This window comes from Takifugu flavidus, chromosome 15 (genome assembly GCF_003711565.1).
Source record: "Takifugu flavidus isolate HTHZ2018 chromosome 15, ASM371156v2, whole genome shotgun sequence".
Taxonomy (NCBI): domain Eukaryota; kingdom Metazoa; phylum Chordata; class Actinopteri; order Tetraodontiformes; family Tetraodontidae; genus Takifugu; species Takifugu flavidus.
Genome location: NC_079534.1, coordinates 5,818,925 through 5,957,953, shown reverse-complemented (window position 1 = coordinate 5,957,953; position 139,029 = coordinate 5,818,925). Strand labels below are relative to the sequence as shown.

Here is a 139,029-nt window from a genome sequence, read left to right as displayed (position 1 = left end):
GGCCTCCCTGTAACAGGGATGATGTCGTTAAAAGCAACAGAACCCCCCAGTGAGCAGTCACACAATCAGATGCCTCCAGAAGCTACATTAGACACCACTTTTTATCAATCTGATCTTCTCAGCCACAAGTGGCAGGGGCTTACTTAGGGTCGTTTAGGGTGATCCTGCCTACCTGTTTACAAACGCTCCTTTCCTGTCCTGCTCAATCATGCCCAGCAATGTCCACTGCAGTTGTTTGTTAATGGCGTTGTGGCCTAACACCTTATCCTTGAAGATGGTGATGCCAATCGTGTACACACTGTCCATACCGTGATTTTTAGCATAGATCTGGTCCTGGAAGACAAGAGGGAGAAAGGTCAACTGGTGGTTAACCAGGTGAAGAGAGAGATGCCCTAAAGGCAGCTTTATTGTGCTTGACATCGCCACCAAATGTTTTACTTCAGTCGGGTCATTAGCATCACTCCCTCCCAGGCCCCATCATTAATTAAGATCCCTTTAACAGTAAACACTCTACTAATATTGGTTCTTCTGCTGGTCTTTCCTGCATTCATTAGTCTCTCCAGAGTTCAACATGAAAACGTTTTGCTGCTAACTGAAGTAATAATAAAATAATAATACAAGCTAACACAAGCCAGAGACTCTAGATCAAAAGCAACATGGCAGGGTATATATAGTCTGAAACTTGATTTGAGGCCATTTCTTGTATCAGGATCTGTGAATCCCGCTACAAATTCCCTATGATTCATTTCTACAACAGTCAAAATTAAGATAATGCTGTAAAGCGCCTACCATACGGATGAATATGTCTTTAATCATTGCAAGTTCAAATTGATAATCCGTCCAGGCTCGATACAACGTCTCTAGAAAATTATTATAAAGCGAACTGAGGACTTCTGGCTGTACCTGAAAAGATTAGATTGAAAAAAAAAGGCAAAGTAAATGTCAGAAAAACTTTGGTATGATGAGCAAAATAAATGATATATTTTAAAATATAAATTTAACAACACAATTAACAGAAAGATGCTGCTTTACATTGTTGAGGAGGTGTTCGGTAATGATCTCTTTCAAGCCTGTGTACATCTTCATTACACGCCTCAGCTGCGTCAGGGTGTAAGCAGTGTGGTACAGTTCTGAGAAGCATAAACCTTTGTTATCCTTATTTAGGATTCGATGGATGGCACTCTTTAGATTGTTCCACAGGTTGTCCACACATTCCTCGTCTATGTCCATCTGGTAGAGGTGAAAAGACATTTCACGAAGATGAGGTCACTGATGTTGATCACTAAAAAACATACAAAATATAAGCCCAATGGTAACTAAACGGAACAGCATCTGGCTAGTAATCAGTTCAAACAATGACTGGTGAAGCCTAAATCCCCACAGAAAAATGTCAGAACAGTGATTGTCTTTGCACTTGCTACATATTGATGACTAAAATATGCATTCTCCTAGCAATGTGAGGACATTTGGTGGGAGTTTGGTTGGTCCTCACAAATTGGGAGGCATGTTTGGCGGTGGAGATGTGGTGAAGTTTAGCTTAGGGAAAGGGTTAGGGGGTTAGTTGGGTTGGTTAGGACTAGGTTAAGAAGCTGGGTCATGTATTATTACTACAATATTCCTCACAAACAGAAGTACAAGGATGTGTTTGTTTCTGTCCATTCAAGCTCTGGCATCATATACATTCAAGAGTCACCCCTCCAATCGCCATGTACATTATATCATGACCCAGGATGCCCTTCCTCCCTGCCGTTTAGCAGGGGATAAAGCATTGTTTTTTATGCTGCGTTTACATCTATACATCCTGCTACACGCAGTAGGAAACCCTATGATTAACACATTTCGAGCACCTTGCAGAGACTCGGGGAATCAAGTGTCTTCTGTTGACAATATCTCACCTTAGGCTCTATTTCTGTTTACTCACAGTGGCTAATGTTGTCCCAGTATCAGTACTTCAGAGGGTTGTTGTAACGCAGCTAACATATTTGCAACACATGTTAGCCTGAATCAAAGCTGTTGTGCTTTGATCATGGAAAGAGCAGATATAACATGACAGCCCTATAAAATAAGGTGCAAAATAAGGTCGATAGCTTGTGTTTTTAAAAGAATGTTACAGGTACAAAAAGGTCACAGGCAACTGATATTTGGTCACATGGAAGAAAAACTGGCTTTAGAGGCCTATGAAATTGATTTAAAGACAAAATGGAGGAATAGTTGCATCAACTGAGCAGTTTCAGTTTTTTTTTCCACCAGAGAAAGGTGAACGACATATATTTCAAAAGCCTGAAGTCTATCCTTTATGCTTTTCAACATGTTTTACTATCAAAAATATAAGAAAAGGCAACATAGATTATTTCCCCCATCTGCAGTAAGAACAAATCCATCCTAAAGAATTTCAGTTAAAATTCCAGCTAAATAATTGTAAATTATTATTCCCAGTGCTAGGTCTTAAAACTCTACTCTTGCTATATGACTTTTTTTCTTTGGAGACAATGTTGTAACAAACACTATATAAATAAAGTTTATTCCAATTGAATTGAGTGAAAAGACCTCGACGTTTTCTTATTCTATATATTTCTCAATTGTTCTTTTCATGACTAGCGATCTACTTTGTTAATGGTCGCGATCTTTCGAAACTATTTCTTTTTGTTTAGGATGTTTAAAACCACTGGGGAACCCTTGTACCCTGTGCGCAGCGCAGAAATCTCGCGAGAGTGGAGACACCGCGGACAGCTGCTCGAGAAGCAGCGCCACACATAATACGACAATAAAATGTACAGATATTAAGTGAAATTGAACATTTAGTCTACGATTCTAAAACCTAGTCTCTAAATAATACATTTCAATTAATCGCCTCTTGACTAAACTTGCGTGCGTGCGTGCGCGTCCAACTTCTGGCCTTCACAATTTTTAGAATCCCTTCTAACCTAATCAAAGCTCTTTTGATCGTAGAAATCTCAAATTTTCAAGGTTCAAATTTGGCTCCTGTGTTAGGTAAGTAATGTTGGGAGGGGGTAATTTAGTTTTTTCTGGCCACTGCAGCACATTTGGAACGAAAAAACATAAATATAATCACGCCTACATTTGTGCCTGGAGATGATTTCGTAAAGGTTAAAGGGCCCTATTGTTTTGTGATTGAAATAAACAATCCAGCCCTGTGATGTATGCATTTTCAGGAACTATCAGAGCAACAATAACATCAAGCTTTCTGATTCCCAACAGGATGAATTCGTGGTACTGAATTCGTGGTTCTTGCATATTTACACGATGTCCAAAGCCCTTGGAAACACATCCAACACACACAGTTTGCTGGTATGGCTCGTTTTTCTTCTCTTTACAGTTTCATTTCAAAAATAGGAAATATGGAGAAATCTAGTTGGTTTTTTTTTTTTGTTTTTTTTTTTAAAAAAGGCATTTTATATATTATTATGTATATTCCTCAGTTGTGGCTATATTTTTGGGTGAATGGGACTCTGCCGCCCTCTAGTGTTCACCAATAGAATAAAGCAAATGCGTCCAGCGTCTTTAAAACTGCAAAATCTTTTGCTCAACCCATAATTAAATCTGTGTCCTCCGCATCAAAACATTTTAATTAAAAATTTGATGTGTGTATAAAAGGAATACTCTTTGGAAGCGTAATGTCAACAGAAACCTTACAAAATGGTTCAGTGCATTCATGCCTTCAGCTGCATCCTGAAGCACCTGCTTCAGCCGCATGGTGAATGCACACAGGCCTGAAGCAGGTGCTTCTTTTATTTAGAATTTGAGTAGAACAGGAACTTTGTATGAATTAGGAACTGAAATGCATATTTATATCACATAAATCTAAGCTGAATCTGTTTCTAATCTTAAAGTGGGTGTTTCCACAGTCCAGGCTCCACTACTACCATAACTTCAATAATCAGTTTTTCTAGTAAAGTGCTCTATAATACTAACAATATAATACTAATATTGAATTGTCTGTTCAGTTGTTATTATTTTCTCCTGTGACCACATTTTCAATGGGATTTGCTGTTATGTTAATGTGTGCTATTCCTTGGAAAGAGTCCTTATAGGGTCATCACCACTGGTATCAACAGGAAGTGCAAAAGGTGCAACCCTGCAGCCTCTGCTGACTAATCAGATTTTTGAGAAGCGCATGACCACCTCCTACATCACAGCACAGTAAACTGCACAAATTACTGCTCTGTTCCGCCTGCAGCTCCCACATGAGATGCGATTATTTCACGCTCGGTGCTGCGTCAACTCCTCGGCGATTTGCCCCGGCAACGGGCAGACGCCACAAACAGACTTCTGTCATAGACGCCAGCGGCGGAGAGCGACGCAATGCTGAGCGCGTGTGGTGTTTTGCCAGAGATTACCCACTGGCCGTTCTGTGGTGTGTCTGTAAGCTGTTTGTCTGCTGATAACAACCTGAGGAGACAGCTGCTGTTGACAGGCGGCTCCACAGAAATACAGAAATAAGGGAGGGATCTAAACTAGACACACAACATGCATTTCATGTGAACACACTTCACATGAACATTGTGTGTGCAGCCACAGACCAGCCAAAAGTTTGTCCTCTCAGGAAGTGGCCTTCTGGCCCTCTTCATATTGGTTATCAATCCTTATTTTGTATCTACAGGCTAACAGCTGCACCTCCTCTTCAAAGTAGCTGTATTGATGCTGCTTGAACACATTCTTTAGTGTGTGTGTATGTGTGTGTGTGTGTGTACATTTCCAGTGTGCGCTTGTCAGTGTTTGAACCCTAAATGACCTCCAATACTCTTCTCATTCGAAAAAGGGAGTCTGTTTACGAGTGGCGGTCTCCCGTCTTTAACAGGCCAGAACCATCAGAAGCTGCCACTCAAAATGGTCAAACCGGTCGTTTGGGAGGCTCGACAATTTGTCACAGATTTAAATCACACAACCCTAAACAAAAATGTGATGGGATATTACCTCATTCAGAAGCGACTAGGGTGCAATAATAGTATCAGCCATTGCTGTTTATAAGCAGCTGGAAGATGGACCGTGGCTGACTATAGTTCTTGAAGTAGAAACGTCGTCATCGTCAGCTGACAGTTGTGTAATGGTTCCTTTCCTGGCAGGGTTGTCATCGAGACTTAATAACATCTGAAAATGTGAATTCAGGTTTCTGTGAAAAGGGCTCGTCCTTCGCACTGACCAATATTCTTCTCTCACGTGCGACATATATGTCAGAGTAAGGCCCCGTGGGCTGGGTTGGTGACCCCCACGCTCAGAGGACAGTGTCATAAAATGGCGCACAGGAGGTGATTGATTTTCTGAGTGACTACAGAAGCGGAATTCAATCCTCTGCTTTTGATTTCAGCCCGTTTGTCCGCGGCTGCGCGCTCCGCCAACGCGACACCAGAAGCTCTGGAGTCGACCGCGGCGTTTTCCCTTCAGAATCCCAGACTCATCGTTTCTGCTAAGATGCTGTTGACGCGGCGCCAGAGCCACGAAACAGGACAAGTAATTTAATTTGGCTGTGACGCCGACCTTGAAGCAGGGAATGTAGGCTGCCAGAATCCCAATAGAGAAGCTCTAAAAAAACGCCTCCTGGGTCATGGGAGTCTTATCACTGTTGTGCCTTTATCACACTCTGCAGCAACACAAGAGGTCTTTGTGTCCAAACACTTGGGACGTTATGAAAAGATGATTTATATCCAATCCTCAGCTCCATAGAATAAAGGTCTGTGGATGGATTTACAATTTTTAATGATTTTTATGCAATAGTTATCTTTTACTGGTCATTTTTTAAAGATGTTTTATCTTTCCGTCAGCAAGCGTTGCACTCCCCAGAGTGAGAATTCAGGTTCAGTCAAGCGTTTGAGCCATGGCGACTTCAGCAGTAGTTCAGACGAGGTCTGCTCATTCGGAGATTTGAAATGAAGCATTAGCGTCGCGTTCAGACAGACAGCCCAGAGCCGAGAGCTCCGCACTGAGGCGCATTATCCAAACATCTAATCTCTGGTTGAAGTCAGTTTCTGCATTTGCCTTCTGCGAAATCCCCTTCATAAGAAGTCTTAAAATTCTTAAAATTTTTGCTTAAACATCAAACCAACTTCTGTGATCTTCGGTTTGATATTTATTAAACTTTAACCGACACCCACGCCTCTGAGCTACAGTAGATGGCAATGGTATGGTTTTATGCGTGCGTGTGTGTGTGTGTGGGAGAGGTAAGTTGGGATGGGGTCAGGCAAAGGAGCTCAATGGAAGTCCCCACAAAGATAGTAATACTTGGATGTGTATTTGTGCATGCTTGTGTTTCTTTAAATGCTACATACTGAGAAGAATACACATTTTAACAAGAAATGTGAGGACATTTTTGTGAGATTGAGGGTTAAAGTTGGCCTGGTTGCTATTGGAAGTGGTGACAAATGTTTCAGTTCCTGTAACAACACAGATAAAAATACAAATTTGTCTGCTTGTCCGTGTGTGTGTGTTTGTGTGTCTGTTCGGGATATCGGTTCTGACTTATTGAGATCCTCGTGATGCTCTTTGTCTGAACCATAGGTATTCTACTGAGATTCTTCATGTGATTTCATCATCTCGCTGCAGCCAAATAAATGATGTCCCAATGACACTTTCATGGTTATGAACAACTCAGATTCTTTGTAGCATGTTAGCGAAGTCTCCACGCCCGCCACGAATGAACCAACCATTGTCTGCCTCCATCTGTGCCGCACATCCTGATCTAATTATACTTGCCAGCCCTAGCTTGTTTTCCTATCGAGAAGAGTCATTCGGCCAACCCGGTGGAAACATCCCAACACTGGCAACCCTAAAACTCAGGCAGCAGAGCTTTTCCACAGGAGGTGCGACGGCCGCCACAAGGCGGCGCGAGAGAGGCGATGCTGCCACCAGAGAGTCTCGGCTCGAGGATATTTGCGAAACGCTGTTGCGGCCATGATCGCTGGGTGTTTGAATGGTTGGCTGGTTTGTCGCTGCCCTCCGTTGCACTGCTGTTTCAAATAGACGCCTGCAGGTTTTCCAGCCTCTCTGCGTCGTCTTTAATGACATAGCTCAATGCCACAGGCCCATCCGACATCGTCATTATGACTCAGTAATCACAGGCTCCACATGTTTTTCTTTTCCTCTCTGTCTTTCTCTAAACCCATATTGCTCCCCCCAACACCAACCCCCAACCCCGCCCCCCCTCTCTTACTGTTTGGGCTCGACACCAGTCCTAAAGTGAGCCTGAAGCCGGTACTGGCGTTGGAGATTTGTGGGACCAGACTGTTATTTAGGGCCCAAGCTTATGTGATCGACTGAAAAGAGATATAATTATGTCTAGCGCTCTCCTTAGCTAGGTTTAGCATTGCAATAGGGGACATCTTGACCTCTGGTTGCTAGGCTACTCAGTGAGTGGTCATGTACTGTAGGGAAGGTGGTTGTGATGTAGTGCTGCACTTTATGAATTGAATATGAGGCCAGACAGCTGTTGAAATGACGATAAACATCGTGCTCCTGTTGTTGGTAGAGCTCGCTACTGTCAGCCTGCTAGTCCCTGAGACTGAACTGATGGTGTTGAGAGACACGAGTCAGGTGGAATGAATAAATAACAGTTAATACAGAAGGAAATCAATTCCAACCTTTGTCCAGCACATATTTAAGTGCGCAGCATGATGTACTGTTTGCAGATGATGTAATGGTATTTGTTGTCTTTTGAGTTGTTTTGGGCTCTTGGGGGGGGGGGGGGGGGCTGTCACGCTAAGAACAGATATCGATCGTTGATGGTGCTGTTGGCACTGCAGAGACAGCTTCTTCCTCGCCACAGCAGTTTGATCAATGTCTGAAGGAGCTTTTTGTATTTATAGGTAAGAGGATTCTGTATTAAATTAGCGGTCATTGCTTCCTTTTGCGAGGAATGCTTCGGAATTTTCATCCTCAATGATGCTGCTGTGTGTAATTCTATTGTGACATTGCGGGTATTCCAAACTTTTTTCCTTGAGCGGCAGAACGTATTGTGCACAAAAGCAAAAAGACGGGACGAACACACTTCACTGGTAAACATTCCCTGCACGGCACGGCCGACGCAAGGCTAAATATGGTTACACTGTAGAGATGAATCCAAATGAAACACCACCTGCACACTGTAATTTATTGTTTTGTTGACGTTAGGTGTGGCCTCATGGCCTGTAGTTTTTAAATCCACATTAGAAGAGTGACAAAAGGTAGCAAATGATCACAGGCAGCATCAAGATTTTCCTGGAGCTGCACTATATAAGGACGTTAGAGGGTCTGGAAAGGTAAACAACTTCTGTAATGTAATGTTTTATTACTTATTATTGTTATTTGTGGTTTAGCTTTGGGGAATGCACCTTTAGTTTCTTTGATACTAAGTATTGTGTAAGTTATTTGGGGTATTTGACCATGCTTTTATTTTGAAGGTCCTGGATAGCTGGCACGCATGGGGTGAGATTACCTAATGGTCGGCAGACACAGGTGACCTGGGAGGGTTGCCGGTTTTTTACCAGGACAAGAGAGGCGGCAAAAGGCCATGGATTTGTGTGTGTGCTTGGACACTTGCCTCTGTTATATCCTGTGTAAAATCCACTCCCTATAGGTACCTCAGATTGATTTCATTTTGTTTTATTATAGTTTGATGCTGAGATAGCCACGACAACCTCAACCATCTAGCGCTGTATGTGCAGATATAGATAGACAGACAGGCAGCCAGGAAACGTTGGATGAACTCCTGGGATTATATTCTTTGACTCAGCACACACGGTTTCATTGATGAATTTGTCCCCTCTCCAGCGTAGATAATCCTTTTGAATGCACCAGAGCATGACTTATGTGGTCCTGGCCATCGGTGATGTACAGAAGCTCGGCCGATAATCCTTTCGTTCTGAATGTGTGTGCTGTGGGAGTGACTAAACAATGACGACTATCTGTTTCAGATGCCCGTGAGAGCACACAAGTCGTATCGTGCTCCCTCGTGCTTTGGTCAGGCTTGTTTTTAAGATTTTTTTTAGCCCTCTTTTGAGCTGGAATCTAAAAAGAAAGAAATGCACAACAAGCAGTGTCGTGTGTTCACACGTTTACGCACGTTTCTCATTTCTTGGACCAAAAATATATGAAAGGAATTTGTCTCGACCAGGGTGGCACCGGGCTCTGTTAAAAGTCTTCCTGGTTTCCTCCGTTCAAACCTAGACTGTCAGTCATGATTACGATGTCTTTCTAACCCGTTCCGACTGTCGCATCTTTCACTTTTCCAGTTTCTCGGTGTTGCCTGGAATGCAGCAGAGCCTCTTGCAGACTGCTGCGTCCAGAGAGGCCTAAAAAGGGAAGGAGTCTCACTCTGATTCCTGGCAGCCCACAGAGCAGCAGAGGCTAAATTAGGCTTGGTTTCATTGACTTCCTATCCCCCAAGTCCCAGCAGCCCCGCGCTCCTGAAGAGGTTCTCAGGGCCGCTGATGATTCCTCGGAGTTCCTCCAGAAACTACCCGAGTGGGTGAGACGGAACGGTCAGTTGGAGAGTCCAGAAAGGTTTTGCTGTGGCGCTGGGCCACAATATGGGAACAAAAAAAAGCCCGAATAGGCCTGTTTGAAAGGTCCGGTAATATAATGTGACATGCCAGGTTGCTATTTTCATCAATCGGAACGGACCAGAGCGCCTCCGGGTGCAGGCGCATCGACACATTTCAGGTCTGATGACATTTATGAGGTGAACTTGAGCACGAGCCTCGGCCAGGTCAAACTGGTCTCATCTGCCTAATGTGCTGAAACACTTCGCAGCAAACAGAATTTTTATCAGCCAGCTGGAGAGTAACCACGATATCTCCGTGATATCCCGCCCCGTCACCCATAATTAATCATTTATTTTCAGAATTAAAGCAAGTGCAGGATTATCTCTCCAACTATGGGATGTTTGAGCTGCAAAAACAATATCCTGGGCTGCAGTGGTATGTTTTAGGCTGCTGTTTTAAACAGTGGCTAGAAAGATTTTAATACTTAGCAGCTCTTCTTTTCTTTTCTCAGGCAGATGATAAATACTTGAAACTGTTCTGTTGGGGTACAGAAAAGTGTGAAACGTATTGAACACATATTTAGCAGTATTGTAAAAGTCTTTTCATATAAAAAAGCAAAAAAAAAAAGGGCATCTGCCAGCAATCGAGTGCCATGCAGATGACCTGGGGTGTTAATATCAGTCTTGGAACATTGAGTCAGTAAGTTACACCTGTCATCAACAAGCATCTCCACTTTTCCCAAGAGATCGGATCACATTTCTTGGTTTAGATGCACATAAACATCCTTTCATTTCTCACTAAGTCTAACATATTTAGCATCACCTATGTGGAGCACCAAATCTCCACTTTGTTAGATTTTGTGGCATCTGTGAGAACATCATTTACAAAAACGACTGTTTTAAGCCTGTTACTGGATATACGGCGGCCCCCAGGGGACACAATGGATTTTTCCATTAATTAAATGAGTATAGTTATTTCACTGATGTCTTTAGAAATCAGGACAGTCTTAAATTCTAGTTTTTCTCCTGGAAAATGACCCAAAAAATAAATGTTAAGGCTCGTCTATTCTGGGCTACTGTGGAAACATGGAGCGACATGGAGGTTGACCCGGGTCAATACTTATATAAACCTCTTAACATTTTCATTCTTATTAGTATCAGGGTTATTATACACTATCAAAGCATATATTTTTAGCAATGATGTCATTAAAACAATGTTTTTTAGCACTTTATGTTTTAATATTGATCTTTATTCATTGATGGGTTGCACATCAACATTGACCTTTTTCTGGTCAGTATACTAAAATTTCCTCGTCAGTTATGGAACGCTTGATCACAGCATTGTATTAGACTCTGCATTTCACTACTGTTTCCACTTTGCCGTGCAGTCCGGTGTGATTGACCACCTTTTTTTTCTGTCTGCACAGGCGGCTGGAGACAGGTGCTGAGTGCTGCTGAGTGTTGCTCTGTGTGTGGGCTCCAGAGACCAAGTCCAACATTCCAGCAATACTTTGATGGACATCGGTACTCCAGGGAGACAGGGGAGACGGATTTTATCTGCATCAACGTTGCAGCAGAAGAGCTGAGAGGGTGAGTGAGAACCTGCGGTGATCTACCTGCAATGAGAGGATCTTGATATCAAACTGTGTATTTCTTTTCTTTTGTTATCCTGCAACGGCAGCCTGAACACCACCCCACTTCCTGCTTTTAAGCAGCGGTTTTCGCCGCTTATCGCTCAGCTTCCAAACTGGTCTCATTGGCACAAGCGCTTCCTCTTTTCATTCACATCCTGCATGAAAAAAATAAGAAGCGTTGATGTCTGTGTACACGAGACGCAAAGCGAGCGCATGCTGTTGTAAAAATGGAGGCAAAGAGGAAGTGCAGGGGGGGGGAAAGTTGACCATATTTGGCATCAGCCGATAATGCAAGCAGGAGATGCAAATGAGATAAATGGTCGTTGTCATGGTGACTTGATGTTGCACGGTGATGGTTTGCTGTCAACCTGACTGCATTTGCGGTATGGCCGTTGCCAAGCAGAAGGCGCTATTGCGAGAGTGGGGAACATGAGAGTGAGAGGAAGAGAGAGATGAATAGTTACTGCATCCCACAATGCATTGCATCACCGTGACCTGTGCTGAAGTGAAGCCACTGTGTCAGACTGCCTCAGTGGCACGTCAGCAATAGAAAGACACGCAGGTAAGCTCATTGGCTCTGAAATTCAAAGCAGCTATTGATTTTGCGAGTGGCCGCGTGTATTTTTTTTGTAGTTTTCCTTCAGAGTAGTTGGACTTGAATGATTCACATAGTGTCTGATAATTAGCAAATGTAGAAATGTTCTTTGGAAGAGAAAAGCTGCAGTCCCTCCTTTGTGCTTGAGGCATACATTTAGGCCTTTCTAAGTATTTTCAGCAGTTACACTTGATCAGGAAAATAAAAGAGGAGTTTCTATTTTTGTTGGACGATAATCTTTGAGCTCAAGCTGCGCCTGCAGAACCATAACCACAAACAGGGTCATGCAGGGACGGTGCCATTTTTCTGTGTCTGCCCTTCGAAACTGTTTGAATTGCACCTGTGGAAAGAAATCAAGAGAAATTCCACAGAATATACACTAAACACACGAGTAGCTCTTTTCTTACTTTTGTGTTTCTTTAAGTAATTATAAAGGAATTTATGTGTTTATCTTCTTAGAAGAGCACTTTGTACTCTAAATGAGCTGCACAATGATTAAACATCATGTCTTAGTGTAAAACTTACCTCATGTGTTGTCGAGCAATATTGCTTTTTCCAATTCCTCAGCCTCTAAGATTAGCCTCAGCTGATTTTGGACCCGACATCCTGCTTTGGGCCTTTCTGCAGGACTGTATACTGTTGCAGTTGGGACTGTGGTGGCCTGTAATGGGAGCATAATGTGTATTTGCAGCCTTGGTGATAGATGAGCCGTCGGAGTTTGGCACACCAAAGCTCTGGGACATTTCCTCAGCGGAGTGAGAGTTCACACCGGCCGGCCAGTGTCATTTACAGGGAGTTGGGAAATAGCAGAGCGCTGAGGCGACAGGCAAGCTTAAGGTGGAAAATCGCATTCAAAAGGGAGGAGGCAGAGGAAAGGGCGGCCAAGGGTGAAGGGTGAAGACTTGATGGTTTGACAGAACACAGGGGGTTGCCAACACTCGACAGAGTTGGTCTGGAGATAATGAGAGCCGTTGCTGAGAGTTTAAACGGAGCTTCTTTTGGTATGAGGTACTTTTGTCACTTCAAACTCTTGTTTGAACGGCAGGAGTGGTGCTGCGCTTTCTGTGAAACTGCTGGTATTCCCCTTTTACCTCGCCACATTTTCACACCTCACTTCCTGTTTTCAGTTGGCTAAAAATGTATAGACACTCTTTCAACTCTGCAATTTTGCCCTTTGCTCATAAGATCTATAGACTTATTGATCTCCCAGAGAGAGCGACGGTCAGGTCACCCCCCCCCACCCCCCACCCCCCGCCACCCCATATCTGCGATCTAAGGTCAAACTGGTAATTTTGAAACTTTGGCTTTGGGCTGTAAAGAGAAGTTGGGTTTTTATTAGCTATTTTAGTTGAGACTCCGAGAACCGTCTGAACGATGATGTGAAATTGCAAATATAAACTAGCAGGTAAGACAGGCAAAGTAAAGCGCTGGCTTCGACTCAGCGACAGCAGAAGAGGGCAAATTTCACATCGGTGTCTAAGTTTCAGAGTGAAGGAGTGGTTGACACAATCTTTCAGAGCAGCTGCAGTCACTGTCTTTCTTCGCTGCCAGTGAAAAAAGTGTTGGGAGGTCACGTTGATCCCCTGTTACAGATGATCCGCGGTCTCACCAGTAGCTGTCTGTGCTGCAGACGGGCTTCCATAAGTGGTCATAAATAAAAGCAATAACAAGAAAAATGACTAAAGCGAGCGCTACAGTTTAACAGCACCCCCTTTTTTATGCATTGACTCACAGTAGCACAGACATTTTTAAAGTAAACTGCAGCTCAGGCTCAGATTGTCACTGGGGGGTTAGAGGACTTCTGTGTAAATTAGAGGTGACTTATCACAGGCTCTGGATCAAGCAGCAATAAAACCTGGTCTGGAGAGCACAGAGAAGGTTGGACAAGAGAGAGGGAGGCTGTGTTTACGGATGCAAATACACCAGAGCGGTGATACATATATGTGCATGTGGCGTTCTTTACCAGGATAAGCAGGTGATTCACAGGCGTTATCGCCATAGCTGCTGCATATCGAAACCTGAAGTCTAAACAAAATTCTCAGAGGTTTCCTTTTTGCATCACCTCCACATTTGCTCATGCAGTGGACAATTTGTATCACCGAGGCAAGACGGTTGTCAGCTGCAGTCTGTCTGTGTAGTTTTGGATGACCTCCAATCATGATATGATGATATACAAGAGCATGACTTATATAAACCGTACCATGCAGTCTGTAGCATTTATTTAACTGCAGCATCTAGCTTGGTCAGTGGTGTGTTAAATAATGTCTAATATTGGATGAATGCTGCTTTTGGGACTGTTGGTGTGCGTTCTGTGGCCTTGAAGTCATTCCGCATAGAAACGGTGATGTTTCCTAAACTTAAGTTTACTCGGGGGGGGAGGATTTGGATTTTGATTGTGAACAGACACGACCCAAGAGTCCAAAAACCGGATCCTCCTGAAGTTCTCCACGGTGGATGTTTAAGCACGGTCTGTCGTTGGTGCGCGTTACTATAACAACAACACTGAAGGGGTATTATTATTTGCAGAGGGAAGGGAACCACCCGACACCAAAATAAAGTAGCTGAGGGGTTGAGCGGGTACCGTGGAAAAGTCTCGTTGGACTAAAAAAAAGCATGAATGTGAGTGAAGGCGCTCCAATAAAAGCAGAATCACTTTGTTAGAATCGCTTTAATTCCAGACGCCGTTCATTCTTTCCTACTTCTGTTTTTCTCATTCATTTTTTCCCCGTGGCTCTCACTCGCTCTGCGTGACCCTTTTTGGCGTGTTTATGTCGTTCCGAGTTCGCCTCGCCCGTTATCCATCCAGCTTGCTTTCACACACATTTCCTTCCTTCCTCCCCCCCTTTCACTCCCCCATTGAACAGACAAGAGCAGCTTGGGCTTAGCTAAACCAGCACTTCCTGGTGTTGATTTGGGGGTGGGCGGGTGGGGGACTGCGGGCTGTGACAACGCTCCCTCCTCTGTTTCTTCTTCCTCCTCCCTTCCTGCTGCGCAGTTGTTGCGACTGCCACCCAGCGAGCGGCGTTTCCCTCCAGCAGCAGACAGTTGATCCAGAGGCTGGAGTCGGTAGAGACACAGCCCAGACCGTCTCGGCACAGCTCGGCACAGCCTGCCTCTGCCACCTCGAGAGGAAGGGGAGGGGAGACACTAGCACACACAGCCAACACTGCAGCGCACACACACACGCACGCACACGCTATCAGAGACAAACACTCCTCTCTCTCTCTCTCTCTCGCTCTCTCTCTCTCCCTTTCTGGCTCACTCACCCCGGTGCTCGGTTTCCACACAGCTCCTTCACTCATTTGCTGCTGATTCACTCGCTCACTAGCTTGGCTCTCCTCCGCCAGTCGCTCTGCCTTGCTCCGCGCTCTGCCTGCCTGCCTGAGAATGGTCCAGCCGGTGCCTGGGGGTCTGCTGTCGCGGCCTGTCTGAACACACGCATAAACACAGTCAAACGACAGGCGGAAGCGCGCGCGCACACACACAGACTGGAGAGCAATGTGAGAGGTAAGGAATCGCAGACGACCTCCTCGTCTTGTTGGTTTATCTGGATCGTTCCTCCCGTGTCTGCTGCAGCCTTTACTTTCCAAAGTAAGAGCCTGCGCTTTAGAGCGACAGGGATTGTTTGTCTTTCTGCATGCATCTGTATGTGGGCCACAGGGTTGTCACGTCTGGTTTTATAGATATGGGAACATGCTCATACTTGCACGTACTCACACCAAGACACATTCTTGGCTCAAAGCAGACAGTAACACAATAGCTACTTCCTGAGGGTAGCGCTAGTTAGCAAGGAAATTTGCTGCTGTCCATACATGTGTGGTTTTTTTGGAGGGCCACGCTCGTTCCAGGAAGCAGCAAAGAGAATCAATAGATCGCCCACTCAGCTTTCATTCTCTTAGTCTGACTCAACACTGGACATGTTGGGAGTCATCCTGGAAGGCTCCGTTTACGCAGACTACGGTAAAAACTGGTTCCTTTCTACCTTTTCCCTGCCTTGCTGCGTCAGCCTAAAGGGACGCGTGGTTTTGCATGTGCGTACGTGTGTGTGCGTGCTGTGTAAGGTAAACTACCGCCATGCTACATGTAAATTAAGTGTGACATGAGAAGCTGCCGCTACCTTATATGGTGAGCACAGTATTTTGGTACAGTTGGATCTTGCCAAGCATTCCGGGTCGCGGGAGGAGAGAGTGTGACTCTGTCTGCAGGAGTGTGCATGTATGTGTTTGTTAGACTGAGTGTTTTCATGTGCCTGACAGAGGGGGAGTAACCAGGAGAGGGCAAGAAAGTTGGGGGAAGGATAGAAGAGCAGGAACAAAAGTCGCTGAAAAGCAGAACCAGTAAATGGAAGTATTTCACTTGTAAAAATTTCAGCTGGAAGGAAAGTAAGTACTTTCTCACTTCAAGGGTTTTGGGGGGATGTTTTCCTGGATTTAGCTCCTCTAAAAGGTTTAACTTCTGTGAAAATCGTGATTATAAGGTTTTCTTGAGGGGGTTATTCATTTTACTAAACCTAGAACACACCAAAGAAGAGCAAAATATGTTTCTGATTAAGCCTAACTAGTACTTGAAAACCTCTCTCTCTCTCTCTGTCTGGGCTTCTTTCGGGGTGGTGTAGGTGGTGGTTGGGGCAATGATGAGGAATGTTGTGACGGCTCAGAAATGAAAACATAGCCGGGCATATGCCGGTCGCTGAATGTGTCATTGTGACAGAGGTGCCACTGGCGTTAAACTAGCAGTGAGCTAAGGTGCCTGTAGCCAACGTGGGGTTATGGTGAAGAATACCAAAGGTTCTCTTGCCGTATGTTGTCATATACATGTGAGCCAAGGTGTAAATGACTCCTGTTTTATGTGGCTGTGGTGTAGGATCCGGCGTACAGACAGGATTACGCACATGGCTGAATATGTGCTGACAGGTTAAGCCTTTATTAGACAGGGGCAACTCTGTGTTCCCACTGTGTTATGACCACAGTTCAACCCCTCTGAGCAACAGTTTGACAGAGTTGCTTGAGTGACTCAACACAGTTTTAACAGGTTTGAATTGCCTAAATCGAATGCCCAGAGGTCCCCATGCTACCCAGAGACATCTTCAACCCTGTCACTGATGCTAACTGCGCTAGCGTCTCAATCCAGGAGAGCGTTTAGGGGGCTAAGTGCATTGCTCAAGGACCCACAGGATGGCAAGGTTGGAGGCAAGAGGTGAATTGCAATATATATAGACACACACACGGACACACACACTCTACTCTCATATTTTGGTAGAATCAACAGAATATATTCGACCAAAGAGACTTTGTCATCGAATATTTCTGCACATTAAATGGATTTATTTGACGTTTCATTGTATTTACTTGTCTCTGCGTGCCAAAATCACCCTGACTGTGTTTCAACACGCAGACGACATAAATTTGAGCCTACAAGTCGCTCATTAAACCATAAGGCTTGTCAGTGTCCGCTCTGTCCGATGACTTCACTGCATCCTTTCACACACACTCATACTCACGCTCTCTCTCTCTCACACAGACACACACATACATACAACGATGCACATAATCAGATATTCACCACAGTTTAGGAAAAGGTCTGTGTGTCAATACACATAACGGTTTATGTGTTTGCAAAGATTCCCGTTTGTGTGTCTTGAGTGGGCGCTGGTGTGTGTATGCATAGCTCGGTCCATGTATGTTAAACAACAGATCTAATTGTCTCCAGAGGTTTTGCTCTTGGAATCAATAGGCATTGTTTTATTTTGCGCTCCGAGTTCCAAGACTAACTTCCAGGATGATATTTAATCTGACTTTATTTACCTTTTTCACCAACGCTGCGAGCATGCGCATGCTTTATGTTGCGATATTTATTCATAACAAAGGGAACCAAATGCGGTTTCATGGATTTACGATCAAACTGGCTTTTGAATTCTGCCTTGAAAATGTTCAGGTTCCCAAGCATGACCGCTGAATCAGAACGACTCAGAAGAGTTTACACGGGGATGTATGTGTACAGGTCTGCAGTAAACACCAGCAGCAGGAAGTGCCGAGAGGCCAAGAGTGCATGTCTGTAAAACCAGAAGCGCCCACACCAAGGACAATGTCCTTAGCCCTGACGCGCTCATATGTGCATTAGTGTGGAAGTAAAAGGTCAGCGAGGGCAGTATTGACATTCTATATTCTGAGCGCATGCAGCAACATCGAGGCCGAGGGTGTTGTGTTTCCTCTGGCGTCCTCCACTGCGTCGACCTGTCTGAGAGCGTTGTCCCCCTGACTCCGCCTCCATCAATATGCTGAAGCCGCTCTTTGGCCTCATAGCAGAAAGAGACATATTGAATAATCAAATGCTGCAAACAGGAACCCTTGTGAAACGACGGGAACATAGCCACTCAGCGCCCGTTGAGGCAAATGTTATATTTGAAAAGTGATTATGCAGAATAAGGCCTCCGGTAAGTCACATCCAGTAGCGCAACCTGATGCTAACGTAGATTGTTGGTGTGCCAATCATTTAATGAGAAATCCCACACCTTTGATGACTCTTTGCAACAGTTAGTCATAGATCAAGCATGTTTGATTGCTCCATGGCTTTGGTTAAGACATGTCTTGACAGTCTCGACAGCCCTGCATGTGCCACAATACTTCATGATGAATTTGGATTGCATCTGTCATGGAGGGCTTGACGATTGACGATTGGTCTTTGAATCCCTTTAGTTGGAGGGGAAAAATAAAAAGGGCGCACTCAAGCTCGACGTACCGTGCTTCATACATCCCACATGTCCTCCACATGTCCTCTCTTCTGCCACCCTCCTTTCCTGTCTTCCAGTGCGTTTGACCTTGCGCCAGCTTGGAGACCTTGGAATCTGGGGGGGGGGGTGCAGCTGAGGATGCTGGAAGAGGATGCTTGTCAGGCAGTCCCATGCAGGGCTAAATGGCAGCATTAAGGGATGTGGGGGGAGGCGTAATGAACAGGCGGACCACCCTGAGGGGAGACCCACGGGTTTAGACTGCGTAACTAGTGCAATTACAGCGGAGAGCTAATTGATATAAAAGTGTCATGAAATGGAGGCTTTGGAGAGAGCGAGCGCTCTGACAGTGTCAGCGGCGTGCTGCCACGAAGAAATCGATAGGGGACGGACGGCAGTGTCCAAACGTGATGGATCATAATGAGTGCTTGTTACAGTGGCGCCACCTCACACCACGCTGCCCTGCGCTCCCTCTCAAACACGCGTTTCCCCCGAGTCCAACACCACCAACAGGACAGACAGATGGCGGGAATGTCAGGAATTCCGTCCGTCAGGTCATCGCATTCTTTCATTTGACTGGAGACACCCTCTGGCTCCCCCACTTTAGAAACGGATCTATAATAGATGCATCTATTCCACCTCATTAGTTCAGGTCCAGCTGTGCTCAGAGTTGTGAGGTGACACATGCGCCCCATGAACTTAACTTACAGCTCACATCTACTTCAATGGCGTTCCGAGCAATATCATTATTTATTTATTACAAATATGAAGGTTTCTTCTTTGCTTAGAGCACAATTTGAAAGCATTAAGGGGTCGAGTAGTGTTTCTTTCCTGTTTGGGATATATTAAACAGTTAAAAGGTCATGCGCTCTGTTTTGTGTGTGTGTTCCTTATGCAGCAAAGTCAGGACCTTTTTACACATTTCATCAGCCAAGTGAGGAAGTTTTGGCTGTTTGTGGGTTGTTTTAAGGTTAATGTTTGACCTGCGTTGAGGTTTAGGTTGGAAATTTCTTTATGAGTGTTCGGGGCAAAAATACAGAAGCACGAACATAAGTGTGTGTATGTGTGTGTGCGTAGCAGAGGCGCTCGGGTTGCATTAATACTTGCACTCCAAAGGTCATTAGCAGCAGCAGTTACTTTTGCGATTACACAGCAAGATAAAACAAAGTGGTTTCCTCCCTCACTGTGTCTTCGATATCAAAGTAGCTGGGTCACGGTTGTCTGCGTCGCACCTCCGCGACACCCTAACACCACTTATCACAGTTTTGCCAAATATGTGGTATTGCTGAATGTGTGCGTGCTGTTCTAGAAAAAGTGATTTTCCTGTGCAGGGTGTGGCGCGTTATTCTGTGCCAGTGATAAGAGAAGAACAGGCCCTCAGGAGCCCACAGTCATTCAAATTCCCCGTGCAGAGCATGCACAATGGAGTCACCCAAAATAGAAAAGCAACAGTGCACCAAAAACCCCTTTGCAACCCATGATTTCCTCTGGATCCTCAAAGCGGGAGGTTTTACTTGCAGGTAAAACAATAACGCCGATGTTATCACAGGTGCGCTCCTGCGTGAGGTTACCGCGGCAACATTTTGGGGTTTTCTGGAGAGATAGTTAAGATTTTAGTACCGATGACGCGTTCCGGAGAAATCGGGTAGTCGAAGACATGAGAGAGCCGTTAGCAGCAGGCAGGTCAGCGCCTCACCCCCCACCCCACCCCACCCCTCAATCCCGCCCCCTGCCGCTCTCACCTGGCGCTTAGCCCAGATTGTTGCTGCAACGCAGCTCACTCCCATTGGTCGCCACCGCGAACAACTTTGCAAAAAAGGGAAATGACTAACTCCTTCCCCTCCATGCCCTGCCTTGACTTCCTGTCTTGCTCTCACTGCCGTCCCTCGTTTCACCTCGTTTCACCCTCTCGCTCTGCGATGGCTGGCGTTGCCGCACGGCGCTAAAAGCACAACGGGAGCGGGGCCGATTCTCCCCCTGTCAACTGGAATGAGGTGGAAAGTTGTGAATGCCCACTTTGTGCATCTGCCTGCGTCTGTGTGTGGCATGGTGTGATGAGCGTGTGCGCGCCATGTGTATTTAGCATGCAGAGCGCTGGAGGTTTTTTTCTTTTAGCTGACACCCCTGCGTTATTGCCATTTTTACATATCATTCCCACGGTTGCATAGTTCCGCTGAGTGCAGTAGGTGTTGTGAAAGCAAAATAAACAGAGAAAACAAGTTTTCTTGAGATGATATCATGGCTAATCTTACTTTCTATCTCTCTCTACAGAGGAAGTGCCTTCCCTGATGTCTGCTGCAGCTTTGACCTGCTTCTACAGCTGAAGCCCCACCCCCACCCATCCTGCCCGCTCCTTGCTAGCTTGCTGCCACAGTAACTCAAGTACAAGGACAGCAAACACAAACCTCTTTGCGGCTTGTGCTCCGACCATCCGCCACCATCACCATCCACTCCAGCCTTGGCTCAACAGCAGCTGACCGGCCTTACCACAGCAGCCCTAAAGACACAAACAAGCCCGCTCGACATCTCGCCCACCTTGCCTTTAACTTCGACCCTCTAAACCTCCACTCAGTCCACAGTGTCCTTAACCTTCCTTCGCAGGCTACACCCAGACTATCGCCTTTGTTGCCTGCACCTAAAGCAGAGGGCTTCCGGTTCAGCTTCTTCCTCTGTTTGGGATTTTTGAAAAGCAACGCTGCGAAAGAAAAGCGGAGCAATCTAATTGTTTCCTGCTGATAGATCAGGATAATTATCTGGCAACATTCACGGTGAATCATTGTCCTGCAACATTTCATTTCAGGAGAAGAGCTCTCTTAACCACCTTTATTTTGAATGTTTCATTTCAAAGTTACATAGACACTTGAGAGACAGACGAAACACAAAGTCCTTAAAGTTGGGGACTGAGACAAACTTCTACATAATCCTTCTGAACCGCCTGGAATACTTTTTGCCAGCGTGCAGCCATGGCGTTGAACATGGCCCAAATCCGAGACACAAAATGGCTGACACTGGAAGTGTGCAGGGAGTTCCAGAGAGGCACGTGCTCGCGCTCTGACCAGGACTGCAAATTCGCTCACCCGGCCAAGAGCTGTCAGGTGGAGAACGGGCGTGTCATCGCGTGCTTCGACTCACTCAAGGTAAGGAGGCGTGGGTTATAGGCGTGTGTCGGGTTATACGTAGCCAAACCTGAACGCGCTCAGTCTGACAGACGCAGAAATAGAAACAGCACTTTTCCTCAGCTTGCCACATGTTTGGCAGCACATCTGCTTGTGAAATGTGCTCTCCTTCCTTCGGCCCACCCATTTCTGGTCAGGTGATCGCAGCATGTGATCGAGAGCAGAGAGATGATAGTGGGGCGTTCGAAGCTTTAGGAAACAGAAGTCATTCATAAACGCGCTCTGTGGTTTTTCCCAGCAACGGACATTTTGCTTCACGTTCGCCACTTTGTTTCATAGATTAGGTCAGAACCTTCTAAATAGACGTCCACATATCCAGACGCATATGGACGCAACAAGTTGCAGCAGCCAGATAAAACCAAGGTGATAGCGTCATCGTACATATCTCACAGATTAAAACCACTTCCTGTGCAGAGGCCTAGAAGCAGTTAGAGGGGGCTCTGTGTGTGTGTGTGTGTGTGTGTGTGTGTTTGTATGTGTGCCTCTCAAAGAGTGAAGTCGGGGGCCGATGTGGGGCACCAGTAATTTTCCATTTTTAGTCGTCTCTAGAAAAGCAACAAAACACCTTTTTCCTTCCTCCGTTCTCGCTCTCTTTTGTGATGGTTCCTTTTATGAGTCTTAAATCTCCACAGATGGGCAGGAGTCAGTCACAAGTTTCCAGCATTGACACACAGCCTCACATATTTGACTGTGTGTGTGTGTGTGTGTGTGTGTGTGTGTGTGTGTGTGTGTGTGTGTGTGTGTGTGTGTGTGTGTTTTAACCTCTGTTTGTACTCTGCTCCTGTAAAACCAGTGACTCATGGTCATTAGGGCTGGGTGAGCAGGGCAGGGTTAGAATGAGGACAGCATGTGCTGGAGAACAGTGTTTAGACCAGATGTAGCCAGGGGAAGGCTAGTGAGCCCAACCTGAAACCTTCCCCAGTTAATCTGTCCATGTGTTTTGTGTGTGTGTGTGTGTGTGTGTGTGTGTGTGTGTGTAGATTCACATTTATCACATATTGAACACCAAAAGCTTCATTCTATGAGGAAAGTGGGCGTCATTTTGGTGGTCCTCACAACTTAAAAGGACTGTTTGAGGGTAAAGACATGGTTTTAAGGTTGGGGTTAGAATGGGAGGTGGGGGGGGTTAGCTCAAGTTTAGAGTGAGGGGGTTCGTTGGTATGGTTACGGTATATGTAAGGAGCTGGGTATTATGGCAATGAAACAAAGATAGAAATGTGAGGTTGTGTGTGTTGTAACCTTCTTTTATCACAGACTTTGGTTCTTGATTGTGATGCCTGGCAGATTAGATCTGTTGATTAAGAGATCTGAGATTAACTTTAAGAAAAAGGTGCCTGGCGGGAAACCGACACTATAAAAGAGCGCCAGCCCTCTCCTCTCCACCAGACAACACTGAGATTATAAACCCACTTTGTAATGTGTGTAAGAAGGAAGTTGATTTTGAAAAAACACTTCCTCATCCAAATTGCATCATCTGAATTTCTTCACTGGAGTCAGTGAAGCTGGTGACACGGCTGACTGCCTGCCTGGTTGCTTATCTACACATTTGAATATCACAGCTCGAAACAGTTCTAGGTTCTCGCCAAAGTCTTTGAGGCCAATGTTACAGCTGCCGTGACTGCAGCGTCGCATTTAAGTGGCGAGGATTTGCACAATTGTTACATAATGTTACTGTTGTGTATTTGTCGTTTATTTTGGAGGAGCAAATGGATCTATTTTAGTAGCTTGTTCCCATTTTCCAATATGATTTTCAAATAATTGTGTTGGGGTTTTTTTAGCCTTTGCCACATTTTTCCAGTGGTAATAAAAAAAACACAGGACGTCTAAAAAAACGAGTGGAAAAAGAAGAGAGAGAAAGAGCAGGAACAGATGCAGGGAAATGTTCAAGGAGGCTGGCATAAAGACGATTTCTTTTCCAACAACTCGGTGCTTTACTGAGCGTTATCTGATTTTAGGTTTTATCTTTTCTCCTCTTCCCACCTGAGCATAAAGTAGCATGAATATGAATATATAGAATATGAACATTCTAATAAACAGCATATATTTTTATAATATATCTTTCTTATTACTGTTGTAGTAATAGTAGTAGCCTTGTGTAAGACTGAGGAAGGGGGCATTCTGGAATGGACCATAACTGGGAAATGGATACATATATAGGGTTGTCTAACATAAACTATGGCTACATGACCACCAATATTTTCTAAATTGTTGTAAAAATATGGGGAGAATAGCTAAATATTTCCACATTATTCATGTTGGCCTACCTCGTCATAGGCCCATAATGTTGCAGGGCAATTAGCAGGACAACTGTAGTTCTCAGGAGCTTGAACGAGCTCTTTGTTTGCATTCCTGTGTCCTGCACTGCTATGACTGCATTCTTTTGCATTTGTCAGGTAGAAAGGTTCACGTATGCTGTATATGTTGTGCTCCCTGCATTATCTTGGGTTTTATGCTGTGTGTCTGGCTGAAAGTTTGTTTTTGGGTGCGATGAGGATTTGTCTTTGGGTTTATCAGCTAATGGGCGGGGACTGGAGTCGTGTACCTAACTGGGTATCTTTCTGGCTTAGAACTGGAGTGACTGCTCAGGTGGAAAGCGTGTAGATGAGTCTTTCTTTTTCCAGGTTTGAGCCTACATCCATGAATTCACTTCACAGACGGAAGCATGAATACACAGTATAGCTTCTTGGGGTTCAGTAAATAAACACTGACATGCTAGCACTTAGCCGGTAAATCCCAACACATAAGCAACTCTTCAGTTGTGCATTAATGCAACAGATGGAACCTGTGTGGTTAACATAAGAGAGAGAGCGACAAGAGGCAGTCTTAAAATACATCAGTCTCATTAGCAGTAGCTTGATTAGCCTCCACAGGCTAATGAAAACACACTGAGCGGGTGCGTTACACTGTGGCCTCGAGCCCTGAGCATTGACAAACGACACCGCTGAGCCCAGGTCTGAATTTGACAGAGCTAATGCTGCCATTACGATATATAATAAAACAATATTGTCAGATCGTACTATTGATCATGTCCTCCACTCCCCATTAGAGACATCTGGTGGGGCCTGGCAACAGGTATAAAACACTGATGTACTCTTTTCACATACCCACTAGCTTAGGTGTTAAGAAATGTTAACAGACTGCCTTTAATGTGTCAGCATTTACATGCAACATTGGCCAGTTTACATTACGTAGAGTCAGCCACATTTTGGCCCAGGAGGCAGAGCGATCTAGAGCAAGTACAGCGTCGTTAAACTGTGCCAAAACACAACTGCAGTGGCCGAACAAGGAGAACTAGTTGAGAGCTAGTTGTTAGTCTCATGCTGCAAAAAGGCACAGATACAGGACACACTTTGAGACCATGAGAGGGGGTCGGCCTTCTTCTTGAGGGATGTATAATTAGAACAAGTCTCACATGATCAGCAGTGCATAACTGAGCAGGTCACACCCAAAGCCAGTCATTTCCCTCAAGTCTCTCTCTCTCCCTTTCTAGCTTTCTCGCTGCCCTCCTTTTTGCATGGTTCAGGAGCACACGCTTGTGCAGACCTCCTGCAGCTGCAGCAGGGCCTCGGACTGAACCACGCTGGCCCGTGCTGGGGTAGCCACAGCAAGAAAATATGTTTGCGCCAGAAATAGAGCGGCAGTGGTCAAACATGGGAGATGCACTCCGAAGCCAAACGATCAATCAGAAACAAGTTTCGTTTCGCAGAGGACGCAGAATTAAGTTGTTGTTGTGCGTGGGCGGGTGCGTCAGCGCCATGAAAGGCCTCTCTGTTCCTCGTGTATCTGCACGGTGCAGCAAAGACAGCTCAGCTATGTCAAAGAGAAGTAAATATTTAGAGAAGGATAATAACTGCCAGAACTGCCTGATGTTAAAGTCAGCGTTGTAACTCGTGTCCATCAGTGATTAACGGGAAACAGGTTAGCTGTTAAACCCTCCCCCACAGTCGTTTGGCTACTTTAAAACTCAATTAGACAAAAGAATGACAGAAAGCTGTAACCTCCTTCTGTCATTGAGGGGTTAATGCTTCAGGACTCCCAAAGGAGCAAAAATTGCAAATAAGGTTCCAAAAGCTTTTTATTAATGATGTATAATAACTTAGGCATAGTAAAGGCTGTATTTTCCCCCATTTATTATAAATATTGATGCACGCCCCCCTCCGTGTTGGCTAGAATGTACAATTTGCAGCAGAGCAGACTTGAACGTGGACGTATTCACTGATATTACTGCATTTAAAGGATTTACAGTGTAAAAACGAGATTGGAACTAATAACTGCTCAGTCTCTCTATTTAAGCAGCCAAGCTGGAGGTTAAAAGCGAAGCACCTCGCCGTCCTCCTTTTTTAATTAAAGCTGACTGGCCGTCCCTCCCTCCAACTCCTCTGTTTATACTCTCCACCCTTCTCAGTAGCTCCTTCCACTCGATTTCCTGCTCACCCTGGTTTCTCGCCTCATTACCTCCAGACCACACCCCTGCCCGGACAGGATTGTCAGATGGTTCATATTACAAGTAGATACCCCCACAAACACGCACACACACATTCACACACCCGACCCCTCACAACCTTGAGTGAACCCAAGAATGCGCCACTGTCATAAAAAAAAAAGGCGGACTCCCACGATGGTTATATACCCAAACCACAGTTCTGTCTACCTGACACACCCACTGTCTGAAATCAAAGAACCAAAGAGTGCTCCTGTGTGTGTGTGTGTGTGTGTGTGTGTGTGTGTGTGTGTGTGGTGTGTGTGTGTGTGTGTGTGTGAATATTGTAACAGTTTTAATACTGCAGTTGCGATGGGTGTCTGCGTCTCTGCTCTGAGCCAAGACTGCATTCCTGCATTGCAGAGGCCGGGAACATGCCTCCTATTTATCTCAATCTGGCCTTTTTCTCCTCTGAATTTTTTCTCAGCCTATTTTGACCCTGGGTTTATGAGCGTTAGTTAGACAGAACAGCGAGGTCAAAGACACGTGCACGCACGCCAGTGCTGAGAGGGGGTTAGCCAAGCAGACATGAGGTAATTGGTAAATATTAGCCATGTTGCTAGTCAAAAGTGATTATGGTTTTTTTTTAAGGGGTGTTGTTTTATGTTTAGAAACCCTTTTTTCAGATGCAAACACCTCAAGCCTGAGTATTTATTTGAATTGTTTTTGGCTGTGAAACATTCTCCTTTAAAAAAATTTTTAAAAAAAGGAACCATAATGGAACTAGGCCGCACTTATCAAAGTGTTGACGGAGAATAACATTCCGGTCACTGATGCTCTGCACAGTTGTGAGCCGGGCCGTTTTGAGATTCCTTTCTCTGTATCAGTGAAGATGAGAGTGTAAAATATGTATTTTATTTCAGAGCGAACGGTCTTTCGGTCTGAGCTTGTTTATTACATTCCTGGGCCATTACCGTATCTAATGGTGGCACGCGTCGGGAAAGGCTGCGCACATAGGCCGGGAAAGGACGAATGGAACGCGTTATTCAACATTTGCAGATCAGTCTTCCTCCCTCTGTGCTGTTTGTCTGCATAAGAGTTGCAGATGGCATGTGAGCCCTCACAAGGCTTACTTCTCCAAAACTTGGAATCCCTGCCGAAGGAGGGAAAATGGAACACCTGTGTGGTGTCCGAGCGCAATTCGGGGATGAAAGTTTTATCTTTTATCATGCAGACCAGTCAGCGCCCACATTCAGGACAGAAGTCTACCTCTGCGTCTGTCATCGCGGGCTGTCTGCGTCCTAATTCAGGTTTTAATGGGATGTCTGCTCGTCTGTAGGATTCAGCCTTGAAGGAAAATTCTAAATTAGCATCACATCCTGATACTGATCATTCCTTCAGGCGCATTCTTGGCTCAGCTGATTCCGTGTTGCGCGCGTCGCTTACGTGTCGGAAGGTTCGGCAACAACAGCCTGTCTTTTCTTCTCGGTGTCAGCCGTCTCTGTCTCTCAGTGACACCGAGGCTCCTCGTAACACCGCCGATACAATGACGACTCCAGCGGCTGACTCTTTCTCTGACGCTAACGTACAGATGCAGACGGCTTGTTTGCTTTGGTATTAGCATATTCAAACATGGCCACCACAATCTCAGAGTAAAACTGATCTTTGATTTGCATTGATGGTGAGTTTCAGGTTGGCTCTGTGCAGCAGATATTATATTGGATAAATATGGCGAGAATTTATTCTCAGTTCACTTCCCTTGGTGCTATAAATTAAACATTAGCTGTTGCAGATTAAAAAGAAAGACACATAGAACCAGCTATGGTTTTCAAGCATTAGGATCCATATTTATCGCTAGAAATGGTAACTGTTTTTCTTCTTTTGGATTCTTTTGGGTTTCCTCAAAACAGGGAATAAATAAATGTGTCACAAACACACCAGGAACATCTTGAGTCTGGTAAGATTGAGCCTGCAGATATGGACAGATTTGAACTCCTAAATGCAACATTATGAAAACATAAAGATATTCATTTAGAACATGGTGGTTTTTGTTGTTTTTTTTACGATTCGTCCTATTAGCCCCAATTTATTTTTTTTGGAAAAAAAAAAAAAGGTAAATTCTCTTTGGCAACAGGTGCAGAAGCGAGAGTGCAGGAACCATCTATGAAAGACAAACAACGAAACTGAAAGTTCAAATTCAAATGAAATCATGAGAACATTAAACTGCACAGTGCAAATAAATTCAGCTGGGGATGTGATATTTTATTCAGCTCAATTTTCTTCGAATGCACCAAACGATGTGTAAGTTATTGACTATTTTGGCCAAGAATAACAAAAGCTTTTTAAGAAATTAAATATAAAAATAAAATGCAGAATGCAGAATGCAAATGTAGATAGATATCTAGATCTTAGAGATAAAAAGATTAGATATACTCAGAGAATGCAACATAAAATGGGGCTGCAGCAAACTGGCTGTTCAAACACTGTAAAAATCCATTATTTGTGTTTTCAGAATGATTTATTGAAGCCTTATTAGGGTTCGGCACTGAATCCCGGACAAGGAGTGATAAAAACACCCCGTTTCTTTGATTATGTCATTCTTTGAGGCAGCCAATATCCAGAACAGGTTGACGCCCCCAAGAGTAACCGAATAATCAATATGGATGCATTATCGCCCTTGCAAGCAAAGTAGGAGGAATGTGCAGTGAAATTCTAATAAACATGTAATCGCGCCTCTAATTTTTCCCCGTCCCCATGTTTACCTTTGTCAGCACTTTTGTGCGATTGAGCCGCAGTCGCACGCACCGCTCTGTAATTACCCTCTCGGCACACAGTTGAGGGAGCAGCTCTCTTCACTTTTAGGATCAACTCTCTCAGCACCTTCTCACGCTGCCCCTCCCTCTAACAGCTGAACCGGGATCATCCGTCACCTTTGGCTACAGCCTTGATCTCAAAAGGGGAGGAATGACATCCTAAAACCACTGACTTGTTCCTCATTAGCTAAAGTTTGATTCCAAGTGATTTTGTCCCTCTGCCTCAGTAACAGCGCCGCCATTTTGGCTCATCTGGATCTATTCTGAGTTCCTGTTTTGTGACCTAAGATGAATCCCTGATTAGTTCTGATCAGAGTCCAGGCAGCCGCGGTGTCTGTTTATCCTCTTGTCATATATTTTCACACCCTGACAGGATTTCCATAAAATACGATTTCCATAAACCTTCGGCAGTAACATCAGTTTTTTGTCGCCCGGATCACCATCATCACCATTTCTTTGGATTTATTTGTCATATTGCTCGGTTAAAAAAAGTTTCTTTTTGTTGTTGTTATTATAAAGATGGATCCAATCTGTCCGTCTGCATGCAAAAATATTTCAATGCAACTTTTCTGGAACTGAGAGAGGGTGGAAGGTGGTGAAACCAACCCGCCAGCCAACTCGGAGGGAAATAACTGCACACTGCAATAGGATTAGGCCATCTGACAGTGGGATTAGAGCCGTGGAGAGGATTACAGCCTGTGATACAAAATTAGCATAATAGATACACGATTAAACTGTCAGTGCAACACAAATGGTTCATCAGCTGTGGTGGTGATTAGTTTGTCATTGTTAAAGACCCTGTCTGGGTGCGTGCCACTCAGATCGAGGGGAACGTTGCCAGTGATGTCGTCAGTCAGGTGGGGTTATAGAATGATGAGAGGAAGGCGTCACGCTGACACTCAAGAGGTCAAACCTGGGTGCTAGGGGTCAAATCTTAAACAATGCGTTTGGTTCTGGAATGAAAATCATGAAATCGTGAGCATGAATTCTGCTCAATGTTACAAGAACAGTCTGAAGGGCTGGATCAGATAGATACACAGCTGGTCTGGGCGCAGTCTCTCTCATAACAGCCATTATTATTCCTTTTATGTCTATATTTTCTGTTCTCAGTGTTCCTAAAGGTGTAATTAGGTCTGATCCTTGGGAAAATGTTGAACACCTTACTCAGATCAATACCCGTGCGATGGCCCTGAAATATGGAACCAACCCCGTCAGCCCATAAGGGGAGAAAAGGAATCTCATGAAAGAACGCGTGTTAGTGTGTGAGAGAGATAGAGCGGGAGAGCCCGTGAAAAAAACAGGGGGGTCTAAGTTTGGACTCTGGGCTTCCGTGTACGTGACATCTGACCTGAGGCATTTCTGAGAACCAGCACCCTCTGAAGTGTGAATAACTTACTGCCGTGTGTGTGTGTGTGTGTGTGTGTGTGTGTGTGTGTGTGTGTGTGTGTGTGTGTGTGTATGTGTGTGTGTGTTTTTGCAACAGAACTTGTATAAATGCACCGATCAATTCCTTCAATTAATCCAGACACTCTGAAAATCAGCCGTGTCACAGACCATCATTATAATCCTGCGCGAGCTCTGTGCTGTAACTCTCCTTATAGCCCATAATCCTTTTCTATTGCTCGTTGTTAGCACGGGTAATAATGCAACGCCGGGGGCAAATTGCGACTGTTATCATAGATTAACACTCCCTCCCTCCCTCCTTTCCTTCCTCCCGCCCTCCTCCGTATCTGACATCAGCTCCCTGAGCGCCAAGCTCTGCATCACAATGATGAACTCTGTGTACATGCGTCCACAGCAGATAGAGCCGCATAATAATGTGTGTGTGTTTATATTTATGCACTGATAAGGAAATGAAAGCCACAAGTCCTTCAACTCTCAGTTTCACTGACATTCCTCATTTTCAAATGTGGCTCAAAGGAATATCAGGAAATTCCTGCTTGCTCCGGCAGCCACAGAAGGTGATCTACAACCCAGTAGAATATCAAACGGATAGATGTGTTTCGTATTTGTTGTTGCGTTAGAGTGCTCAGTAAAACCGCTGGGCTCCTTTGGAGTCTCCGCTGCTGTCCAGGCAAACAAAAGCTCCTTTCACAGCGTGTGCCAGAAGAAAGGCCTTTCATCCGCACGTCTGTTCAGACAGAAGTTACTCGAAATCAGGGCAGAGAACAGACAAGAATCCACTAAAAATAAAGTCCGGTGCTGGAGCATCGGGGAGTTAAAGCAACAGAGCAGTAAATCCGAAAGAATCTTGAAAACTAAGAAGAGAAATCAGCCTGACTCAACGTAAAGGATTTCAAGGTTGAAGCCAATTGTATGTATTGGATGGTGCCAAATAAAGAAAAACATCTTCACCTCTGTAAAAGAATGGGGTGCTGCCCCACCCAGGATTGTGCGCACACCGGTTCATTGTTTGCTTAAACCCCACACAGGGTGTGTGTCGGCAGGCGAGCCGGGACCATCGGGGTGGGGCGTGTTATTACAGCCTGTCATCAATCAGACTACAGTAGCCAGTGGGATTATTGTTCCCTGCCTGGCGCTGAGAGTGGCAAGACTGATCTCACCCGGAGAAACTCAGGTCTCCGTTAATATTCCAAAGCGCAACGCGGGCCTGACTTCTGAGAAGGCGAGGGGAAGTTCCGTTTCCACGGCAGCAGCGGCAGGATGTCGCGAAAAACACAGCTCACGGCAGCAAAACGCCGTAATTTAGAAAAGAATTGCTGATATGTAATGAAAAATGGTTCTATTTCTGATCATAATTCTGCTTCCCTAAAACGACGGGGAGGGTAACTAGCTGTAGGATGGAGAGGGCGGATTTTGGGTATCAGCTGCTGGAATACTCAAGCTTTATCTGTAATCCTTGATTTGCTGTTCCAGACAGCCTTTTTAAAAGATTACCTTGTCTTCAAGAGCGAGACTGTCTGGCCTCTCTCGCTCTGGACACTTTATTTAGCGCTCCCTCAAGGCCGCTGATGTCATACTCGAAGCCACAGGAGAGGACACAGTCGCTCTCCTCCTCCTCCTTCTCCATTTCACTCTCTCTCTCCTTCCTGTATGACACGATTGCTAATCACTTCTGCAAGTTCTAATATTTCCCTGACACAGCCCAGCTCTCATAACACAGCCGCCGCGACCCGAACGGCTCGAGGTCTCATTTCCAAAATGGCCGCCGGGTTCCACGGCATTTTCCTCGCGCGGCAAATGCAGCTGTCGCCGAGTTACCATTTTTTCTCACATCGATTGTACAAAATGTATGATGACAACATAATTAGCAGCACATTTGGTTAGCCAGTAGAGAGTGCGCTCCAGTATCACCCCAGTTATGGTTGAAACTGATAAATGGGGCAGTAAATTGGGGCAAAATCCCATTTTAAGCCGCCGCAACAACCTGCTCGTTCTTGTGCAACTCACGCTCCAGCTCACCTGCGCATGCATGACTGCGGCTGTCAGTGCAGAGGTTTGACGCACAGGGTCGTGCAAGGTGAACGCAACATGACCCGACATGTCTTTACGGCCCCCCCCGCGCACACACACTGACTTTAGACAAGCAGCGCAGCCGCAGAGCTCCATACACACTCATCCTTGCTGTACTGCTTGTTAGTGTATCTCTCTTTCTGGCTAATTTACACACTTCCCATCAGCCGGGACATTAATCACAATTATTACATTTTTCCTCTAAATGTAGGGATTGGTTCTATTGTCAAAATTCACTTGGATTTGAAAAGACCACATGAAGGTTACATCATATTTCCCATCAGCCAGACCCGGGCCAAGCGGTTAATCCAGGTCACAGAGGGGGAACGGCCGTTCATCCATGTTCCCCACCCCTCCCACTGAAAAATGACGGGGCCACGGCACACTCTTTATTCATCAGCCCCGTGCAACATTATCTGAAATTATTTTAAAAGGATTTCCACAGAGAACTCGAGATTGCGACCTCAGAGCGGCACACAAACAAACACGCGCCCTCTCCGCTGCACCTGTCTGCTGCTCCGGTGTCGCTGTAAGTGAAGGAGACGTGGAAGAGGAAGGAGGTGGGGGGTGAAATTATGGTGGGCTAAGAAGAAGAATCCCAGCAGGGGGGCAAGTCTGTCAACAAGGGAAAGCGTGAGCTGTCACAGCCAGCTCAGCTGTGCCACAGCGCTGAAAGTAAATACAGGTCTTTCTTGAACTCTGGCCGGTCATAAGTCTGAATCGGCCACCTGTTGCATGAACATGACCCCAGCGTTTGTATGTTAGCATGTATGCATTCTTCTCTCATAAGAACATGTGCACTGTATCCGTGTGCTGGCCCTAAACGTATCCTTGGACAGCAGTAGAAAAGGGTTCTCTGTCTTAGATAATGGCTCCGATATTACAGCCGCTGGTTTAATATATGTCGCTCATGAGTGGACGGTATTTATAGCGCTGGACAGACATGGAGGCTAGCTAGACTTTATGACTTTTTGAGGCTAACACATGCAAATACACGCCCCTACTGGGACTGACAGAAATAGCAAGTTAATAATTAGTGGTGGCAGGATGATCTCAGAGTTCATTTAAATGAGTGTCAGTGACACTGAGTTAGCTCAAATAAACAAGGAAGCTTCCCTCCGGTCGTGGTGGTAAAAGCTCTTTTTAAGACATGTCTACACTTGTCCTACAACGATTTATCAACAGAAGAAAAATTGTTTATATGGGCTCATGTCATTCATTCTTTTTAAATGTGTTTATCACTACTGGTTTAAGATGGCAACACTCACTGTAGGATAGAATTGGGATTCACATCCAGATAAATGTGATATTTTGGTCTGAAGTGTCTTATGCATGATATTCCAATACCACTGCAGCTGCAACGCAGGTAAATGCATTCTTCCACTTTGTGTGCATCTCTTCCAGGGCCGCTGTTCCAGGGAGAACTGCAAGTACCTGCACCCTCCTCCTCACCTAAAGACCCAGCTCGAGATCAATGGCAGAAACAACCTGATCCAGCAGAAGAACATGGTTATGCTGGCCCAGCAGATGCAGCTTGCCAACGCCATGATTCCTGGGACGCAGCTATCACCCATGGTGAGAGGAAACACGCGGCCACACATGGCTGTTTTAGGGCTTTTTTCACACTATTTCCAGCGTGTCATTTCCACGTTTATCATTCCTCTCATCGTTATCTTCCTTTATGCTCTGGAGCAGCCCATGTTCTCTATGACGCCAGGCCTGGCCACCAACGCCAGCGCAGCAGCAGCTGCAGCCGCAGCCTTTAATCCCTACCTGAGCCCTGTGTCACCAGGCCTCATGCCTCCAGAGATCATGCCCAGCACCCCGGTCCTCATGGCCTCCAGCCCCACAGTCGGCCAAGTCCCCAACGCTGCCGCCGCCGCCGCGGCCCAGAAACTGCTGAGAACGGATCGACTCGAGGTAACAGACTCCCTGTTGAAGCTACGTCGCTCAGATGAGCTCCAGAAAGGCGGCGAAAAAACCCGATGTTGTGATGTGTGTCAGCCTCGTTGCTCCACCCAGGATGATAATGAAGCCGTAAACAAGTGTTTTAATAAGAGCTTTAACAAGGATATGAACAACACTTCAGAGGAGTTGGGGTAAATTGTTTTGCCAAGCTAAATATGTGCCATATAATAACGGCAGGGGATAAAATGAAGACACAAGGCAGGAAATAAAGCTAAGACCAACCTAAGTTTCTGAGGTTGCACTGATCAACAGGCTCTCGCTGTAGCGGGTTAATGCTAGAAACAGAGGACGTTGGATCAAAGAACAGCTTAGAAGAAAACCTCTCATGATGTCACAACATCAACCAGGCGCTGTAGTGAAGCCCCGCTTATATCCTCTGGTTTTTATGGAGCCCACACGCTATTTTTGAGCGTCCCAGCTCAGCTGACGTCACTGTTACATGATGCGCGTGTATTAAAAGAGGGGTGCTGCCCTCTGGTGATCACACGCTGACTCTCCCGGGTGTGTAATCGTTTCCGCAGGCGTCGTGTTGCATATCTTTCGACTGCTCATCGGCAGAAGAGATTGAGGCTCTGTTTTCAAATGCGACAATTCCAGGTGTGTCGGGAGTACCAGAGGGGCAGCTGCACACGGGCTGAGAACGAGTGCCGCTTCGCCCACCCCGCAGACAGCACCATGATCGACACCAACGACAACACCGTCACCGTGTGCATGGACTACATCAAGGGCCGCTGCTCCCGGGAAAAGTGCAAGTACTTCCACCCGCCGGCCCACCTGCAGGCTAAGATCAAGGCTACTCAGCACCAGGTGAACCAGGCCACAGCCGCCGCGGCCATGGTGAGCATACTCCTGCCACCTTTTGAGGAAGCTTTTCATGCTGTAGGACGTTACATTGTCATGTGTGTTTTCACTTCTGCTTTTGCTGGGTGAGATTTTAAAGGTCTACCATTTGGTCTGCTCGGACCTGGGTTACAGGAAGAAGGCTCGACTGGTGTTTTTGGTTGTTTGTTTGTTTGTCTGTTTGCTACAATCAGAACCAAAACGTTACTGAACAGTCAGCTCAGCTCTGATAATGTTATCTGACGTTTCTCTTCCTCCTGTCCATCACTTCTCTCTTCTGTTGACCCGATTAACAAAAGACAGGATCCATTGTGCCCCCGGTCCTGTCTGACCGTAACAGCACCTGTGAATAATTGTACAACCTCCCTTATCTCTCGATCCAAGCCTTCTCTTAATGCTCCTGTGGACGTAGCGAGGGGCTGTGGGGCCGATGGTTGTAATGTTACGCTGACTATGATGTGCACAGTGAAACAGAAGCCCGTGAACCCTGTTCTCACACTGTTAAAGTAATAATGACTCGATCTCATCCCCGTAATCATTCATCTTGTGTGACTGTAACTAATGTAGACTGGTAGCTAGTCCTCTATTATGGACGGCCGTTTAACTGTGTAGCAGTAGAGCTAGCGTTCACACTGTGCATGCCGTAGTCCTGTTACCCCCTTGTATATATTGCATTCCAATGATTTGTTTTTTTATTTGTTTTTGTTTTTTCTCACCTATACCCAAACTGCACTGCTGCCCCCATGATGCACCTCTGCTTGCTGGTTTATGTTAATGCGCTTGAACCCCATTGGCCCATTGCCATCATGTGCTCGCTGCCTGCTAATTAAGACTCAGTCGGCTGTCAAATCACTGAAGCGACCCCTCGACGCAACCTTTGACCTGGTACTATGACCTTTCACCTTTTAGCTTGGCATGTGGCTTTGTTGTAGAGCAATGTTTTAACCAAATATACCTAAGCTATTTTTGTTGTTGTTGTTGTTGTCTCGGTGCAATGTCTGTTTTTCCTCCTGTTTGATTTGTCGTTACTGTCTGTGATAAAACGAGCGTGGCTCTCGGCATCGCCTAAAATAATGGCAAGAGGAAGTGTAATCAGCCACCAGGGGGCGTTCAAGATCTAGATACACTTTATTGTAATTCCAATTTCGGCAAATCCAATTTCCTGTTTGATCCCTTTCCTGTTTGTATGATAACCTCCGCACAAAATTATATGCAGAATTAATAAAGAGCCAAATTATATGCAGAATTAATAAAGAGCCACTTCGTTTCATCACCTATTACTAATTTAACAAAGGTCAGTGAGGATTAGGGTATTAATGCTTCTATAACAGTAGCATGGCTTCAGTCTCATGTCCAACTGTGTGTCCAGTGTTGTTAAGCATTCTAGTCCAAAACATGTGTGCATGTCTCTGTGCCAGTGCATGTCAGATTGATAAGGGTGGGGCTAAAAGGAACAGCCTTTAATACCACACGGGTGTAAACCCACCATAACAGATGATTACTGTTCAAATGATGGTTCACTCCTTCCTCCAAACTAGTGCTCAAAACCTCGAGGGTGGACTCGAACCAAGATGCAAATCCCACAGAAGTTTTCGTCGTGTAGCTAAGGACAGCGGATTCTTGTGCCTCCTGAGTCTGAGACCACCCTGGAGATTTATCTCAGGGTGAACCATCACTTAAACATGGCTTACACAGTTTATCATGGAGCTAGCAGTGCAGCCTCCCTTTCTGTGTATTTCCTACCTGTTCCACCTCTTGTTAGCAGCCTTAATAGATAATGCTTGCTCATGTTGCATCGAGTCAGTCCTAGCGCTACAGAGTTAAAACACATGAAGCTACCTGATAAAGAAGTCAATACATGAATGCTTGTTAGCCAGTAGCTCCAGTAAAGCACCATGCTCTGCTTGTGTAGTACTTGTGTCAGACTGCTGCTTGCTTGCTAATGATGATATGATGAGACTGTTGTTGTTGTTGTTGTTGTTATTTTTGTACACACAAGGATGTTGTCTTGCTGTTCATACGATGTTCTCTAACGAATTTACCCTTTTTTGTTTTCTTTTTGCTTCTGTCCAACACATCCTCTCTCTTTCCTCCACACACCTCTTTTTCTGCCCACTTTTGTGCTTTTTTTCCCTGGCACTGATGCCCCCCTCCCCCTTCTTCTGGCTGGGCAGGGCCTCGCCCCCAGCGTCATGGCTCCCCTGCCCAAGCGGGCAGCCTTGGAGAAAGCTAACGGGGCCGCTGCCGTGTTTAACACCGGCATGCTTCAGTACCAACAGGCCCTGGCCAACATGCAGTTTCAACAGCAGGCTGCGTTCCTCCCATCAGGTATGGCTGACAATGCGACCACCCCGAGGATGCGTGGAATAGCCTGGTTGGGGGTGGGGGGGAAAGGAAAAATGACAAAGTGACACAGAGTGTCAAAAGTGCAATTAATAGCTGCTCTGTTTGGCATTGCATGGCCTGTAGATGTTTTGGAAGGAAATTCTGCCTATTTATTGCCTTAAACTACTCCAAATTGGGGCATTCGTGAATGATCCGACAGGCTGTTTTCTTGCTTTTCGATGAGTGTGAGCTCTCACTCTGGCAGCATTTCTGGGGCTCTGACTCGGGCTGGCATTAACAGGGTTGGATCCATGTATCGCGATAGGCTGGCTTCTGTCCATCTCTCAGCTGTCTTCATCACTTCTGGCTAAGCAAAATGGCAATAACGATATGAACCGTAGCTCTATTGTTTACGTTGTAACGTATATAGTTTTGTATGATTAACATATTTCCGCGCGCGATGAGGTCACCACTTCGACTTTTCCAATCTCTGTAGAATGTGTCCAAGAGATATTAACCATGTTTTCCCCCCACCTTATCTCTCCCCCTCACTCTAACGAACCTTGTGATGGGCTGTTTTGATTTTCTCCTCCCTATCCAATCCACTTCCTGTTGCACTGCATGATGGGCAGGCTCAATATTGTGCATGACACCTGCAGCCAGTGTTGGTAGGTTCCAGCTTTCCTTCTCTAGTTATCACACACGTGACTCTCATGTCACCAAAATGCATTATGTCCATATAAACCTGTCATAGTTTTATTGTAAATGATATTTTGATAACATGGGAGTCACTGTTATGGTTAATACTTTTGGGTTATTTTAAATTTAAGCGAGAATCTACACCAGGAATTTTAAAATATTAGTTTTCCAATGTTTAGTATGACAGTTGTTACTCTTACTGATTCTCAGAGCTGATTGCTGACTAATATTGATCAGTTTGACAAACTGACTTTGTTTTGTTAATTACTGTTTATTTCTACTGTATTTTTGCTCAATGGCTCTCATTTTCATTCTAAACTTGGCTTTTGGCTGATCTGAGCTAAAACCAACAGAAAATCCGTTAAAACGTTCAGAACCTGAGAGGTTTCGACTGTAACCTTATAATCTTTCCCTTTGTGTCCTCTGCCTTTGTGAAGACTCGCACACTTTAATGAGAGAATGTTTAAAATGTTAGCTTAAATTATTTAGCATTATTATTATGTGGTCGGTTTCCAGAGGAGGTTAGCAGTCAGTAGCCCTGTTTATGTGACCACAAAAATCGGACCATTATCCCATTATCCCTGTAAACATCACAATGTGATATGCTAATGCTAGTTGTCAGACTATGAGAAAGCAGATTAATCCACCTAGATTTCTCCCTGATATTCCAATCTGTAAAACAAACTTCAACACTCCCAAAAATCAAAATGGCGGAGGATAAGAAGCCTAACCTCTGCTCCATCTATCTGGTCCAGCAATGCTAGGCCCAAAGGCCGTGCGCGTGGGCAGAAGGAAGAAAAGGAAACGGTTAACCGGAATCCCTCTCTGAGCCCCCACCCCCACCCCCCCGCCATCCCACCTCCCTCTTTCCCCCTACTGCTCATTTGCCTGGTGTGTGTGTGTGTGCGTGTGCGTGTGTGTGTGTGTGTGTGTGGCTACACTGCTCCTCCTTTGTAATGTTTTGCTTACACGATTTTCCCTCCAAAAAAGTTCCCATGATGCACGGTGGTACTCCGGCCACTGTTTCTGCAGCCACCACATCCACAAGCGTTCCCTTCGCAACCGCCTCCACCAATCAGGTTTGCACCTCCACCAACTCGCTCTTTCTCTCTCTCTCTATATTTATCTATCTATTATATATCTATCTATCATACGATCCCATTTCTTTGCTTCTAAATGATCTGGGGGCCTGTGTTGTAGTGGGGGGGGCTGGGTCAAGGATGGTACTCCCTCTTGTTGGCCAACATGTGTACTCACATCACACTGTGACCACTTTAAGACAAATTTCTCCGTTAAAACTACCAAGATGACCTGTCTCTCCCACTCATACTGTGCTGCATTATAATGTTTGTCTTCTTTGTAACCTCGATTTTTGTCCTTTCCCATTTTGAGGACTCTTCTTTATCAAAGTTGACTACCAACGAATACATGCAATTGGTATGTATGAGGTAGTTTTGTTTTTGTCGCCGTTTTTAGAAGAATCCGCACAGCTTGTGCAACAGTTATCTGCCCCCTCCCCTTTACCCTTTGCTTGTTTTTCGTCTCTCCCCCCTCCTTTTTTTTAATTCGCTGCTGCTTCAGCGCATAAAGCAAAGTCTCTCTCGTGGTCCCAGAGTTTAAACTACATTTCTGTTGTTGGCAGAAGGCCCTGAAAGCATTGGGGGGACATTTCAGTTCTGCTGCAGGCATTCCTTTTTTATTTATTTTGATTTTATTCCGCGGCTCTGCATCTTCACATCTGCGGGGAAAAGACTCGCCAGGTGTTCTGTGTTTGATCCACATGTGCAGGTCAACAACATGGAGGACTGACAGGAGTATTGCATGGGGCTGTGGGTGGGTGGGGGTCCTCACTCACTCATTCACGGTTTCCCTCTGCAGCCCCCTCATCTCTCCCTCCCCCCCGCTTCCCAGAGGTTGCCCGTTGGCCGTCACCGGCTTCACATCTGCAGGAACTTTGCCACAACTGTCGCTAAATTGCTGCTTTCTCTCCCTCTTTCTCTCTGCCTCTCTCTCCGTTTATCCCCCCCCCCCTTCTCTCTCATAATGAAGTCATTCTAATGTGAAAGAAGCGATTGTGTTGTCTGTGTTGTCGGCCAACATTCTCCCCGGGTCGCGGTTGTGTTTGAGCTTCATTTGTTCTTCTCTTGTCGTTTTTCCCCCCCTCAGATTCCAATAATATCTGCAGATCATCTGAGTAGTCACAAGTACTTGACTCAAATGTAGTTCCCTCGAGAACAGTGAGTCCCACTCAACACTCGCATCCATTACACATCATTTTCTGTTGGATCGCTTCACTTTTTCACCCAAAAATGGCTGATCTTTATAATATGAGGCTGAATATTGAGGGTTTTTTTTGTATAATCTGCTGTTTTCCAGATCAAATGAATGTGTTCTGGCACCGTCCAAACCAAAAGAGTTCAGCCTTTATGTACATAACCTTCAGAATGTCGAGCGGGGGGGGTTCCGCCGTCCACGGCGACGGCCTCGTCGTTGCTGTAAACATCAAGAGCGCAACACATGATCCGTGCCATCTTCCCACATATCAAGAAGACTCCGAGAGACAAAGACACATTCACGCCTCTGCTCGCAACTAAACCATCAATCGACTTGTTTCTCTTTACGGCACGTACAGAAGGTCAGGGGCGTGGCTGCGTAAACATCCACTGCTGGTACGCTGGTAGACCAACATCTTCCTTTCCTTTTTTTTTTTTTTAAAGAAATTGCTCTCTGTTGTTATTTTTATGCTTTAAATCGATAGCCATATTTCATAGTTTACAAATGAAATGCAAACACGCACCTTGAATTTGAATTGAAATCTAAAAGGCACAACGATTTTCACAGGAAATGTCCTCGCCAAAACAATTAGGCATGTATAGTATTGCGTTGTTTTTTTTTAATGGCTTCTAGTCAAACTAGGTGTTGTTATGAGGGTCTTGGACGCATGAATGTTCTGGGTAAAACAACATACCTGTGTACCTTGAAAGCACAGCCAGGCTAGCTTTTCTCACCTTGTCGTGTGCCATCAAGTCCATACTGAAACCAGAGTGTTATTTCAGCAGTGTTATTTGTTTACCGAAGGTAAAAGACGTGTATGGCTCTTTTTTTTTGTATTATTTCTGTTCTCCATTGTGTTTGTTTTTTTTCCCTGGTTTTCCCTAATTATCCGTTTTGAAATTTGGGTTGTTGCCATTGTTTTGTTCATTTTTTTGGTGTTTTTTTTTTTTCCTTTTGGAATCATAAAATTGAGTGTTTTTTTGAAGCTCTTTTAGTGTTTTTGTAAGGATTGTTAAAGTCCCTTGACTCTAAAGCCTTGTGACGTAGACCTTTGATTGGCGCGGTGTTGCTTTGTCCCCCACCCAAAAAAGAGGCGCAGCTTAAAAGGAGAAGCATCCCTGGTGACGGGAAGTTCAACCAACGGACCTTTGGGAGGTCCAGTAGGTCATTTACACCACACGTGCACTTGTCTCGTCACCCTGTGTCAGTGTCACCTTTCCAGTAAATACAGCGTGTTTAAGTCCTTCAGAAGCCAAAGCACAGTCTTTTCCTCTTAATCACATTCAGAAAGGGTCACGGAAGCACCTCCAAAGAGGCTCGGAAGCTCACTCACCCATAGGTTCTAACATCTCTCTTCTGTCCTTGCTGGGGGGTGCGTAGTGGGTCTTTAGCGATTGTATCCCACCTAACAAAGCCTTAGATCACATGTAACGGGCGTCGGCCCAATCAAATGTACTTTCACACCGCTTACGGTCTTTCTGTTCCTTCTCTCTATGTAAAAGTAACAATTACTCTTAAATTTCATCAAACGTATGTACTACTTAAGGATTTAAATCTATTTGAGGTATGTAGTTGTAGATTTTTCTTCTTTTTTTGTTGCCTTACTATATTACTTGACAACAATGATATAGCCGTTGTAGATTTTAAGGTAGAATGACATTCATAACATTTTCAAACCATAATGAGTCAGTTTATTCACTTTATTCATATAGCTGGATGTCATTTTTCAGTCGATGTTACATTTTCAGATGATTTTGCTGATGGATTTATTGTTTTTGATACGAGGAATGAGATGGATTGATTTGCTGCCACCGCAGTAGACGGGATAATAATAATAATTTTAATGATAATATTGACGTTTTAACCAACCTAAATTTTCCTAGTAACCTGTCAGGATTGCGTGTGAAAATATATCGTGTTGAAGTTCTAGATCCATGTTTTAGAGTTAAATTTTTATTTTCTACTGTATCCATTTCAAAGAAGAAAAATGTACTTTTTTAAAGAAAAAAAAAACAATATGACTTAAGTTTGCCCTGAATGTCAGGCCAAAACGGTGAGATTGACGGGTGTTTGGATGTTTGGTGGACAGTGAGATTAGCAAATCCAAGACTTCTCCGGAACAGGAGAGGTCCGAACTGCTGCAGGTGATGAGTTCTAACCTAAGGGACGAAGGTTGACTTTTTGCACTTCTGTATATAGTCAAATGAACAGAGAAAAAAAAGTGTAACATATTGAGATATTATTTTGAATAAAAAAGATCTATAATTATAAGGAATTTTGCTAGATTAATTTAAATTCTTAAAATTAGACCAGCTAAACAATTTGCTTGCAAAAGAAGGGCACTAGTTTCTTGGCCAATGCATTCGGAGAAAGCTATGCGCTTTTTGTCTTATTTTATCAGTGGCTTGTACTTCCAGGGAATGTCGTGGGGGGGATAACAGCCCCCGTGTCGTGCTAATGCCGCCTATAGGATGACATATCCAGTAATATCCATATATCATTTATTGGACTTGGTCACATGGTATCTCTGACACCACGGTACAGTTGACACATCAGAACTTCTTTGATTTGACTGCATGTAAAAGTACATATTATAGACAAAATAATCCACATAGGTTATGTAAAGAAAGGTTACAGATTACACAGTATCGCATTCTTCTTTTTCCGAGTCCACGGTGGGGAGGAAAACATCATCTTACTCTCGTGTGATAGAATAATTTAAGAGAGAAACTTGTTATTTGCATTGAAACAGCACCCCAGATGCTCTCAGCCATACACAGGTTCCACCGGCTCACCCGCAGCTGTTCCTGCTCTCATATCTGTGCGCTCAGCAGGCGAACAACACCAAATACACACTTAAACCAATTAGTCCACAAAATGAATGTAACAGGTCAGAGCTGTTTGCTTTTCCTGACTCCAAGCTGCTGCACAGTAGCTACAGAACCAAAGCACCGCTTTCTCCAAATCCAGATGTTCCTGGCTCAAACCAAGGTCTCTTTTTCCCTGCTGAGTGCACATGTGTGCTTTGACTTTTTTGCTTTTATTTTTATTTGTAAGTGCAACCACCGATGACATATCTGCTAACAGTGGCCACATTATAATGTAGTATTCTGTCTTCAGATTTGTTTATGCACATTTTATTGTTGCCATAATTGACTCTTGCTGTATGGATGAAAAAAAATCTCAATAAAACAATATTTGATTTGCTCATGCAGCACCTGTGTCTTCAGTGACTCTTTGTGCCAATGAAAGTGGAAATCGGGCAGTAAGGTGTAAAAGTGTTCAGGTCCCATTTGAGACTGTTTATTCGATGTTCTTTCCCGAATATTTCAAAATACCTCCAGGCTGCCAAAATAAGACGACTGGAGCTCAGTTGGAGGCAAGAACATGTTTGGTTAAATCCGCTGTGCTCAGGGACAGCTGTTGGACAACAGTTTGTACTTTGTCGAGGTCAAAAAGAGATTACTGAAGCCAGATGAAGCCAAGGTCAATTCAGCCAATTGGAATCGACGGTTATGGAAGACGTTTCCAACACATTTTATAAATAAAAGTCTGTTGTGCATCTGGAATAATAAAATCTCGACCAAGCATAAGCTATTCATTTGCGTGCACATGCTTGACCAATAAATAAGGAGCAATTGGCCTCGCCTGTCATACTGTATTTGCGACACTAGGTGGTGCTGTACGCGCAGCTCACCTGCTCGATGGAGACTTGTTGAAAAGGGAAGTACGGAAAGTGTCTCATGAAGAAATGTGTTAAATGTGTTTGTTTTGTGCAAAATAAAGGGGACGGCTCACAGATATGATTAGTCGCCGCCTTCATTACCATGGCAACATTTAAAAAGAAGTTGCTGAGAACGTATAACGTCTACACTTTAATCTTAAACTCTACTCTCATTTAATTAAATGCGTCGCTACTTCCTTGTTTACTTGAGGGGCAGAGGTCATTCCGACCAACCCGTGCACGCGCCGCCCGCGAGTTGGCGGTCACGTGACGGCCGCGGCTCACGCGTTTTGGCGTCACGGCTCCTTTAAGAGAGCGGAACTGAGCTTCGGCTTCTGACGCGCTGAGGATGTGGGCAGGAAACGCCGCGCAGCAGCGGAGCAACGATCACGCTTCCCAGCGCGATCAAAATGCGCTTTAATTGCCCACGCTGATGTCCAGGGGCGGCCGCTCTCCTCGGATCTCTACGCCGCGGCCCTCACGCCGCAGGCCCGGACGCTTTGCCGGTGCGGGAATCGAGCGCTCACCGAGCGAGAGGGCAGCCTCCCCGGCCTGCTCGGTTTGAAAACATCGGGGCTGGTCAGCGGGTGTGTGAGAGACACAGCAGGCTTCATCGCGGAGAAAAAGGAGGCGGCTGCTCCCCCCCCTTCACCTTTTTCCTCTTTAAGCCATGAGGGAGTATAAAGTGGTTGTTTTGGGCTCGGGCGGAGTCGGCAAATCTGCGCTGACGGTCCAGTTCGTGACGGGTTCCTTCATCGAGAAGTACGACCCGACCATCGAGGATTTCTACAGGAAGGAGATCGAGGTGGATTCGTCCCCGTCGGTGTTGGAGATCCTGGACACGGCGGGGACCGAACAGTTCGCCTCCATGCGAGACCTGTACATCAAGAACGGACAGGGCTTTATTCTGGTTTACAGCCTGGTGAACCAGCAGAGCTTCCAAGACATCAAGCCGATGAGAGACCAGATCATCCGGGTGAAGAGGTACGAGAGGGTGCCCATGATCCTGGTGGGGAACAAGGTGGACCTGGAGGGGGAGAGAGAGGTGTCTTACGGGGAAGGTAAAGCTCTGGCGCAGGAGTGGAGCTGCCCCTTTATGGAAACTTCAGCCAAACACAAAGGATCAGTGGATGAACTGTTTGCAGAAATAGTCAGACAGATGAACTATTCAAGTGTTCCCAGTGGGGGAAACCAGTGCTGTTCATGTGTTCTGCTCTAAACAAGAAGGAACATTGCTGAAAGCAGCGCGTCTGATCTGTCCCCGCAGGCCTAAAATCCATGCTCTGTCACACTTCTTATTGTTGCACACATAAAAATGACCATGACAACAGTCCCTTATGTATTATAGTCCAGAAAAGTGTTTACATGACAACGTACTTGAATGTTTTGTTGTTTTTTATAGCTTTGTACCGTACATGACACTTCTCTGGAAATGTGCCTCAATGGGAATGTCTTATCGTGACCTAAGAGACGCCTGATTTCTGGTATTAACTCATCTGTGGTTCTACTTGTTGAGTCATATCGCCGCATCCTCTGGACTGGGAAGGACGGTCGCTCCTTTTGGAGGGGGTGTTAACGCCAAATCCCGATTAGGGCTGAGATTTGTCGCTGTTTGGAGTCAAGTGCTCAAATCACCACTCAAGCCTTGCACAAGTTGAATCTCCTCATTTGAAGCTCAAAATAAGTGTGATCAGACATGAACCAAGAGGCACAGATCCCCCCCCACACACACACACTAATTCAGCATTTGAAACTATGGCCTCCCCTCCTCCAGTCTGGTTATTAACATGGGAACATGCACTTAGCCGACGTCCTTCTTCGGCGTGCACAAATGAGGACTTTGGCGCGTTGCTGTCGCTGCATGGGGGACGTTACAAACCCCATGTCAAGTGCCTTCCTAAGAAGAAAACAAAAAAAAAAAGCTCCTGTGACTGTGCCAACTGATGAGCCCGACTTCCTCTGCAGTGCGTCTTAAAGGCAATCAGATCTTTTTAGCAGTTTTCCGTGCGCGTTCTTCATATAGCGTCATGTCATGATTCGGGCGGGCGTGTCGAGGTACTGGCCCCAACAAGAACATCAGAGTAACGTTAATCTTCTAGAGTTTTGTTCCGATGGATGGCAAGCCATGTTTGTATTAACTTTTTCTTTCCTTGAAAACTGTGACTCTTTTTTTTCTTTGAGTTGTTGTAATTCCCATTACTCGGACAAATCTTCCGCCATCCGACTGTCTGTTCAAAATACTTGTAATACAAAAATGCATTTTACGTAACATTTCTGTGCCTCTCTCGCTTTGTTTTTGGCTCATAATGCAACAAGTAGTTTCCTTTTTAGCAGAACTGGCCATTATCTGGTATCCAGTACATGCAGTTCCACATTCATGGGTAGTTCCTGAGGTTCAAGATGTACTTTATTCCTCCCCGTAGGGAAATTGAATTGTAGTAGCAGCCTAACATGGATTAATATAACTAGACTAGGTTTTGTATTTACAAAGTATAGAAACAGAATAAATAAATGCAAATAAGATTAGAACGTTATAAGCATATATATACATATTATAAGCATATAAGCTTATAATATGTATATATTAGATGTATATGTATATATACTTTTTTACCCAAAAATATGATTTAACTTTCGGGGTCATTGAGATTCACCCTAACATAACATAAAATGGAGAACAAAAGAAAAGATCATTTCATTTAACTTTTCACCTTTAGATTTAAGGGAATATATTTGTGTATTATGCCAACAGAAAACAAAAATCTTCCCCTTTATTCAGAGTAAACTAGCAGAATCTCCTCAATAATAGTCATATGGGGACATTTCTATGTTTATCCAACATTTAACAATCCCACAATTCTACTTTAAAAGAATAACATGTTAAAAAGCTTTTGAAAATTGAGTTTAGGGGGGGGAAACATAGTTCCGCATGAAATATGTTTTTGATGTAAACATTACGTAAACGCTCGGTGTGCACAAGTCAGTGCGCCCCCACGTGAATAATGGATTTCTCTGTCCAGCTGTTTGAGTAGCGGGTCGAGTTTCCAGTAAGCCTGTATAGATGCTGCGGGTCGTTCCTGTCTACAAGTTGCACAACTTCTCCAAGCGGGTCACAGAGCTTTTTCTTTCGATTTACAGCCTTGAGGTCAGACTGGCCTCTGGGGTCCCACCACAAGTGTCCTTCAAACCCCCCGCCCCTTTGAAATTTAAGGTCAGATCACCAATTTAACCCAGAAAGCCGGTTGATTCGGCGAGCTTTCGGGATTTCACGGACATTTTAAAAGAAAATGCTAACTCATACCCAGATCTGGGGAACGGTGAAACACACGCATTTTTCAGTTCATTTAAGGTACGAAAGAAAGGAAAGATGGTAAGTGGTGCTCTTCCTGTGCTGCAGCAATGTTACCACACGTATAAAAAATGTTGACACATGCACAGTTCCTCTAACAGCCTGTCTTCTTCCTTACAGCTTGGCACCGACTTGTCAAAGTGAGAGTAAAAAATGTGACCTGGGGCAGCAGGAAGTCTGTTACAGATTCAGTTCATGTTGCTCTCGTTTACCAAGAGGAAGTTAGTGATACATGAGTAAAGGCCTTTCGTGGAAGCTAATTAGCTACTAGAAAGGGAAAAACCGCGACAGACGACGGGGCGCGCTGTGTCTGACCCGAACCTCCAAAAGGCGTTTGTAAAATGCTTTTTCAAGTAGAATGAGTATCAAAGGTACTACAGATATCTGTAAAAGGAGAAAATCAACAAATACGCGAATAAATCATGTTAAATTGTCTTGAGGATTTGGCGACATCTGGTGGCTAGCGCACCAAACGAACATCCATGGTCAATCACTTTTTCGAACGTTTGGCGAACCTACGGTGGCCGCCAAGGAACAAAGAGTCGCTGAATCATTAGATCCGCAAATCTTGATCATCTGAAGATGTTGGATGGCTCCGAAGCGAAACAGGTGGTTCAAAACAGGTGAGTCCGGTTACGTCCCTCTTCCTGTCACGTGAACGTGACGCGCAGGTAAACGTTCCATGAGCTGAGGGTGTGTTCAGAGCTTTAGAGCACCGAGGACCTGCTTTAATTCACGTGTTAAGTTGAAATGTTTGGCAACTTGTTGGATTTACGCTCTAATATTTGTGCATTCATGAAATCGACAGTCATATTCACAATTTACCTCAGTCCCGTTATGAACGGTGCCAAATAAAATCGTCAAACATATTTTTGTGCAAATACGGCGCTTAAGCCTGCCTATGTGGGGAAAAAATAATGAAAAATAATTTTTAAGCAAGAACGTTAACGACAAAAAGTCTAGTTCCCAATTAAATAACTGGACAGTCCTCATCTACAGACGCTGGGGGGTGGGGGGGCATGAAACGTCTGCAGTGATGATGATAAAATGGAGATGTTTGCACATGATTGACCAGAGTGAAAATCCGAGCTGCAGCATCAGGGGCCGCTCTGGTTCTGCCTGCAGGAGCGGAGCAGCGCTGCGTACAGGCGTGGGTGAGTCACTCCGGTCTCGGAGGGAACGGTGAAGAAAATGCCCCCTCCCCGGTATCCAGGGACTGAAATAGAAATAAACGCTCTGCATCTGCCTCCCGCATTGCACACTGAGTGGGAGGAAGCAGCAGACGCGCAGAGGCGCTCTCAGCTTCCCCCGCAGTGGCCCCGCTTTCTTCCCTCCATCTTCGGCCTACGTGCTCACACACTCAAGCCCGTGAATGAAATAGTCTTTGTGCATTTTTAGCCTAATTAATGATATTGTGATAGTCTCTCTGAATGAGTAAAGGATAAAAATCAGAATATTGAGGTAAAGTTGTTGGGTTTATTTTGTCTGTTGTAACCGTTCCTGTCCACCAGGGGGCAGGCTGCTGCTGACTAAGACAGGAGGATGGATTCTATAACACTAGTTCATGTTATTAATGACGTCTGTTATACCAATACAGGGTTCAGACCTGGGTAGGTGTTGCTGAGGAATGTAACAGAAAATTACCTGAAAGGGAATGTGTTCCTCAACACTACACAGCATTGACTTCTTTGTCTGATGGGACTGGTAGCAAATTTGGGATCAAATCCAGAGGGAAAAGATTAATAGATGGACTTTGCGCACGTTTGATCCAAGTTGGTGACTCCGCCAAACACAAGTGTCAGAATTGAGGACTTTCCTCCCAGGGCATAAAGGCAAAAATATAGTGGTCACAAGAACGGGAAACACACGCAAGCTACGTTCACACATAACAAATCCAAGTCTGACCAGTGTTTCAGACAGATACTGGCTGGTAGCAGTAGAGCTCAGTTAAAGAGAGCCAGTTTCATCCGTCCATCCATCCATCCATCCATCCATCAAATCAGTCCCAATCTGGGCCGCAGGGGTCCCGCCAGTCACTGGGTGAGACACAGGAATACAGCCTGGACAGGTCACCCGTCCCCAGCGTCCACAGTCACATGACAAACACACACTGACACCAATCTATGTCAGACCATTTCAAACGTACTCTGAAACTGATTAAATGTATTGCATTTCTGTAAAAGACTGCTGTTGAGTCGCTGCATGCGTCAGGGTCGTAGCATTTGCTCCGTTCTCTAAAGCGAGGTTTATGGCTCTCCATCTCCTTCTGGACCGTGTCTCACCATCATCCAGATTCATATTTTCAACAGATGTATGGTCACCATTTCAATGGAAGACATTTATGGTATGTCTCCAGCTGATCTGGGAAGCTATCCATCCCTCCATCCATCCATTATGTGTAAACTGCCGATTATTCCTTGGTTCCACCTCACACCGTAAAATACTGATGTAATTCAAAGCCTGGATGCATTCGTGCTTCGGTCATGGCTTATTTATTCCCTGAAAAACATCAGCCGCCAGGCAGGCTAGGTTGATGTTTGACAAGTCAGAAATATCTCCACGGCGATGGGCCGTTACTGGAGCCGCCAGGAGCTCAAACAAAAGCTCCCATTGTCTTTTGTTTTATCAGTCATCTAATAATAAAGCTGACATCAGGAGAGTGAGTACGTTAGCCTCATTCGTTTGTGTGAACTTTGATATGACTGTGAATGGTATTGGGGTATTAAGCCTAATCGCCGTTGGCTTCGGGCGTAACCAGAACTCAGACATGGATATCCTCCGGGCTACTACGTGACCTGCTGTTGCTCTTAAATGGAGACATTTTGGAGCCACGGCCACTCCACCAGACAGAGACGTGTTATGCGCTAACATAAGAAAGTTGGACGCAAACATGTATCTCAAGGCAGCGTGCACTGATATCACGGTGCCCAGGCTGAGACGGGGGCCGAAACCAGATCTCCATCCTGGCTCCTTCCATCAGAGGCAGGGCCCAGGGCCCAGGCTGTACCCTTCGAGCCACAGCGGCTGGTGCCGGGCTACCTGCAGACGTCGAGAGCAGCAGAGGTTAGAGGAGCTCCTCATTCCAAGCAGCCGTTTGTTTCAGCCCGAGAAAATCTGCAGTGGTATGGTCTACAGGTAGGATAACGAGATACCGATTCAGGGAAAATCACCCACGAGTTGCATAACCTGGGTTTTTCGGGGCTTTTTCTTGTCCTGCTGGAACGGAAATTAGTGTCAGGATAACGAGCAGTCTATATGTCAATTGGCCCGCAAATCACTGGAAATGAGGATTAAAGTTTATCTCCGCTCAGCTGGATCCTCGTCTTCTTTCGTCTCCTGTGCTTTCATCATCTCCTGATGAGACGGGGTCCATCGGTCGCGCAGTGAGACTCTATAATCATTCTCCTGTAATTACACTTTTTTAAGGCATGCCAGGCCACCATCAGTGACCTCGTGTGTTTAATTCTGTGTGTAACATGATCTGGATCATGTAGTTTGGAAAAGACGCTCTCAGTTTTCTTTTGTAGACTCGGTAAATTTGACATAAGCCGTGGAGGTGTGAGAGCCAGGTTAGTATTTGCCGCTCCACCACCATGCTAGGCTAATTGCTATGCTTTCATCTTCCGTGTTAGTGGTCACGTCACCCAGATTTTGATGGAAAACTCAGCCATTGTGTTTACAGAAATGTAAAATTCTGTGTTCCAAAGCCTCAGGGCCAAGTGTGACACGGTTCTCTTGGCTAACAAATGTTCTTTGCGATCAGGTTTTTGGACATTAATTGCTTTTTCACTCACCAAAACAGCAAAATTTACCAGACATTCAACGGGGACAATTTGAAAACTTCTTTTTGGAACCCAGTGATGATTCCCTGTTCTTATTCTCCCCGCTGCATGTCTGCACATTTAAATTGTTAATGTACCGCCCTTCTTTTTTTAAGCTAGTATATAGAAGGTGAAGCAGTTTGTTTTTGCCAAAATAATTGGAGTATTTATTAAGCGAATAACTCTGCGAGGCGTGTCTGTATGTGGTTGTGTCTGCTGTCACTGTCTTCAGGCGTCATTAATTACCCACTACCTCCATCTTCTCAGGTGTCAATCTTTGGGACTGGAGGCGGGAAAGCAACGTGTCCCAAAATGTCAGGCTAATTTCATGTTTTCACCGCTCCCGGTGTCTCATCTGCGCGGATGCTGGCGGAGAATTAACGGCGCTAATTTGACGGTGCATTAAATTTACATGCCGTGGAAATAAACCTGCGGTTTCGTCACTGAAGCACTTTGAGCAGAATGTTCTCCCCGGTGCATTCCGGATGAGCTGTTACCCGGGGCGACACCTGATGCACAGAGCCATTTATCCCGTGTTTGACATTGTGGAGGTGCCTCTAAACATTTCTTTCACACTGAATCTGTAATGGAGTCTTACTCCTTTACTGCATCCTAGATCCCCACTGACATGAGGTGACCTAAACTAGTCTTCTATCGGGTTTGCTCGAGTAAATATGTCACTTTTCATCAGCTTCACTATTAAACACTCGTTTTAGATCAGAAGTCGGAGTCAAAGCGGGACAGTTGGAACGATGGTTCCAATAAGTGTCAGTGTTATAATGGTGGAGGGGGAAATGATGGTGGTGATGGCAGCCGGAGGATGATGATGTTGACCTTGTGCTTTCAGTCACATCCCTCTATTTGTTATCCCCCAGAGTTGCTCCTTCATTGATATTTTGTGCATGCGTGCCGGCCCGGGATGGAAGCGGGGATAACCGTGACCGTGCTGCGCGCAGAGGCAGCGGCGCCTCATTAAAACCGATTAAACAAACCAATTGTTCCTCAGCGGCGGCTGCTTGCAATCGCAGGAGGCTCTCTGCTCTAATCTGCAGTGCCGGTGAAAGGCGTGGGCTTGGCGCGAGAGGGAAATTATGATTAACTGGGGAAAGATGGGGGGGGGGGGTGAAAGCGAGAGTGAGAGAAAGAGGGGATAACAGATGGACAGAAAATGTATGCATGAGGGAGTGCAGAGAACTCAGAGAAGTGAGAGCGAGGGGTGGGCGCTGCAGCAGTGATGTCATAAACGAGGTTTCCCCTGTTATTTCAAGTTTTTCATTTTTACATCATATATTATTTTATATTGGGATGAAAACTATTAAAATATTGATGCTCACATGGCTGCGAATTATATGAAAGAGAAGAGCTAATTATAGAAAGCAGCAATGTGTGTGTGTGTGTGTGTGTGTGTGTGTGTGTGTGTGTTTGTGCTTGCTAGGTATTGAGTTTTAAAATATGCATTCAACTAGTAAAGTGAGGACATTTTGGCTAATCCTCATATATTTAAAGGACTGTTTGAAGGTTAAGACTTGGATTTAAGGTCAGAATTGGGTTTAATTTAGGGTCAGGGTCAAGGTCAATGTTAGGCATTTAGCTGTGATGGTTAGGGCGAGGAGCTGGGGAATGTACCGGTATTATGCACATGTAAGTCTTCACAAATATATAATTAGTGTGTGTGTGTGTGTGTGTGTGTGTGTGTGTGTGTGTGTGTGTGTGTGTGTACGTGGGTGGCATCTCTACATGTTTGGTCTTTTTTATCACTTTACCACTTCCTGTCTATTCCATTAAAGCGTCTGGTGCTGCAGATGTTCTATACTGTGAGAAATCCTCCTGAGTGTTACGTCGCCGTTGATCAGCCATTTCAGGAATCCGCCCACTCACCGTTCGGAGATTCGTGTCTTAGCAACAAAGTTCCGGGACTCTCTCGCAGATTTAATCTGGAGCGATGAAAGCAGAGCGGCCAGGCCTCCAGATGACAGAGTTGCGGTCCACCGGGACCTCCGACTGTGGGGATCCGGTTGACGCTTTTGACCGACATACTTTAAAAAGGGATCAGGAATAAAGTGGCGGCCTCAGGAGGCGATGGTGAGAAGAGGGGGCAGCTTTCATGCGCTGGTTCTGCAGGGTTCTAGTCTGAAAAGTTTTTTTTAAAAGTTTGGTAGATACATGAAAAAATAAAAAAGAGCATTGCACCATTCGTTGCAGAGGGCAGAGGTCATTCTCCTCCACTTTCCAACTTAACGGACCACCAGCAGCATTCTGAGCCCCATCAGAAGAGATCTCCAGGACTCAACGGGAATGACTGAAACACCATAAAACCCAAAAGTAAGACCACTTTCGACCAAGTTCCTCCTCTAGCTCCAGCTCACATCTCCAGCTGGAGTCAGCCTCCCCAGTTGGGAGTAGAGAATAATGGCAGGAGCTTCCGAGCTGATCTCTCAAAGCGTCAGCCCGTTATCAGAAGCAATCGCGGGGACATAAATAAAGCTGCTTTGGCCTCGAGGTCCCTGGAAGCCCGATGAACCGTGAAATCCCGCGCTGTCACATTACAGCTTGGTGGGGGAGGAAGGAGAAGACGCCGAGACGCCTGGGCGCCGTTTGATTCCACCGTTACAGTAATATCTGCTCGGAGAAGCCTGCAGAAGCCTACAGACCTGTAACCGTGCGACTGTTGCTGCAGTGGCGGGCTGAGGCGGAGGAAGCTTATCATGAGCGCATGAAACTTCCTTTAATAAACCATATGGCACCTTAACACTCTGCCTGAGGTGGTCCTCATAACACTTACATTCACAATATACCTCCCCCCTCCCTCTCTTTCTCTCTCTCTTGCTGTGGCGCCTCTGAAAATCACTGCAGTTCTTTCAGCCAGTATACACACACACACACACACACATCATCTCCTCATTCAGCTCTCTCTCACTCTCTCTGTGCACTGCTTTTCGCCTCCTCGCTGCATCTGTCCTCTTCTGCATGGTGAGCTACCATGCATCCTCCTCTCCCCTCTCCTAGCCGCTTCTTCCTTACCGTTCCAGGCTCCCCCCACCAAAGCAGAGCGTCCTCGTCGCAAAGCCGCCGACCATGAATGCCGTGTCACTGCACCCGAGGACTTTGGGGACGGGACAAGACTGGCCTGAGGACAGCCGCCGCTCCCGTTGACATGCGGGCTTTTGCGGGACTCACGCCTGCAGCGTGACACCGCTTGATTCTTCTCTTCAAAGTTGCGGGAGCACACATCGGTCAAGACAGCCCGGACTGTAAGAGCACTTTTATCAGTAGAGAGTCATTTTCGTGTGTGTGTGTGTGTGTAGGGGTGGTGCGCGCCCGTGTGTGTGTGTGTGTGTGTGTGGGTGACAGCTGAAGCAACTATTCCAAGAGTAAATTTGTGTGAGTGCAGTTTATTTCTGCAAACCTTGGCTGCTCTGTGAATGCATGACCTTATTTTTAAGAAGCGAGAGGTTGCCTCTCAATGCATGCGTGTGTGTACGCGTGCGTGCCTCGAGTGTATTCATCACCCAGAGCTCGACTCTGTGGTTCAGCGTTACTCTCCACACTCCAGGTGTTGGACTAAAAGGATTAGAGCCATGGTTAGAGGGTACGAAAACACCCACCGCTCTTGGCTGCTTGACAGCCTCGCAGATACATTTAAGGAGTCCCAAATAAAATAAACTATAGAATAGTAAAAGCGCTTAAAAGTGAATGTCAACGCCACCCTCCTGTAACGTGTTCCTTGGATGAATGCCTACACACTATCACACTCCCTCCAAAATGAAAGGAAAATCCTTTTTTTTAGCTTTTCTCTAACAGTCATGTGTGAAATGATCACCATTCAGAATCCAGATCTCGAGGAAAAAACTCCCCCCCCACTCGACGCCCCCAAGGCACACAGCATGTTCTCACACGCGTCGCGCTGGCTGACAACATGCAAACTAACACAGAAACAGGCTGAGAAGTTTTTTTCAACGCACGCGCCACGTTTCATCTGGACCTCAGCTGACTAGCTGGTGCTAAGTGTGATCCAGACTCGAGCGTCGGATTCGCGGAGAAAATAACTGCTGTCGCTGCCGCTTCATGAAGGAAGACGGCATGGTGTGTTAAACGAGACGTATCTTCCCCACCTGCGTCACACACGTGTTCTTCTTCTGCTTCTCTCTTTTCAGCAACACCTCTGTCTCACCCGACCGAGCTTGATGAATTGTCAGACCGAGACTCCTGTCCTTCGTGAGGAAATCTGAATTGTTTCCCCCTTCTCCCATCACTCCCTGCTGTGGTTCCCCTATGAGCCTCACCAGCACCCACCAGGACCGGCTAGGACCGAGCGAAGGCCCCTCAGACACAAAGTTAACCCTGTAAGGAGCCGAGCAGAGCCCCGCGCGGAGCCGCGTCGCCATCAGTCATGCAGGTGTCCTTTGCGTGCACCGACCACGGGCTAAAGGCCCCGCGTAACGGCGAGCACAACAAGCAGAACGCCACCAGCCCTAACTCGACCAGCCAGGCCCGCGCCCGTTTCCGCACGGTGGCGCTGATCGCGCGTAGCCTGGGCTCCTTCACCCACCGCTACCACCACAATCTCAAGGAGTCCACCGCCAAGCTCACCGGCATGAAGTACCGGTACGTAGACCGATGGTGGTGCGAAAAAAGAAAAGGTGTGTTCAGTTTGCTATTATTTTCTCTCCCCTGAACACCTGCCTCAGGTCTGCATGTGAAACTATAATAATTTAATAACATTTAGGAAACTGGAGAAAGAACCTCGAGGGATATGTGAGCTGTGACAGGTGATGTGTGGGCTAGTGTGTGTGTGTGTGTGTATTTGTGTGTGTATGTCTGTGTGTGTTTGTATGGCTGCATATTGAGTATCAGAATTCTCATTGTCTTTACAGAGTGGGGCCATTTTGGCTGGTCCTCACAACTTCAAAGGTTGAGATTAGAGTTGGGTTTAGGGTTGGGGTAGTTGACATGGTCTCCACAAAGATAGAAATATGAGCATGTGTGTGTATGTGTGCGCATAAGTCTGTGTGTGCAGATTTTTTGGGCAATCTTTCAAGATTGTGTGAATGATTTTATTTTCTGTTTTTTGAGGATTTGAGGACGCAATGACAGGTCTGATCTTCTAGTCTCTATGTAAATGCCACGCTGTCCACTGGGAAATGCGGGCTGAGTCATAAAAAGTCAACATTTCTGTGAAAAATACTCCAAAGGAATCCTGAAAGCGATTCTGGCAGCTGTTCCAGCTGTTTGCACTCGCACACTCTGAGAAAATTCCTCTGAATGCAGATTTCTTCCTATTAAGGAGCTTGATCTGGGTAAAGTGTGAGAGGAACGCCGAGGCGAGCTCTCTGTGTGTGTCTGTGTGGGAGTTTCAACAAGTCCGGGCCGAGTAAACAGTCCTCTGTTATCTCGGTGAGTGGGTTCTTGACCCAGACCGTGAGAGCAAAAAAAAAAAAAAACCCAGAATTTTCACCTCAAACTCCTTAACTTGCTGGGGAGGGTGACATCATCGCTTACAGGAGCCGAGGGAGGCTGAATCAAAAGTTGGCGGCAAACGAGGGCAAGAAATGATGTAATTAGAGATTGAGTGGAAGGGAAAATTGGGACAGGCGGGTCAATTCTGAGAAAAGTGGCAATTAGCCCAACGTCGGGAGATCAGATGCGCGCCAGCTAAATGTGGCATGTGCGTGATCATCGTGCGATCGCATCTTGTTCCCACAACAGCATTGAAATATCTGGTTTCTATCTGTCCCCAGCTCTAGATTCTTTAGATTAGCGTTAGAAAACGTCTTTGATTAAAGTGTTTGGTGGGGAGGTATAATGGGGCAGAGATCCAAAGATGCTGGAGTAACGTTAGCAGTGATGTCATACATGCGCACATCGCTCACGCTGGTTGCAAACAGGAGGATTTGTTCATCTTTAAAGCTGCGCCTCCGAGCAGGTGGAGGATATTAGCTGTAAAGCTTCCTCCGAGCCGTGAGCAAATCCCTCGCCTACCACAGGGAAACAAACGGATAAAATCCCGGATAAGAAGAAAACACGTCTTCCGTATTCTCCCTTCTTCTCTGCACTTGTCAAATGCTCCCATCAGTAACTTTAGCTCCTCCATTTTTTTTCTCCTGAATCTGAGGTTCCATTTAGCCACTTGTGTCACTTCAGATGCTACCTGACATGAAATCTTCTAAAGGCGTCGCTATGCTACTGCGTAGCTCAGTCTGCTATTGCGTAGAAGTCTTTCAAGTGGGGATTTTTGCGCGTGTGTGTGCGTCACCGTGGAAATATGTGAAGGCGTATCGAGTCAGCACAGAAGAGTGAGTGAGCGGAAACTAATAATACCACCATCTGCAGCATTTTGGTTGTCATGGCGATCCAGATATAGTGTGGTTCTACTTTTTGGTGTCCAACTAGAGCTGATGGTCTCACCGCCCCTCCGTACCAGCAGGAGAAGAGATTTGACAGGCCTGGATGGTCCGGGGAGATTGGCACCTGGTCGGTCCGGGAATGTTGGGAATCCATTTAGTGATGGTTTATCGTAGTCCAGCAGGAGCTCCATCTACAGAGAACTGGAATGTTTAATAACGCTCAAATCGTTTTTCGTTGCTCACCAAACAGCTAGCAAATGTCGTCCATCTCTGTTCAATTAGTTTGCAAAAAACGTTACCCGTCGGCTTCCCAGCATTCCTGGATGAGTCCACGGTGCCTTGAAGCTTTATCCCTTTAACTAAACACATTTCCCTCTTTCGAGTCCTTTAATCATGTGATGAGCAATCGTAATTAACTCCAAAATAGTCACGGAATTGAGTTTTAGTTCATGCCATCATTAATCTGAATTTTAAATTATATCTTTGTCTCTAATGAGAGAAGTGTTGTGAAATAATTGCCAGATGATATTACAATAATTTGTAACATTAATGCACAGCGAAGCAGCATAAACCATTGGGGTGCTCATCTGTTCCACCAACAACAGAACTGGTCAAAGTAATACTGGCTGCAAAAAAAGTGCATTACCTTACGTGACCACTAGAAGTCCAAAACACAGGCGACCATATCATCAGGCTAAAACTTTAGGTTATTGAGTGAGAGTGGAAAAAAAACACCCAGGAGCTGCTAAAGTACAGAAAGTAAAAGTGAGCAGCAGAATCACCAGCACAGACAGCAGGGGGAACTGCGGCAGCCGCGGCGCAGATTAATTAGACCTCCTAAAGCCAGCGCAATATGAGCTATTTTGTGATAGCGATCGGTGGTGGTTATTGTCTCTGTACGGGCAAAATGATAAATCAGCACCTATGGTGATGCCGAGCTGAAAGTACAATGAAATTCTTCTGGTTTATATTTGTTTTGGAAGTTTTTTTCCCCTTTGTTTTTATTGAAAAAGTCAATCAATGCAAGATTACAATAACGGCGACTCTTGCTGTTTTCTCCCAGAATGCATCGGGAGTTCTGCTGTCTTTGTGAGCTTCAAGTCCCACCCCAGTCTCCGTATGTGCGCGACTACAGTCGACAGACCAACGGACACTACCCTCTCAGATCTCCCGTTTGGATCCACATTTGGCAAAGAAAATCTAAAATTCATCGTTCCACTTGATGTGGCGCTCTAATGGTTCGAGGCAAGAATGTTGCACAACAGCAGCCCTGGAGGTCGACTCTTGCCTGATGACCAAACAAGGCTGTTCTCTAGGCAGAATGCTTGTCAAACACTTTTGCTTTTTAATTAAAGGCCACTTCCTACTTCCAGCTAATTGATTTCCCTAAGCCTAATGGATTTGTAATCAGGTTGCTTCGCAATCCCAGATTGCCCTGCAAACTTTAAACACAGAATTTTAAGTAGTAAACTTGCACTGAATGAAAATCATCATGTTTAGATACCTTTATATCTACTGACGAGGCTGTTATCCCACTAAAATAGGGTTACGTTACGGTCGCCATGTTGTGTTGCCGGAGCGTTTGTTTCGTTGTACGCCAGAGGGGGGAAAAAACAAACAGCACGGTGTCTAGAAAAGCGCACGACATGTTTCCCATCATGCCTGAATGAATGTTTTTCACTGTGTCCAATCATCAACCACTTCAGATCTGCCCACACATTTATTTTTTTGTTCAGGATCAACCCAAAGGCCACTAGTTCTCACTCATTTGTCCCTGCCTCAAATGCAACCCTTCTTCCATTACCCATCAGTCACGCTGTGCTGCGAGATTACTGTCGTGCTCCTGCGTTCCCTGGCGCCGTGCGCCAAATAAAATATGGGTCAGGCTTAAAAATCCAAACTTTTTTTTTGTGTGTGCCTGTCACACACCTGCCTGCAGGGGGCGTACTGTCATTCCTGGTTTCCTATTGGCTGCCTTTGGAGCGTTTTTTGCAGTAGACTGGGTCTAGACAGGCCATTCTGACCTGGCAGCTTCATTGGAATTTTCTTTTGGAAAACATGTCCACAGCACTGCATCTAACATAAGGAGAGTGGTGGGAACAGAGGGGGCGGATGTTTAATCCCTCTGACCACGAAGGGTGGCTTGTGTGGGTTTGTTTACTCTGCATTAATCCTCGGGAAGGGGGGGGTTGGTTAATGTCCTCAGTCACAATCTTGACTGAGGTCTCACCCGGCTGGTATGAATTTGCGAATGTGCGTTTTCGCTAAGATTCAGCAAGTTGCTGATGAGATCATTTTCTTTTCTTACTGGAGACCCATTGAGGCTAAAATGTGCTACACACAGCAGCATCTCGCAGGATGCTCATAAGTGCTGACAGGTTTGTGTGTGGGGGCGTCGTCAAATGACTCATTTGTCATTTTACTTCCAGGCTTCTTTTGGGGCGCCATCCAAGCATGAGGGGTCGAGCCGCGATGGCGGGCTTGCTAACTTGCCCGCGCTCAAGTTTGGAATCTTCATTTCACCAGCCACAGCACAAAAAAAAAAAGAATACTGTCTTTGCAAATAAGCAAAAGTGTTTTTCAGCCAGAATTGAATAACTCATTGCTTGTTAGTGTTTCCCAGATCGTCAGCTTCACTTTTTAAAAATTGGCTTTTGCAGATCAGAGCGTCTTTCTTTTTACTGCTAAATATCTCTTTGTTCCAGATGCTGGGGAAGCAGTTACTTTTGAAACAACTTAAGTCAACACAGTAACAGCATACAATGGAGCAATTATGCGTTCTAGTATAGCGCAACCTGGGGGTCGTGACCCCAAGCAGGGTCGATAGATCATAAGGACAAAATAAATTACCTATAAAAGAAGGAATGCAAGTCTAAATGCATGCTCATTAGGATGAATGAAGACTCCTGTACGTGCCTTGCAATGGACTGGTGACCTCGAGCTAACTAAATGGACATACTGGGGTGATGGTGTTGGCGGTGATTAACAGGATGTGATGGAAAAAGTATAGATCGGAATCTAAGAGCAGATCCGATAGAAGCCCACCAGAAACCAAGACAATTGCACAGGTTTGGAGATGAATGCAAAGCATCTGTGAGCTGGAAGACGGCATTTGTTTAAAGACGGCATATGTCTGCAGAACAAGATGGTAGCGAGGCTTGTTTACTTTGGAGGATTTTAATTAGCGTTGCGAATCTGTCAAAAAGCCCACTCTGGACAGGCGCCTCTGCCCAGGCTGCTTCTCATCATGGGCAAAATACAGGTTGTAGCACACTTTATCTCACAGGCCGGTTTAAATGAACACCACTAGCTGCACTAAGGGCGTACACACACACACACACGCACGCACCAGCTCATTATTTCAGTGGGCTTTGACACAAATCGATTTAGCGACGGAGGGCGAGCGTGATCATGAGAGGCGGCTCGGGTTTTCCTCAATGACGCCTGACCGAACCCACGCCTGAGCACACTTCCATCAGCTGCACAGAAGTGCCGCCCCTCCCCCACACTTTTACAGACCACTGATCCAACTGGGAAATGCAGATTTAAGAGCACATCCCAGCAAGATCGGCCTCCAATTCTCGTCCGAAAAGCTACATAAGCGAGACGAATACCCCAGAGTCGCTGCGCTGTGTCTAAATACTCCCGTTTCTGCAATTCACCACTTTCATTTTGGCAGCTCAGCTGAAGTAATAACTTGAAGACTGATGCTTCTCCATGTTGAACACCTAATTGAATTGGCTCAGGGCGCAGTTCGATCGCATGGGCTCGGATTAGTCTCCATTCCTCTTGACGGGGCACAGGCCATGAGTTGTCAGATATGTGAAAATGTCTGCGCCCCCCGCCCCCCCTCCACTCTTTTACAGCCTCATTCAATGAAATGAGCGAATGCTAGCAATCCCCATGACCGAACTTTCTGCTCATACCTGTGTCGGGCTGAGGCGTTCTGCTGCCTCAGTCAGGGGGTGTGGTTTTTGTGGCTGCGAGCACATCTGTGGCTCTGTCAAACAAGCATATCTCATTGCACAGCTCTTCCTTCATTCACTCTCCTTCCTGAGTCCAGGTGGCCTTTGCAGGGGCTGATCTCTAAGCCTGCAGCACACACACACCTGCCATGGTTGCAGGGAGACCGATCTGAGCTCAGGGTCCCCTTCTCTGCTGGGCGGTGATCACGAAATTGCAGGGGAGAGCTGAGACTGGTTGAGATCAGCTGGATCCAAGTGATCTGCTGGAGTCCTTCATGGCGAGGTGAGCTCAGCTAATGAAGGAGCGCTAATCTAAACTCCAGCGGTCAGTGAGGTGTGGCTGCATCTTGTGGGAAAAGGTAATAACGGGCACAGGGAGGATTAAAGCGCTCCTGCTGTAGGATGTCAGGCTTGTCAAAAAAGTGCCCCAGACGTGCCGCTGGCGCAGAACAGGAGGTAATTGTATTTTTTGAGCGATGACAGTGCTTTTCAGAGGCTTCAGGGTCTTCATATATAAGAGAGAGACACTGGTGGGATAAATCATCCGCAAATACCGGCTGCCCGCTTCATCTGCTTTTGTTATTGTTAGATCTGGCGTATTTTGAGCACAATTGATTTTCATCCAATGTTATCTGTACAATAAAAGTGTTTTTCTGTTTGTTATGGACTTTTTCAAGATTGGGTCGTAGATTTTTGTGGTTGTTTACACCGAAGAGGTCTGTGCGCCCAGAGCAGAATGTGCAGAATTACAGAAAAAAGTGACTCGTAATGTGTGTTTTTTTTTTATTTTGCAGAAACCTGGGGAAATCTGGCTTGCGTGTCTCCTGTCTGGGACTTGGTGAGTATATTTAATTAGCATCAAGAGGCAAATGTGTAATGATTTCACGAGCATTCAGGCGCAGCTCATTACTTATGTTTAACAGGAAAAACAAGAGCCAGGCAGAGAAAAGCTAATTCGCTGGATCATTTTTCATTGTTTTAAACCTCATACATCCTTCAGAACAAAGCTGTTTACAGCACAATGATACCCATTCTGTTAATATTGAATTAATAGCCAAGCTGCTTCTCAATTATCTGGTCAAGCCGAGCAGACTGTAAACAGTGATTTATCTCAAAACTGCTCAATTGTGTTGATGTAAATATCTGTGTGCCATGTTTTACTTGCACTAAATCATGTTAATGCCTGACTGGGTGCTGCAGGCCTGATGATGGTAAATCGATGTGAGTGAACCCTCCGGCTCGCTGATTGATGAGGGCATCGATTCCTCCGCACGTCTGTTTACAGTCGGCCGTATTATTGTCTCGTTTGAATAATCTAATTGTTTGACAATCGCTCACCACTTTGAAGGATGCGCTTGTGCGATTCCTCCAGACTGAGAACACAACATCGATGTCGCCGAGCATCACGCCCCAGGCCAACCGCAAAGACTTTCTTTGCAAAGACTCCGAAAGCGTCATTAGTTTTGAATTTAGTAGCTTCAGCAGTTCACCTTCAACAGCTCAGAGTTTTGATGCTATTGAATGTTTGAGTGTAGTTGTGCGCAGTCGACTAATCACATTAATGGAGATAAATGTTCACACAGGCTTAAACCCACCCTGTTGTGCGCTGTGGATGCAACACGCAACTTGGTAAACATGTTCCCAGGGTTTCAGGCAACAATAAATTAAATAAATACATTCATTCTTCATGAGCGCAGGACAATATTATGTGTAAAAAATGCTAAGCTTGCTAAGCTAACTCGCTGCTCCTTCATAAAAATAGCAAATTGCCGAGAGTGACATTAACCTTTGAAATTAAACTAAATTAGCATTTTCCAATGCATGAAACTTTTCAAGCTGCCTCATTCAAAATAAAACTGGACTTTAATTGACAGCTCTTTAAAACAGCTATGTGCTAATGTGCTACCCTGGTGCTGCATTTTGCTTATTACTGGGGGTCTGTAATGAATGTGACAGCTCAGATAACAGACACTGAGATCTGAGAGTTTGGCTCCTTTCTCTTTATTACACCATCGAAGTCTCTGTTGATGTGTGTGGATCTGAGATGATCTGAGCTAATGTTACTCATCTGCTCCGTTAGCTTTAGACAGCTGACGGGGGCCGTCTCTCTGTCACTGTCAGATCGTTAAAGGCCGCTGAGGGGATTGAGGAATATAAAGGTTAATCCAGGGCCACACGCTGTTTAAAAGGCCACACGGGGCTCTAAAGATGGCAGCAAGATGAAGGAGATAGCAGCAGGACTCTCTGCTCCTTTTCCAATTTCCTCCAAGATTTGTTTCAATGTCCTCCTTTGCATAGCTGACCTTTCCTCTCTTCAGCAACAGATGATCATTTCAATAACTGATTCACAGATGCTCCTGCCTTTTGCTTCGGCTAATATCAGTGGCATCATCACCGACAGAAGAGGAAAACATAAAGTCCTCGCTCATCGGGCTGTACGCGCTCTTATATGTAGGTTTGAAGGCGACAGCTGAAAGTTGAGTGAACTGATCCGACGTTCTCACTCGGCGAACACACCAAAGATCTGCAGACTTGAGGAAACATACTGGAATTAAAATCCCTCCCCCCAGGTCTTGATATCAGAACACTGCTAATTAATTCGAACAATGCTTCCGCTACTTTACTGTCACGCGTGTACATGCATCTGTAAAATGTCAGTAATTTGACTGTTAATGCTTGTTTCTGCCCCTGCACTCAACCTTGACATTTGGTTTCCATGGCTTCGAGAGGGGGGCTATTTGTCATGTCTCAGTGCCAAAAGGTCAACGCATCCTTTTAAAGCTTGGTTTTGTTCCTTCAACAGGCACATGGGTGACATTTGGAGGGCAGATCTCTGATGAGGTAGGTCATCGTTCACCTATCGCTTTGACTTTAGTCACAGAGATTAAGGGGCCTTGACAGTGCGGCTGGAAGACCCCTGTGGGAGCCATTAACATGCTGGGTGGTGAAATGGCGTCAAGGGATCACGTCGTTCAATCTGCTATTTATTTTGCTAAATAACAGCTGTCCGTTCAGTCCCTGATGGCTTCGCCGAGGTCAGATCGCTGTCAGATGCGATGAAGGCCTCCTTGATGCCTCGATGCGGCCTTGGAGGTGCAGGGAGACGTCTCGTTACTGTCTGACACAAGTGGAGGCGCACAAACACACAGCGGGAGCGAGGATTCGTTCATCATAATTGATCTGGCGTTTCCACGTAGGCTTCCGAAACTGGAAGTGGGTCAGGGCGGCGCAACACGTAAACAACCCGAGCCAACTCGCAGCTCCTACAGATCCCAGAAAACACGTTTATTCTTCTTATGGGAATATCCACCACTTCCCTTTGAAGTGCAGCTCTGCTCGTATTTATAGACTGACGAGAGCGGTCTTCTTCTTGTCCGCGCCAGGTGGCGGAGCAGCTGATGACTATCGCCTACGAGAGCGGGGTCAACCTCTTCGACACGGCAGAAGTCTACTCTGGGGGGAAGTGAGTAATGGTTCCACATCCTGTCCGTCACATACTAAGACATGCGACATTAAGAGAGGTCCAAGGACAATGTGTGACTCTTTACGCGATTTGCATAATCTGATTCATGACTGGAGGCTCGCCGTGATGTTCACAGCTCTACGGGCTCGGCCATTGTCTCTGAATAATGGGAGACAGGCTGCAGCTGTGAGAGCAGGAATCTTCATTAAATGGTTGCCAGGGAAATTAACGCCTGCCGCGCTGCAAGCCACTTCAACTTCTGCTCCTTTTGATCACGTTTTCAGGCAGATGTGTATCAGATCGTCATGCTTACATGCTCTTAGAAACAACAGCCCTCGATATAATCGCATCACTTTGTTTTTTTTTATTGCTTTTTTTATTATTATTCCTTTCAGAGCAGAGATAATCCTGGGCAACATTATCAAGAAGAAGTGCTGGAGGTAAATTTCTGGACTGGGCATATATCCACAGTATGAACGTGTGTGTTTTGTGGGGAAAACTGATGCCATGAGTTCTGTAGGCGACTGCAGGGAGTGCTTGACGATGGTTTGTGCACATAAAGCTGTGTTTCAAACTGCAAATAACACTGAAATCCTGATCTTTAAAAAAAAAAAAAAAATTTGAAAGAAATTTGTATTTAGCTGAATGGAAACAGACAAGTTAAGTTACCTTTGAAAACTTAACTTTCATTTTTCCGTCCATGAATTTACCTTTTCAAGTCCGACTGGAAGATGATGAGGTTTTGCCACAACAAACCTTATTTATTTTGTTGTGTCCAGGCTGTATTAATATTTTAAACACAACAGTCGCGTGTGCTTTTTGAGCCTTGTATATCTGCAAGGTACATAATTCTGAAATAAATTTATTTAGTTATGAGGCTTTTTCACACTTGCTCGAGGGTTGTGGACCTTCTGTTGGAGTCATCATAACTGTATTTATTACAAACAAAAACACCCGCCATTGCACACTTTCGAGACAGAATTTGCTTTCTTTTGCATTTATAATTCATATGCAGGCTAGCTGACTCTATTTTTCCTTTTTTATGAAATGGGGTTATTTTTCCGAGGCAGTTAACATTTTCATAATGTAACGTGGCCCCGTTATCATTTTCTCGAGTTCAATTTATATGTACATATATATACAACAAGGCCCAATTAAATGGAAGATTGCACACACACTTGCACACACACACACACACAGGCATGGGGGTGCTCACAAAAACAGAACTACAGATCTGAAGTCCGTTTCATGGCCTTTTTATTTCTGTCTGTGTCCCTCAGGAGATCCAGTCTGGTGATCACTACAAAGCTGTACTGGGGTGGAAAGTAAGTATTCGGACCGGTGTGTATGTGTGTATGTGTGTCCGTGTGTCTGTGTGCCTGTGTGGGTCCAGAGTGCTTCCTCCTCAGATGCTGTCCTCACCGGCAAAAAGCTGCTCACTCAAACATGCCTGCAGCCAGAACAACTGGATCAAATATTTTACAGCAGCTCTGTCCACGCAGGCACAGAACACTCCTGTGTGCTTCTCATTTTAGCATCAGATGCAGATCAGTGGAGGAGAACTCAGGTCTGATTGTGTAGATTTCAGTTAACTGATCCACTGCCTATAATGCTCCGTGAAAAGTGTGAAGAAATCCACCAGCCGCTGTCATTTCTTTCATATAATTCCACTTTAACGCTGGTTTGTATGAACAAAATAGCACCTGATAATGAAATGGTGTACCAATTAGCTAACAGATCAACTGGAGTGCAAACAAAGAATTCAGAGGTGCGCTTGTGGAGGAATGTCTGCGTGAGTGAACAACAACCAGCACAAAGTCTTCACCCTCACTGTTTCAGGTGAAAGGTGCTTTATTTGCTCATTTGTTGACAGCAGCTCTGAGGGGGAACTGCAGACTGCGTGATTAGCTCGTTGCCTTTACATGCAAGAACAACAAAGTAGGAGCATCAGTGGGTTGGCGCCTTTGCAAGCAGTGTTTTGCATGTCGCAGCAGCTAGGCTGGAGAACACTGTCAGCACCAAATTATATGCTACTATTTAGAACACAAGTACTGCTAATCTAGGACATATAAAACAAGCGGTAGGGACTGATTGGCTGTGACCCGGTCTCCAGTTTTTCCACAAAGCTACAAGTAATCCTCAGTCTCAATACCCTCTATAACACAAACTGGGATTTTTCTTCGTTGCATTTGTTATTTCCAGTAGGATGTTGTCGAGTGTATGCAAACTGGCTGTGGACTGGTGAAATACCAGTAAAGCAGTGGCACAATCTGTTCCTAAGCTGCAGACACACAGAGTCCCGAGTGGGTGGAATTCTGTCCAATGATTTGTTGGTGCTTTGCTATGCGAGCAGTTGTTTGGCATAGTTGACGATCTAATTAAAATCACGACAGCCATTTCGGTGTGCGGGTGCGTGTGTGTGTGTGTGGCACATGTGTGGAGATCCCCGTTATTGCCCTTCTCTCCCTCTTCTGTTGCAGGGCAGAGACGGAGAGAGGCCTCAACAGAAAGCATATCATTGAAGGTAATTTTCCCTCTCCTCCGCTTTGTCCTTCGTGTCACCCCATCACTCACAAGCCCGCTGTTCTTGGCTAATCTCACACTGTTATCTCTTCTCCTCGCTCCTCTTTCTTCACTAAACTCGCCGTCTTTGATTTTGCATCCTGCTGAATCTGACGGTTGCGTTCACCACTGGTGCATCGAACCAAAACAGCTGTCTGTGTGTGTTCTTGTATTCACAACACATCAAATACTGAAATACTCATTCTACTAGCAAAGTGAGGACATTTTTTGCGCAGTGGGGCCATTTGGGCCTGTTGTCACAAATTCATAGAACTATTTGAGGGTACAGACATGTGTTTAAGGTTGAGGTTATTGTTAGGGGGTTAAATGGGATGCTAAGGTTAAGAGCTGTGTAGGGTATTATGTCTATGAAAGTCTCCACAAAGATAGAAAAACAGGGTGTTTGTGTGTGTTTCCACAAGTGTCTTTTCAAGATCAGAGATCTACAAACTCATCCAGTGCACCACTATGTAAATGTCTCATATCCACATCCCATTCTTTTCCCCTAACATCTGGCCGGTCTGTCCGTAGCGCAGTGCACCTCCTGCATGACTCAGCTCCCTCTCTCACCATTAACATTCACCACACTCCTCTGCAACTTTCTCAGCAGCACGAGGAAGGGGGGAAGGAGGGTGCGAAGGAGGCAAATATGGTCTGCAACACTCAGGAACAAGCAGACGGAGTCACTGATCATAGGCTAAGTCCCGCGTGCTCGTCACCGCGGGCTAACTAACTTACTCCGATACCTCATTCCTTACTAATTAAGCAATCGCAGGCCAGTCAATGAGTCAGCTGATTGGCCCAATAGTGACATTTACAGACAGAATGAGAAATGTGAAATCAATATTAGCTGCAGGTGCTAACACAAAAGTGCAAACAGAACAGACATGAGACTCCTTAATATTTTCATTTAACTGACTTTCATAAAACGCATTATTTAATGCATTCCTCGCTCCATTTTCCCTCCTCTGTTCCAAAAATAGTTTCCCTTTACGGCCTGTAAACTCCAGCTAATCCAAGAGAGAACTGTTCGCAATGACACCTCGCGCTCGAATTTGTAACGGGTGTTTCAGGGCGCGCACATGACAGCGGAAGGAATAAGTGGTAGGGAGAATATAACCGTCAACTGGGATTAATGCGCAGCCTGTGGCGCTAATCTGCTGCGCGCTCAACACGTGCACGAGAGAGCGGGAACGTCTCTTGCCACGCGTCTCTGTTACTCACTTGTCCTTTTTTGTGACTCGCCCTTGTGTGTCTGTGAAAGACCGATCGGCTCACAGTGCTGTGTCGTGGCCATTCATCCTGTCTTCGGTGGACATTTTTCACTCGCTAATGCCACAAAATCAGAGAGACAGAAATGGGTTCCACTCTCATCATCCTCTCAACTTAGAGTTGTTTATTCCATCCATCTCCTGTCGAAATCAGGCACTGACAAGCATAGAAAGGGATTTTTAAGACCTCTGGACACTTAAAACTTCCTGTTTCATTGTATTAGTCAGACGTTTGCAGAGGTTTTGTCTAAGTACTAGTAATCCTGAATAGCACAAAAGTTCAGGAAAACTAGACAGAACCCCATCCAATGCAAGGTTATTGCCACATTTTCCAGCTTCTTCTCTACTCTCTCTCGCTCTCTCTCTGCAGGTTTAAAGGGCTCCCTCCAGAGGATGCAGCTTGAATATGTGGACGTGGTGTTTGCCAATCGGCCCGACAGCAACACTCCTATGGAGGGTAGGTGATCGGTAAATGCACAACGGGGCACCTCCCTCACCGGCGCTGCGACCTTTGTTGAAAGCAGGTCGAGACGTGTAGCTCTGCCTCTGACATTTTACGTCGTCTGACAGGCTTGTCTCCTCGCGGTGCTATTTTAGCCCGACATCCTCCATTTTTTGCCGTCTCTGCGGGTTCACTGGCTTCTGCTGGGTCTCCCAGCAGCACCCCGCTCCAAGCTAGAGCCATGTTCTGCAGAAGAGAGATTATCTCCTCCCCACCTCCGGGAAACTGGCATATTTTTGGGCCTGTCTCTCGAGACGCAACCCCCACCGTGCTCTCTTTTGCTTCCACCAGTTCCCACACAGCCACCTTATGCCGCCGTTTATTTCCTTGCATCTCTTTCCTCACTCCTCCATCAAGTTGTCGCTGTCGCATGCACTTGGTTCACTCGTTCATCTACAGGTTGTCCTGGCTAAGGCTCGCCGCGCCTGCTGAAAATATTTTCCCATCTTTTTACTTCACCTCCTGTGAGCCAGCAGACCGTGGGAGGCCAGTCTGTTGTGTTTTTTGGTTTTTTTTTAATTCCTGGGGCTGGAGGACCCCTTGTGGAGTTCATCAAACTTTCTACTAACTCATCTCTGCAGAGAAAGTCACTTAGTTGGTGATGGAAACCCCAATCAGAGTGACTCATTTAAATGTGATAATGTTTTTCTACTCCTAATCGAGTGGCAGGATTGAGTGTTAAATTGAACTGCTGTGAAGAGGGGGTGCTGTACATCACACCAGACAGGGTCATTGTTTTTGGCAACTCTTTACAGGAGTAACACTTCAGGGAAAGATTGCAGGAAACAAATACCGGAACTTTCCCAGCAAGTCAGTCAGTTCAGTTCAGTTGAAGACTGAAAAAAAATGTTTTACACGTTTCAGGCCAAAGCTAACTTGGAGACATTAGGTACCATTTTTGAGAAGGCTGTCTGTACCTTTCTCGATTTTCTCGATTATTTGTAACTTTTGCTGGTCACACAATAGCAAAATGTAACCATCACAAGGTAATGAAGGTAGGTGGAGCTTCTTTTTCCTGCAGCCTAACAGACGGCAAATGTAACAATTTGTTCTTAGGAAGAAGTAAAGAGTACTTGACCATATTAATCTGGCGTCAGGCTGAACGCAACTGAAATTCGGGTTCCAAATGTCTAAAGCAACATTACTATCAGATGGTCATGCATGCCTTTGCACAATCATGGCATTTGTTTCTATTTCGTTCCTGTGATTTTAACTGCATTTGACTTTGTGTGAGGCAACACGTGTCCCCTTGAGGACAAGAAAAGTGAAGTCATGGCTCGAAAGTCTCCCTTCATCAGCATCACTGTTGTCTGTCCACTCCTCCTCTCTGCCTTTCTCCCCTTCTCCTTTACTTGTTCTTGACTGGCTTTTTGTCTCGGCTTGAATCTAATCCAGCCCTGGCCACGGCCACAACTTTGTATTACAAAGACAGACCTGGAGTTCCTCTTCCCCCCCTCCTCGCTCGCCTCGACTTTTGTTTCATTCCGCACCGCTACGTTTCAATGCAGCGGTCAGTCGCCGGCAACTTTTCCTCCAGAGGCTTGGCTGGGTTCCTTTCCTAAGCATTGCCAAGTAGTTTAGCTCGAAAAGCACTCACATTAAAGCAAATATGAATCAGCGCACGCCTCGAGGAGAAGCAGCTTTGCCTTGGTGAACTGAGTTGTTTTAATGGACGCAAGATAGCCCGCGGTTTGAATTCTCTGAGCGGAATTCCACTATCCAGTCAGTCGGCATCATTTTTTTTCTTTGACAGGACAATCTGCTGCAAATCGAATTCATTCAGTCAACTGAAATTGAAAATTCTGGTCGGCGTTAGCAAAGAATAAAAGAGTGGACATGGCATCATTAAATAGACTTAATAACAGGCCCTCTGGCTAAGTGTTGTTCACTCAGGAAGAAGTGAAATTCAATTGCTTCAATACCCCAGACTACATCCATCTAGGCAGGAAATGAATGCATGTACCAACATATCACCTCTCTCAAGTTTTTAGCAATAAGAGAGCAGCATGCAAAGAAAATACACCCACTCAGCACATACAGCCTGCACACTCTAGCAACGGTGCCCAGAATCCGACTCCATCGGCCACCGACGATCCTCCCTGGCGCGACACGATCATCAAAGCGACGGCTTCACATAACGCAACTTCCTCGAAGATACAGACACCTGCACGGAGACTTTTAGACGCCAGCGGGGAAGCTTTTGTTTCTCGCACACTCGCTGTGCTCTGCAGAAGGCCGAACTCATGACGAAGCTGACCAAATGTTCCCCGCCTCTGTGGCTCCACGCTGCTGGCTCAAGGACAAGCTGATATTGGCTAGCAGCAGGCAGTTAGCCAGTACAAGTACACAAATGGAAGTCTGTCCACATTTGTTGCAATACTGGAGGACGAAATTATTGTTATTTATTGTAAGTTTATCCTGCACCTGTGCAGTCAAAGTTCCACTACGTGCTCAAGTTTCAGTCCAGGAGCACGCCATCGCTATGGCAGCACGCCAACACCAAAGGGTTAGCCTTAAAATGTAAAAACTTGCCCCCTGTTGTTAGTGCTTTCTGCTGAGTTCCCTCAGTTTTTCCCATGATTAACATCCCATGAATGCTCTTTAAGTGCAATTGTAAATCAGCAAATGAGGAATTACCGCTATATCATGTGCTGTTTGCATGTGATTGCGGTTTATAGGATTAATGGGGTGTTTGTGTATTCAAATGAAGATCTATATTTCCTTTAAAGGCCCTTTTCCTTTTAAGGTTTCTTTGAGAAATAAGTTAACAGCAGTAAAATGAGGTAATACAAATGAAACAAATACCTTCTGTGTTATGCATTTTTCATTTCCTGCATTATCTGCATCCTTAGGCGCAAACACGCAAAAACAACCAGGGTAATTTGCAACTGACTCCAGGCAACATTCTGCCAAGGTTGGCTGAGTCTTTAACCCTCCCCTGTGGCGTTTGTTCAAATAAAGTGGTGTTACCAGATATAAATTCGCACAATAGCTTAAACAAGGATGAACTTTTCTCACAAAAGAGGTGGGAAACTTTGCATTTGATGTGCCAGTTTCGCCACTTCTTGTTCAAACCTATATCATTTCACCCTTGCAGAGATTGTGAGAGCCATGACACATGTGATCAACCAGGGCATGTCGATGTACTGGGGGACATCCCGCTGGTCGGCAATGGAAATTATGGTGGGTTGGAGCACGTCACAGCACGTCACAGAATAGAAATACACACAAGTGTTTGCTTTATTGGTTTATTTTTCTTTGTATGATTAACTCAGGAAGCGTATTCTGTGGCCCGGCAGTTTAATCTGATTCCACCAGTGTGTGAGCAGGCGGAATATCACTTCTTCCAGAGGGACAAAGTGGAAACTCAGCTCCCAGAGCTGTATCACAAGATAGGCCAGTCTTCCCAAACTTTTCCAGCATCTATCAATGTGGGATATTTTGTCCATGCTATGTTGTATCCTCTTAGGTGTCGGCGTGGTCTCCTGGTCTCCGTTAGCTTGTGGAATCATCACCGGGAAGTATGAGAATGGTGTCCCAGAATCTTCCAGGGCCTCAATGAAGGTGCAGGGCTTATTGGTTTTAAGCGGGTCACTTTTTTTAAACTTTTATTACAAGAGAGTTTTAAATGATGAAAGAAATCACCATTGTGACACTGTCCTTTCCTCCCCTCTTTCAGCCATATCAGTGGTTAAGGGAGAAGATAATGAGCGAGGATGGAAGGAAACAGCAGGCCAAGCTCAAGGAACTGGCTCACATAGCAGAAAAGCTGGGGTGCACTTTACCACAATTAGCTATAGGTGAGGGCATAAGGGTTCACAACAATTGGAGCCTTTAGTGTATCTCTTCAAAACATACTTCTAAAAATTCTTTCCAGCCTGGTGCTTGAGAAATGAGGGAGTGAGCTCGGTGCTTCTGGGATCCTCCAGTCCAAGCCAGCTCACGGAGAACCTGGGAGCCATTCAGGTACCCCGCACACGTTCGACACCAAATGACTAGTTCAGTTATTTTATCAAGTCAGACTGCATTCTTGCGGATTCTTTTATTCGCTCCACAGGTCATTCCGAAGATGACAGCAGGCATCGCCTCAGAAGTGGATCACATACTAGAAAATTGTCCTCACAGCAAAAAGGACTACCACCATTGAAAGGACCCTGTTCTGATGAACTATGCTTAAAAAGCTTGGCAAAAGCTCAGTCCTCACAGCCATGGCAACATTAAGACTGTGTCCTGTTTCGCTCGTGTGTGCGATTGTGTAAGTGCTCTGCTTGGCTCATCTGTATGAAGATTAACCAGTTCTCATTCTTGTAAAGTAAGCTAATTGACAAAATATGCATGCAACAGCTATAGTGGCTGGGAAGGGCGAAAGCTCCAGGGAGGCGATTTCTCTTCTACCCGCAGTATAGCACACAGCCCATATATTTACAGGAACAAACTGCTGTGTTAGATTAATGCTATAATAATATAAGATGTAGCTCAAGTTAATGAGGCTATATTGAACCAGCAGTGAAGAAATTAAAAAAATATGGCTTTCTGGAAGGTTCCCTGTGTTCTGTTTTCTAATATCTTTTTAGCTGTCAGAAAAATTAAGATTATGAGATGTGTAATTGGGCCTGGTCTCAGCAGACAAGATGATGTGTTTTAACATTTCCCATTACAGCTGGAGCTGACCTCAACATATCTTTATCAGTGTGCAATTAACTGTGAAAACACAAGGCTGAAAAATGTCTCAACGTCGACTGTTACTATATGACAATATATTCATATGAGAATGCAAGCTTCTCATCTCATTGTCTTCTTTCTTCCTTTATTTTCATTTATACAAAACCCATTGTGTAGTTTCCCTTTGTATTCTAATAACCCCTTTTATTTGGCCTGTGTATTTCTCCTTTTTTCCCAGGAATGGGAACATGTGATTGAATTAATTTCACTCTGTGTTATTCCTGCATTTGTCTAATTTAAGAGGTACTCCTAAGGGAAAATGTGGTATTTAAAAAACCACAGCCATGTGGCTTATTAATATTCTTAGAATAACAATGTACCCATTTGGATGCCACATTCATTTGATCTGCAAGACTGAATTCTTATCTACCATTTACCAGGGCCCATTGTTACACAATGGACACATACTTGTTATGTTCTTTTTCCACATGTGTATTTAAGTGTTGTTAATCAGGTTTGTACATATAAATCAAGCAATTAAAATTCCAATTATTCATTTCAAAGATCTATAATAATTTTCTATTAGTATGGATGCCTTCTAATTGTTATGATCCTCTCACACTGTTTATTGTGAACTTCTGTGTTGAATTACAACCTGCAACTTGAAAAGTGATGTAGTTGCTACGGTTTGCTATTTTGGTCTCTCTACGTCTGTGTCTTCCAGTTTTATAATAAAGCAACGGGTGGATAATATTATCAAGCTAATGTCCAATTAAATGCCCGTCTTATTTCTTGCGGACGCCTGAGCACCACTGTTTGGTCTGTGCTCATGGATATAAAGATGTGCATGCATTTCCTGTAATCTAGCCAATCAGCTCCTTAGACTCATCGCTGTGGTATTTGATTGGCTCATGTGCACTTCCTGAATGTGTTGTGCTACTGGGAGCCCGCGATTTATAAAAACTGCTGTTGTTTAAGTGATTAAGTAGTTTATAATGTCTCTGTTTACCTAGCTAACGTATTGACACAGCGTCAGAGGAAAATAAAAAGTAGCTGTAAAGTTACCTTGTGATAAAGTGGTTTAATAATGCACCGGGTGAAACAGAGCGCGGCAGCATATTGTTTGTTGCAACAACGTTAGCAAGTGGCTAGTTAGCGCTATTGTGCAGGGGAGGGAAGGTTGCCTTGTCAACTAGCCAGAAACAACTCAAACTCCTGCGCCATCATCGGGACTTAAGCTAGGACACACTTGTCACAGCCTCGCTCGACGCTATAACGTACGTTTGTATTCGCAAGTCAAATATGTTGCTTGCTATTTGCTATTCATTACCCCAGATTTTCAATAACAAATCTGTTTCTGGCACCGCCAAACCATGTCAGTGTACATTGTTGCTATTGTATTACTCTGAATAAATCGTCTCGATCACAGGTCAGTCTCTGGCGGACCAACAACAGCTATGTCGTTATCATCTGAATTTTATTTTGGAGGCCATGGCAACAGAGGGGACACAATTTGTGTCGTACCCGACCTCTCTAAAGACCTCACGGAAAATGATTTCGACCTGAACAAATCGTACCCATGTACTCAGAAACCTTTGTACAAGAAAAACCTTTTGGCCCTGCAACGTCGTTATTATCCTTGTTCCTCAAAAGGTAAGTTCTGACAGACGATTTGCCTTTGAATGTGAGCATATCAGACAGTGTTACTCATCGAATATACACTAATTTCAAAGCATCCTCACTTTTAAGTATCTGCTGATTGCCTGCCTCGTCTGTCTACTGCATCAGAGATGGAGGAAAGCCTGTTCAGCCAGCTGTTTTCTGGAGATTTTAGTCTGTCACTGCCTCCAGCTGCCCTGAACCCAAACAAAGCCATTCTCACTGTCAACCACAAAACCAGAGAGGTACAGCATATATGCAAGTGCATCAAACCTATTACAGCTCTGTTCAGCTTGTGTATTGCTTTTAACGCATGCATATTCTCTCCCAGATTGCTTCAGCGAACGAGCAAGCCCAGAAGCTGTTTGACTGCACCCCAAATGGACTGATTGGAACGAAACTGTCCTGTCTTTTTAAGAAAACATGTCAGGTCCTAGAAGAAGCCCTGGAGGAAATTTTTCCTCTTGAAGATGGATCCGTCACAGCTGTGACTGGAAAAGTGGTAAGAAATGTGCTTTAAACACAGTATTTGGGACTTTTTCTTTTGCTACTCTTCTACCAAGTGTGTTTCATTTTTTGTTTGTATCCTTTTGGAATTTTGCTTGCAGGTAGATGTTGTGACATCATCTGGAGAGGTACCAGTCTCTGTGTGTACATACAGACAGCCACACGATCAAGATCACTGGATTCTCTTGATAGAAAGCGTGGAAAGAGTACCAGCTTGTTTGACATTTTCTCAAGATGTGGGTCAAACTGTAACAAACTTTCTTTTTGTTTGTTGCTACAGTTTTTAAGACATTATCTTCCTGTAAATACTGCTTTTCATTACATTAACATTGACACGGACTTTGATAATTCTTTGCTAAACTTTTTAACTTCTAGGGCAGTATCCTTACCTGCGACTTGGTGTTTGCACATCTCCTTGGATACCACCATCCCGCTGACTTAAAAGGACGGTTTATCAAGGAGCTGATGCCATCTTTGAAAATCTCATTTCATAATCACGCTCTTCCCAAAGTAAGACAACTGTCACTTAATGATATAACAAAATCCACTGCCTCAAGTTTGTGTTCACCAAGTTATTTTCATGATGCAGCAGAATAAGGAATATTGTGCAGAGCTAAATTTTGTCCCTTTTTTAGCTGCTAAGGCTTCAGAAGGTGTGTGGTAAAAACAGAAGCGGAGCATCCGTTCCACTGTGTATCAAACTTCAGGGTGCAGTAGTTTGTGGGAAATTCCAACATGAGGATTCTAAACCTGAACCACTTGAGCAACAACTTGACAAAGAGGCAACCTCTGGTAAACTGTGTAATCCTTCTTTAAAAATGATCAGGACAGATTAGATTAGAGGTATGAAATTTATCAACAGTTATTCTTAATCTAATCCTGCCACAGCTCTTAAGTGCCTGACAGCATTGTCCTTCCTAATTTTCTAATTAGATATTAAAGAAATTATTATTCTGTGGTCTCACTTTCATAGAAGTAAAAGAAGACAACAATGTTCCCTCCTCTGGCCCTTTATTGGAGTATTCAGGAAGAGTTTGGGCATTTGTTCCTCTGAGTGGTCTGCTCCTGCTCCATCCCAATGGCTCCATCTGCAGCATCCACGACCTGCATGCCCTCAGTATGTTTGGCTACAACAAGGATGAGCTGCTGCAAAAGGTTGGCCAACACAGCCCGCAGAACAAACTGTCTGTGATGATAATCAGGTCAACGCTCACTTTTTTCACTGCTAATTTGTTGACAGAGTGTCACTTTTCTGATGCCCGGCTTCTATGAATGCATGACTGATTCAGCCAAAAAGGCCATGTCATTCACTGAGTCTCAAGCTGTTTCCGGAATATCCAAAAAATCTGGTAAGTGCTTTATATTTTACTTTTTAAAATTCTTATTTGGCCACTTTTGGTTGATTTTTAAATCTCGAATGTCCTCTTAATTATAGAGCCCTCCTCGCTGGTTGCTGGTGATATGGCCACAGTGCATCATGCTGTTCTCAAGAGGAGCTCCTCAGGGAGAGGCAGGATTTTCACTGGAACTAGTACTAGACTGGAGAAACAAGGCAGTGCATTGTCTACCCTTTCTCCTCCATCTGTCACTTCCACACGTGTGGTTATGTAAGTTTCATTCCCTGTACTTTTTTATTGATGGCAAATATTTAAAAACAAATTATAACACTATGATCAAAAATTTAAACACTTCACTTGCACCTTTAATTTGGGATGAAGATATTTTTAAATGTTGTATAATGGCATTGTATAATGGTTTCATCACTTGTTCAAGCTTTGGTAACACAACAAAATGATATTACCCTGATTTTAATTTGAATAAGAAACTTCTTATTTGCACAAGCGGCATATTATGATGGTCAAGTAGGCCACCTGTTGGTCAAGTATCGCCACTGCACATTCATGAAAGATCGATCATTTCAAAAGAAAACCTACTGTCTTGTACAGTTTGAACAGTGATTGCTGGAGTGGCAATTGTTTAATCCACATCCTCTTTCTGCAGACCCAATGACACTGCAGAGCTGATGAAGGAAGCAGGCCAGGTTGCTCTTTGCAGTAGTGACGTGAGCAGCACCGAAAACACGCAGGCACTCCTCAAAACGTTTGCCTGGGTGGAAGCACCAGGAGAAAACACCTTCTGCACTGTAACATCGCCCCCAGAACACAAGCATCAGCTTGGATGTAAGGCTGCTGGAAGTGCTCAACCTCTCATCAATGTCATTCCAAGTACGTAGTGAAACAGTGTTTGTCTATAACAAGATAAAAAGATTTCTTTGGAGTGAGTGAGTGAACAAGGTCTTTCTTCTTTTTTTCTTTTCCATAGACACTCGGTCATCTCTAAATAACTGTGAGGGCAGTGCCTCCGCTGATGTAATCACAGACCACCCCTCAGGCTCCTCTGTCCTACAGGGGTCAAGCTTTGAGGTCATCTCTCTAGGGAGCAGGTGAAGTATTAAGATATTGCAGACACTTGCATACTACTTTAGGATGTGTTTATCAGAGAAAAGTGTCAGTTTAGCTTTACAAGGGGTGATTCTTGACCATCACTTCCTCAGGTCGTCCTCGGGCTTCTGTGAGAGGTTCCCTGGCCACGGTGGTTCAGATCCAGGCCGGATTGAGATGTCTCAGTCGGCACATATTGTGGACTCGGCTAGCTGTTACCTAGACCTCAACAGCAATGGTGAACTGGTTACCCGTGCCATGGCTGATCTAGATCTGAATAGCAGCATAGAAATTCTCAGCAGTGGCATGCACGACAACAACGACCAACGCATCATGATATCCTGTGATACAGCCGAGCTCCTGCGTACACCCGCCCCATGTGCGGTAGGATCTGGCCAGCAAGCAGAAGCTGCTGACGACGTAAGCATTGCTGTAGAAGCTAGAGAAAGTTCAAATGGAGAACAGGTAAAGAAAGATGAAGACCAGCAGGGTCAGTGGGCCGCCATTCCTGCTACATCTACCCCTAAGAAACAGAATGCCCTAGACATACCACAGATACTGGAGGGAACATTCAAAGGAAGTGGATACCACAGAGATGGCACAAAAGTTGGTTAGTGCCACACTTTCATAGCTTAAACTAATCTGTGCATTTGGTTCATTAAAAAAAAGCCAAATTTGTTCTTTCCAGACTTGCAGTGGGACACATGTAGGGCTGTCCTCCCTGATGGAAGCTCCATGTTCTGTGTCTGGATGAGTACTTGTGGCCAGCAGGGAACACTGTTCCAAACGCATGATTCACTGTACAACCAATCAGGAGCCAGTCAAGGAGAGGTCAGTGAGAGACTTGTGGTACCTTGTGACCCCGTAATGCATCTTCAGAATGCATAAATGGTTCTAGGGCATTTTTTCCTCTCTGCTACAGATTTTTGATGCCAGTCATGGCGAGCAACTGCGCTCCACCATGGACCTGGAGCAGACCCGAGCCTGTGATGGCCAATTTAGAGAAGAGTACCAGCCTGTTAAAGCTGTGGGTAAAGGAGCTTTTGGTTTTGTCTGGAAGGCAGTAAGATGCAGTGATGGACAAGATGTAAGAAGATTTCTATATCAATATGTATACAGCAGTTTCCATTCATAAGATATTTATCTTTTTTTATGTTGGGAATTTACAGGTGATAGTTAAATTCATTAACAAGGCCCGAATAGTCAGTGACTGCTGGGTGGATGATCCAGTTCTAGGAAGAGTTAGCCAGGAGATTGCCATTTTGACACGAGTTCAACACCACAACATTGTCAAGGTGATGGTTTTGTCAAGAACAATTCTTGAAGTAGCAAATATGTCATTTTTAAAAAAGCTAACAGGCTGTGTGTGCTTCTTTTTTGTTCCAGGTGCTGGAGGTGTTTGAGAATGGAAGCTACTTCCAGATGGTGATGGAGAAACATGGAGAGGGCTTGGACCTTTTTGAATTCATCGACATGCACCCCAGCCTGGATGAACCTCTGGCTAGCTATATCTTTAGACAAGTACGCCTCCAGTGTAGTGTTCCAAAGAGAAAACAAGCAACAAAAGAATGTCTCAATGAAACGTTTGTGTTGAAATGAGGGCGTCCATCTCTCCACAGCTGGTGGCCGCAGTTTTCTATCTGAGAACAAAGAACATCCTTCACAGAGACATTAAGGATGAAAACATCATCATCGATAAATGTTTCCACATCCGACTCATTGACTTTGGCTCTGCCGCCATGATGGGGCCTAAGAAGCTCTTTTACAATTTCTGTGGTACGCTGGAGTACTGCTCCCCAGAGGTGCTCCAGGGAAATCCGTATGTACCTACAGTTTATGTCAAGATTAAACATTTCATGGTTTCTGCTTTGCATTTTGAGGATGAGCCTGTCTAAATTTGAGAATAAGTGATCATTGGTTCTAGATGACTGAAGTAACTCCTGTATTTGCAATGCACAGTTAAACAACAGCAAAGCCATGAACAGACAAGGGAATATTTTGTTTTCCTAAATGCAACTTGTTTAATTCTCTTGTCCTCGGTCTCGTTGTTTGTGGTAGATATGAGGGTCCAGAGCTGGAGATGTGGTCTCTTGGTGTGTTGCTCTACACTCTGCTCTTCAGTGAGAACCCTTTCTGTGGTGTAGAAGAGATCCTGAACGCCAAACTTAGGATCCCATTTCCCCTCTCTCTTGGTATATGTCCAAATGATTTTTCACTGGTTTGTTTAAAACACATCTTTGAACAGGTTCTAAGATTTCTCTCTGCATGGTCCTAGAGCTGAAAGGCATGTTATGTGGGCTGCTGCAGCCTGATCCCAGGCTGAGAATGACTCTCGATGAGCTACTGCTGCAGTCTTGGGTCAGTCAACACATTTCCCTGGCAGAGTACAGCTGGTCGGAGGTGATCTGTTCAGCACAGAGCTACTGTAAGTTAACTAACCAGTCAGTCTTTTTTTAACGGTTGGTCTCGCTGAGTCAATGTTCTGTGTTCTTTTGCCAGGCTCACCACAGTTACAGCCACATATCAAAGGTTTGTTTCCTGTACAACATGATGAGATCCCCACTGAGGATGAAGAAGATAATGAGGATGACAGGCTGTCAATGGTAGCCCTGGAATCGGAACTTCAGAAGTATCTCCAGGAGGATTCATGATGGAAGCTGAAGCGAACCAACCCAACATTTAGCTGTGTAGCTGTGCAAAGAGGACATAAATTGAAGCACAAGGAAATGGAAATGTGCTGGCAGACAGCTGTTAGGCTGGCACTTGTTTTCCTTATAAAGTTACAGTTTATTAAATCATTTGAATATATTAACATATATATATGTTTAGAATAGCTACTTACCAGTTGGTTATTTTGAAAAGTTGTGACACTAACCTTGAGTTGTTACCCAGTTCAACTTCAGTGAAGGGGGAAATGTTTATATTTGTGTTTTTTATGTCTATGATTTTTATCCTTAAAGGTTTTAATAAGAATGTAAGTATATTTACAATATTTTATTTATTCTTATACATCAATAAATATTTTAGCTTTTCTTGTACGTTTTTAAATGACTAAACAATGGGATTTGGATTTAATTTGGATCCGGACTGATTGACATTGACTTTTTTCCCCCCTGTTTTATCTGTAGCCACATATCAATAATATTCTACTTTTGGACCCGGAAGTCAAATGCAATAATTGATTGAGTTCTGTCGGTACTTTTCGTAATAAACCATTTAAGACAATCGGCGTAAAACGGAACGTTTGTCTTCTTAAGCGAATCGGCGGGATTTTTAGTAGGACGGACAAGTATGAGTACTGTAGCTGTTGCGTGTCAAGTGAGTCTAAACGTTTTTAACAACATTTTTACATTTGTTATTTAATAAAACGTAAAATGTATTACCGGTGTATGTAATGACATGCATTGTATAATCGAGTGAAGTCTAGGCTAAGGTTTTTCCTGTAACCTCTACGTTTGCTAATTTTATGCTAATACTGCTTATTATTGTCTGCAGTTTCGGTAATAGATATGGGTTTTGTTTATCTTTTACGATACTATTTTGCAGTGACAATTTGTTAAATTCGCATTTTTCAGCTTCTCCGTTGGAGTACTAGAAATGCCACTGCAGCATTCATCTCATCTCAGCTGTGGAGACGTCACCTACCTACCGTGTGTATAGGGTGCAGGTTGCTCTGCCACCCCACCAGTCATGAACCTTTGCAGCCAGCCCACAATAACCAGGGTCTCGATCTTTTATCCAGTCAGTCAGAGTCAGACCTGTCTTTGCATTCTTTGGAGCAGATGGGATTTACAGAGACCCAGGCAGAGCATGTCTGTGCTGTCTTCTCCCAGTTTAGAGGAAGTACTGGCAAACATGCTTTATCAACTATTACAGCTCTTTTTGTTTTGGGCCTCAATGCTGCCAGCATGTTAAAGGTGTTTGAAAAATGTCCTGAACTTTACACTGTCAGGGAAGCTCAACTTCAGCAGCGCATCAACAACCTGCGGAAACTTGGTTTCGTGGAAGGTGAGATTAAGATTTCCATTGATCAGAGTACTGTGGAAAAGATGTCGGGACTCCAGTGGTGTCAAACGTGTCTTTCAGGCAGTCTTCAGAGAGTGGTGGTCCATTACCCTCAAATCTTGACTGTACCTGCAAAGAAAATTAGAAACAGAGTTGCGTTCCTGCATGAGAAGTGTCTGTTCACCATGCAGCAGGTCACAGGCATCCTACGGGACAGTCCGGCTATAGTGATGGAAAACATAGATCACCTGGAGTATAAGTTTCAGGTCAGTGTGTAAAACCGACATTAATTAGACACCCAAAAATGCAAGCATTTATATTAGATTTGTAGGCCTTTAGGTGTCCATTGTATGGTTTTGATACAATAAACAAACTGTAGAAATTGTTAATTTATTGCTATATGTGTAGGTTCTTACAATTCATACATTAAAACAAATTTGAATGAAGATTTATTGTCTTCTTTAGGTCCTTGGTGTAAAAGCTCCCATCTATATAAATTTTCACAGCATGTAGAATTAAACAGACTTGAGAGTTCTACATCAACAGTTGTTATTTTAAATGTTGTCAATTTTTTGTTTATTTGTGTACAGAACTCTTGTGCTAGTGATTAAAATGTGTTCCAATTAAGTTAAAGTTTTAAATTACATATCACTATTTCTGACTTAGAAGTAGCCAATTGCAGCTGTTTACTAACTGATTTTATAAAAGTGTGTTATAAATGCATTTTGGTAACTTGGTATTTGTCCTCTGTCTACTTGTTCTGCTACAGTATGTATACTTCCGAATGGGTGTGAAACAGGCGGAAATGGTGAAGTCCAAGTTGTTCCGCTTGACTTTGGATGAGGTGCGTAATAGGCACTGCTTCCTGGAGCGCAGAGGTCTGTATGAAACCCCAGACAAGAATGGACAAACGATGATCATCAACCCCAAACTGGACAGTGTCCTCAACTGCGACGAGGACACCTTCCTCAAAGTGGCCAAGGCCTCAGCGGAGGAATACGATGTGTTTAAAAGACTCGTGGAAAGAGAATGGCAGCAACAGGAGCAGCAGCTGGGCAGCTTTGGAGCTGATAGCGGTGATGAGGAGGAGGAGGAGGAGGGTGACGATGAAGAGCAGGAGGAGGAGACTGGTGGGAGAGATGGATACAGGAAGAGGAAAAAGAGAAGATAATGCTTAAAATAGAGGAATTGTATCAGTGAAAATCACTTAAATATTTGACAATGATTAATAAAATATGCAATTGTTTAAAGGAAAATGTAAACTTGTTTTGTTCTAATTTTGAGCCGCGGAAATGATGGAAAGTGGCTGGAGAGCCTTCATGTGTAAAGTTTACTTTTCCATTTTTGTTCACGGTTACATCACAGGCGTTTGTGGTGACATCAGCATCAGGTCTGCCTGAAGGAAGTCGACGATATGCATGTGAATTTTGGACTAGGTGAGGGGGGGGACACTTTTTTCAGAAAAGCCATTTAATGGCGACCATCTTCTGTTGAAAACAGATTGCAATTGTCCATCCTGTTACCGTGTGACGGCTCAGTGGCTTCAGCGTTCTTCATCCATTTATTATTGGTAAGAGTCAACAAAGTACATCAGATAAGCCGCCGAGAGAGTGGAGTTGAAGCCATTGATTTATAGAAGCCTGATGGATTTGCAGCTCAGAGTGGATTTTCTTTTCTGACAAGCAGGTAGGAAGATTGTCTTTTGTCAATAACTTAAAATCAAAGAAAACGATTTTGTCTTTTGTCTGCCTCAGGGGTTTAACCTACATTTGTCCTTTTTGTTGTTGACTAATCAAAAGAATATCCATAAATTCTGCATTGATTTGGAACTGGTGTTATGCACATAAAATCTATATTTTTTATGTATCATAATTCTGATTAAATTTACATTTGTTGTACTTAAAATCCACCACTGAACTACAAACTAGTGTAAGAAGAACTTGGCGGGTCTTCCGGCTTCTTCATTATCAACATTATCTGTAACAGTCCAGCTGCACACTCCCTTTTATTTATGGCAGCCATATAAAAAAGAAATATATTCGAAATATTTTGATCCTCTTTCATCGTTGATCATGTTGCTTTGGTTACATTTCGATCTTAATATTGTGTATTGTTAACAGAACGCTACTGGAGGAAACTGATCACAATTTGTTCCAACAAATGGATCCATCTGTTAGCATGACTTCGTCAGTATTAATTGGAAACCTCACGCAGGATTGGGTGGAGAGCCTTCGCCGGTGGCACCTGGAATATTTCTTCATCCCGTCAACGGTGGTCACTCTGGCCACACTGGTGGCCAACCCTGTTCTCCTCATATGCATTTTCCTGACCCGCGCGTTGCGTCAGGAGACGCGCTACCTGCTGGTGGCCAACACCCTGGCTGCAGACATGCTCTTCCTCATCCTGAACCTGGTCACCCTCATCTGCAACACTGTCACCGCTCAGATCTCGTGGCTGCTGTGTGAGTTGGTCACGGCTCTCACTGTCACCTCTTACTGCTGTGCCATCCTCACCGTCACCCTCATGGTCGTGGACACCTACGCGGCAGTCCGCTGGCCCCTACATTATCACGACATTCTCCCACCTGCTCGGACCCACCGCATATTGTTCGGGGTGTGGTTCCTGGCAGCGGTGTACCCCTTCACCCTTGTGGTCCTGATGGAGCTCGAGAGGGGCCCGTCTCATGACAACATGGCGGTGTGTTTGGTCCTCATCTCCCTTGGCTTCATTCAGCTCAACCACATGGTGGGGATCCACATCTTCTTCTTCGTGGGTGCCCTCATCTGCACCGGCCTCATCTTTTACTGCTACATTCGTCTGTACATGGTGACGAGGACCCAGGGCATCTGGGAGAACCGCTTCTCCAGGGCCCGGGTCACCTTGCTAGCTCACGGGCTTCTGCTCCTGCTCTACTTCGCCCCTGGCTTTGTTTTCACCCTGGAGCTTTTCCTGTTCCACAGGGCAGACATAAGTCAGGATGTTCGTGTGTGGGTCAGCACAGTCAACATGTGTGTTTTCATGCTGCTGCCCAGGGCGTTCGCACCGTACCTGTACGGGCTCAGATACCGAGAGATCTCTGACACTCTGATGCAGCTGCTGCCTCAGCACTGGAGACTCAACCAGGCTACAGTCTCATAAACACTCCATATATATGTATATATTTATATCTCATATGATTAAAGAGATGTAGAATATGTAAATGTGTTTTTCAAAAGTTGCCATAAGTTTTCCCCTTAAAATTACCTAAATATGTATTTTTATTCCTGATCGATGACCATGGCGCTACTGTGTATGGCTGTTCTCTTCTATTCAATTTGATGTTTGTATTGTACACATTTTGTTCACACTTCACTGATATCCTGTTTTAAACTGGAATTTTATTCTCTGATCAATTATGAAGAAAGTTTACATTTAAGGTCTAATTCCTAATGATATTTAAGTCTGTGTACCATTTATTGGCCATATAATAATAAGCAACAGCTCCATATTTGTATTTTTGACAGTTTGCTTTATAAAGAGAGTTTATATTGGCTTGATGACAAGTGCCTCAGACACCAGTGTTGAATTACACTCTATCGGTTCAGAAATAGGACTGATGCATCAGTCTGGCTGATTCATTCATGACAAAAATAAGAATAGAAGCATTAAAACCTTTTTCAGAGCCCTTCTCATGGCTGTTTTAGTTTATATGTTTGCATAGAGTTAATGGTTTATAGCCACAGCTCAAGTTCTGCTCTCTGTGTTTTAATGGTGTTTGCTTCACCTCTCTCACACACACCTTTGTCTAAACAGCCTCTAACATGGCTACAGTTGTTGCTCTCATGTGTATTTAAAGCATTACATTGAGTTGCTGGCTCTTTTACTGCTGTGTGGCTCCAGATGAGGTGATGTTGATCCAGTGGTGAGGGCTTGTTTCCACATCTACTCACATGAAACTTGAGAATTAAATCTGTTTTTTGCATTTTTGGTGTCACCTTTACTGCATTGTTTTTATGGCTTTTTAAAAACCATGTATATACTTACATGCACATACACTTCTTTAAAAATGTGGGCAGGTTTTTAATAAAGTGTTCAATGTGCCATTGTTATGTTAAAGCTGTATTTCAATATGAAATACCCAACTCTATTTGCTGTTTTTGTCTAAAAGCAGAAAGAAAGGAGTTCCTCTCATTCAGATAAACATGCTTGGCCTATTTGATATGTTTAACACGTGTGCGGTCTGTAACTGCGGTGAACAGCAGGGGGATACGTGAGCTGCTGCACTGCTTCACACATACTTCATACCTATTCTATAAAATCCAAAACCACATTTATTGTTTTTGCTATTGCCTGTGAAATTTACTGGCACCACAATTACACTGCTTTAATGATATTATTTGGAAGTGCTGTTTTTTCTGTTGATCCCATTACATCATTCCCTTTTTAATCACATGTGCTTGGAGGTGTTAACAAACTGCCATGAGCTCTATATATTTTTAACATCCTCCTTGTTGAAGGTTTTCTTGCAGGTGGTGTTTTCAATGTATTGTTGAAGACTACATATGCAGTCATAAACAAACATGTTCAAATTGTACCATTCTGCCCAGGGTTGCTAACATGACTCAAAACACCCCCACTTGTCCACATTAGGAACAGGGTTTTTCAAAGAACTCTGCATGGAGCTCTTAGAAATATTTTGCAACACAGAGGGGGATTGTGACATCCCTTGTTTCCCCCTCTATTGCCCTCTTCTCTACCTGAAAACACCGTGGGATTGCATTAATCACTTTGAGTCGTTTGCCTAGTCACATGCACTCCTGTGTACTTTGTCACTTAATACATAAAGAGATCAGCAGGACTATAAACATTTTTTCAGTGGTGTCCTTTGGTGATTTTGGCTGAGGCTGACTTTTCTGTTTGTGTCGTGAGCGTGGCCTTTGTTTAGTGTTCCTTGGTCGACGCTTCTTCCATCGTCTCTTTGTCGTCTTCATTGTTAGCTTTGGCTCCTCCATTAAAAGTTGAGTTTGTTTGCAAACAAAGGACAGCCACGTGTAGAACTAGCGGCACATGGGAAATGTAGGTTTTCGACGACAATAAACGAGGGCCGTCGTATCCAGTTGGACTCGTTACCCATGATGCCACACGAATAATCACCGAGGAGGTCCAGTGGGCGGGATTTTCTTTTTTTTATTTGCGTAGAAGTATATATGGCTTCTGTTTACTGTAATCCAGAGAGATCACTTTGTTTTTGTCATCACCTGAAAATCAAAATGTGCCTCTTGTGTAACAGCCAACATTGTTTTCCATAGCCTGTCGGGGACATATATCGCATAAGACTTACAGTATAAATATAAAAAAAATTCTTAGGTTTTACATAATTTATAACTCAAGAGGAAGATTCGCCTGGAAAACTCTACATAAGGTAAACGGCTTTCATCTAATTAGAATTTTTATATATAAAATATGCCTATTATCAGCTAAAATTTTGTAATTTCCTTTTTTGACAATGGTCTAAAATATTCATAAATCAGAAGCTAACGGTCAGCTCGGGGCTAAGTGGCCTTTGTTAAACCGAAGTGCGCGAATAGCTACTTAGCTAACTGCGGCATAAAGTATTGTTGTCTCGGTAGGTATTTGAGACATTTTATGACTTGCACTTAAACTGTTTTGGGCAAACCATCGATTTCAGTTTACCTGTTGGGTTTCCCAAAAAAAGTTAAAATTTTAATATTTCCCTATGTCATTTAACGATTAAGCCTTTGTCACAAAGTCAAACTTGTTCGCGTCACATCTCTGGAAAAACCTGTCTGATATTCATAATTAAGTAGACACTGCTGCTTAAAAATAACACGTTGGACCTGAAGCGCTTATAATAACCTAGAATCAACGTAGTCGCGCATTGAAAAACAATCCCTTCAGACGTCAGTCGGTGCGGATTGTTTTCGTGTAAACACGTGATCTTCAGCATTGTTTTTGGAAAAAACAAGAGTATTTTACGCATCAGCTGTGTGCTATTCATCTTGTAACTATGTTTTAAAACTCTCATGACTCCGGCTTTGGCAGAGGCAGAGAATATGGATCTAGGTTAGCAGCAGTTGCTCTGCACTTGTTGATCACACATCGATTATGGTGGCCTCCAGCTGCCCTGCCCCCTCCCCCTTCTTTCAAAACAAACCTGACTGACATCAGCTGGAAGTTGCCCAACCTTTCCAAGTCTTCCCATTAACACGATCATCGCACTGCAGGGCACGACTGTTCTCCAGCCGTCATGATTTGCAGAGAGCTCAGATTTCATTCCTTGGAAGTTTTGCTTTTCTATTCTAAAGACACTTAGCACTTCCCACAGGCTCAAAAAATCGGTGTCTTTGTAGCTTTGCTCTGTAAACGCTTTGTTTGGTAGCACAGCCTGTTCTGAATTTGTACTTGGATGCTTCTAAATGATTTATGGCTGTCCCCTAACCGCAACTAATTGAACACAGTTACTGGTATAATAAATTCCACAGGGATTTATTCAGTAACCATGATGAACTATTATATATTTCAATTATTTATTGTACTTTTGTAACAACAAGATCTCAAGGGTTCATCCTAAATCTCCTGGGGCAATATTTTCAGCACCAGAAAAAAGGACCTGAAGCTTAGCTGTGGGTGGTTGATGAAGAAAAACAGACGTTTGATTGATGATTTTACTTTGAACATGCAATTGTAAATAAAGACAATTAAATAAATGTGAGATAGATAATAAGTAAGAATAGACAAATTGTTCCACAGAGTCCTAATTCTTGATGATGTTCATAATAAGCAGAAGCATTTTACCTATGTTATGGCAATTGTTTTTGGTCTCATTTATGTGTAGAATAATATATGTCTTTTCTCCATTCTAAGGTCATCACAAAATTCTGATCTGCAGCCATGGTGTTGATTTTGGGCCGGAGGTTGAACAGAGAGGAGTCTGCGATAAGAGACTCACCGGCAATTAAACGCAAGGTAATGTCACTTTGGGCATTTTCAGCATTCATCTGCTTTTCTCACAATTAATGACCATAACAAAAACTGAAAAATATGTGGTTTATCCCCTAAAGGTGTTTGAGGTTGACTCCAAAACTTTAGCCAGCCAGGAGATCTTGGACTTTTGCTCCGGTTCTTCGCACTCAGAGGGCATTCTGCAGGTCTTCAACGAGTTCCGTGATTGCCGCCTGTTCACCGATGTTGTGATCAGCGTGCAGGGGCGTGAGTTCCCCTGCCACCGCGCCGTCCTCTCTGCCTGCTCCTCTTATTTCAGGGCCATGTTCTGCAATGATCACCGTGAGAGCCGCGAGATGCTGGTTGAAATCAACGGCATCCTGGCGGAGGCTATGGACTCCTTCCTCACCTACGTTTATACCGGACGAGCTAAGATCACCACAGAGAACGTCCAGTTCCTCTTTGAGACCTCCAGCCTATTCCAGATCAACATACTTCGTGACGCCTGTGCAAAGTTCCTGGAGGACCAGCTGGACCCGTGCAACTGCCTGGGCATCCAGCGCTTCGCAGAAGCCCATTCCCTGAAACAGCTCGCAGGTCGCTGCCGCACATACACCCTCGCCAACTTCTCCGAAGTGGCCCAGCACGAGGAGTTCCTCGACCTGCACAAAGAAGAACTGGAGGAGTACATTGGCAGTGATGAGCTGTCCATCGGAAAGGAAGAGGTGGTGTTTGAGGCGGTGATGCGTTGGGTGTACAGCAACGTGGATCAGAGGAGACCCATGATGAAGGCCCTGCTGCACCATGTGCGCCTGCCTCTCCTGCATCCCAACTACTTTGTCCAGACGGTGGAAGGAGACCAGCTCATTCAGAATGCTCCAGAATGCTACCAGCTTCTCCACGAGGCGAGGCGTTACCACGTCCTTGGGAATGAGATGATGTCACCCAGAACCCGTCCACGCAGGTAATTCATCTCGAACGTCTAGGACCTACACGCTAAAGGAAACTCTTGTGGTAATTTTTCAACGGCCAGAGTGTGAAAACATGACTTTTGACCAGGTAATCAATGTTTTATCTGACATTGTACTGCAGATGGTTACAGCCTGCAGCGCTGTTCAGTCTGTGCGTGACTGCGAGACAGGGAACGTTATTGTGCTGAATAGACACGTGTGGCACTAACTGTTGTAACACCGTATTTAAGTGGAAATGATAATGGAAGACGGGCATGCCCATACGCAGCCTAGTAGGACTTGAAAGGAAACAAAGAAAAAAACAACATGATGCTAAGAAGAGTCTTGAAATGAGTTGAGTCTTGTTATCATACCAGCTGTGCATCTATATAGCCTTTTCTCAAGGAGAAAAACCACATGAGTGTTTGAGTGTGTGTTTGCCATATCAGGGTTAAATTGCTGGTGAACATTTGTCACATATTCAGGCTGTTGTGTGTAGAGCAGGTGTACGGTGTCGGTATCCAGGCAGATCTGCTCCAATCACTGGCCAATCAGACCAGTTCCTGCATTGTCAGTTTTGTTTGCCCCGAGGCCCAAATGTACTCCTGCTCACAACAGATGCTCGGCGCTCCTTTATATATCCATAGAAGCCTTTGAAAGCTAATCAATCATTCGCCCAGACGCACTCATGATGTCTAACAGCACACAGACGTGGGCAAGCCGGCTAAACGACCTTAATTTCCTCTCTGAGCGAGACGTTCTATGCAAACATGTGGGGGAAAGTTCAAAGCAGCATAGTTTCTTCAGCTCTTCAAGTCCCCCGTTGACCGTATTACCCAAAACGTGCTGGAATATTTATGCAAGGGAACTGGTGTCATTTTAAACGGCTCTGTAAGAAACATTTCAAAACTCTGTTCCTTCAGCTTGAGTTGCTTTCTTTCACACAGGTCGACCGGTTACTCTGAGGTCATCGTGGTCGTCGGGGGTTGCGAGAGAGTCGGGGGCTTCAACCTCCCCTACACCGAATGCTACGATCCGGTCACAGGAGAGTGGAAGCCGCTGGCCAAATTACCAGAGTTCACAAAGTCAGAGTATGCTGTCTGCGCCCTGCGCAACGACATTCTGGTGTCAGGTAAGACCGTTTTATCAGTGATGTGCATTCGAACTACGATTTTTTTTAAGCTATAAATTCCTTGTGCAGATGCAGCCCAGAAAAGAATTTCAGACGAGAGATGCAGTGAGCGTCCTCCAATGTTTTTTCTGCCATCTAATCTCCCAGTGGACTGGCAGGAAAAGGCTGTTTGCTCATGTTGTTTTTACAGTGTCAGTTTAGGCTTAAGGAAAGTATGAGAGCGACATCTGGATGGACTCTCCGGCCCCGGCGCTGCTAAAGTCCTTTGACTGCCCGCTTAGATTTTCCCCCATTGCTGCAAATGATCAGGGTCATCACCTTCTTTGGTTGGGTTCATAAACTCAATAGAATTTATTTAGAAATCTGCATTGTTTATTTAGAGTCTGCATTGTTGATTTGAGACCATACTATGAGGCTGTGGTAAGCATGTGTTCCATCCAGCGCTGTAGCTCTGATGTATACTCACAGAATGGCCACATGTTTGGGAACATGGCCAACATGTGGGATTTATGTAGAATTACATCATGTTTCTAAAATCAAATGTTGTTTTGTATTGGCTACAAAGGATACAGTGCAGCAGTTGGATCCAGCATATTAAGGTTGAGCGTTTGCAGTTTTTTTTGCCTTGAAACTGCTTCCAGAAATGTGCCTTGAGAGCGAGAGAGCGCGCCAAGTCAAACCTCGAGCCTAAAGGTGATTTATGAGGTGTGTTACAACGCTGGAGACAGGCATCTGCTGAATGAAGCAAAGACTTGAGGCTATATTTTTTAAATAGCAGCAGGGACCCTGGAAACACTTCTCAAGAAAAGCAGCTCGGATGTGTCCCAAGTGCTCACGTGTCTGCTATCAACCTCCTGCTTTGAACGGTGACCCCCCCCCCCCCCCCCCCCCCCACCGCCCGCCTTTCCCCCGTGTCACGCATTCACAACACCAGCATTTGCAGAATGAGATATGATCTTTACTCCTCTATTTTCCACTTTAGTTCCCAGTTGTACTCGCACTCTAAACCTGTTTCCTTTCGTCACCAGACTTCCTCCCGCCAGTGAACATGCCTGGAAGTTTTTCTGAACTGTCTGTTTATTAGCAGCAACGTTCAACAATGTCTTCTTAGAAGGCAGCACGTCCCATAAACATTAGAATGCTTGTAAATGTAAACATCTTCCTTATAGCTGCCACACAGTTGAAACCGGGCCCTCCCAGAGCTCTGGAAGTACTGTAATTAATAGTAGTCCTTCCTATATGAAGCAGCAGGATGGCACCAACTAGAGCTTTTCCCCCAAACTACATTTCTTGTCTGCAGCAGTGCCTTTGAAGTGAAACGTGTTTCCTTCAAATCTTTAGAAGCCTGAAGAGCAGCAGACTGTCTGGCTCTTTCTGCATTCAGCACCGTCCAACACACACGCACACACACACACACACACACACACAAACACCCTGAGGCCGTGACACTTCATCCACTATAGAGCACTATTGAAACAGCCAGACCTATATAGCAGTCAGGTTTTGAGTTATTTTAAAGACATTGTTATTACAACTTGTCTACTTCGTCTGCCAGCTTGTCAACCAACCGCAACAAAATGTGCCAGGTTCCTTTCATGAATGGGCTGTATCATTAATATGTGCTTTTAATATGCTGGATGGCTGCTGGTGGGATTGTGAAGGCGCTGTTGATGTTTATAAGCCCTGTTTTACTGTCTTATATCTTGTGTTGCTATCGATGCTATACACATGCTATCAGGTATGCATTTCTGTTGGATAAAAGCCAGCAGGTAATCACTGTTGGATCCACAGGCAGACATATGTTTGACCTATTTTTCCCTCCCTCCTAACTTGGGTTAAGGTGGGGGGGGGGGGTTGTGTACACTGATCCATTCACATTTCATGACTTTATCAATCATTCCTCATAGAATTTTTGCTCCCTTTTGTGTTTTCAAAGGACTGGGCTGAGTCTGTAGAGAGTTAACAGACAGGTGTGTGTGTGCAGGTGTGTGTGCGCGGCTCGGCGTGTGATTGCGCTTGGTCGGGGTGGTGGAGGTTTAGGAGCACGTGTCAGGGCTTGTTTTATAATGTGTCTGGGTCACACTCCAGCCTGTTGAGATGAAGGTTATTCTCCACAGTCACAATGCAGACAAGAGTGCATGTTTCTGTGTCTGCGTGTGCACGTTTGAAGCGCCAGAGTTTTGTTTGTGTTCTAGTAAACACAGTTTTCTGTTATCAATCTTAGATACCATAGTGGGCTGATAAAACTAGCTGGAATATATACCAAATACATCAAAAGTCCAGAGAAGCTGACGTGTCTATGTGTCCTCCTCTGCCTCCTTCTGTTGTCTTAAAGTTAAACTGTGTTTTGTTCCTTTCTTCAGGGGGCCGTATCAACGGCAGGGACGTGTGGATGTACAACTCCCAGCTCAATTTGTGGATCAGAGTTGCTTCTTTGAACAAAGGCCGCTGGAGACACAAGATGTGCGTCTTGCTGGGAAAGGTGAGGAGGAAAATGAGTGGTTGGATGTCCTCATAATTAAATCATGATGAATGTATATCATGCGCCTCACATTGCTGCCAGTAGGTGGCGCATCAGAGAACAGCATGTATGGAGTCAATAATCATTTTGGGAGATTTCCAAAGACCGAGCTCATCTTTTAAAAAATATTTCCAGGTTTCTTTGTAAACTTTCTTGGCACAGGATTCATCACTCATCAGTAGTTTTACAGGGATGCTAAAACACCACATAAATATAGAAAATCAGATTACTTTCTGATGGTTCTTGGACTGGCTCTATGGCACGTGTGCCGTGATTTCTGACTCTTTATATACCCTGCTGTCATATATTCTCTTGCTTCCGTGCTGAAGGGGATTTTAACCGAAGTAGCCAGGTTGGCCATGATTGACTGAGTTCCTAGTCCTAATGAGTGTGCTGTAGCAGTAAACCTGCAAACACCTCTTGGCGAGGTGGAAAATTAGTGCGTGACGCATCCATTTGTTGCTGCAGGCTTCGACAGAGACTGACGCCGACATCCTTTATGCACACAGGATGTTCCAATAAAGAAAAAGATATTGATCTCTGTTCCAAATAAGGATTATCACGACAAAGATGTTATATATGCGCATTAACTGTACGTAGAACAGACTCTAGTTTGGCTCAGAACATCAGCATTAATCATCAATCCTCTTCTGCTGCTATTAAAAGCCTCTGGGATGAAGTCAGTTGGAAATTCTTGCCTCAGTTCAGTGGAAGTTTAATGGTTGTGTGGGAGCATCTCAAATTTCTAATCCCCTCGTCCATGTCCTGTTACAAGGTCTCTCTTCACTTACACGGGCCTGAAGTGTTTGGCGATGAGCTTGAAACTAGCTCAAGCTTGTGTAAATGTTGCTTTTATTGTACCCGCTTCAGTACACGCTCTTCCAGACCTTCCATGTTCTCCATCCCATGAAATAACTCTACTCCGAACTCATGAAGCAGTTGTGTTTCTGGTCCTCACTAAACTCAACCAAGTCTTTCCTCAATGGCAGAGCATTTACACAGTTTTTAACCATCTGCAAACTGGATTCAGACCAGCTAGACAGCAGCTAATGGAAGCCTCCAATATAGCAACCTGTTCCGAGTGTTGATGGAGTGTTTGCTCAAGAGTACGCGGGCCTCGTATACACGCAGCTCTGGGCTGAGTTGTGACTCAGGAGAAGAACGTGTCTTCTAAAGAAGTTGTGCAAACCCTTTTTTTTTAAGCCATGCTAGCTTGTGGAAAATTTGGGCCGATTAGTTGCCCCGCCGCAAGCGCAACAAAACACATGTGCGTGCGCTCTCCACAACAGTGAGCTAATCAGATGGGTGCCAAAGCTGAGGACATGAAGCCAGTTATTAAATCCAGAGTGAGTCACAGATGAAGGTGTGGTGAGGCCTGAACGGAGCAATATGGTCGCCGTTTAAAACGACAGTGGGGCAGAAAAGGAAGTGTCCCTTCCTGTGTCTGTGAGACCTGCAATTTTACTTCCTCTTTCATGTTTCCCTCTTTCCTGACATGTCCGTGTGTGTTTCCACGCTCTCCTCTCCATCTATACTCACTTATATTCCCATCCCTCGTTGTTCCGGACCAGGAAACAAACCTGACCGGAGACGTAAACACGTTTTTATGAGTGTTGTGTTCTTGTACAATTACACTTTGAACTGTTGAGTTGAGAAATCCAAATGTCCTCATCCAAGCCGAGCAGGTTACTTAAACTGGATCTTACACTCATTAATGTCCAACATTCTGTGGCGACTGTTCCTATTTCCAGAGGCAGAACTAGGTCACCCGTTGTTTTCCTCTCCCTGTTATGGCCGATCGCTGAGACAGCTGTTCCCATCTATCATACCAGGCATTCTCTTTCCTTTCTTTGTCTCCTCTTCTGTGCTTCTCTCTGTCCTCCTGTAACTGTGTAACTGCTGCTCATGGCTGTAAAATGAATGTACTCGTTAAAGGGTTAGCGTGCATGTCGTGGACGTTGCTATTGCCAACAGGTAGATGTGGAGAACAACCTACCATTATCAAGCTAATGTGGAATGTTCCAGTCCTGATAGGCTTCATACTACAACTCTCTCAGCATCTCCAGCATAAGCCTGGGATCATGGAGAAAATAAACAAACCTTCTGGCTAATGTGCTAACCCATTACTCATTCTCTTAAAGGCGTTCATCTGAAAATGCAAACACGCGATATGCAAAAAAAGCAACAGCGTTTCCATAATCGGTCAAAAAAGACGGTTGGTTACAGTTGGCTCAGTTATTGAATGCAAATACGGGTTGTGCCCCAACTGCTTCTATCTTTTTCCTTCTTTCTCTCTCTTGTTTTTGCCGCGTTTCTGGCTGATGAAAATGGCCCAAAGCTGTTTTGTGTTACATAGAGCCACCCAGTTATCATGAAGCGTTAGGCTCATAACCTGTTCTTCCACTCTCTGTGTATTTTTGTCACGTGATCGCATCCACAAAATTGTTTTTGAGGAAGTTGTCGATAAACCTCTCCTCATTTCTATCTTTATTGTTTTTCTTCAGTTTTCTTCCCTTAACAGCAACTGTAGTAGTATAACAGTATTAGCCACTTTATCATAGTAATGCTAGTAGTATAATAATAACTGTGGGGAACACATAAATCATGTCGCTGGAAGTCTTTCAGATCAGAAAGTTGCGCCGACATGCAGGGATTGACGGTAGTAGTTACCTGGAAAAAGCAAACAAGGCCAGAGATAATATTGCTTCTTAAGAAATACGTCATTGTTCGCACATGAAATGCCGGTTCTTTAAACGCCAACGTTGAGACGGTTCACGGCCACCAGCTAATCTGTTTGATTATTCACATCTTTTCTTCAGTGGAAACTTTTAACCTGCAATTTGCTTTTCCAGCTACTGAATGCGTCACGTGTGTTTGTGCCCTCAGGTGTACGCAGTGGGCGGATACGACGGCCAGAGCCGCCTCAGTAGTGTTGAGTGCTACGACTCCTTCTCCAACCGCTGGACAGAGGTGGCTCCCATGAAGCAGGCGGTCAGCTCTCCGGCCGTGGCCAGCTGCGCTGGAAAGCTCTTTGTGATCGGGGGCGGGCCCGATGACGACACCTGTTCAGACAAGGTGGGAACCAGATGTGTTTCCTGCTCACACCATTGATTTAAGCATACGCTGATGACAGCCAAGGCCGGTCCCCTGTAACCTGTTTTCAGTAATTACACCTCAGAGGGACACTCTAAGACCTCTTTTATTTAAAGTGACTGCGCACGTTTTGGTTGTTCTGGTTGGTATTTGTGGCAAGATCATCAATGTTGGCTAAAATAATGCTGCGTTTTCCTCCTTGGGGGAGTTTGGATCTGTAGTCAGCTAACAGGGTCACTCACATCAACCTAAAGGTCTTTCTTGGTCGAAGGCAAACAGCAAAGAAGGGTGTGTGTGTGTGTGTGTGTGTGTGTGTGGTCTGTCTAGACAAACCAATAAACTGAGCTCTGACTGTCTGTCACAGGTTCAGTGCTACGACCCAGAGACAGACACGTGGTTGCTACGGGCCAACATCCCCATCGCCAAGCGCTGCATCACAGCCGTGTCCCTCAACAATCTGATCTACGTGTGCGGCGGTCTCACCAAGTCCCTCTTCTGCTACGACCCCTCACAGGATTACTGGATACACGTCGTCCACACCTTCAGCAAACTGGTGAGTGAACTCGAGGGCCTGCTTGGCGTCAGCCTCCGGGGGGCCCGTTTAATCCTCGCTCTCCGTCTCGCAGGAGAGCTGCGGCATGTCGGTGTGCAACGGGAAGATCTTCATCCTTGGCGGCCGAGGGGAAAGCGGCGAAGCCACGGACACCATCCTTTGCTACGACCCAGCGACGGGCATCATCATGAGCATAGCGGCCATGCCGCGACCCATCTCCTACCACGGTTGCGTGACCATCCACCGCTACACCGATAAATACCACAGGCTCTGACCACAAACGCACACCGGAGAAACACACACACTGTCCTCACAGAAACAATCCTACATTTGCAGGTGACACACATATAAGTTCTGTTCTGCTGGTGGCGCGGCGCTCGCTTCTCTCCCCTTGTTGTCACCTGAGTTCAGTGGTCGTAAATCAACGCGGGTTTTTTTGATGAGGCTGATTAGACGAACGAAGAAAACCCAAGAACCAACATCTAACCGAGTCGACATACGATTGCTAAGCCGTGCGCATCTCTAAAGGAGCGTTTTTGTTTTAAAAGAAAAAAAACGTTGCCTTGATGCTAAAAATGACCTCACAAACGTAGCATAAACAGTCAGTCAGCTGCTCCGCCACAGTATCAGTGGCCATAAAGGAAACCTGCAGACTATTTAAAGGAAGAGATAAGGAGCACAGGCTGTAGCTAACCCAGCTGTCATCCTCGCTGATTGCTCACCCCCCCTCCCAAAAAAAAATCTCTGTCTGTTTCCACTTCCTGGGTGTGTGTTTCCTCCCTTATCACCTCCGATGTTCCTTTGACCGCAACTCTGGCTCAACTATAATTATTCCTACACTCAGTACTGACTTGTTTTGGTGTTTAACTTATATTTTGTATCCTTAAATGTTGTATTTTACATGCAGTAGCTCTCCAGTGTGTTAGCTAGGGTGTGCTGGGGTTGTGGGTGGATTGAAGAGGCATTTGTGGAACAAAAACGACAGCGGGCTCTGAATAAGCGGTGTGTGTGTCAGGTGTGTGTGAGTGAGTTTTGGGGTATACGTGCTGGTGACATTAGAGTGATGGTACAGGTCGACAAAATGCCTATAAATAGAGCCGGTGTGGATAGAGCAGAGGTGTTGCTGTGAATATAACGTGTTTTCAGTGTGTATTTAAGCAAATATTGTTGTATTTTTCTGTAAACCAGAGCCCCATTTGTGCACTTTGACAAAATCCTGTTCAATGTAGAAGTGTGTGACCTTGATTCTTTTCTTTTCTTTGTTTTTACTGTATCAGTAAGTGTTGATGGGTTTTGAGGTGCGACAGGGCGCCCCCTGCTGGCCGCTAACCTACATCTGCCACAGTAGTAACACCATGTTCAGGGGTCAGATGGTCTCCTCAGGGTCACGAAAAGTCTCCGCTATACATCGAGGTGACTCCCGGCAGCAACAACAAGGGCTGATGGGAAAGAGGGATGGCGGGAATGTGTGAGTGGGTGCGAATGTCAATTTCACTGTGTTTACTCAGATTTGTCACATTGTAATTTTAAAAAAAATCTATTTAGAAACTTTTATACATCACGAACTTTATTAATTCTGTCATAATTTGTTGATTTTTTTACATCTATATATGCTACGTTGTGATCGTTGTGAGCTGCGGGATGATATTCCGCCTTTAATAAAAGCTGAGCTTTACATACAGGGTTGGGTGAGATTAGATTGATGGGACATGATTTACATCCCATAGTGAATTAGTCAGAAGCGGAAGGCGGTTTAATCGTGATGCCAGACGAGGACGAGGCTTTAACCGGATGCAGGATGCTGCAATATGTGCCTTGATAAGAACAGGAGGGGACGCAAATCTTATCGTTTTCTATACGTTTTGATTATTGTTTGGGTGACGTGACATTAAAACCCCAAGTTTAACCTCAAAAGCTCTTTTTTGTAATGTAAAAATAAAAAACTTGATGGGTGACTTTTGTACAAAAACATCAATAAAGTTTTCCTTTCTCTTCCCTTTACCCTCTTGTCTATAACCATATAGGATGAATTCATTCCGCTCCTAAATGCAGTTTCCCCCTTCAGTATCATGACAAATGGTTTTAAAAACCAAGTTTATCCATTATTTAATGAGATTCGGTGGAGCTGGAGCAAACGGGCAAACGTAGGGTGAGGCCGTTAACATCTGCTCCTCATTAGAGCTGATTCGGTTTCAGAAATCTCTCCAGATCTCTCTGTCATTCGATTGAGCAACCGGTGCTGGAGTGAAAGCATCGCTGGTAATCAGAAGCCAGTCCCACGGCCTGCTGTTGCCGGACACCTGAAATAAGCCACCGCGAACCCTGGAATCAATCTTTAGGAAATTATGGGGTGTGAGTGTGGTGAACCACGAGGTGACTTTCATCAAATGACCTGTGCTTAAAGACAGACACGTTAATTTCTATCAATTTAAGATTTAACAACCATTCCGCCAGTGGGAAAGCTCTTAAAGTACATATTAGTGTGTAAGAATTCATTCTAGAATGGACTGGAAATCTGAAGATGATTGAAAATTCCCAGCTGTAATGTGGATTAACACATTCATGATGCATGTGTGCAAAAGGCAGCATATATGTAACTATAAGACAATGGTAATCACATTTTTTTACCTCCAAATCTCAGTAAAATAGGGCAATTTCTTGTTCAAAAAAGAAATGATGGCCGTTAACAGTAAAAGTTAATAAATATTCTTTTATCAGACAAAACTACAAAACAATAAGTTCATTTTCTTCCAAATTTGGTCGACTACTGACACCTAGTGGTCGTAACTTGGACTTGCACGCCGTACTTTCCACTAGTCTTCTTGTCAACCTCGACATTTACAAATCTACTAATCAAAAGTGTGCAAGATGAGCACAGGGAGGCAAATCATGTGCCCTGAATGAAGTAAAACCCACGCAGCACTAAGAAGCGTTGCTCCGCAGAACGGGGCACTCCAGTAAGTCTGCATTTTTAACAGACACAATCGCTATTTACAAACGTGCGGCGCCGATAACTATTAGCAAACAAGGCTAGCGGTCGCTAGCTTCTCGCTGCTAAATGACTACAGGACTCACAGCCAGACCTCTCAACTAAAGTGGCCGTGAGACCGAATTCGATACTGCGCCGTTTGCAATTATGGCTTAATTCTCCTCCATTGTGTATTCTTTTCAAACTATTGGGTAGATAATTTAACTCTATACGCTCTGCTAACCAGCATTAGCATTGCCTGGCTTTTAGGCATGTGCTAGCTGGGTCTGCTAATCGGCTAACTTGATGCTAAGCGCTATGACAACTGATCATCGGAGCATGGATGTAATCAGTTAATGCCTTATGTTATTTTACGCTTATGAACAGGCTACCATGTCCGGGATTAAAAGGAAAATAGAAGACAATGATCCGGACTATGAAGACATCTTGTTGGCTCAAAATAGCAAGAGAAACAAGGTGGAAGAACATAATGGTAAGGTTGTGTGCTCTGAACTCTGACCATTCACCTGTACCACATGTAATGATGTATGAAACACCTCTGTTCCAACTGCGATTCTCAGGCTGGTGGATTTAGATTTTATATCTCTGGTGTTTTTACAGCCCGAGAGGCAACAGTACGGAAGATTGAAACCATCATAAGAGAGCAGTTTTCCTTAGAGATGAAGAACAAAGAGCATGAGATAGATGTGATCAGCCAGGTATGTGGATGATAATCAACTGGCTTCATTTTGCCTTTTAAGTAAACATAACAAGTATAAAAGTGGTGAAAAAACACTTTTATTTCACGGATCTGAACATTTGATGAATACTTTTGCAGCGACTGAATGAAGCCAGGAGGATGATGGACAAGCTGAGAGCCTGTATAGTGGCTAATTACTTCGCCAATGCTGGAATGCCAAAAGTTCCAGAGGTGAGTCCTCCCCTCTCGTCGCTGTAAGCTGTTGCTGTTGTACATCACCCACCGTCCCCGTCCGTTGTGTCCTAGCACGCTTCCAAGAGTGACCCAGCTGTTCTGAACCACCCGGCCATCCGACGGTTCCTGGAGTCGCCATCCCGTTCCTCTTCCCCCCTCAACCAGGACTCCGAGACCCCCTCCCTGGGCCAGTCGGAGTCAGAATCCCTCTCGCAGCAGGGGGACGAAGTCGAGAAAGACGGCGTATCCAGAGAAGACGTCGGCAGGCAGGAGGGCAGGCCTGGACGCAACACGGGCAGAGTGAGTTGAAACAACAGAGTAGATTTATTTTTTTTAACTTTAATTCTTCAGACCTTGCAACAAAGTTACATTCTGACATTGTAGGACACATTTGGCGTGCCGTCTTCTCTCGGAGCTGAGCCCAGAGTGACATATCACACCTCCGGAGCCGAGGCCTCCAGACTCTATGCTAAGAAGACAATCGTGGTGGGAAACGTGTCCAAGTATGTGATAGCATTGAAGCTATCGAGCGCTAATTTAACGCTGTGTTGATATCAGATTTATGTTTAACCATTAGATTTCAAATTTGGCCGCTTCTATTTGGTCTCTCTCTACCGCTCAGGTACATCCCCCCTGATAAGCGCGAGGAAAACGACCAGTCGACCCATAAGTGGATGGTGTACGTCAGGGGCTCCAGGAAGGAGCCCAGCATCGACCACTTCGTGAAGAAAGTCTGGTTTTTCCTGCATCCCAGCTACAAACCCAACGACCTGGTGGAAGTCAGGTGTGTAAAGGGCACCGTCGCCCTCAAACTCTCCCAATGAGCAGGATCTGTAAACACCATCTTCCTCAAATATCCCAGCCAGCTCTGAAACTGTGCTGCCCCGTTGATATCAGACCGCCGCCCTCTGGTGGGTGTATTCACCCTTCATTAACCCTAAATCTGAGTGTCAGGAGACAGAGGTAGAGGCTGTCGTGGAATCCCCGAAGCCTCCCGTTAAAACAGCCTGTTAGAGTCACATTAGGTGCGAGTAAATAGGGAGTAACTAAATTACTCACAGGTACTCAGAGAAACACGTTTGTGCAGTTCTGTGCAGAAAACGGTGTCATTGTTGGTCGTTTCAGGGGTTCGAAGGCCGTAGGTTTGCTAGCAGCTTTGATTAAATGATCAGAGAGTTCAGCGGGTCTTATGCTGAGTCCTCCCAAGCTTTCCCCAAAGAGGTCACCGATGAGGAGTGTTCCAGCAGGCATGTGACGCCAGACGTTTGCGCGTTGTGGGAGTTAAAACGTGCGTTCCAGAGGGAGTTGAGGCTCCTCTGAGCGACCTGCAGGCTGGTGTGACTGTTTCGATTGTGTGTGTGTGTGTGTGTTGTCAGCGAGCCTCCGTTTCATTTAACGCGCCGCGGTTGGGGCGAGTTTCCCGTCAGGATCCAGATCCACTTCAAAGACCCCCGAAACAAACGCATCGACATCATCCATCAGCTGAAGGTCAGACCGACTGTAACCGCTGGTAATAACAGTGTTATTACACTGCAATAACCGTTTGTGTGCGTTTGTCCGCGTCCCACAGCTGGACAGGACGTACACTGGGCTGCAGACGCTGGGAGCCGAAACTGTAAGTTTTGAAATGACGAAAGCTCCTCTGCCCGAGGCGTTTCCATGACGATGACCCGCCGTCCTCCCAGGTGGTGGACGTGGAGCTTCACCGGGACACCCTCGTGGACGACCACATTCCGCTGACCACCTCCTCTAAACTGACGCCCAGAGCGGCCAGCCCCGTGGACGCCTCCCAGAGTTCCGGACACTCCTCGTCTCACAACGTCGCCGGCGGCGACAAAGGTACAGGCGGGGGCGGGAGCGTCCCTCTGAGCAAAGCCGGGCAGTATAGATTCATCCCCGTCTCTCACCCCCAGCGTCCGTTAAGGTCGAGGCGGGCCGGCCGGTGGACGGCGGCAGGCCCGGCCCGGCCGCCTGCGAGCGCACGCCGACGCGACCGAAGGCCGGCGACAGGATCGCCCTGGGTTCCCACGGCAACTCGGCCTTCCAGCCGATCACGGCGAGCTGCAAGATCGTCCCTCAGGGTCAGGCGCCGAGCCCGGCCGAGTCTCCCGGGAAATCCTTCCAGCCGATCACCATGAGCTGCAAAATAGTGTCAGGTGAGGAGCTGCGCTGGCGTGAGGCTGTGCTGGTCGTTAGCGGGGTTTTAAACGCTCCCCCTTTTCCCCCTCGAACAGGGTCTCCCATCTCCACGCCGAGCCACTCCCCTCTACCTCGCACGCCCGCCACCTCCACCCCCGTCCACAGCAAACAGAGCTCTTCATCGGTCCTCAACAACCCTTACATCATCGTGGACAAGCCGGGCGGCATGGCTTCCTCGTCCACCGCCTCCGCAGGTACGCCTCCGCCGCCCGCCGCCAGCGCCTTGCTTGACACGGGAAGTGGACCGAGGCTCCCACGCGGGATCAAAAACGGCTGCGAGGCTTTTGGCTGCACACCTGATGGAAAATAACCCCCGCGGCTTCTATTTTGGTCCATTTGTCCTCTTTTATCCTCGTGCACGCCGCTTTCCTGCCTTTTGTCTTCCAATCTGACGTGTCGTGAGCTTGCGGAAGGAGGTTGCCATGGTGACTGGTCTGCTGTGGCATTTGAGAAAATGACATGTGCTACTCTGCCAGGAAGGTCGTTGAGGTCACCGCGACTTTCAAATTCTACAACAAGACTCAGTTTCCAGTTAGAATTACTTTTTGTAGTTCTTCCTGTTAACTTCCTGTCAACTCGATATAATAGTCTGCAGCCACATATAAAAGAGATCAGGTTTGGTTTCCAGCCTGGAAGTTTCTGGTGCTTCCTTCGCTTGGCTCTCAGGTCTCCGGTCTCTCTTCAGTCACTTTAAGGGCTTCCTCTGACACAGCTGAACCTGGTTCTCCAGCCGAGCCTGCGTTCCTGTCAGGCGTTGAGTTGTGGAGCTGTTCGACGTGGGTGTCCTGACTCACGCTCGGCTGCAGCGCCCACGCTGCGCGGCCTTCGCCCCCGGCGTGCCATCCATCTCCTCCGTGTCTTACTGCTGCTTTTGTGTGTGAAATCCTCCCACAGGAAGTCCCTCTGCCAAACAGCCCGCCGCCCAGGGTACCCGCTCCCCGGCCCCAAAAGTGCACACGGGCACTTTCCTCTCGTCGGGAGTGAAGGTGAGTCAATAAAACCTAAATGCTGCTCTTTTAACGGAGGGATGAGCTCATTCCGGAGCGTCTGTGCCGCGGCGTCTTTAACGACGGGGGTATTAATAGTAAACCAGGCTTTCTCAGCAGATGTGAGCTTTAAATGGGACATCGCTGCAGATAGCAGGAGGTGTGAGGAGGCTTCATGGTTTCAGTGTAAACAACCCCCCCGGAACATCGTCCGACTTTAATATGCGCATTTTTATCCAGGAAGAGTGAAATATTAATCCTATGTAGTATCTGTTTTGGTGTGAGGTGCTGTAGTTAGTTGTACTACAGATGAACAGATGCAGGATATTAACATAACCGGTTAATAAATGATGATGTTGTGAAGGAGGCTGCAGCTTGAATATAAGGTGGATTTATTGGGCTCCGTTTAGAACAGAGACCTTCTGAATCTGACGGTTCCTGCGTTTCCAACCTGTCACCTTCCTCCTCGTCTGTGCTGAAATCTTGTGCAGGTGATTATCAAGCAGGAGCCTGGGGAAGTTTCTCCACAGCAGCAGCAGCAGCAGATGGTTTCCACAGTAACCAGCCAGCAGCAGCCCGGCGCCGCGGCGTCCCACCAGTTTGTCGCAGTGAAGGGAGGTCACATGATCTCCGTGTCAGCCCAGAAACAGGCCGGCGGCGCCGCGGCGACCTCGACGGGCAAGGTCAGTGCCTCTGCAGATGGGCAGCGGAGACGTTGGTGGGCCCAGAGCTAAACCCAGCGCTCGTCTCTTTCTCAGATGTTGGGCATTCCCGTTAGCTCCACGCTTCAGTCCGCTGTCAAACAGGTGGCCATCAGCAGCGGGCAGATTCTGGTGGCAAAGGGCAGCCCGTCCGTCTCCAAGGTGATGGGCGGGAAGCAGGTTCTGGCTCAGGGGGTCGCTAAAGCCATAGTGAGCGGAGCCAGCGGACTCTCCGGTCAGCCGGCCACCGCTAAGGCAGCCGGTGGTTCAAGTGGCAAGAGTGGAGGTCAGAGGTCAAACCCAATCCTCATTTCAAGTAGCATTTGAAAAGAAAGTGATGAATTCTGTTTTTTTTCCCCCCTTTTAGTCATGGCTACGCTACAGCTGCCTGCTAACAACTTAGCGAATCTGGCCAATTTGCCTCCAGGCACCAAGCTGTACCTGACCACCAACAGTAAGAACCCTTCAGGGAAAGGCAAGCTGCTCCTCATCCCCCAGGGAGCCATCCTGCGAGCCTCCAGTGCAAGTGAGGAATGACGCACGGCATAAGATCACACATTTCTGGGGAATAAACCTCTTTAGTTCCACCCTCTCTGTGCGCTCGCTTCTATATTTTTAGGCTTTACTCAGGCAGTTTTGTCTGACAACTCTCACGTGGCCGTATGAGCACGCGGCCTTCGAAAAGAACGAATCCGTGACTCAATATCGAGGGTTATCGTCCAAGTTAAATAAGTTTCGCTCTGACATTTTCCTCTGTGCCTCCAGCTGTAGACAGATGTATGAGGACTGTTGTGACTCTGGGCTTGGTGCAAACTTTGGTTAAACTGGTATCCAGTGGCTGCTGTTCTACCTTCTGGACAGTGACTCAATCTTTGTCATGAGCTTTATTTCTGCCGTTTAGTCAGTGTGTGTTAAGGGCTTGAGTCCCTCTCGCTGCTCTGTAACTGTTGGATAAATAGATTTAAGGGCTTTAGCAGCGTCCTGAAACATTTCACAGGTGTTAAGTGGCTCTAAAGACGGGGCTGTTTATCAGATGCTGATGTGTATGTGGCTGTGCGTTATTCAGGTCAGCAGTCCCAGGGTAGCTCGTCAGCTGCCCCCGGGGGCTCTCAGACATCCTCTTCATCTTCCTCTTCCAGCAGCCTGCCTTCCAACCTCTCCTACACATCCTATATCCTCAAACAGACCCCACAGGTGGGTAGAAATGCTTTCATACCGTAAAGCCATCCTCAGAGACATGCATATTCATGTATAGGGGGAAATGTCTCCTATCTATTTTTAAGCCTCAACGCTAAAAGGAAATCTGAAGAAATTCTTGAAAGGGATTTTTATAAATTATGCACCAGTCGTCCACCTGGACTGGAGTGAAACATGTTCAATCTCAGCGTGATGAAAAAAAACACGGTTCACGTTAGTTTCTGCTGAATTTGTGACACATTTAGTGTCTCATCAACTGAGAAATATCAAACTTGAATGGTGAGACAGAACCAGAAGATGAATTAGTCTCTTACAAGGACGCTTGGATATAGTTTGTACACGAGCCAAACATTTTCTCTCTGCTAGCATAAACGCTGTTTCCATGAAGCTGTAAAGTGTTGACGGCTGCTGGCTACACACTAAATAAAGCTGCTGTCTTTTTTTCCTTTAACCCAGGGAACGTTTTTGGTCGGCCAGCCAGCGCAGGGTTCAGGGAAGCAGGCTTCCTCTTCAGCCGGCCACGCTGCATCATCCCCAACGGCTGTTACCCAGCAGGCCATCCGGGTGACAGCTGGACAGAAGGCAGCCATCTTGGCTCAGGTTAGTATCGATATCCAACGAGGGCAAACCGTCTGGTGGTCCGACCGTCTCATGTGAACTTTCCCGCAGGTGGTGGGTTCGCAGGGTGCACAGATGAAGCTGTCTGAAGGCTCTGTGAAAACGCTGGCCGCGGCGGGACACTTGTCCAAGCCCGGGACGACCACATTGAGGATGACAGGCGGAGTCATCACCGCTGCCAGCTCCACCCCCGGCCCCGTCAGCACCGCCTCGGCCGCTGCTACCCAACAACAGGCCAGTTTCAGGGGTTTTTATTAGCTGCTAACTGACAGATGGTTTGCAGGAGAACGGTTTGTTCCGTTTGAATCCGGACTTGAAGGATTTATTTAAGTTTGGTTGTTTGCTGATATCTTGAGTGACTAATAATGTTGGAAATATCTGCACTTTGCAATGTTTTGTCATTTGAGGATTATTTTTTATTGTTGACTTGAGTTGCTTTTTTATTGTGGAAAATCCCCCGTTGATGAAGCATTTTTGTGACAGTGGGATTAATGCGGTGAACAATCACTGCGCAGTGGGACGGCAAGTCAGAGAGCAAAGATTTTCGAATGCACAAAATTGCTGCCAAGAACTTAGAAAATTCAGCATGTATCAGAGAATATATTAAAACGGCAACATGTCATAGCTTGCTCTGGTTTGAGGAAGTACTCCAAATCTCCCTCCAGGAGAAACAAGAACGCAGCAAAGACAGTAAACAGAAACCGCTGTGCCTCTGATTCTTTTTGATTTTCATCTCCAGAGAAGATTCTTCCTGTTTTCAGTTTGATTGACAGCTGCGTCTCCCAGCAGGCCGCTGAAGCCGGAAAGCCCGCCTCCCCGCACCACTCGCTGTTGGTGGCAGCCAACCAGGCAGCCGTCATCAACGCCGCCAAAAGTGCCAGCGCCGCACTGGGAGGCGCTCTCTCCAAGGCGGCTGTGGCTACTTTGGTCAAAGGCACCGCTAGCTCCGCCGCTACAGCTAAAGGAGCGGCGGGCACGGCCGGAGCTGCAGGAACAGTCGTCAAAGGCGTCACCAACATGCCCGTCGTCAGCATGTCCAAGGGCGCGGGGGCGAGCACTCTGGTTAGCGTGCCTAAAGGCAGCGGTACGTCATTGGTCACCACAGCTTCATTAGCGGCAGGAGGGGGCAAGACGGGAACGACTCTGTCAGGTACGCACAGGCCCCCGTGTTTCCCGTCATCTGTGTCGGCTTCTGCCTCATGAAGAACGTCCTGTGTTTGGTCAGCAGGCATGCTGAAGATCCACTCAGGGGGTTCCAGCTCCCAGCAGACAGTCTTAACCATCCCTGCTAACCAGCTAAAACAACTGGGGGTTGGTAGTGGCTCTGGGGGGCTGCAGACCATACTGATGCCAGTAGGGAAAGGTAGGTTTGAGCACTGGACACATGAAAGCCCTCGTCTGGCTCTGCTTTCTTCCATCCCTCACAGATTTCTGCAGATTTTGAGGTTCGAACTTGTACTCGTGTTTTGGAAGCTTTAAAAATGTTGTAGTTTATTTTACTGCTCAGATTATAGATTCTCTGCCCTCTGTCAGGCCTCCTCTCCTTCTGCATTGTAAAGCTAACGGGCCATCGATCCATTTTGTGTGTGTAGTTGTGTCTAAAGGCCCAGTCTCCAGTACTGCCTCCTCCTCCTCCTCCTCCTCCTCCACCCCCGGAGCAGCTGGAGCTGGAGCCGCCACAAGTCCTGCCTGCCAGGCGTCCCCCTCCCTTGCCCTGCCTCTGGCACAAGGTGAGAGGGATCCATCCCCAGTCCCCCCGTTCAGCCCCCAGCCAGCATTGTCCACTAGTGTCCATCGATATCAAATACACAACTTAAAGGAAAAGCCTAAAATCAAAGGTAAATTCATAAAGGTGACGCCTCTGCTGTGTCCCTCTACCACCACAGTGAAGACAGAGCCAGGTGTCGGCACAGCTGGACCTGGTCCCGCGGGCCCTCCCGGCCCCGCTCCTGCCCACGTTGCTCCCGCAGCCACAACAGTCAAGCAGGAACAAGGGGCAGAAAATCCAGCACAGGACCTCATTAAGTAAGTCCAGATTGATTGTTACTGTGGATTCCACCGGCTGACCCTGCCCCCCCTGTGACTCTCAGCACCGAGCACATCGAAACCATGATGCAGCTGCTGACGGCCGTGGTGAAGAAATTCCCTCTGATCGTGCCAGAAAAGAGTGAGCGAGCACAGTTTCCATTTTGTTCCATAAAAACTAGCATTATACGCGTAAACAGACTGCGAGCCCATACGGAAGCTGCTGCTAAGCTCTGGAATTCTTTTCTTTCAGCCGAAGACTCTCATCCGTTCTGCGCCTCGTCAACAGAACAGTATTATTCTTGGACTATCGGCAAACGGCGCGCATCAGAGGTAGCTGTTAGTGGGGGATTGTGCATGTTTGTGTAGTAAAGGGTGAAACTTGTGCTTTATTATGCTGAAAGATGAGTGAAACTGTGCGTTGTCTTGACTGTAATGTTGATTTGTCAGCAAAAACATGAGTGATCGGGGCGCATTAGCATGTTTTCTGGAAAAATGAGCACCGAATGAGCTTTGCTTCCACGTTCCCTGCGTGGAAAAGTTTGGCCTTAAGGATGCTGGGAAACAAACGGTTTGATATATCTGTGCTGAAGGATTTTCTGTTATTTTTTGGGCTTTTTAGAGGCTCGATAATCATAAGAACTGGGGATTAATCGATGTTAAGGAGCATCTTTCTTCCTTTCTTCCTGCTTTCCTTCCAGATACCCTCCACCTGTCATGTGATCATTTGCATTGTTTGCTGTTTTGGCCCTCTACTATGTCACGCTGTTCTTGGCTGGGGCGCTGACTCCGCAGACATTCTGCTTAGCTCATGTCTCGCTATCTATCTGCTCTGATCTCTGCCTGCTTTTTTTTATCCTTCCATCAGTAGCCTCTCTACAGCTGCCCAGGCAGTAGCTGCTCTGTTCTGCTCACATTTGGGTGTTTGTAAGCTACAAGCCAGTAATTTACTGCAATCATGGCTGATCAGTGGTCAGAATTATAACAGACAGACAAACAAGTGTTGTTGGATAATGTACAGTTTCTTAAAAACAACATGTCCGTGTTTGTTCAGCTTCAGCGAGCAGTGGCGGTAAAACGCGCCATCCAGGACGTCTTGGACCGCTCGCCTCGCCTGCAGGCCCTCACCCCCCCAAAGACCAGGGAGGTGGTTCAGTGGTGCCGCCAGAGGGGCTACACGCTGCCTGACCTCGAGCCCCAGCGCAGGAACGACGACGAGTCCATCGAGGACATCCTCACGCAGATTGACAGCGAGCCCGGTGAGTTAGCATGTTAGCCGCGGCGCAGAGGCCCGACACCGGAACGAGCTGATCAGTGGTCGTTTCACCGCCGGCTCTTTTTCAGCAGCCTAAAGTGTGGATCAATATTTTCCTGTAAGGACGGCGTGTGTGGGTGTAATTGTCCTGCCGTTGGTCCAGTAATTTGTTTCAGTGCAGTGTGCAGCCTCAGGCTTTCTTCCTTAAATGTTCTTTTCCATCGAACAAGCCGGATTTCGTCCCGTTTCTCTCGGCCGTTGTCTCTTTTTTACAACACTGCGTGAAATAGCGACGCTCTTGCTGCGAACCGTTCTGTCAAACGTGCGCGAATCTGCCCCCAGAGTGCCCGACGACCCTCAGCAGCTGCGAGGAGCTGCTGGTGCGGCTGGAGCAGATGCAGGCGCTGCTCAAGACCGAACCGGAGGAGATGCACGACGAGATCGTCGACGTCATCACCGTGACTCCCCCCTGCCAAACGCTGAAGGTCAAGGAGGAGGAGCAGGAGGCCGACATGGAGCCCAAGTTCTTCCTGGGCCCCAGCGTCTCCGCTCAGTTTGTGAGCGAAGCGGCTCAGCAGGTCAGCAGCTTCCGGGGTCATAGAAGGGCAAATAAAGGTCACCCCCCACTGAGTGACGTCTCGCCTCTTTCAGATCGGGGTTAACTTCCAGCCTCTAGAGGTGGAGAAAAACGTCTTTGCTCCAGTCGTGGAAGAGATGATCCTGAAGGTCGGTCAGACACACAGATCACACCAGCTCACCGTTACCTCACCAATGAGGAGGAATGTTTAGTCTGCAAGTGTGAACCAGTGTTGCTGCTTTCACTGCCATAACAACGTTGTTTCTAACTAAAATATGTGTGTGTCTGCGTGTGTCTAGGCTACCGAACAATTTGCCAGTGACATCCTGAGAGAAGCTCTAGCTGGGGCTTATGCCAAATCCCCCCAGAACAGGTCAGTCGGTGGCCTTTTTTCATCTCTGTTGCATCCAGTCTGCTTTGTGCTCCAGTTTACAGTTTTCCATTAAAGTAGCACAACTGATGGTTGCTCATTAGATTTGTATTATTAGAATACTGATTTCCCAGCCAAAATACTGTACTTTGTAGCTCAGAGATGACTGTAAAGCTGTCGGGAATATTCCGAAAGCAACAAAGGCTGAACTTTTATTGCAGAGCTCCCAGAGAGATCACGGCCTTGAACATCCATCAGGCCATCAGCAGCGTCCCCACCTGCGACTTCCTCACCAACGCTCACATGGGCTCGCTGCTTAAGGACAACTGACGCATCACGACGCTGACGTTACCTGGCAACAGGCCCACGCGGGCCGTCCGAACCGGTCCTGGCGGCGCGACAGCGTGGCTCCGTCTGCCGAGCATCAAATGTGTCCAACACTGCTGAACCGATCTGGGCTCAATGTGTCAACATAAGTGGCACCGCGGGACTCTGAGTCCTCCTTACCTCATTAAAATATTCTAACGACGAAGTGTCGCACACCCGCCCGGTCGCTGGGGGGGGAGCGAGCCCGAGTGGTCACATCAGACACCAGCTGTCTGTTTCAGAGGTGGTTTACAAGCCAGAGGCACTAATAAAGGTTGGAGTTTTGGAATCAGTGTTGGGCGGGTCAGCCGTTAACACCGGTGTCTAAGGCGATTAAGAAATCCTTTGCCCTGTTGCTAAGCAGAGGTGATTATGAGCCATTCTTCACTCGTTAGGTTTCATTAGCTGCGTTATTGTCGTCGTCATCGTCCATGTTTTCCTTTACAGTGTTGCAGAGGGGAAAAAACTAATCGGCTGATCTGATTGGCCTTTCCATTTCCTGTTTTTTTTTTTTTTTTTTGTAATGTAAATCAATGACCAAACAGTTGAGCAGGGTTGTGTGTGGATTCTATCACGATGTTGAAGCGAATGCGTGTGTGTGTGTGTGTGTGTGAGAGTGTGTTGGATGTTGAATTGTTGGTGATCCAGTTTCCCGTTGAGCTGCGCGTGACGCTGATGATTGACCCACTGGCCATTCCTGAGCGTGACATGGAGATGTCGAAATAACCAAATGTAGACGACCCAAACATTTTCATGTTTTAGTGTAAAGCCAAAATATCACAAATATTCTTGTAATAAACAGAGAAAAATCATCTGTTTGGTTGGTCTCTTTCGCTAAGATAACCGTGTAGGTCGATGTTCTGGTTACCTTGAGTGATCATTATGTGATATTTTTCCATTTTTCCAATTATTACTTGGATGAAAGGAAACACATTGACGAAAAATTAAGAAGCTAATATTGTTTTATTTGAGTTCCACTTGACATTATTGACTCCACACTTCATTAACAATCAATTTACAAAAGCTTCCATCCAGCTGTTCCTTTTCAAATCGGCAAAACGGAACCACAACGGAAATAAATAACATTTACGAGCAGATTTCTAGCAACACCAAGGGGGGTTGTGGGGGAGGGGGGGGGGGTTACTCCTAACTGGACTCGGCATCATTTGTTCTCAGGCTCAACAGAATGTGCAGTGAACGGAGCAGCCGGATTCTTGTGCGTCTACAAACGTCAAAAACTATTTTCTCACATGCATTTTTTCGGTTTCCATGGCAACGCGGGCGGAGGAGGAGGGGGTGGGAGGGTGTAGGGGACGTCCCCGGCTGCCTCCGGCTCCACGGGCTTCACAACCATCCGGTATCTTGCATAGATTCTTGTGTTTCCAAAGCATCCCCCCCTCCCCCCCCACCCCGCGCCACCGCGGGGGGGTGCTGTCAGATGTCGAGGACCCTCGGGCCGCTCTGAAAGACGGCGGAGGGGTTCGGGGGGAGCTTGGTCCTCACCAGGTGTTCCTGAGTCGAGAGAGCGAGAGGAGTCGGGTCAGAGACGGAACCAGAGGTGGCAGCTGTGGCACACAACCCCCCCTCACCCCCCCCCAGCTCATTGGAATGAGAGCAGACTGGTCGGGATGGGCCGTCAGCGCGGGTCAGGGAGGAATCTGGTGGCGAAGTAACGAAAACTCAGGACACATTTCTGTATCCCGGAGCCCCCGACTGAACATTTGGATCCTTTTTTTCTACCTACAGAGTCTGAAGTGGTTTTGAGGTGAGTGATGTGTGTCTGCCTGGTCTGCTGCTCTTCAATCCCACCGGTGCCAACATCACGCCAACGGACCGTGAAATAACACCCCCCCCCTCCTCCCCCGTCCTGCCAACTCGGCGGGGGCCCCTGTTGTCCCAGGCAGCGTGGGAAAAGGGAAGGGGTCCAAGTGAAGGAAGGGGCGGGAGAAAGAAGTCAGGAATAAAGGAGGCAATGGAAGGATCAAAGAAAAGTCAGGAAGACACGTAAAAATGGAGAAAGAAAAGACGGGATCAAATGGGAACTGACACCACCAGTTTTTGTTACATCACGAGATCCTTAATAGACCTGGAAATTCTTGCTTTTGGTTTGGTGTACGCGGTTATTTCTGCTTCTGGAGCGTTGAGCTGCTGAGCAATCAGAGCCCGTTTAAGCTGCCTGCCTCTATTTTCAGCGTTGGCAGGTTTACGGTTCTGTTCGAAGGCAAAAGGCCCGGAAATAAAGTCCTGCAAGAAAAAAAAAACAGCCTCACAGCCGACTGAAATCAGCATTTATCTGCTGCGTTTTTTCCCTCCACATTCAGCAGTTTTGTCTCGATTATCCCCAAAACACATTTGGGATTTAACAGATTTCCTCCGCGTGAGTTTGTTTGCACACACACACACACACACACACACACACACACACACACACACACACACGGAGGTGTGTTTTTGCTGACACACTCTGTCCTCCGTCACATAATCTGACAGACTGATGGAGAATTTCACGGCTGACCTGGTGACGGGTCGTTAAGCGCGGATTGATTCGGATTTTTTAGCAGCTTAATTCGGTTTCAATCTTCTAATGGTCCGGTCCTGTTCTGTGCCATCCAAATGGTGGCGAGCACTGGAGAGGGATGTGGGATGCACATTTAGACCTCTCGGGAGGGGGGGGGGGGGGGTTGCTGAGTCAATACTGAGCTGGAAAGTGGTGAGCGGGGCAGATTATTTAAAATCAACTTGATCTGCAGCCAGGTTGGTTGGTGTTGCACTGTAGCACAAGTGTGTGTCAGAACATTTCATGGGTTCCACACACACACACATGCACACACACAAACACTCAGTGTTAATAAGCTGTGAAGTCTCGGTCCAACTGGGACAGTATTATTAATAGGCTGTCCTGCTGATGACACGGCTCACTTTGACCTCCATTGTGGTCACACGGGACGGCGGCTCAGAACTATTCTGGCTCGTTTCTGTCATTTCTCCTCCTCACCCATTTTTATTTCTACGATGACGAGAACAAAGACGCAAGTGTGCGTCAGAACAAGCCGGCGCGGCGACCGGCGCTGGCAGATGGCACCCAGAGGTTCAGGCGGGGAAGTGGGATGGCACTAAACCTCTGGAGATTCCCAAAATCCGCCTCACTCACTGTCACGCAACAGCTGACCTGAGCCTCCGAGCGGGGAAGGAAGGGGGGGCAAGAGCCCACCCGCCCGCCTGGTTTATCCAGCCAAACACAACCTGCTTCTGCCGATGCAGTTAAAGCTTCCTGGGCAAATCCCCTCGCCTTGTTCTGCCCTGGTCAGGGTTTAAATCTGATTTAGGTGCTTTACCCCCACCTATTAGGTTCAGCATCAAAATCTGGGACAAACCGTGCAAGAGTGTGGATGTTCGGACCATTCCTGCGCCGTCGTGGCTTTGGGGGCCACGTGTATTTAACGGCTCGGTCGCATCTTTAGTGCAATTAAGGTTGTTTAGAGACTAAAGCTGAACTTTGGCGCCGGCTCTATCCAGGCCAGAGTAATGAGAGCAGCGGCAGTGTTAGCTAACGCTGCTCGGCCTCTTTTGGGTCACTTTCAGCTGACAGCTGGATGAACGTGCTCACCTCTCCTTTGGTGCTTCCTCCCACGCTCAGCTGGGGGCCCGAGGAGCTCAGCGAGGCCTGCAGGGCCTCAGCTGGGATGGGCTGGATGTTGTCGCTGGCAGTCGGGATGGCGTTCTCCCCCTCGTGGAGCGCCACGGGTCTTTGGGCCTCGCCGCTGTAGGCGGCCTGGTAGCTGGTCTCACGTGGGGCGCGGCTGGCCTGTGTCCCTGGGCTGGAATACTGACCTGGGGGGTTTCTCCTCGTGCTTTTGGCCGGTCTCACCCCCGTCCACGGCCTGTACTCTTGTCTGGGGTCAGAGGTTACAGAGGTGTTTGTTACAGATGGCCTCACCATCACAAATTCAGCAGCCAAATACTGAAAGACTAAAAAGATGTCTTTGTGGGCTATTTTAATTTGCGTGACTTGATTTCAAATCAATTAAGCTGCAACATTTTTGTCATTGCTTCCACTATTTTGTGGTATTTTACACTTATATAAGCACACTTCAGATGCTCGTCCATCTAAAATTAAATCTGCATCAATGAAAATCATTCAGTCTGCCGGAGCTTTAATCCGATATGTGAGGGAATTATTGATGGCCCCTCTCTCACTGCAGGCTTTTCTGGCTCGACCATTAAAGTTGATGAACTGTTACTAAAACGCATCTTTTCCCCCCCTGATTAAACCAGGGGAACCAATTAGTGCGTGCGTGCGTCTTCCTCACCTGTAGGAGCTGGTTCTCCTCTCCTCCACCACCTCCTGCCCCCCCCACCTTTGCCCCAGCCTGGCCCGCTCCTCGCCGGCCTGTGCCCGGCTCTGGGAGCCGCTCTGCGCGCTGTCAGGAGCACCGTCCGCCCTGCCGCCGCCCCCGTTACTAATCCAGGGGAAATTCTCCTTCCTGGGGATGGGCCAAGGTTTGAAATCCTGCTTGTACTGGGTGACGCTTGGAAAAGGCACTTCTGGAGGATGGTAGTCCTCCCGGGGCTTGTAACTGGGCTCTTTACGCGCCCTGGAAGACCCCCGGGTGCCCGGGCCATCTATCTGCGCCCGTGGGGAGCCACGCAGGTCCGCGTCGAGCGTGGGAACCTGCTTGGTGACGGACCGGACCTCCTGATCGGCGATTTCCGAGTAGTTCTGGATGGTGAGCGGGACCGACAGGTCCGACTTGTCGAGCTGGTTCCAGAAGCGAGCGAGGCAGCACACTCTGCTGATGCACGGCCAAGCCATGCCAGGCAGGCGGTGTGACTGGTGGGAGAGAGGAGAGGGGAGGAAGAAAGCAACAAAAGAAGAGAAAAAGAACAGGGAGCGATCCGAGGCTACATTCGTGCAGCGCGCGACGCTCCGGCCGCTTGCCAGGATGGGAGAAAGCGCCGCGTCCCGGAGTCCATGTCAGCAGGCTGAGCAGCGCCAGCAGAGATGAGCCGGTGTGGCGACGACCCTCGCTCAATATGCCCGTCACGTGACCTGCGGTAGTGGCTCCACGATGCAGAGGAATCTGTAAGCACATCATCCTGCAGCTGACTCCAAACCAGAGGGAAAGACCCCCCCCCCCCCCACGCTGCAGGCAGACGCATGCGAGAGATCCAGAAGCAGAGATCCTCCAGCCATATCCCCTCAAGCTTTTAGCGTTTATTGGGTTCTGATGCTGGTTGAAACACAACCTCAGGAACCTCTGCATGAACTCAAACCAAAGAAATCCCGACAAATTCACGATACTAATGCTACTGTTACGGATAATTATAATAAATACCTAGAAAAATGAAGGTGGTATTTACTGAATATTCAGTGTAAGAATGAAGCAGTGCAGGTTTTTTATATTGTAAACCCCTCAAACATTGACTTCGGAACACTATTCTTAAGTAAATGTGCTTGATCGCTTTACATTGTTGCATTCTATTACTCGGTTGTTAATTTACTTATTTATTCATTACGTAAGAACGAGGCCAAGTGCAAAACCACGCATGTGCGTGAGCACGGCTGGCAGATTGGGAATCAGTAGTTGCAGATGCTGACCGACGGATGATCAAACAGGTGGGAGCATTGACCTGCAATCGGATGCTGCCATCTGGTGGACAATAGAAGACATTACACCACCACGAAGCGAGTTTATATATTTTCTCATTAAATAAAAATAAGTGAAATATTTTCCACGTTATTCTATAACAATGATGTTTTCAACAAGTGTAATTCTTTACAGTTTTCCCCAGGCGTGCATACTTTTAATGTTGGCAGTTTGTTTTCAAGCTGTCAGAAAATTTAAACTACTTTAAAGCGCCTTTTAATTTTGCATACATTATTTTTTTTACCCCCCCTCTTTTTTACGTGTTTTCCTTTGCAGCCCCCCTGTTCCTGATGCTTTTGTCTCTGCTATACTGTCGCTATAATAACAGAACCATCACACGCATGATTGTTTACCATCACTTATATTATAGTCTGTGATATCATCAAATTAAACTTAATGTGGCAAAAATATTTAGTGTATTGTGTTGTGCTACACAAACAGCCATGTGCCAATGTAAATGGGTTTGTCCGAAATGGATAGAACTTTAACTTTGCATTCAACTTAACTGCGCTTCAGTGTTTGGTTAGTGGCGAAGTTGTGGGTACACGTTTTTGGGGATTACACCTTAATCGTAACCCAAGACTGAACAATCACCAAGAGAAATGTGCATTTGGGTAAAACAACGTGGCTGTAACCTAACAAAAAGATTAAATTATGTGGACGCAGTCGTGTTAGCCTGTCATTATATAATTTATAGTGACATGACAGGTCGGTCAGCAGAGTCAACTCCGGCTGCTAGGGGGCGCTCTCACGTCAGCGATGCTCTTCTTCTTCTACTACCACTACTGCTACTTCTTCGTCTTTGGTAAAAAACGGCGGCTGGGTTGCATTACTGCCATCTTCCGGTGTTCCTTACTTACTGACACTCCCTTACACTGTATAAAAGCAATTATTTACATGTTCTCGGGAATTATGGACTATCTTCCCGATGACAATTGCAGGCGCAAAGTTGTCGACCACCGGGATGAAAGATGCGAGACAGGGCACACCTACGACTGGTTAGGCTGCTTCTCCAAATTCCAGCATCTCCTGGTTAATAAAGTTAAGAAAGAAGACGCTATCCTTGGATAGTAGTTTTATCAGGTAGTAGTAGTCACTGTTGTTGTCTGCTTAATTTTATGCATAACAAAACATGATATTTGTTAGTTCTTATTTACCCCCCATATTTCAGGAAATTCCTGTAAATTATGTTTTCCTTAGCTGAAGTTAGTAGATTTCCTGTCTGCCTCTTATTTAGATTTTGTCATCAAGATTTTTTGTCTTCAATAAGCTGACGTTGCATATACAGTCAGTACACCGCAATGGTTGTCATGGTTGCATTCTGTAGCCATCCCTGCGTTTCACCCATTAGTTTGTGTTGACTTTCTTGCGCATACGTGCGTTTTTGGCGTGTTTAAACTTTTGATTAAACATTGAATCAAGTATCGCTGCAGCGAGTCTGTTTCAAGAAATGTCCACGAGATGGCGCTGTTTCCCAACAAATGTCCAGTCCTGTTTTAATGGCCAAAACCTGACACACAGCTCACATCACTCTGGTGCCAAAGTCGTTGTGTGAAGAAGAGGAACTACACATAGATGGAGCCTCTTCTGACAGGAAAGAATGCGTTCTGTATATTAAAGGCTGTGAAATGATAGTTGTTCCTGTTTTCTGACTGTTGTACTCGCACACCAACGTGCGGGGGCTGTGTCGGTCCGTGCTTTGCTGGAGCGTGCCTTTCGCGCACATTCACTGGTGTTGATGCATGCTGGACGGGGATCTTGTAAAGTTGTGTCAGGGAATCATGGGGGCTTGTGTTTGCAAAGGGGTGTGTGCGTGTGGTGGTGGTGGAGGGGGGGTTGGTTCTATTATCCATTTGAACATGGCCTGTCTCTCGGTGAGAGATGGAGGAGTACGTTGGTGGTCAGTGCTGGTTTTCTTTTTAATTCTTAAGAAAAAATGATCCAGGGTGCTTGATTATAAGCATCTCTATGCAGACACCTTTTTTTTTAGTATTGTGCGTCATTGCTGTCCTACAGAAGAGACTGAGAAAAGGGAGGAATTTGTTGCAAGATGATGTACAGTGAACCCCAGGGAGAGTCGCCTGAGGGCTCTCTCTCTTCCCTCCCCCCCCCCCCACCGTCCTCTCTCTCTGATATCTTTCTCAGAATCACACAGCTGTGGAGGTAATAGAGCCAGAAAGCCTCACATGTTGTGGAGACCTTGAGTATTAAACCCTTAACTTATCTCCATGATTGGCCCTTCATATGTCAGGTCTGTGGGGGCCAGGCCATTCCTTTGATGGAAGAAAGAACATGAAGGAGGTTATCAAATAAAGGCCTGGAGGTATTATTATTATAGCGCTCGTGTGGGTGATGAGCAAATAAAGGTAAAACGGCTCGAAGTGAGGTAAAGAAACAGTCGGGTTTGGGCCATTCACCCACTGCAGATGGACATCATTCCTACTGAGATCATCACAGCAGGCCTGAGGGAAGGGGAGCAAGGTAAGGGAGGAGAGCTAGATGCTTGAAACATGTCTTGTGCTCAAAAAATCTCAATCTGTTGTAATCGATCTCTGGTTCTGGCACCCCCCCAGTCCCAGCCCTGGTCCTAACTGGCTGTGCTGGTGACATGGTAACCAGCAGGCCTGAGGTAGTGTGTGTCACAGCATTGCGTCAAGCAGCTCCTGATTCTCCACCTGACCTGCCAGTGTGTGTGTGTGTGTGTGTGTGTGTGTGTGTGTGTGTGTGTTCTTGCACATGCTACAGAGAGAGGACCAGAAGACACATTTTACTAGCAAAGTGAGGACATTTTTGCCGTTCCTCACAACTTCAAACGGCCAGGTCCAGACTTGGTTTTAGGGTTTGAATTTAGTTTAGGAAAGGTTTAAGCATTGAGTTGTTATGGTTAGTGTCAGAGTCTCTCTCTCTCTCTCTCTCTTTCTCTCTCTGTGTGAGTGTGTGTGTGTGTGAGAGAGTGAGTGTGTGTGAACGCAGCGATGATCCAGCTCACTCACAGTCCCCTCCATGTCTCATGTACAACTATGGCTCCTACTTTTATGACTGCCAGTGATGTAATGGTCCCACATCTCCCAGTAGTCGATGCTCATGCGTCGTCTCCCCCAGGCCAGGGCCGATGATGTAATGGCTTTGCCATCTCCGTCAGATGTACGTGAGGTATCCTGGGAGCGTGTGTGCATATATGTTTTCTGAGGCATGAGTAAAATCTCAGATTTGATTATGTGTGATACTCTGCTTCGAATGTTGCGATACATCTCAGGTTTAATGACTTTATCTGAATACTTGGTGAAGTTATTAGCTTGTCGCAGGCCCCCATTAACAGTTAATCAGTCTAATTAGCAGATCTGGTGTTAGAGCTTCCCCTGCCCAAGTGTCCTGCCTTGTCCTGCCTCTTTCAGCTCATGTACTGAAGTCATTGTCACGTTATTACGTGAGCTCCTTCAGCTAGCGGCATTTACTGGCGACACAGTTGCTCAGCTGTTGTCTTGCTATGTATAACCGAATGCCTTGATTACAGCAACACTATAAATGCCTCTGTTAGCATCGTTAACTGGGCTACCTATGAGTTGGAGGACGTGCGGACACGTTCTTAATTCCATCTTTGTTTCGGTGTTTCAAATGAATACTATATTATTCCTCTGGAACAGGGAGGTTTTTTCATTTTATCTGAACATTCAAGGAACTCTAATTTTAAATCTGCAGTTCTGAGTACTCGCATGAACAAACAAAAATCACAAATGACCACCATCATTTTCCACTAAACACTGTACCAAACTCTCATCTCCCAACAACTACTTGATGCCGGCTTCTCTGCACCTTTTCTAAAGGATGTTTTGTTTGGTTCACTTGTACTTGAGATGTAACGCACCATCCTGTTGTGTCCTCATCCCTCTGCGCACGCAAGAGAAACCCAGCTGGAGGATAGGGAAAGCTAAAAATCTCTTTCCCTGCACGGTTAAAAAGGCGCAGCGGTACTGTCGATACACACAGATGCACATCTGTGACGTAGCGATCGGTGTTGGGAATCGTAATTTGTGAGACATTTCCTTCCGGAAATCTGTCAAACGGTCGGTTCTCATCGTGTGTTTTCCTTGCTAATGTTTGCATCCCGGACCTTTCATCTCACATGTATTCTTCTTTCTTTGTCCATTCCCCTTATGTCACTCAATGCCTGCATAGACGAGCACCATAGCACACGCACACACACCCACACACACACCCTCCCCTCCTCTGGGAGTAGTAAGAACCAACTGTCTTCCAAAGGCTAACATAAGCAAGGGACAGACCCCTGATTCTATAGATCGCAGGGCCATCTCCCTGCGCTGGCTGGAGGCGGAACATGTCTGATCTGTATCAACCAGAACCCCCCCACCCCCCCACCACTGCCCTAGTTCATCGGTAACTGGTAGCTCGGTGGTGTTCAAACAGTATATTGGTTTATGTGCTTAACATGCTCTCAGTGATTGAATGCTTTCAGATGTAATCTAGCAGGTTTATGTTAACGGTAAACAGATTTTAGCGTCCTGCGATGGTTGAGGAACGCGCTCGCCATTAAATCCTCAGAGAAGGCACAATCTGGCGCTTCAGTGCCGCTTAGCTTCACATTATTTTCAGGAACCTATATAGAGCTGCTCAATAAAGGAAGGCATGTGGGGTTAATCTACCTTTCTCATGCCTCAGACATGACACACACACAAACACACAGGCCACACACTCACAATTCTCTCTGAAGTCTCTTGATTCACTGCAAGGCTGCACAAATGATTGGTGAATGAAAGATCAGAACAGAGGAGATGGTATACTTTGAGGTGGATGATGCTAACACCCCTTCCCCCTTCTTCACTCCATTCTATCCTCCAAACACCTTTCCCTCCTTTCAGCACCCTTCTTGGCTGCTGTGGGTTATCAGGGAGCCCCCACCGTGCTGCAGTCAGTAAATCAGTAGGGGCAATCCTCCCACAGTGTACACCCCTCTCCCCCCCATCTCTTGCTTTTTGCTGCTGTAAGGAGTGGTGCTGTTTATGAATGAGCCTCGGAGCCGCAGGATGTGAATGGAAAATAAGAGAGGGAGTGAGCAGATAAGGAGTGTGAGCTGAATGAAATGGCGCAGAGGAGGGAAGGAATGGAGAAAAGATGGTGAATGAAAATCAGAAAGGTAGGATGGAGCAGCAGAGGTGGTTGGGGGTGGAGTCGGGTGATTGAACCAGCGACAGAATGTGAGGGGTCCAATCGTGTGTTCCTGAAGCACAGCCATCCCCTGAATGGGTCTGAACACCAGTGGATGCATCTGTGTCGACACTCACCAGTGAGAGGACTGGGAACATTGTCTGAACTGGTTTTACCTATGAGCTAATGGGGATCTCCACTGCCTAACACACACACACACACACACACACACACACTCGTATGTGCTCACACGCTGCCTCCAGTGCGAGCTGGTGCTCCGTGCTTTGAATAATAGCAGGGTTACCCGGGCAACGAGAGTGGGATGATCGATGGGCCCGGTCCTGATAAACAGAGCACAGACAGAGTGCACGTCTGTGGGTGTGTGTGTGTGTGTGTGTGTTTGTGTTGCAGCGGGAGTTTCTTTTGACAATTACAAAATAGGTTATTATCAGATCGCTCAAATTGTCACATGTTTACTGACACACAATCTCCCAGAATGCCTCTGTGCATGTAGATCAGAAGAGTCCTGGTTTTCCAGTAAATGACTTCACCAACAATGACAGTGAACGCCCTTGGTGAGAGGGTGTATGCTGGCAGTCTGTGGGGGTGACCACACACACACACACACACACACACACACACAAGCCCCCACACTGACTCACACACTCGCAGTAATAATACGACTGCTGCAGAGAAACGCGCGGCTGTGAATCAGCCTTTCACAGAGTACAAATTATACACCTCAGACGAGCTACTTAATTCTATTAAATGCATCCTGCAGGAGTGTACCGCTGATGTGAGGTTAAGCCGGTGCGCTGAATGCGGCGGCGGAGCAATGATATAAAAGATGTCAGAGTGGAGGGAGTTGTAAAGCGAGCAGGTGGCGTCGGAGAAGCCGGATCGGGACTGTAACACAAACTGAGGTGTAACAGATGAACACAGCGTGCGGCGAGCACAGGAAACCGCTGCGACCCATTTTCACGGCGTCATTAGTCGTCACGTTGGCGGCTGAGGCTAATCTCGGAGCTCTCTGTCGTCCGTTCAGCTAAACGTTTGAGCCTTTTGACATAACATGTAAAAATAAACACAACCACAATGCCTGTCCCAGTTTACCCTGGACTAACAGCCACAGGAAGGGTGGTATTAAAAGACGCTGTCTTTAATCCGCCTTACCCATTGGCGGTGGAAGGTTTGGGCACCTTTCTCCCCGACCTCGGGGCTTAAATGTCAGCGGCGGTGTGGGATGTATTGATTGTACCGAACGTATAATGATGTCAGCGCTGTCCTTTTCCTCTCAGCCCTGCCGCCCTGTCACTCAGCACCACAGTGGTGGCTGCAACATGGGATGTTTATTATGAGCAGCATTTTGCAGAACTTAGAAGAACAGAGCAATGTCCAGAGTGGTGGTTCCAGTTCACAAAATTCCAACTTTATTTCCTATAATTTTAAATCTAGATCTACTGTTTCCCACGTATTAACCTTATGGTGTCCAAAGAGCTGTGCTCTCCACCCCTCACAGCTCCATCCAGTGCCCAGGTGTGGAACTACTTGGAAAAAGGTTGTTAGTCCTCCATTTCACATAAGTTCCAACACAGCAGTCTCGTCTTCTTGACTGCTTTGTCCCTTTCGTGGTCACGGGGACGCTCCTGGATGAGTCACCAGCATATGAGCATTTCTGTACCTTGCTCAAGGGCACTTCAGCAGTGCTCTGAATCCCAAACATCCTTTATAAAGGGCCACACATGACCAAAAATCACCAAGTATGTAAATGCAGTTAGGCAGACTAGCCTCATAATACCCCCGTTTCCACATTTCCTTTCCGTATACGCACGAAAAGCACCATAAATTTACTCCGGTTGGCGTTTCGCTTCCTGCCACGAAAGAGGCAGAAACACAGAAAGGTGTAAATGAAATACATCGATGATTCATTTACTGTCCCCGGCGGATGTTCCCGTCCTGAATCGCCCGTTGACTCTACACTTTGTTTACCCCGAAGGTCCTTGTTTTTTCTTTTTGGATTAGCCGCTTTTAAGGTTTCCAAAACCCACCACGGCGCAGCGCAAATCCACCATGGTGGATGGGAAGTTGTGTGTCCTTGTGATGACATTTTAACAGCAGCTCTGTTTTTGTTTTGAAGCATCGTCCCTCCCGTTAGCCCCGTAATCCTCCACACATTATGTCAGGAGTTTGAAGGGCCGCGTTTGGTGTAAAGTAAGTACTAAGAAAACTGCTCAATGCGAGGATTCAGAGTAATGGAGACGCTGGACGATACAGGCGTGACTCACTGACCCCTGTCCTATTGAAAAGGGCAGGGACATGTCCACGGCTGCAGTGGATGGTTTATTTCCTGTAATCTAGGTGGACTCAGCCTTATTTTGATTATAGTAATGGAACGCAGCACGCCGGTGTCACGAGCAAAAGCATTACGATCATTTATCAGAAGCTGAGAGTTAAATTGCCAATTGGCATTAATACAGCCTCTCACCCCCTCTCTGCCATGACCGAGAGGATGAGCAGGAGGAGGAGGAGGAAGGAAGAGTCGATGCTGAGAGGTGCACCTGCTTCTCGAAGGCTGAACTGTCGTCCCGGAGCGCGCTCAGCTTTTCTCATCACGCGGACCTCGGGGACGGGTCATCGGCGTGCCCGCGGAGGCGCGCCGCTGCCCCGCGACGGCCCCCGTCACGCCGAAATGAAAGCGTGATAAAATGAAAGTCTGAGTTCTGAGCCGCGGTGACATCATTAGCAGCAGGGAAAGCCCCATTGAGCGAGGCGACGCCACCCGATGCTCGCCGCTGATGTGCAAACGCTCTGTAGCCATGCGTTTGCGTGATTGTGCCTCACAGATGGATCACATTTGTTGTCATCTACCTCAGTCCGTGTGTGTTGGGAGTTTTAAGCGCGCTGGCTTTGGGAGAGGCAATCCTCCATGCTTACATAATGTTACTTGTGCTACTGAAGTCACTGGCAAACCTCGTCCATCTCAGCCGACGTCTCTGTCTCTCCAGTTTTGGGTTTAGCCTCTCTTTTCCACCATATACTCACAGACACATCATTAGTAACGAGTCTGTCGCTCTCTGTATCGTCTGAACCGACTGATTTACTCTGCGACTCTGCGTTTGTCCCAGTCAGCCATGTTTGTCAACCCAACTCCCCGCCAGCCTTGGATTTCTGCCCGTCTCCACATCTCAATCTCTCCATCTCTCCTCTCTGATTCGGCATGCGCAGCAGAGTTTGTTCGCCACGGTTTTGGCGGTGTTACGTAAGCCTCCATTTGCCTTTATACTTTCCCCTGGACAGAAAGACAAACACACATAAAGAAGAGTTTAAACAAGAGCTTAAGATGAAGAGAATCACTTCTATCTATTTTAAATTAAAGAAAGGCCCCATTCACAAATATGGGGAAAAGCTCTATGAATCATTTGCTTCTATTTTTCAATTATTTTGAGTACAGAATGAGAGTATTTCTGTCACCACAGCTCTTCCTGTTACATATTTCGGCAACTCTTCGGGGGGAAGTTTACCCAGTGATGGTACATGCACGTTTCTAAATTGGATGATATTTCAGAAGGTGTCAGACAGAATATAATTTGATGAGTTTGCCAGAATAGATACTTCAAGAATTGAGTTGTTTTCACCTTTCTATTTTATTTGCTTTGTGCAATAATATTTGGGTTAGCTCAGCGCTAACATGCTAATTATCATGGTGGCCTTGACGACACAAGCACACAAATGATTGAAAACTGTACAAACGTCCACATTGTGCCTTAAAATTGGCAGAATCTGTTCAGAGATCCTCTGAAATCTGCAACTATGCAGGTTTCGAAAAGAATGCCTGAGCGTAACGCTTGCCGTAAAACGCGCTGCATCCGGGTGAATGGCGATCCTGCCCCCCCACCCAAGGTCCTCATCTCCATGTTGTCTGTATGTATCAGGCTCCCGTTGTTTAGAAGAACTGAGAAAGCAAATGAAGGCATTCGGTGAGACATAATAGAGGAAAATGGTGTGTATGTGTGAGAGAGATTGAATTGGCTAATGGTGGGAACCGCTCAGCGTTTGGTGCTGTCTGCTCAGATCCGTCAGTGCGCTCGGACTGCTGTGATGCTGCTCTGGTGTCCCTGCCGCCAGACGTTTGATTCCGTTTGTCTTTTGATATCTCACAAGAACATCATCAATGCTCAGCATTATCATTTAAATAAAGAGCACACACAGATCCTGAGGTTCACCTTTGACCTTGATAGCATCCAGGACTGGACAGACAGAAGTACATTAGCTAATGTTTCTACATTGTAATTGGCAGAAGGGGGGTTTGAGCCAGCATTGACCTGTTTGGTTCATAAAAACTAATAATCAAAGTAATAAAAGACAGAATGGATGATAGATTAAGGAAAGAATAAAGCCACAGATTGTCAGAAGTCCCACTGTTGGGGGGCTTTCCAGACCTCTGATGGAGATTAAGTTACACATTCACACACATGCACACACTTAAATTATGTCATCAATTCCACACAAATAATCACACACTGGCTATGTTTTGCACTTGTTTCCAGCTCTGGCTCCCACCTTTACTCCAGTATATTAGAGAGCTGCTGGATGGAAGTCTAGAAGTAAAGGAGGAGGGGAAAAAATGCCTCAGCGCAGCAGATTTCTGCAGCTGTTTTTCTGGCCCAAACCGCTTCGTCTGTCTTTTATTTCATTTTCAGCATTCCCACCATCTCTTCTCTCGCCATTATTTCGCTCACAGGAGTTTAGCTTTTGCTGCCTGCCCAACCGATTTTCATCTTTAGTAGACATCTGGTCTGGCTGTCCTCTCTCCTCCCTCTGTTGTCTCCTCCCTTTCTGATCCCTTCATCGTCTCATCCCTGCCATGATTATGCTTTGCCTCGCTGACCTGTGGTGATGTAACCACTTTTTGGCAGCAGACTTTACCCTTGTCAAACATTACATACTACTATCTTTCTGAGAACCGGCCCATCGCGGCCTCTCCCACTCTTCACACTTAGACTTTAAAAAAGGGGACTTAATCTTGTTCTTAATCCATTTCCAGCAATAACTCAGAGCGAGCCGGAGTGAACAAGATTGATCGTGTGCGTGTGTGTGTGTGTGTGTGTGTGTGTGTTGGGAGGGGGGGCGATTTGGCAGCTTTCCCTTTTGTAATTTGGTGGAATAAGTGCAAGGGCCTGAAGAGAGCGGAGAAGCTTCGCAGGACATGATGCTAATGAGTAAAAGGATGCTGCAAAATGGCACCTGGCAGCCTGTTTTGGGTGCCACAAAAATCGTCTTTTAAGTAACAGTTTGGAGCATTTCTCAGTCCTCTTTTTTTATATGGAGCTGGTTAAGAATCTCCGGGGTCAGTGTTGTTTTAGCCGAAGAGCACAGCTGGAATCAGCACAATCTGGTACAGGCAAAGCACAAGATCGAGGGCGATTAAACCCCCCCGAGAACATCGCTGGCGACATTTATCATATTGGTGATGAGCCAGGAGCTAAAAGATGGGTCGGCCCTGCCAGCAGTCATCACTCTGCTGCAGTTTGCTGTGAAAACCTACAGAAGTATCCTCTGCTGTAGATAAGAATAGTTTCCAGATATATTCTATATATCATATCTAGCTGACGGTCTAATTGTACAAAGTTTTTTCTGTGTTACGTCTGTCTGTTAGTGTGTTTTGCACAGTTGGGTCGAGACCGAGGTGGAGAATGGGACGGTTACATGCAGTTGTGAAGGGTTCTGGTTGGTGGAAAGTGATTGACTGTAGCATGGACCTCCTTTTATGATCGGTCCCCGCTGAGTGTGTGCTGAGGACGTGTAGGTCCAGGATAGGTGCCAGACGCTGCAGTTAGTGTGGCAGAGTGCGTGAGGGAGAGGGAGTATAGTTTGTGCATGTGCGCTGTGAGATTAAGGAGTCTTGCCCACTTTCTCATCGAGTTCGCTGCACGTCATAGCAGCCGCTCACTTCCAGCTTTCCGCATCTCCCGTCTTCATCGAAGCACTTGCCAATTACCTCCTTTCACACTTCCCTGTCTCAGCCTGCTCTGCATCTCTTGCCTTTCACTCCATACTCCACCCACTAAATGATTCCACTCTGATCCCCATTCATAGCCCCCTCTTCCCCTTTTTGCTCTGCCTCCAGCAGGTCGAATGACATCCACAGCAGCCTCTGAGTCCTTCAGACGCGTCTCCTGATGCTGCAGGTATATTGGACAGCGGCGTACTTTGGTCAGCGTTGCTCCGTTGTCAAGGAAGCGTGACCGAGTGTTGCTCTAACCTGAGCAGGCTGCGGCCGACCAACATCACCCTCGCTCTCTCATCCTCTGTCTTCCTCTCTCCAGCTCACCTCCTCCACCTAATTTGTTTCTTTCCGATCAAAGGATCGAGAACGCACAGTTCCCGTTAAAGGGGAAATGGTCATGATTCAGCGAGAACAGACTTGCCGTATGTGTGTGTGCATGTGTGTAAGTGTGTCTCCCATGTTGAGCTGTCTTCTTGGTCGCTATGGCAGCAGCTGCTTGCAGCGTGACCTTCCTTTACCCATCTTCAGTATGCAGGGGCTCATAGAGATGAATGAAAGGAGGGGAGGAGCTCCATACCTGGTTCTATGTCTTATCAGGCGAGCATCTTGATGGCTGGATAAATCAAAGTGTGTGAGTAACACCAGGATACGTGGCATCAATCACCCATTTACGCCCAACAGCCTCTCTGAGGATGACTCACTCATCTTTAGCGGCGGAGCTGCGGTCAGCTGCTCATTGGTGGCTCAGAAGCAGCTTTTTAAGAATCGAGTGAGAAAAATAAACTGTGATGTAACGCTGCATATTTCTGATTAAAGGTCACAGAGGGCTCTAAAACCAGCTGCCAGTCACTGCTTTCTTGTTTTAACAAAATATCAACTGCAGCGTTATCAGAGTGGCAAATGTAAATAAACGATAACAACAAAAGATGTCGAGAAAAAAGAGCAGGTGTGATGATGTAGAGATGCATGTGGGGTAAGGCGGCATTAAACGGGGAATGCGGTTCTGCAGAGTCATAAATGAAACATGATCTTCCTGGTTTGCACACCTGCGTTTCGGAATGGCCTGCTAAGGCAACAAATGCGCATCGATAATACGCGGGGGCTCGGGGTCTCTCAGTTTCCGGAGTCAGCCGCTGTCATCATGCCAATGATTTCCACTGACACGCCTGATTCAGAGCTGTGAATCAGATTAGAGGATGACACGTCGACGCTGCAGAGACGTTTCTCCTGCAGGAACCGGCCTGCTCGGTCAGCCAGAGAGCGCGGTCCCCGGGCTGGCTCTCATCTGTAGAACCTGATCCATACTGCATAATCACACCAAGGTCAGGCAATGGAGTCATTTACATATAGACGCAGCCACCTTGAACTGACAAACTCACCTGCCAGCCAGGCAGAAAATTAACCAGTCAAGTGAGGCTGTGTGTGTGGCAGTGTGCATAGGAAAATGGGCACTTGCAGTGTGTGTGTTTTACGAAGGAAACCAGAATACCTGTGCGTTTAATTTGGTCACAGACGTGGTCGTGGTGGGTGGTTAATTGGAAAAGGCTCCACTGCTGTTCCCTGCACTGAATCTCTGGGCATTTTGGCTTCGCGCATTTAGAAGTAGCAGCCTTAAAAGGAACTTTATCAGGCCGGAGATACGTCACTTTTCACATCAGTCTTTGGCTAACTCTAATTAAATGTCTGGTCTATCTTCACCAGATCATCTAATGGTATTTCAAATGGCGTCTTTCCCTGAATTCGCTTGATCCGAGCTGATACGGTTTTTCTGCTGACGCAAACTGTGCCGCAGTGGCAGTCAGCATCCACGCGCCTCACGTTGCATAACTTTATACAGTCAGGACGGGGATGCTATCAGAGAGGAACTCACTAACTTTACCTAGGTCCCCTCAGCACGATCGCTAACCCCGAAATATTGCAGCGTTGCATCTGACCCGGCACTTTTATACCGAATAGAGCTCATTAGATCCAGTCAAAGGGGGCAATCGTGCACGGGCGACTTTTTTGGCGTGTGCACATCAAGAACGAGGGTGGAGGCGTCGACCAGGTTGACCAGTTTTAATGACGTGTGTTATTCTTGCTGGTGATGTCACGGCACAGGAGCGGAAGAGCAATGAGGCCCGAAGTGTTTAATGGGCTTGAAAATGATGAGAACCATTTGTTGCAGTCGACCCGATATTGGGGCCAGTGGGAGCTTCTGATACAAGCAGCCATGATCAAATCAAAGTTTTTCATCCTTCTCATCTACATGATATTTTTCAACAGTGTTGCATGATTTGCTTATGATAAACCTGTTATATAAATGTATATATAATACAATTAATGCCTGAACAATTGCACGTGTTCCTAGCATCAGAAATAGCACGATGGGAGGCTTTCTGGCTAAAAAAGCCCAAAAAGATGGCTCTCACCTCTCGTTATCCTCTGCCATTCCTTTATTCCTGTTGAGTTTTGGGTTTTTTTGCACATTTTCCACTGCAAAGATTTAAATCTGGTGATCTTTACACTTCCTGATTAGCTTTATTCTTGATTCACGCAGCTCTTTTTCCAACAGGTCCCAAAGTCTGAGGTTACGGCTCATTGTTTGAGACTGATCTTTCTCTCTGTAAGCTTAATTGCCAGCAGTCTCGAGTCAAATCGCCTCATTTGACAGGAATCAAATAAAGTAGTATATTCTGTTATCTAACTTTTGCTGATGCAAAAGATGCTGAGTGCGGGCAGCATCACAGCAGTACTGTGCCTGCAAATGGTTTTTACACACACGCTCCCATTTCAGCCAGTGTCGCGCGCACGCTCTTATTTATAAGTCTTTAATTACCACATTATGTAACCGAGGTTTCTTTTGTGAGTGCGGGGAAGGAGGTGTGACTTCCCGGACGAGCCGTGCTTTCGGATTTGATTTGAACTCATGGATGGTGCTTCTCCGGGGCATCAGACAACGCCGCATAAACGTCGCAATGAAATCAGCCTGCCAGACACGAGAGAACGCACAAACTGTTTGTCTCTCGTCACCACCGGTTTGCAGCAGGGGGAAGATTTGCATCGCAGTGGAGGGAAAGTCGGATCTCATTCCCATTGTCATTCATCCTCTCCCACCTTTCCCCCCCTCGTCTTTTCTCTCCATGTTTGTCTTTTTAAGTGTTCTTTTTTGGAATTGTCGTGACATTTGAGTGACAGAATAAGATCCTTCTTTGGCATCTTCCTGCTTCCATGTCCACCGACTCTCTTTAATCCCAGCCGTCCCTTAATATTTATTAATCCTTTATCCACTCTCTGGTGCTTTATCTTCCTCCCTGTCATCTCACCTGCCTCCTCTCTCCTTCCAGAATCTTCCAGTCTTCTCTCAAACACTGTGGCTGTGTTAAAAACTAAATTAGGAAGATAAACATGAATTCAAGGCGACGCCACGTGTGAAAGTCTGCTCTAAAACTTCATGGGTCACGCAGGTGACCTTAAACACGTGCTGGGTATTTATGGCCCGATGTGACTAACAACAGACGTTGTGTATAACACATCTGCGTCACATGAGCACCTTATAGAACTGTCTTCCATCACTATATAAAGCATTCGAAGGCACGTCTTGTTTAATAACTGGTTTTATTTTTGTCGCATGACACAAACCACATTTGTTTTCGCCGTCGCTAACGGAAACCGCTGCTCCACTTTTCATGCGTTGACATTTGCCGCAGTCGCGGTTGACCTTTGTGACGCGCCGCCACGGCGTCGTTTTACCCCCAGGCTAACCCGCCGTCCGCTGAGGAGGGGGTGGGGGGTGTCGGTGGGGCACATGTGAGCATCGCCCACAGTCTGCCATCCTTAATGTGTCTAAACCAATCAGGGTTTGGCGCGCAGGCCTGGCATTCCCCTGACATCATGGAGTTTCCACTGCTGTGCTCATCTTACCTCAGAGATAGCAGCTTTGATATTTCACACGGCTGGCTCCCGCTGAGGGGTTCCCCACCCACCACCCCTCCTGCCCATACATGGATGGATTATGAAGAGGGTCATCTTGTGTCGTAAAGGTCAACGCTTCAGCAGTTTGTTTTGACTTTGCCTTGGAATGATGGCAAATACCTCGCTGGACTCTGAATTAAACATTAAAGTACTTGCATTTTCCCGTCTCCAGTGAGAGGACGCCTGACCTTGCGCGGCCCATATTTCTGCTGAGTCATGCACAGGCGTAATTACAAGCTCACATTGTCCACTTTTCTTCCGTGAAGTGCAGCAGAATGCATCGGTAGTTTGGTTTTATTGAACAGCGAGGTCAAACCTTGTTTTCCTGGAGGAAGGAAGCACCTCTGTGTTCCAGCCAACAATCCAGCATTTTATTTCTTATCTCCTCCTGCAGAAATGAGTCTATTAATTAACAGAATTCAAGGATTCCGTTTGTCCTGTTTGTTTTAATAGCTAATAGTATGCACACGCTCCAAACACATGAGCTGCCTTCACCAGAGTTTGCTTATTCATATGCGTTATGAGGGCTTTTTAAGACGAGGAGTCAAATTTTCCATCACACACAAACATGGACGCTCACAGCCAGTAGTGCGATAGAACAGGTCTAAGTTTAGACTAATCGAGATAGAACGAGCTCCGTAGTTCTTAAAAATATTTTGCTTCTCCGCTCCGGCCTTGGCTGGAATGAATAAACATTAAAGCAATTGACCCCGATGTGTGCTTTGCCAGGTCACAAATCTAAAATGAGAGCATTATCCTTGGTAACAGTCTGGCTACTATAACTGTCGTGACAACCCCGAGGAATGAGCTGTAACGTGAAACCCATGGAAAAAGAAAACACACACACAAGGCTCTGTCAGCGGGGGGAACCCTTCGGAAATAATGTCAGGCATGCTCGGGGGATTTCAGAGGGTAGTGCTGCAGCGACTAGGCAGTGCAAAACATATTAAATAAGACCACGCAGATATAATATTTGACTCAACTAGCCTGTGAAATTTCCTTTTTAAAGTTGTTTATGAGACGCACGGAGTTGCTGCGACTTGTTGATTTTGGCACACTTTATTCAACCTCGGCCTGTTTTCCCACCTCTCACCGTAGCAACGCTCGTGCAGCATGCAGCGTCGACATGTTTCCGCCGTTGTTTTGAAGAGAGCCTCACGTGGAGAGACATCAGGGGACAGCGCAGCTCCAACTCTTTGATCCGACGCCATTTGTCAAACTTCAGAATTGTTCTATATTTATCAATTCGCATCAAAAATGACACTTTACAATAATAAAGGAGCACCATAGTGCTTCAATCGTACCTGTGCCTTCACACGCACACACGGAGGTTACAGACGTGTTAGCAGTGCGTGAGGTTGCTAGCGAATTAGTTTTTTTTTACACATGTGGAGGGTTCGGAGGCCGGTAATTAAGGAAAGCAGTAAGGTGATAACAAGCGCCAGCCACACGTTTGCAACTGTGACTGCCTGCATGCTGCCACAAGTCACAGCCCGTAAATGGTAGCGTGCATGTGCACATGCACCCACTTAGACACGCGCCTGTGCCTGTTAAATAATGTGAATATTCTCGGGGCTTATGCACACAGACTGCAGCATTTACTGCGACTTGGTGAGCATCGAGGTAATTCAAAAGACTCCCCCATGTTGTCTTCCTACTTCTCTCCCCTTTTTCCTTCCTCCTGCCTTTACCACCCACTCCTCCTCCTCCTCCATCTACACCATCTATGAGTCATCTGATCCCAAAGGTGAGATGGTGCATTCAGTAGATTATTTTCATCTTGTTTTTCCACATGAGAGGCATTCTTGAACCCTTCTCCTCTTCTTATTTATTTCACTTTTTTTTATATTTTTGTCATCCTCTCACCTGAGCACCAGTATTAAAGGCCAACCTTGGTCATTGTGATGTTTATGAGCGCTTCGTGCTCCAGTGGCATGGGGGAATTTGCACATCTGATGTGTTCACTGTCATATCTGCCGTGGACACAATGACAGCTGCTCCTTTTTACATACAGAAAGTTGTTCTGAAAACACTCTGACCTATTGATCATCCTCTGCTCTCAGGTTGTGGAAACAGCAGCATGAGTGACATCTACCACTCCATCACGCATATAGACCACCCCTCCATCTGCATCAGTACAAGGTACCACAGGTACCATGACTCTCCGAGTATGACCTAGCATCAGACAGCTCTCGTTCTCCGACACATCCTAAAGATGTGATCCTGTAGAAGGCCACTCTGGATGCCATCCTGGTGGAAGAAAAGTCACAGTGGCAGATTTCACTTCAGGTGGGTGGTTTTATTCACCAGATACTCACAGAGGTATTGTACCTGGGTGGATAAGGAGATTCAAAACCTTAAATTCAGCTCGTGTGATTAAAGACCATTTTGCAGAGCTAAAATTCAGTTAAGCTGAGGACATCCCTTAGGTGCGATTATCGCTAGATGACCAGGAAAACATTTATAAAGTAATACAGACTCTCAAACTACTGAATCAACAACACTGCCTATTGAACTGAACATGTCAATGTGGCGCAGCCATTAGCTCATCTGATGGAACCACTGCGCTGTGTGCAAGGTCGGATCCCCTTAATGAAGCAGCCTAGGTTTGATTCCAGCCCGGGGGGGGGGGGCATGACTGCCTGTCGCCTTCGCTCTCTGTTTCAAACCACATTAAGTGTACTGCCACCCATTTATGTGAGAATTACTGTAAGCCCTCATTTTGCTCGACGTTGCACCGCAGCTGACCTAAAGAGGACATGAGGATATCTGAAACGAGCCCATTAGCTCTGTCAGACCCAGACTCCTGTCCATGATTTCAGATTGGATTTACGGGTTGGCACCAGTTGGGTCATGACTACAAATGAGCGCATTAAAAAAAGGCGTTGATTGTGGCTCCGCATCATTGCTGCAGTATTACGTTCGCAGGTCACATCTCCATTAAAGAGAGAAGTTCTTCAAATTTTACAACCAGATTTGAATAAACTAAGATAAACTGAACAGTTTTGGAGGAGCGGGGCCGCATGTTTGAAAAATCCCAAACATTAATACTGTGTACACTCCTCCACAAGTTGTCTGAGAGTAATGTCCCTCAGACAGTGGGCGTCTATAATCACACGCTGCTCACGAGTGGGATTGAGATGCAACAGCTACTGTCTGCAGCACCGTAGCTACCAATGTGTCAGTACAACGGCAAAATGTTTTGGTGATTAGCCACACTCGACCTTGACTCACGTAAGACAGGAGAATCCACCGATCAGCTGAAGTAGGTACCTTTCCAGCTCTGAATGGAAAAGAATTACTCGTGCAGTCATTGTCAGGCTTCTGCCATCACAGAAGGACTTTGAGGATCTCTTTATTTGCAAGTGACTTGAAAATGAGGTGTGTGAAGGTGGAGCGTCACTGTCACGGCAGCAGTAACGAGGGAACTGTGCTGAAAAATGAGATTGCAGGCTTCAAAAACAAGCCCTCCATGTGATCTTTGTGCTCAGAGAGGCCTTTTTGTCACAGAGATGGCAGATTTTTTCCGATCTTTGGGATCAAAATAGAGGGATCCTTCCTTTAGAGGCTGTTTTTAGACAGGTCCAATGGGGACGAGACCTTGACATGGCCAAAGGGATTGTGTTCTACACGTCTCACATGGCCTGGGGACACCTGGGATCTCCCAACAGGAGCTGGAACATGATGCTGGGAAGATGCATGCCTGGAATACCCTAAAAAGCCTGTTGACAGCGTGACCTGATCCAGGGTGATGTGACAACCATATGTGCTAGAAATACAGGGGACACAGCAGTGGTGCCAAATCACACAGAAACAGGCAGACCTCGGTTCTGCTCAGTGGTTCAGATTAAGTTGATGAAGTCCTAATGGTCGCTGGCAAAATAAGGCATTTATGTTGTTTAAAAGAAACCTGCAGGAGATTGGCTAATCTGACAAATCTGGATTTAAATACCCAGGAAGGATAAATGCATGCATAAACTGGTGGACAAGAACAAGGTGTAGATAAACACAAGATCAGCATTTTAAAATTAAAGAGGAAACTAGCCAGACATGAAATCACAGGTGAAATAGACCAAACAAAAGCTTAAGAGTGTCTTTCCTGAACTCAACAACTCAAAACTGAAAAAAAGAAGCAAAAAGTCCAAGTCCTATTGGTTTGAATGTTAGTTAACAAACTGTTAGCCTGAAGAAGAAAACAGAGAAATATGAGCTTTGGCTTCTTAAAGATTGTATTTGAAAATGAGATCGCGTCAGCCCTCTGAAGCACCAGAGAAACGTCAGCGTCCTGGGTGCTTTCCTCGAGCAGAAGGAAGCATTAAAGCGGGATCAGAGAGTGTGTGCTCGGGACACAGATGGGAGGATTGCAGTCTCCATCAGAAGTGAAGCAGAGCAGCCCTGTTTTGGAGCCGTTACCATAAAATAGTTGAGATCTTCATCTGTCGTCGCCCGCTTTCCCTCACACCATCTCCTCCCCTCACTCTCGCCTCTTTCCCCTAATTTCCACCTCGCGTTCTTTCACCTGCTCCACACTTAGAGGTGAAATGAAGATGTGTGACATTGTTTGTGCTATCTTTCCTTTTGCACTGCTGGCATCAGAATACTGGCGTGTGTCTGTGTATAGAGTCGGTCAATAAGCGGGTTGGTATATTCTTGCTCTTACTGCGGCGAAAACGGGTGCAGCAGTCACGATTCCAGCACGCACGCACCTGTGATCTTGCAGCGATGTGGGAGTCAAGTTCACAGCCTCCGTTGATGTCTGATATCACAAAAGCGTTTTCACATATCAGGAACAGATGGAGGTAGAAAAACAAGAAGGAACGCAGGAAGCAGCTATGTAGAAATGGTGAAAGCGGCATCCCAGAAGAATCACGCGTGCGCGAGCACACACACACACACACATGCACAAGCAGAGCAGAGGGACTGATGGGAAACTCAGAAAGACAAGTGGGGAAGGGGAGACGCTGCATGACAGCACAGGAAAAAGAGGGGGAGAGAAGAAGCAGGAGTCAGAAACCAAGTCTGACAGGAAGCTAATGAGCAGTGTGCCGGTGTGCGAGCGATGGGAAGAAGGTAGCAAAGGAGGGAGGGAAGAAGGAGAGTGGTGCAGACTTTCATCTGAAATCTGCTTTCAGAATGTTTGAGATGAGCGACAAGTAAACTACATACTTCTGACTGTTCCCATAGTAATCAACCTGTAAAGCATAGATGATACAGATACTGTATGCCGATATAACAGGTGTAACATCTAAACAGCTTTATTTATACTGTTACCATGCATGCAAACACACACAACAGAGGCTGTGATGCACTGAGGTGTGAAATTTATTTCACAGTCTGACATGCTCTGCGAATCACTCTAACTGTTGCTATGGAGACTCATTGGATATCATCTCAGACACTTTTAATTGCTAACCTTTCCTCCTGTTTACAGAGACTACACTTTAGATACAGATATTTTTACATCTCAAACCCTTTCTCCAGTCCATGTTTGGGAGATAAAGTTGCTGTTTGCTAGAATTGGTGTGTGTTTAGATGAACTCTTCCCCATTTACATGCAATTCAGAGTGCAACATTCCTGGAGTTTTTGCCTTTTCTTAAACAACTCTTTTTTCCCAAATGGGAAAGAAACCAAAATAAGTGCACTTAAACGCACTAGCCTCTCTGAAGTTGGTGCAACATTAGCTAGCTCTGTGTGTTTAAACGCAATGGATAAACTTTACGTTTTTGCATCACAGCAGGCTTTTAGCAACGACAGCGGGCGGTCCGTGACGTCACCCAAGAGAGTTATTGACATTGATCGGTTGCTGCTGAGGTCTCCTCTGCTCCGTTACTGGGAAGCTTGGATGGCTGCCGAGAACTCGGCCTCAGGGGATCGTCTAGTTCAGCGCTCACACAAGCAGCACACCCAGTACACACACAAAGAGGACAACAGGGAGCCATGCAGAAGGTTTTACTGTATTTTCCAGGGTTATGATTGTAGAACATCCAGCAACACGCAGGTGCATGAATTTATGTGTTCTTTTCTGTGTCTCGGCATCGGCATGTTTTCACTGGCGTTTGAACCTTTTGTACCAGGATAAAGTGGATTACGGCAATCCACTTTATTGTCTCTCCCTCCGCCTTTCACTTCTCACCCATTCCCGTTTCTGTTTCACACCATCCTGTTCTCGGGAAAGAC

The 139,029-nt window shown here is 45.9% G+C and overlaps 10 protein-coding genes and 2 long non-coding RNA genes across 33 annotated transcripts in view; 9 read left to right on the top strand and 3 right to left on the bottom strand.

Annotated features, from left to right (window-relative positions):
• Positions 1-1,251, bottom strand: part of LOC130539000 (cullin-3-like) — a 3,630-nt gene extending 2,379 nt beyond the window's left edge. The window contains exons 1-3 of the mRNA XM_057057060.1: positions 1,033-1,251; positions 173-333; positions 1-7 (exon numbers count right to left, since the gene is read on the bottom strand). The exon at positions 1-7 is cut by the window's left edge and continues 403 nt beyond it. Coding sequence (XP_056913040.1) covers positions 1-7; positions 173-333; positions 1,033-1,251 — 387 coding nt within the window. The remainder of the gene's footprint in view (positions 8-172; positions 334-1,032) is intronic.
• A 10,274-nt stretch (positions 1,252-11,525) lies between these two features.
• mbnl1 (muscleblind-like splicing regulator 1) lies at positions 11,526-43,631 on the top strand. 16 transcript variants are annotated; one of them, XM_057057728.1, is made up of 12 exons: positions 11,526-11,668; positions 20,700-21,565; positions 33,716-33,886; positions 34,007-34,231; positions 34,877-35,116; positions 35,951-36,004; positions 37,294-37,447; positions 38,077-38,112; positions 39,134-39,222; positions 39,536-39,580; positions 40,310-40,380; positions 40,520-43,631. In XM_057057728.1, exons 2-11 carry the CDS (start codon positions 21,392-21,394, stop codon positions 40,364-40,366), a joined length of 1,245 nt encoding a protein of 414 aa, XP_056913708.1. In that variant the 5' UTR covers positions 11,526-11,668; positions 20,700-21,391; the 3' UTR covers positions 40,367-40,380; positions 40,520-43,631. The 16 variants fall into 16 exon arrangements, with proteins under 16 accessions (XP_056913708.1, XP_056913710.1, XP_056913705.1 ...); XM_057057730.1 differs by lacking the exon at positions 11,526-11,668 and adding an exon at positions 14,935-15,208 and having other exon boundaries at positions 39,554-39,580; XM_057057725.1 differs by lacking the exon at positions 11,526-11,668 and adding an exon at positions 14,935-15,208.
• Positions 14,355-15,253, bottom strand: LOC130539414 (uncharacterized). The gene is made up of 2 exons (XR_008954122.1): positions 14,968-15,253; positions 14,355-14,823 (listed from the first exon to the last, which is right to left on the bottom strand). It is a non-coding gene; the product is annotated as an uncharacterized LOC130539414 (long non-coding RNA).
• An 816-nt stretch (positions 43,632-44,447) lies between the features above and the next one.
• LOC130539413 (ras-related protein Rap-2b-like) lies at positions 44,448-46,410 on the top strand. Its single transcript, XM_057057741.1, has one exon. It carries the CDS (start codon positions 44,812-44,814, stop codon positions 45,358-45,360), a length of 549 nt encoding a protein of 182 aa, XP_056913721.1. The 5' UTR covers positions 44,448-44,811; the 3' UTR covers positions 45,361-46,410.
• Positions 46,411-48,625: 2,215 nt separating this feature from the next.
• Positions 48,626-75,144, top strand: kcnab1b (potassium voltage-gated channel subfamily A regulatory beta subunit 1b). Of its 6 annotated transcripts, none has more exons than XM_057057789.1 (16): positions 48,626-48,644; positions 54,341-54,562; positions 55,466-55,916; positions 62,415-62,458; positions 64,424-64,461; positions 65,004-65,083; positions 65,479-65,523; positions 66,364-66,408; positions 67,564-67,607; positions 69,287-69,373; positions 72,516-72,601; positions 72,694-72,814; positions 72,888-72,982; positions 73,098-73,218; positions 73,296-73,384; positions 73,476-75,144. In XM_057057789.1, the coding sequence occupies exons 3-16, from the start codon at positions 55,702-55,704 to the stop codon at positions 73,563-73,565; spliced, it is 1,200 nt and encodes a 399-aa protein (XP_056913769.1). In that variant the 5' UTR covers positions 48,626-48,644; positions 54,341-54,562; positions 55,466-55,701; the 3' UTR covers positions 73,566-75,144. The 6 variants fall into 6 exon arrangements, with proteins under 6 accessions (XP_056913769.1, XP_056913766.1, XP_056913767.1 ...); XM_057057787.1 differs by lacking the exon at positions 48,626-48,644 and adding an exon at positions 53,514-53,633 and having other exon boundaries at positions 54,165-54,562; XM_057057788.1 differs by lacking the exon at positions 48,626-48,644 and adding an exon at positions 53,524-53,633.
• Positions 75,073-81,912, top strand: pask (PAS domain containing serine/threonine kinase). 2 transcript variants are annotated; one of them, XM_057057784.1, is made up of 21 exons: positions 75,073-75,357; positions 75,510-75,733; positions 75,869-75,984; positions 76,071-76,241; positions 76,348-76,482; positions 76,622-76,756; positions 76,882-77,038; positions 77,220-77,401; positions 77,487-77,595; positions 77,682-77,853; positions 78,248-78,471; positions 78,569-78,689; positions 78,801-79,297; positions 79,376-79,518; positions 79,610-79,774; positions 79,857-79,982; positions 80,074-80,208; positions 80,307-80,506; positions 80,746-80,879; positions 80,963-81,112; positions 81,187-81,912. In XM_057057784.1, the coding sequence occupies exons 2-21, from the start codon at positions 75,538-75,540 to the stop codon at positions 81,336-81,338; spliced, it is 3,420 nt and encodes a 1,139-aa protein (XP_056913764.1). In that variant the 5' UTR covers positions 75,073-75,357; positions 75,510-75,537; the 3' UTR covers positions 81,339-81,912. The 2 variants fall into 2 exon arrangements, with proteins under 2 accessions (XP_056913764.1, XP_056913763.1); XM_057057783.1 differs by having other exon boundaries at positions 75,830-75,984.
• mterf4 (mitochondrial transcription termination factor 4) lies at positions 81,845-83,948 on the top strand. The gene is made up of 4 exons (XM_057057793.1): positions 81,845-82,005; positions 82,263-82,695; positions 82,774-82,958; positions 83,462-83,948. Exons 1-4 carry the CDS (start codon positions 81,979-81,981, stop codon positions 83,861-83,863), a joined length of 1,047 nt encoding a protein of 348 aa, XP_056913773.1. The 5' UTR covers positions 81,845-81,978; the 3' UTR covers positions 83,864-83,948.
• A 596-nt stretch (positions 83,949-84,544) lies between these two features.
• Positions 84,545-86,651, top strand: LOC130539452 (probable G-protein coupled receptor 148). Its single transcript, XM_057057794.1, has one exon. The coding sequence runs from the start codon at positions 84,853-84,855 to the stop codon at positions 85,828-85,830; it is 978 nt and encodes a 325-aa protein (XP_056913774.1). The 5' UTR covers positions 84,545-84,852; the 3' UTR covers positions 85,831-86,651.
• Positions 86,652-87,854: 1,203 nt separating this feature from the next.
• Positions 87,855-99,884, top strand: klhl24a (kelch-like family member 24a). Its single transcript, XM_057057785.1, has 8 exons — positions 87,855-88,093; positions 89,557-89,658; positions 89,754-90,598; positions 91,532-91,716; positions 94,080-94,198; positions 97,124-97,312; positions 97,695-97,883; positions 97,957-99,884. Exons 2-8 carry the CDS (start codon positions 89,584-89,586, stop codon positions 98,155-98,157), a joined length of 1,803 nt encoding a protein of 600 aa, XP_056913765.1. The 5' UTR covers positions 87,855-88,093; positions 89,557-89,583; the 3' UTR covers positions 98,158-99,884.
• Positions 99,885-100,676: 792 nt separating this feature from the next.
• On the top strand, positions 100,677-112,891 carry yeats2 (YEATS domain containing 2). The gene is made up of 30 exons (XM_057057796.1): positions 100,677-100,840; positions 101,239-101,344; positions 101,473-101,570; positions 101,690-101,782; positions 101,858-102,085; positions 102,170-102,288; positions 102,408-102,569; positions 103,162-103,273; positions 103,356-103,400; positions 103,471-103,624; positions 103,699-103,941; positions 104,020-104,178; positions 104,879-104,970; positions 105,462-105,653; positions 105,729-105,957; positions 106,039-106,197; positions 106,738-106,865; positions 107,325-107,468; positions 107,538-107,720; positions 108,276-108,636; positions 108,715-108,849; positions 109,079-109,216; positions 109,373-109,511; positions 109,577-109,653; positions 109,765-109,844; positions 110,566-110,770; positions 111,109-111,344; positions 111,418-111,492; positions 111,643-111,716; positions 111,935-112,891. Exons 2-30 carry the CDS (start codon positions 101,245-101,247, stop codon positions 112,041-112,043), a joined length of 4,269 nt encoding a protein of 1,422 aa, XP_056913776.1. The 5' UTR covers positions 100,677-100,840; positions 101,239-101,244; the 3' UTR covers positions 112,044-112,891.
• Positions 112,892-113,023: 132 nt separating this feature from the next.
• On the bottom strand, positions 113,024-117,196 carry map6d1 (MAP6 domain containing 1). Its single transcript, XM_057057795.1, has 3 exons — positions 116,390-117,196; positions 115,687-115,972; positions 113,024-113,591 (listed from the first exon to the last, which is right to left on the bottom strand). Exons 1-3 carry the CDS (start codon positions 116,890-116,892, stop codon positions 113,514-113,516), a joined length of 867 nt encoding a protein of 288 aa, XP_056913775.1. The 5' UTR covers positions 116,893-117,196; the 3' UTR covers positions 113,024-113,513.
• Positions 117,197-117,342: 146 nt separating this feature from the next.
• Positions 117,343-118,137, top strand: LOC130539455 (uncharacterized). Its single transcript, XR_008954134.1, has 2 exons — positions 117,343-117,861; positions 117,898-118,137. It is a non-coding gene; the product is annotated as an uncharacterized LOC130539455 (long non-coding RNA).
• Positions 118,138-139,029: the final 20,892 nt, after the last annotated feature.

Bases quoted from the DNA above. Each gene is read 5' to 3' on its own strand.
- mbnl1 (XM_057057728.1), top strand. From the start codon at position 21,392: ATGGCGTTGAACATGGCCCAAATCCGAGACACAAAATGGCTGACACTG. The intron at 21,566-33,715 runs GTAAGGAGGCGT...CATCTCTTCCAG, and splicing joins CGTGCTTCGACTCACTCAAG to GGCCGCTGTTCCAGGGAGAA. The intron at 35,117-35,950 runs GTGAGCATACTC...CTGCTAATTAAG, and splicing joins CCACAGCCGCCGCGGCCATG to ACTCAGTCGGCTGTCAAATC.
- LOC130539413 (XM_057057741.1), top strand. From the start codon at position 44,812: ATGAGGGAGTATAAAGTGGTTGTTTTGGGCTCGGGCGGAGTCGGCAAA.
- kcnab1b (XM_057057786.1), top strand. From the start codon at position 50,381: ATGTATCTCAAGGCAGCGTGCACTGATATCACGGTGCCCAGGCTGAGA. The intron at 72,602-72,693 runs GTGGGTTGGAGC...TGATTAACTCAG, and splicing joins GGTCGGCAATGGAAATTATG to GAAGCGTATTCTGTGGCCCG. The intron at 73,385-73,475 runs GTACCCCGCACA...TTCGCTCCACAG, and splicing joins AGAACCTGGGAGCCATTCAG to GTCATTCCGAAGATGACAGC.
- pask (XM_057057783.1), top strand. From the start codon at position 75,538: ATGTCGTTATCATCTGAATTTTATTTTGGAGGCCATGGCAACAGAGGG. The intron at 78,472-78,568 runs GTACGTAGTGAA...TCTTTTCCATAG, and splicing joins TCTCATCAATGTCATTCCAA to ACACTCGGTCATCTCTAAAT. The intron at 80,507-80,745 runs GTATGTACCTAC...TGTTTGTGGTAG, and splicing joins GAGGTGCTCCAGGGAAATCC to ATATGAGGGTCCAGAGCTGG.
- mterf4 (XM_057057793.1), top strand. From the start codon at position 81,979: ATGAGTACTGTAGCTGTTGCGTGTCAA. The intron at 82,006-82,262 runs GTGAGTCTAAAC...CGCATTTTTCAG, and splicing joins CTGTAGCTGTTGCGTGTCAA to CTTCTCCGTTGGAGTACTAG. The intron at 82,959-83,461 runs GTCAGTGTGTAA...GTTCTGCTACAG, and splicing joins ACCTGGAGTATAAGTTTCAG to TATGTATACTTCCGAATGGG.
- LOC130539452 (XM_057057794.1), top strand. From the start codon at position 84,853: ATGGATCCATCTGTTAGCATGACTTCGTCAGTATTAATTGGAAACCTC.
- klhl24a (XM_057057785.1), top strand. From the start codon at position 89,584: ATGGTGTTGATTTTGGGCCGGAGGTTGAACAGAGAGGAGTCTGCGATA. The intron at 89,659-89,753 runs GTAATGTCACTT...TATCCCCTAAAG, and splicing joins CACCGGCAATTAAACGCAAG to GTGTTTGAGGTTGACTCCAA. The intron at 97,884-97,956 runs GTGAGTGAACTC...TCCGTCTCGCAG, and splicing joins TCCACACCTTCAGCAAACTG to GAGAGCTGCGGCATGTCGGT.
- yeats2 (XM_057057796.1), top strand. From the start codon at position 101,245: ATGTCCGGGATTAAAAGGAAAATAGAAGACAATGATCCGGACTATGAA. The intron at 102,570-103,161 runs GTGTGTAAAGGG...GTGTGTTGTCAG, and splicing joins AACGACCTGGTGGAAGTCAG to CGAGCCTCCGTTTCATTTAA. The intron at 106,198-106,737 runs GTGAGGAATGAC...TGCGTTATTCAG, and splicing joins CCTGCGAGCCTCCAGTGCAA to GTCAGCAGTCCCAGGGTAGC.
- map6d1 (XM_057057795.1), bottom strand. From the start codon at position 116,892: ATGGCTTGGCCGTGCATCAGCAGAGTGTGCTGCCTCGCTCGCTTCTGG. The intron at 115,973-116,389 runs GTGAGGAAGACG...CTCTGACCCCAG, and splicing joins AGGAGAACCAGCTCCTACAG to ACAAGAGTACAGGCCGTGGA. The intron at 113,592-115,686 runs GTGAGCACGTTC...CTCTCGACTCAG, and splicing joins GAGGAAGCACCAAAGGAGAG to GAACACCTGGTGAGGACCAA.